This window comes from Takifugu rubripes, chromosome 16 (assembly GCF_901000725.2).
Source record: "Takifugu rubripes chromosome 16, fTakRub1.2, whole genome shotgun sequence".
Lineage (NCBI taxonomy): Eukaryota > Metazoa > Chordata > Actinopteri > Tetraodontiformes > Tetraodontidae > Takifugu > Takifugu rubripes.
Genome location: NC_042300.1, coordinates 10,060,752 through 10,204,930, shown reverse-complemented (window position 1 = coordinate 10,204,930; position 144,179 = coordinate 10,060,752). Strand labels below are relative to the sequence as shown.

Genomic DNA, 144,179 nt, shown 5'->3' with positions numbered 1-144,179 from the left:
GACCTCCAGCGTCGGCCAAGAGTCGAGAAAGAGCCGGATGATGAAGACAGAAAGGAAGCAAAAAGGGAAGGTGCAGGGTGTTTAAAATGCTGCAGCCCCGCCACCGCAGGTAAACAGTGAGTTGGAACCGAGCAAGGCTGCGGCTGGTCGCTCGTATCTTCGGATTGTTTAGAGTCAATGAACCCAGGAAGGTGGGAGGATTTGGAGACAAAGTATGTAAAATAAGCTGGGTTGCATCTCATTAGGCATGTGCAGAATCATTTGTTCCTCTGTTTATCGGAGAAGAATCTGGCATTTTGGACGGCGGCTGGCGCCTCTAAAGCACAGCGCTAGGGTCCTTCTGCAGGCACAGAGATGGCCGAGCTGGTGGAGAGCAACGATCTGCCTGGCATTCTCAGGGAGAGGTGGACGGACCGTTCCAAGATAAAACAACACCTACATCAGCCTTTTTTTAAAACTCCTTGGCAGAATTACTGCAGCGATAAGCTAAAACATAAAAATGAAATATTGGTTTTACAGCCGGGGGACTCTAAGGGGCTCAGCTCCGACTATGACTCCTCCCTCCAAATTTGGGCTTATGTGTAAATTTGACAGGTTCGTGTTCGAGCTGCATGTATTTAGCTCCTCTTCAAGTTTCACAAAGCCTTTGTGGAGATAACAGAGCGTCGCAGGAAATGACTGGATGGATGTGGAAGAAGCAAAAACGGGGGGGATTTGGGGAGGAGGTGAGATTAAGGCGCTGGCAGGATTAGTTGAGAGCGGAGTCAACAAGAAGAGAGTATTGGCTCCGCCAGGTGAGCTGGGAGGGGAGCCAAGGCTTTTGGGGATCAGAAGAGATCGGTCATGGGTCAATCGGGGCCTCATGGTGCCTCTCGCCACGCTGACCGGTCGTGTGTCGGTGCCTGATCGCCAGGACTTGGATCAGCGTGTTCTGAAGCACGCTGCGGAAGCAAGAGGGCAGCAGCTGACTGGAGGGGGGGTGATTGATGTTAAGGGAGCTGGACTGGGCTGTGAGGGGGACATCAAGGGCAGGTGTAAAAGGAAAAGTGGAATCCTGCTGGACAGGAATTGTGATGCTGGCAGGACACTCGAAGGTCCGGAAGCCATTTTTCTTTTCTGACAGAAAGCACGCAACCGTACATTAAATTATCTTAATGCTACTCAGGCACCAGGAAGGGTCCATAAATTTAAATCTTAATTAAAACAGACTTCCATTAAGATATTCTTTATATGTTACTGTAAAGAAATTCTCTCCAAAAGGCCAAAAAAGGGTCATTTCTTCACCCAGGCGTGGCCCAAACCCGATGTGCTGAATAGACACAATTTAATTAAGTCATTTAAATCAAAGATTTCGACTCAATCACGAAATCACAAAATCCCGTGGTTGTCTTCAGCTTCCATTAAGTGTCTCACTTCGCTTTTTACTTTAAAAGGATTTCTTTCTTTTTGAGAACAGTGACACAGGGGGAGAGTATTTGTTAGGAGGAAAGTCAGGTTTTGTTCTTTCCATTAGTACACACACACACACACACACACGCACACACCCGTACGTTTTGGTTATTAAAGGGACTTATTAATATTGCAAACACAAAGTCTTATGAGCCGCACAAGAACAAACAATAGCAAGTGTGTGTTCCTTTATTTTTCATCCCTTTAGGTTACTTTCAACTAAGATTCTCTGTAGGTGCTAACAGCTTATGAAATTAAAGTTTGCGGTTAAAGATGATTGTTATTATATTATTGTCCTTTCTTCAGGGTAATTGTAATATAATATAATTACACCCTTCGAGAGAAGAACGAGATGCAGCCGCGTGTTTAGCATGAAGGTAGAGGAGTCTAAGTGAACAGTGGAACCTTTCCAACAACGCCAAATGAAATGAGCTCAGATTAATTGCGTTTCCTGGTTTGGACCCTGTGTTGATGCCACACTGGTGGTCACGAGACTTCAGGCAGGTGAGAACGTTCTGCGTGGGCTGCATGAATGAAATAGCTTTTTCATTGAGCGACAGCGTTTCGTTTGCTCGCATAAAGCGTAGGAATATGTGTCGAAGGACTAACCAAATACTGGGTCAGAATGTGATTACATTCTCAAATATAATTCAGATTTAATACCACGTTAATAACCCACAACGAAAAGCCAACTTTTGAATAAATGGAGATATATGCATACAGCTGCATATGTGCACCAAGACGTATCCATTTTCTTTAGATTTCTTCTCAACAACTGTAGTAAAATGATATTTTTTTTATTTAAAGAGCACTAAATAATTCATTTACAATCACATTTTATGATGCGACAATGAGAAAAGGTCAAATAATTCCGACTTTCTCCGGTTATTCATCATATAGAGATATGAATATCTCTCTGAATTTATTTCCCTCACAATCACACAAAGCTGAGATTTCTCAGCACGCTGCGATTTCTTCCGTTTTTTGGAATTTGGCTCGTTTGGACCAAGCGTGGCTGCAGCCGTCTCCGTCCTCCCTTTAACAGCTGGAGTGAGAGTAAACACCCACTTCCAAATGAGCTCAAAACGACTCCAAACGCGCCGAGCAGCCGGAGTGCAGAACGTGAGCTGCAGAGCGAAGCTGTCGCATTAGAGGCGGGGGCAGAAGACGAGTGCAGTCATCCTGCCTCAAAACACTCTCTGAACGACTGTAATTCAATTCCACTCAACTTTATGTACAATCACGATTGTCTCTGGGTGGTTTAGAAGCCCAGAGTCTGACCCCTGAACAAGCAGCAGTGGTGGGCAAGAAAAACGTTCCTTTCCTTCTTTTAACAGGCAGAAACCTCGAGCAGGACCGGGCTGCTGCAGAGCAGGCGGAAACGGGGAGACTTTGCGAATCGTCGTCAGGGGTGACGGCAGCATGATGGAGGCGTAAAATTGCAAATGAACACGTACGGAAGGCACTTTACGGCTCCTCAGCATGCGTCATCAGATTCTTTGCTCCATTTGTGGATTTTGAACACTGCTAGTGGCTCAGTTCTTTGATTTCACACCCGTCAGTTTGCATTCAGAGTAAGAAGCTAATGAGCTTTATCGGCCTTGCAGCTCCCAGCCACACGACTGATCGCATCACAAGCAGCTACAGTTTATTTGCTCATTTCTACAAGAAAAGTGACCAAAAAAAATCACGATCAACGGCCCGAGGACAGCTCAGCAGACAAGTCGTGCTGCACAACTTCTTCTCAATACACGATGGGAATGAAGATAAACGGGTGCTCGGACAAATGCAGAGGAACTGAGCGCCTGTGGAAGTGCAAGAGAATTAAGAAAACGCTTCCAGGAGCTGGTTAAATCAAGTGAGATAATTACAAAGGAATAGGTTGGGGAGGAAGCTCTGAGACAAAGTTGAAAGAAGAGGGAGAGGAAATCAGCAAAAGAGCAAACTCCCACATATCTTTTTCTTGGTATTTTTTAATGTTCCACTCCCCCCGAGGGGAGGGGGGGGGGCATTCATCGAATCTCGACGCAATAACGCCGGAGATTCATAAATCCAAATGAAGCTCCGGAATTATATCAGGGCGTTTGTTGATAAATGGAGGTGCATCAAGTGTGCGATTACTCTCTATTATTCTGTCCCATCTTCGCCACGCTGGTATTTTTCCACTCAATTGAGTTTCTCTTTCTCCCCTTTAACTGAGGTGTGTGTGGCTCTTATCTAAAATCCATCTCGCCGCTTGATTGTGTTAGCAGTTCTAGACTGGTTTCACTGGATTGTATCTCATCAAAGTAACCAACAAGCTCAGGCACTCTCAACCTTCTGACCTTGTAAATTATATTAGTTATCTATCTATCTATCTATCTATCTATCTATCTATCTATCTATCTATCTATCTATCTATCTATCTATCTATCTATCTATCTGTCTGTCTGTCTGTCTGTCTGTCTGTCTGTCTGTCTGTCTGTCTGTCTGTCTGTCTGTCTGTCTGTCTGTCTGTCTGTCTGTCTGTCTGTCTGTCCGTCCGTCCGTCCGTCCGTCCGTCCGTCCGTCCGTCCGACCGATGCCGGTTAAACGAGACATTTTCCAGAACCCGTTGCTCATCCCTAGTCTGCCAGTCCTTCAACATAAAGATTTACTTCCACGCCGTCCTCATCAATGAGAACAAAGAGAGTTTGGACCTGGCGAGATGAGATCTGGGGACAAGGCCAGAGACGGGCAGGTGGCGACCGGCCCGGGTGTATTAGCCTTCTGGTGTTGAAGTGATGGATTTACACAATCATCAATCCCTGACCTTTCAGTCCTGCCAAGCATCAGATGATAACCACAGTTTTCCCCACACAACCCCTCCGGTCCCCCCCTTCAGAACCATAATTCAGCAGAGACAACCAGAGAGAAGCGAGCGTTACTTCAGCTCTACTTCCTGAAATGCACCCGTGCACAAATCTGTCTACATTTCAGAACCGCCGGCTTGTCTTTTTTCCACGCCGTCATTATCCACCCCTCTCCACTGTTCCACTCATCACCGCGCTCTGCTCCTGCTCCGCACTTACCTTCCGCTTCGCCCTCTGCCTTAAAAGCATGTCTGGCTGGAATCTCTCCTCCCGGTACCAGTGACCTCCTTTCAGTCCTCCCTCCCTCCCCAGCAGGATGCAGCCCTCCCTGAAGAATCGGCCTGCAGCATACAGATGATCCATCCCTCTCTTATCACAAACACAGCCCTAAATAACCATCCCAGCACATTTCCATGCACATGGCGACCCATGCATCAGTGTCATACCAATGCATGTGCTGTGTAATTTCATCTGGCGCAGGGTGACAGCTATTCCTCATTGTCCAGACGCCTCCCCACACCTCCAGCCTTTTGTTTCTATAATCCCATCTGGGCTCCTCACAATCCTGCCATTAGGATTTGATGGAGGTGGTGGGGGGGTTGATGGGCATCGTGGCAGCAGTGTGTGCCTATTAATTTTGCTGAATTCATCACCCTGCTGCCTCTGAGAAAAAAAAGCAACATTTTAAAATAGATTGCAGAGGTCAGGGTTATTGATTTTTTTCCCCATTAATCAGTTTCAAAGAAATCTAAAAGAATTTATGAAGTCTCATCTTGAGACGTATTTTGAGCTGCTAAAGCAGGATTTTTATTCGCTAATATTCCAGCCAGTCACGTAGGTTCTTGCTCTTCTTGCTGGTTGGACACTAACAGTGGCGCACTGCTGGAACTGCTCCGTATTTCACAGCACTGGGTCGTATAAAATCGGACGGAGGAAAGTAATTTGACCCCAGCCTTCATTTTGCCACCTCCCTCCATTCCCGAAAAGGCTGACTCCGTCCAGATAGTTTCCGCTTCTTCAGAAGTGTTGAATTTCATGTCTGAGTTCCCAAAAGTTCTTTTTCATGGTGTATCTATAAGTAAAGGAATCAATTGCGCCGGGTCCACAGAAATTAATTTACCTTTCACGGCCTCCTGTGTTGGAACTGCTGAATGTTCCAGCAGTTTACAGATGCTGCTGTGTAACAAACCCAAGCAGGTGTAGTTAATATTTTAGCAGTCGGTGTTTTTCATCCTTGGTCTTAGAGCAGCTGCAGCAACTGTCGATCCATAAGAAAATTAAAGTCAGGAACATTAAGAAAGTAAAGAAAAGAAAAGTACATGAATGGGTGGATTTAAATACTTGAAACTTGTTAAAAATGTGAATTTGGGTCCTGTTTTGCACAGCTCCTCTCTGGCCCAAACGGACCCCTGCAGCCCGATGCCGCTTCTGTCCTAAACAGACTGGCATTCTCCGCAGAGCGATGAGCTACTTCTGGGACGTGTCACAGCGCCGCCGGTGGAAACACAAATATAAAATGTGCATGCAGATTCAGAACTCGGCGGAACAGGCCCCAGCGGAGATTAGGGTAACGCTGGGGTAAATGGAGCAGTGAGCAGACAAGTGTGGGGAAATAATTAAAAACATGCTGAAAAGCAATGGATTAAACTTAGATACAGGCATTCTGCCCCATTTATTAAAGCACAAACCCCCCCTTAACCTGAGTGTGGGCGTCACTCTCAGCAGTTCTTGGTCTGTGTCTTGTCATGTCGAAGCTGTCTGTTAGCATGCGAGCACAACAGAAGTACCAGCCGCTATTGTTTGACCCACCATAATACGTTGATAAAAGGTTAAACACCCAGAGATATAAGTGGGAGCAGAAAAGTAGTGCAAATTCTACACTGTTTGCATCTGATAATTTGCTACCAACACGATAAAAGCAACTGTTTTGGCACTGCTAAACCGCACCTTGATAAATTACCGATTAATACCCGTTATTACTGATCACACCTGCCAAATCGCGCTCTCTTTGACAATCACAGGACCTGGACCTGCGGAGCGTGAAGGCACGGTAGCTGACGGTTTGGACATGTTGGTCTTTTTTCAGCAGCCAGCAACTCTGTCAGTTCAGCAAAGGAAGGAAGAGTAAATCGTTGGCACTGGGAAAACATGATTATCTCCGAGCAAGAAAGCAGACCAGTCAATAGACGCAAATAAATGAACGGGGACGACATGGTATGGGCTTCGGTGTCTAACTGGGCATTAGTCTAATGATTCCAAATGCTGAAACAAGCTTCGATTGGGCTCCTGCCACTTTTCATATGTGTGTGTCTCTAATTCTTTCTGTGCTTGTGGCCTCCCCTGTGGCAGCGGCGCTGCTTATGGGTCATAGAATCTGTGATGATTGATGGGTGCCAGGATGGGAAGGCAGAGAGGATATCAGCTCATCTGCCAATCAAATCCAGAGGTTTGAAGGAAAGACAGGCAGAACTTGACAGGGCTTTTTTACACCTTAGGAAGGGGTGAGTAAAACTATTGTCTGAATCAGGGCCTAATGATGTGGGGAATTGGACCCCCAGAGGTCTCTGTATGGGAGGTCGACTGATGCGTAGAGACCCAGGGGAGATGGACGTGATGTCTCATGAGCAGGTGGGTTAAGAAAATGGCTCGCTGGGAATAAAGGGAGCGCCGGGGGATCACGGCTAAGGAATGTGCCCAACCTCCAGGGTAGTCACCTTAATAGATTTCAAGCAATATAAGGGCTTTGATATCAAGCACTCCATGACTCCTTTTGTCCGCCCCATTGTCTGACTTGCCATGGTTCCCAAGTCTGGACACTGAAATGAGCAAAAAGGTCCTTTTTTGTTTTCTGTGTGGAAACATGCTGGGCTGGCACTGATACTCCAGTTGGCGGCGAGCGCTCAGCCAAGCCTGCAGGCGCGATACTCCTGACCAAAGGCAGAGCAGGTCGCTTTTTGGTCCTGAAAGGCAAGACCAAGCTTAGAGATCCTGGAGATTTTTACCTCTAACCTCAAACAGAAGTAGGCTGCCACTGGTCTCTGTATTTAATGTACATTATGGCGTTTAGCAGTCGACCTTTCTCTGAAGGGTTCTGGAGTTCTCTCCTAGGTGACACTGGGCAACGGGCAGGAATAAATCCTAAACAGGTCACATCACAGGTCACACATGCAAACATTAGCCCAGCTTGCGCCTGTGAATGCTGAAGTGTGTTTAGCACATGCATGTGCTGAAACCAAACAGGAAGTTTACATTTGTAATTGTGATGACAGGCTGGAAAAAAAGTTTCTATTGTATACAATTATAAATCCTAGGGCATGAATTAACATGGACGTACCCATGTGAGCTAATCTGCCTCTGCAGTCACTGTAACCATGATCATGTCAGACAGAAACTTTGTGTTTGTATGTTTTCCACTATTGCCAGCGCGTGACCCAAATATGAATAAAGCCAGTTGAAACCAACAGAAAAATATTACTTTTTCCAGTTTTCCAAAGGTCTTCTGTTCTGGTTAGTTTGTCGGCTGTTGGGGGTCAGGAAGCCTTCAAAACACCAACAGATGCGGTGCGATGTTTCTGAAGGAGTGAAAACCTGAGAGACCTTCACAAACAAACAAGGACATCGTCGTGTTGATTGAACTGCAGCTCCTCTCACCTTCTTATCTTGCTTGGAGTATCTCTAAAGGCTTCATTTCCAAACATTAGCGTCTCCCTGATATTGAAACTTTAGTGGAAATTAAAAAGAAGACAGAAAATCAAACTTATCAAAAGCATCACTTCAACATGTTGACTTCTGTGTCTGCACATAAACCACTGATACTTATAAGCACCCTGGAGTTCTTATCCTGGCATTAGCAGTGTTGCTGACTTTGGTAGCACTGTTAAAAATGAGATCACATTTAATTTAGTGCCGACTTGAGACGCAGAATATGTCTCAGAGGCACAGAGGAGCATCACACTGAACAGTAGCTGCCAGTAAAGTCCAACAACATGCAAATGCCTGGATGTGCCTCTATTCCTATTCCAGAAGACCCTCTGTGGGAGTGCTCTGTACCTTCTTGCTGTTCCACACTATCTTCTGTGCACCACAACTGTGTTTGTAAAAGAAAGACTCCTCTTAACATCATGTGCCTTTTTTTTAAGAAGACTGCAGAGAATATGCAAGTATGGTTAATATGGGGTTGTAAGGGGAATGTGCAGAATATGGTTCAGGCTGAAATAAAGTGTCCTCACTTCATTTTCTTTGTGTGTGTGTGTGTGTGACTTTCTGAATCACTGCGGGTGAACTCCAGTGATGACTGTAAGGAGAAATGAAAGGCCGGCACAGACCCACATATGTGCCTTCCTGTCAGTGTGCTGCTGTGAAAGGCGCGCATGTGACAGCGCTGGAGCGCACTGAGACAAAGAGCCCATGGAGTCGTGGAGTGAAACTCCTATTAAAACCAATAGTTCCCATTTCCAGAGCTGCCTTGCTCTCATTATGGGGCACATGCTACAGACAGAACATGGTTAACATGGTGCCATTATGCTCTCTTACGCTCCCAGCCCTTTCTGGCTCCTCCACGCTGATGGACTAGGCTAATGAATGGGTCGAGGTGGGGATTAATGACAGGCCCATGAATATGGTGAAGGAGCAGAAGACTTAAGCTGTTTCCCAATTCTACCCTTCGCCCCTTCGTCTACCCCGTGGCCCTGAGTGGCAACAGGAAGGGGTGGAAACTTGACTACCGCTACGTCATCAGAGGCGACCAGTCACAAACAAACTGTCAGCGTGCCATCGTCAACGGTGATAGCTGCCATGGTTCTGGTGTTATTTCTGTGTCTGTGAGTGTCCAGGCATTGATTAAACACAGTACATTGTAGTAAAGACCTTTTTGTAGAGAAGCAAGCATAAGTATTACCTTATTTATTTATTAGATTGTTATAATGAACGATTTTAAAATACATCTGACAAATTGAAACATAGCTTGATATTTACGTGGTTTAATATCTGATAAAAAAAACAAAACGTGCCGTTTTGGTGAAAATCAATCATTCTGCTGAATCATTTTTCTGTACTTCCTTTTTGTCTACACTCCTGCCCATTTGCTTTTGCGTGAGCCATTGTACCAAACTGAGCTATACCTGAAATATGTGGAATTACAAAAAGAATTACGCATTGACCATGTTAACGAAAAAAAAAAAATTACAAATACTCTTGCAAAGATGAAAAATACTCCTGAACTTTTTGACTTTTTTTTATACTAATAAAATACTGCCATTTGCCTTAACCACGCTTACCCCAAGTGCCGCTTCTCAACAAAGAAATGTCCTGTGCAATCGCAGTTGTCAGGACCTCATCACATCGTTTTATTTTGAAGTCCGGAGTCATCACCATCTTCGTGGCATGTGCTCCACCTGCGTTTCCCTCCCCTTCAGTGCCAGTTCATGTTGGAATTATACATAAGGATTCCAGCAAGTTCCATGAGTTTGACCGAAAGCCTGTTATTAACCTCCGAGCCTATGGAGGGATTCTGCCTGATTAACTGCCTACCTGTTTTTCTTTGGACTAAATAAACAGGCTGATTAAGCCTGAATCCCGACACTCTTCTTGTGCGTCCAAGCCTTCGTATCCCAAAGCTGTTATTTGTGTTTTCTGGTAATTATTTGCTTGGGCGTGTTGTTTTGTGCTTTATGAGTGACTGATTCTAAATGGGAGCAAGGAATATGGCCTCTTTTGGATCTAAATTTAGGAAGTTGCCTAGAGAACCAATTGACTGTCTGGTAAAGCATATATGGCGAACCCCATCTGTGTAGGAAACGTGCTCACGTTATCAATGGGCTGGGCATAACGAGCATAACGAGCCCTTTAGTTTTAGTTTAGTTGAGGCCATCATAAGCTCAAATCCTGCCAGACAATCTGGGACCGTTCTGATGTCCCTGGAAGTCTCAATGAGGTTCTGCATCATCACAGGAGTCACAAAGGCCAAAGCAAAGCAATTAACGTAGAGGCACATGGCCTTACTGTAGGAGGCAGAGAAAAATGTGACATTTGTGTCCCAAGCATGCAACTGGCCCGTTCTGCTACAGAACACGATAATCTCTTTTGTCAGGGTGTGATTATCTTCTCCGGGCTCACTCTGGTCTTTTTGCCTCCAATTATGCGGTTCTGCAAGGGAGAGAAAAAATTAAATTGACGCAAGACAACGTGCTGCCTGAGCCTGCGATGTTTTTCCTCTGATAGGAATGCAGTGAACCTCTTGTTGTGCCGTTTATTGCTGGGTTGTGACGCTCAGTGGACTCAGACAGCAAGATTAAAGTGAACTTTTCTCTGGAATGAGGTGAAATAACAACGAGAGAAAAACGAAAAAGTGAGCAGAAGAGAGGGAGGGAGGCAGAGCCGGTGTTCTTAGTCACCATGGCAACCCTTTCGACATACATGTTGCCGTACCTGCCACAAATAATGGAGCTTCACTCACCGTCCAAAGCCGGCACTCCCACTTTTTTAGTCCGAGATGATCTCATCACGATAAATGCTTAACATTTATAAATATATTCAATATACATACTGTATAATGTCCAATGTCCACACATTTTGGTTATTACCTTACTACTGTAATGACCTGTACTAAATTGAAGCAATCAAGGCTGCTGGTCAGCAGCCATAGGCAGGTTTCCAAATGATCATCAGACATGGTGGAGAGGTGTATGAAATTAATAATCTCTATGTGTGACTCGCATAAATAAGTGTATTCAAATAATGCAGGGAAAGAAATAGCACATTTTCTCGTGTTTGGGTACTTCTCCTATGTGCATAAGTTCCAGAACTCTTCGGTGAGCCCTAAACTTCCGCGGAATGTCAGTTTGTACTGTCAAAATCTCATCTGCCACTTCAGAGGAGTTCCGGTGCAACAGTGTTGCAGTCTTTGATGCAAGAGAATCCGCTTCACCGTCTTCCTGAAATGGGCATCGAAACGGGCTCGAGCAAAGTCTTGAAACTGGGCACGTGCTGTGAGTAGCACGCACAGCTAACTAATTAGCTCGCCGAAGCTCACTCAGTTTACACGTACACGGTTTCCTGCGCATGTGCGGCGACCCGCGAGAAACAAGTGGGAAATTTCCATTTCTCCAATAACGATGGAGGGTTTTTTTACCTGTTCTGTTTTGTTGTTCACCATGACATCTACCCACAGTGTCTTCACATTTGACGTTTCTTTGTGCCGAAGCTGTACACCTCTATACCTGTTTAAAACACTCACGTGTGTGCACGCGTGCGTCTATGCTGCCGTGTCTCAGCTATTTGCAGTTATCACATGTGGAAAATGGTGTTTGAAATCCTGACTTTTCACTATTAATCACTGTCGGTTGTTACTACTGTGCGAAATGGGAAATGGGGACTTTGGCACACACAGGATTACCTATGATCATGTGACACACACACACACACACACACACACACACACACACACACACACACACATGCGCATCCATGAAAACGTAGGGCTTCAGGGCAAATTTCTAAGCTGTATCAGAAATCCCCCATGAGCACAACTCTGTGCTTAAGGATGTCAAAGGAGGATGTGTGCAGGACCACAATGACCAGTACTTGCTGCCTCGGGCGGCCAACATCTGTCCAGCCTGATGAACTGGGATTAAACACCTGCAGCTACACTGCTTCTAGTTCCACACAAACTCAAATCCACACACATTCTTGTACTTCTATCTTCGTGAGGACGTTCAGAGTCAGAATGCATCCCTCAGCCTCTTCTCACCTTAACCGTAACCATCACAACTGCATGTCCGACCCAACCCTTATCCTAACCTAAACCCTATTCTATCCTCTCACAATACCTGTGAAGCATGCAGACCAGCCACAGTGTCCTCCTTTTATATCTGAAATGCAAATTTTGGTCCTGCCTATCATGCAGGTGAAAACCTGAACTCCTGCAGACAGCAGTCACAGTTCACAGGGTTAAATATGAAAACATGTCTTTAAAAACCCGCTTTCAGTTCCTGTAAAATTTGGTTTCTTTGGGTTTTATTTTATGCATTTAGATTACAGAGCCAGTGCACTGGCACATTACCAGGCGCACTTTTATTATTAAGCTTTCTAATGAATGTGTGCGCTCCAGCTGAGTAGTAGAGGTTCTGAGCTTATGTCTGCTATATGTCATGTCGGTGCTAATTAAAGAAGATAATGCATAAATTAAAGGTTGTATTTATGACTTTCCTTTTTGTTGAACATTGCAGCCATAGCTGTAATCATAAACAGTCACTCATAACCCCTGCACTAAAACCCAGCTGTTAAAAATAAAAACAGGGCATGTGGCGCTAACACCACGCACACCCTGAGTGTGAACCAATCTGCATGAACACCGACACACCCATACAGGCGCACAAGGCGCACTGACACATATGGGGAAAGACGGCAACGCATGCAGTGACCCGCTCTCCACCTCAGCAAACACCTGCTTCCGTGGAACTGCTATGTTTGTATTTTTGGAGTGTCGCTTGGGCCGCAAGTTATATCAATGAGCCATGCACACACACAAACACACACACACATACAAGCATCCATGATCTCCACTTTGATCATACACCTGTTCATATAGGCCAGGCAGATTAACAACCTGTGTTCTATAAAGGCGTGGTTTCTTAGACTGGAGCTACTTTTGTCGGTACTTAATCCTATGGCAGAAGTAAATGGTGATGTATCTGTAGGCCACTGATTGGTTGGCAATAGTCCTCGTCATCAAGGCTTTACGAATGGACAGCAAGCTGACCTGAGCATGCAAAAACGCACTTTCCATGTTGGTTGCCGTCGTACAAGTAGGTGCGAATCCTCCTCGCCTTGTTGGCGGATAGATATGTTCAGAGATGTTGGAAAGGACTGACTGGATTTACCAGCAGCTCTCAGAGCAAACGGAGCAGCACCACTACACTGTATCGCTCTGCTCCACCGAATGAGTGGACATTGCATTGAAGATGACATCAGGGCGTTTTTGCACTGGTTTTTACGACGTTGCTATGATGGCCAGATGCGTTGTTGCAGGGCTAACTGTGGAAAGGACCTTTAGGGGAAAATGAAAGTGAGCAGAGTAGAGTGGAGAGGGTACTGCCTATGGAAATAAGCCATAATGCGCCCATAAAAGGCTAAGTTCTTGTATTGCTAATTGAGGTGCTTCTCAAAAGCAAAAAAATGTTTTTTCCTTCATCAACTGGGGAAAAAGAAAATCAAAACCTCTGTTTTTAAGGAAATATTGATCTCAAGAGATATCTCATCAACGGGAACATATTATACACCACGATCCTCCGCTGAATCTGTATAAATGTATACACACTAAACAGTGTGTGCCGTCGCGAAACATCCTCATATAACATCTCTTAGATGCAGATGGATTGTTGCTCTTTAATATTTTTCAAAGAATTTTCATCCTTCATATAGAAATTTCCACTTGCATGTCTAGCACTGATGATTTGATTGAATATCCGATTGAGGTCTGGCGAGGTGCTGCCATGTCTTAAGGAATATCTGACAGCTTAATGCCCATCAGCTTTGATGATCTCCATCAGCTTATCTGATAATCGCTCCAGCAAACGCCCTCTCTTAAAAATTAAAGACCTCCTGACGCTTATTTTATGATGACCAAATTTCCACCCAGCACATGTGCTCACAAACACATCACACTCATAAAACTATGTAACCTTGGTTTTATAGGCCATCCACAAGGATTCAAATGGATAACTGTTTATTCAAATTCCATTAAATGACTTGATTGACTTGCTTCATTGCAGTTTTTAAAGGCGTTTCGGGTCAAGGTTTTAATAAAACACTCTTATTACAACCATTGGTAACCTTCATTGTGTTATTTGTGATTTAATTCTTGAAGTTAATCTTTGCTTGAATGTATTAAAAATAAGAGTGTCGGTGCCATTTGTCGAACAAACATCTGCAACAATAAATCAGTTATCTGCTTTGACTGCAGTGTTACGAAGCAGTAGGTTTTTTTTTCTCTGTCTGTCTTACAAAATGAATCACCCAAACTCTCCTGCTCTCAGTTATTCTTCTGATAACATGACTATAAGAACGTCTCCTCAGGATGTGCTGCCTGAAAGAGCCTAAATAAATTCCACGGCACTCTTCTGTCCTTTCAAACAGAGAGAAGCTCTCCAACGCGCCACTCGTTATCAAGCACACCAACAGCTTCAAGTGCTACATCAAACAGCACTAGCGTCCCTGTGCAATACCAGTCCCCCCGTTTATTCACAACAGCAGAACAGGAATGATATGAAATGATATGAAATGCCTGCGAGTGTCGTTAATAGCTTCACTGCGCTGCGGTGCCTTGCACGATATCCAAAGCCCTGGGAGAAACTAATCACCCCCCCACACACACACACACGTGAGTTTGTCCAACCCCACAAAATCAGAATGCACATTTTCTCACATCTGTGTAAATAGTGAAGTCATATTTTCTGGTGATTCTGGGAGGGCTTGTGGGATCTCTGGGCCTCTGCCGCGGAATGACAAAGTGCCCGTGTGTTATTGTTCATCATTGTTATGCCTCATTGTGTCTTTGTCTTGCAGCAGTTCACCATCGCTCATTAACTCCATATTGTCTTGGGGTTTTTTTTCCCCCTCCCTTTCCATAACTCAAACATGAGTATTTTGCTGGAGAAAAGCTCATTTAATACAGATTTGATAAGTCAACAAAGAGAGAAACACAAACGTAGGACAATATTTCCAGCCGAGTCTGACAGTCCACAGTCCTTCTCATCTCTGCTGACGCTCATGATTGGAATACTGAATATGGATATCTGCATTCCCGCTCCTTTGTGCTCTTGTTGTGTCCCCATTCCAAAAGCCCAAAGAAGGGCGCCTTCAGCAGCCCTGTTTTTTTGCTGCTGAGGCGATACCAAAACTGAGATAGAGCGTTTCGCTGCACCTCATTGCATAATGTCAATAGACAATTAAACGTTTACTGGATTCCAGCCACAAGCTAATTAGAGGGATGTAATTAGGAGAAGGGGTGTCTTAAGTGTTCTCAAATGGGGGAGCAGATACTCGCTAAGGCAGTTCTGTGCATTGGACTGAAACTCAAATCGCCGCCTCAGGGACACGCAGACAAGATCTTGACAGGACCCGACACGGTCTCAGGTCAGCGTTAAAGGTGTTCAATACTGACAAGCCAGAGAAATGCATAGAATTTGTTCCTGTAAATGGCCGCTGCTGTTTCTGTAAGACCTGAACTCGCAGTGTCCTTGAGCAGCAAAACTTTACAGCTTTAATCTGTTAGAGTACTGCCGGTCTGCAGGGACTTTTTTTTTAAAGAACACCTCTGCAGAGCAACAGCATGGAAATAGACTGACTGAAACCCTTAGTGAAGATGAGAAGACAAACTTTTCTTAGTTTCCCATTCCAGGCATGCCCCCTGTCTTTAACCCACCACAGACTATATATATCTTGTCTTTACCTCTCTCCTCCCTCATCATCCCTTTGATTCATTTAAAAAAACCTCTTCTGAGCTGAGCTCAGAAAAAAAGAGTTTGAAAGAGGAGTTTCCAAGGTGGGTCTCTGCTCCTTTGAGTCTCATCTATTCTGCAAGAACTATAGTCCCGACTGGAAACACGAGATCCAGGCAACACTGATCGCATACAAGCGATCTGGAGAAGGACAAACGAGAGTGAAACATCTAATAAAGTGAGGCTAAATGAAAACAGCACGGCGCGGTTTTGTGTGTCAGAGTTCTTTACATGCTGCGATATCTATTAATAAAGGAAATAAGTTATCTCCAGAATCCACCAGTGGCTCACAGTTGTCAACAGTGTCACTAAACTGTTGCGATTAGTGGTGATTGAAAATGAAACCAACAAAACGGAGCGGCTCTCCTGTCTGTAATGTAGTCATTTACCTTTCTTTATTCAGAATAGACTGATTTTAAAAAAAAAGCCTGTTAAAAAAATCCAGAAAACAACAACAACAAACAAGGAAATGAATTCAAAACCATGTTGAATAAATCAAACAATAGAATAATGTCTAGCGGTATTGTCTGATCAATCAATACTCAACATTGGTTCAGGATCTCAGACCAGAGCCAACGTCCACCATCCAACAGGACCAAGACCCCAAAATCCACAGCCGAGCGGGAGTAGGGACAACTGTGGACGTCCTTGAGTGGACCCACTAGACCTGGAAGCCAATCAAACATCACTAGAAAGACCTGAAATGTCATCATGTCCTGTCTCACTGGGCAGAGCCTGAGTGTCTTTTGATCTTAGCTGCAACTTTTCAAAAGGTCAAAGAAGTGATTATCTTGAATTTTCTTTTTAATCCCCATCCCAAATGCGCCTGAAAACCAACCACTGTTTGGATCTTAACGGGAATTGTTTGATTCAGCCTCCGGCAGGAAGAGAGAAGTTTTGTATTTTGAGTACTTTGAATCTGTCGCCGTTATCACCAGACACGTCATTAGTGATTCCCTAATGGATGCTTTTTCAATCCGCGACCTTTTAATCAGAGTGTGAGCTATCAAATGCTCCGATGACACTGCAGTGTCCTTGCGGTGGTACCTGCTGCTCGCCCTCCTGCTAAACAACGGTTACCTGCCAATGAGCCCGTTCAGCCTGAAGACGGGACGGTCACGTCTGAGATTTCCAATTAGTGGTTGGCAGATGCGTCAGTGAATCTCTAAATGTATTTCAGAAAAGCTGGTTGTAAAAGAATTTCATTTGAATGTGATCACGCACATTCCAATCTCTTAGTTTCATCAGTGTGAATGTGTGCTTTTATAACCCTCTCACAATTCAGAATACACAGTTCCAATTGCGATCTCTACAAACTCCACTTTGCTTTCATATTCGCTGCCAATCACACTCAGCCGCAGCCAAGAAAAGGCAAGCTGAAAAGAGACAAGTTAAAGAATTTCTCAGATTCCACACAAGCCCTATTGGGGCCACATCCATTTACATCCTGCTTTTGTACTGTCAGCATTTTAGGATAAAAAAAAGTCCCTACAAGTGTTTGTGACTTAACAGAGATAAAAATGACGTTCTTGTTTTAAAAAAAGAAGAGATTGAAGAAACGAGTAACTCCCCTTTTTGTTTTCTGCCTTTGCTACAAACTACCGTCCCTAACAGCCAACCTGTGTCTTCTACAAGATCCCATCTGCTAATCAGAAAAAGTCTCCATTTACATAATGACTCAGAAGCAATTTGGGACTGCGTTTGTTCTCCGAGGACACTTTGACACGGGGAGTGGGTAGGTTCAACCTCTCCTCAGAACTGAATAACGTCAACATATTACTATAGAGACATATGGACTGTTACACAGATGTACTGACAAAACCCAGAGAAATGCTTTTTCTCCTGAAATGATAGTTGGTAGAATAAAGAGTCATTGTCATGGCAACACCTTCCTTCAGTCTAACTCGGCACCAACCCAACACACACCCGCTCTAACCTTTAGCTTTTTCAAAAAAGAAAGTTTAAAGCCTCCTTAAATGCGGAGAGTGTGTCTGTTCCCTGGACTGAGACAGAAAGTTCCAAATGAGAGGTTTTGGGGCACATGTAATCCTTCTTTATAGGGATCTAGTCAGTAACAGGCTACATTTTTTCCCCTTTTAGATAGGATGAAGCCTGGTCATTAACAAGACTTTAAGTACTATGAAGTGAAGGGTTTTAAATTCTGCAGAGGTGCCTATACAACAGAACACAGATCCATCGTTGTTGTTAGCATACATGCTGCAGAGTCTTCAGAGACTTATTAGGGCAGCTTGATAAAAGGGACACAAAAAAGTCCCATCTGGAAGTAACAAATGGTGCGATTTCCATATTTCTCAGACAGAAAGACTGTCTGCTTTATGGTAAAGGGGGACGACAAATCCCTGATCAAAGTAAACAGGCAGTTTCTGTAGAGTGATGCCAGAGGACAGGTAAACGCCCTGCCCCCAGAAACTATTTATATCATAGGATACCATCAGAGATATTCAGGCTGCTGCTGCAAAATAAGATTGGGGCTAATTAGAGCTCTATGCTGTCAAAAAAATTTAAACAGAAGAGTAATCCTGCATTTTTAAGTTGCTTCTAGCCCTCAGAAAACACCCGACAACAGGAAAAAAGTGGACTAATATCCTCATAATCTGCAAAATCCAATGGAGTTAACTACCCAACATATAAAAGGCGTATGTCTATAACACTAATTGTCAACCAGAACATTAAAATTGGTGTGTAGAACAGCACCATTAAAGACTGTGTAACATCTGTTGTGACGTTTGACAGAAGTAGCTTGAAAGTGTATCTGCTAATGTTGTCCCAATGCATGCTGGGAAAATCATCCGACCAATTTATCACCGAAAGAAAAAACGAAAAACAAGATTAATCGCATTGACCAGCACTGACACTGCTGCTGAAGGTAGGACTTTTCCCAGGTCGTCGTTTACTCAGTGATACGAGCACCAAATTTACTATTCAAAGAAGAAGTTGAATGAACAGAAATCTGTTAATGTTCCGAACATCAAGATGAATGTATTCTGACCTAAAGACCTCAGTGGTGTCAACTGAACATCTGAAGGCCATCTGAAGGCCATCTGAAGGCCATAAGATTAATGACATGAAATCAGCATTTTCAGAAGCCGTCTGATCGCAGATGTTGCATGAGGTTGAAGGGCAACACCCATCATTCCTTGAAATGCTCTTGTCGGTTCATATTATTTCACAAGCGGGATATCAAAGCACAACCAGGGCACTCTGGTGACATCCCTGCCGTGAGACCGCGTCTGTCGTGTATTAGCTGTAGCTGTAGTTCACCAACTATTGTAGCGGTGTGCTCACTGTAGTTCACGGTATTTGTTAGTTTCCCCAATGCTATCTAGTAAGCCCTTGGACATCTCCAGCAGATCTTTATTTAGTTGTAGCATTGTAGTTCGATCGCCGCGCCTGAATTGACATGCTGTCAAGTCCTTCACTGGCTGTGCTGTTTCCATGGTTAAGAGGAGCAAGCATGGGAGGTTTGCTCTGGAGTGAGCGCTGTCTTCCAAATGCTCGGTCAATACCCCGCTATCATAGAAGGTGCTTCACCTCAGCATCCTTGAGAGGTATTTCATCACCATGTTGGATGAGCACAGCACACAGCCAAGGTTGATGAGGCAGGACTGCACTTGTTTGCTTGGAAGCAAAGGTCTTACGATGCCGTTCCGCCAACAAGCGCGTCCCTCGTTCTGCTTGTGAGGCGGTCTGCCTTGAAAGCTGCCTGCGTACGGGGGCACGGCAACAGTGTTGCCCTGCCAACTGGGGCCGGCACAAAGATGGTGAAGTCTGGTGAGTTGTCTGGACAAGCCTTCCACCCTGCGCTCAGACTTGCGAGCGGTTGTTAAACTGCGGCTGCATTAACAGCGGAAGCATCACAGATGGAATTTCTTGTACTTCAAAATGTGTTGACCAAAGAAATAGGATTGTTCAATCTAAAAAAAAAAGTTCAAAAACTGTTCAGAACTGCTGCGAATGGAGGCCATCTTGAAACATGGCGGTCATTTTGAAAAGTAGTTTTCCGAGAAAGTAAGCGGCCAGTTTTGGGAGAAACCCCAGGTATGTTAATCTGATTAGTGATAATCAGATCTCTGCCTTTCTCTGATGTCCCCCTCACTAAAAGAAAAATTCAATAACTCCAGAAATCAGATAAAAATGGGAGTTCTGTGGTCACGTAGACTCAACCGACCAAGCTCGCCTGGGTGTCCTAAAGTGAACCTTCCACTGTCACCCTGGACATGCGGCTCTGTTATGAACATTTTGCTCATATTAGCATCTCTGCCCCTCTGAAAATAAACAGATTAAAAACTGTCACGTTCTTAAAATCCTGGACTTGGATCTTTTGGGAGAGAAATAATCAGCAGACAACATTAACAGGCCTTTATCTGATGCTCTGAACTCAACCTACAATACAGCTGGGACCGTTTCACAGAGGCCCCCAAAATGAAAATGATTGCCTCTCACTCGTGGAAGGAAGCAATCAAGGCTGCGCCGATGAAAAATGTTGACCGCGCTTTAAATCCATGTTATATTTTTGCCCTCTGAACAGTCTGTGTTTATCTCCCTTCCTCTCCGTCTCCATCCTGGCTCTGCCGGTGAAGGAGTGGCTGCTGCGCCGGTGTGACAGCGTGGGGTCGCTGCATCTGCCTCTGACTGCGTCAGAGCTGTCAAACGGTTGTCGTGGGAAATAGACTCGAAGCGGCAATGAGACAGGAGTGTGTCACACAGGACTGATCCGTCACACGCGTTAGAAAAAGCTCCCGTCACTGGGCTGAATGAAGACGGTAGATTTGCATTGAAATAGGGATGCAGATAATCATTTATTTACTATGTAGTGGAAACAAACCAAACCTTTTTTTTTTTTACTCATCTGCATGGGAATATTTTGGATCAATTGGTGCAAAAGCCAAAAGGAAAAATTACAACTGAAATAACCTTTAGTTTAAACAGTAAAAAAGTGTCCTCTGCTGCCACCTGTGGCCATCAGGTGTATGTACACTGTGTGTTTTCCGGATGGGGTGCTGTGACACTGATAAATGGCGTTGCACTCTGAGCAGCGGCTCTCAGAGGCTCCATCCCTCCCGGCTGTCAATGCTCATTGCTCTCTGCTATTATTTATCAGTGAAGAAGAGGGGCGGAAGGATGGGCTCTGCCTGTCCATCTGTACAGCGTTCCAGTCGAGTCATCTAGTACTGTCCCACGCACACACACGAACACGCACACACACATACTCATCCCCCACAGCAGAACGCAAAATGTTGCTACATGCCTACTCTTGCATGTCGCACTTTAACAGACATCGCCGCCAACATCACATCTCCATTAAACACCTCAGCAGGTGTTTAATGGAGACGCTACAGGTGAACCACGGAAGTGCAAACAGAACAAAGGCTACAGTCGCATTACCCTGACACCACCTGAGGTGTCCCCCAAGGCAGCAATCTAGGGCACTGAGTTCTGCATTAGTTGCCTTCAAAACTGCTTTTTTTTCTCCATCTTTTGTTGTCACGGCAGCTCCAGCTCCCTCGTCTTCTTTAGCTCTTTTATATAATTTCATGGTAAACCTTCATTTGTTTCATTTGTTGACCTTCTACCAACCAAAGGTAAAGTTGTCTCAAACATTCATTTACTCAATTTCCATCAATGAATTCTTTAAAAAAGAAAGAAAGAATCTGACCAAAGCCTCAGCTCGGTTGCAGGTATTATTATGTAGCATTAAAGTGTCGTTTCAGGGTGATTTCAGATCTTCGGAGTAGCGCTGATGTTAAGCCTCCTTTTATTATCCTGACTTTTATGGTCAGTGTTTTAATATCGCCACCTTGTGCATGGGAGTGGAATTGCATCCACACACATTCTGTGACAGTGATAGCCAGGCGCAGGTTGGAGGGGGGTAATGGGGGGGGGGGGGGGGGGGGGGGGGGGGGGGGTCATTTAAGGGGACAGTCACGTTACACTGGTCCTGGTGTCCTTCTGGCTTCACTCCAGACAGTAATATAGCTGACAGATGAAACACCATTCAACAGAATATATCCATCTGTTCCTACCTGCTATGACTGAAGGGCAAACACACATGAGGCTAGAGATGTGTTACACATGTTCATATATCTTTGTGTCTGAATGTTCCAGTCTTACAAGCGCAGGGGCAGGATATTGGTGCAGAAACATAAACGAGCACTACATTCAACCAGGAGTGCAGTGGAAGTACTAACACGTAAGACAGCTTTCAATCTTCTGGCACAGAAAGATGGCAGTAATGGATCATAACAGAATTTCAGCAAAGCCATTACTATGGCACGAAATACTTCATCATGACTCTGCTATCATTCAGCTCTTTGTGCGTTTGGAAAATAAGTCTTGACAGGCCGCGAAATGTGCAGTCTCGAAGAGCAGCAGTGAAAAGGCTTATATAGAATAGAACCGCCCTCATTTACAAGTAAACTACCATGTCCATTAGAGAAGCAGTGGATACAATATCTGTTTCCATGGCTGAGCCCAACTTTCTGAAATACAAAATGCCAAGAAATCTGAAAACGAACGAAAAAAGAAAACACAAAAGCAAAGCACCTGAATTATACTTAATGGGGCCGAATGTTAGCTGCACTTTAGATTTTGAGAGGGAACGCGAACCTGACAAATTACTGACTTGCCTGGTCTGTTATTTCTTTCTTTTTCATGACTCCATAGTACACAATACAGGCAATTAGCAACTAAACCACACAATAGCCCCACGAGGCTGGGACTTGTGCCACACCGAGCAATAATGGAGGTCTCCACAGTGGCGTGGCAGAAGTGGTCAATGAACAATGGGTACATTACTTTGCTCCAAAAATCAGGTGCACAGATCGTCCTTTCTCTTGTTCTGGTCTGTTTTCTTAAGCTAAGCCTTGAAAAGTCCAACTCTTTGAACGGATATGCTAATATGGAGACCTGAATAACTAAATTACACTTTACTTCAAAGACACTGGGGTGGTGTCTCTCCACCGTTGTCTGAATAACTGGGTCAAGGACCACTCCTTCGCTTCCATTGCACCAATCTGAAAGAGGCTGCTGTGCCTAAACAATCTGTTCAGCCTGCTATTCCTGCTAGAATCTGATGGTCTCCTCCAGTTCAAAGAGAAGGGAGAGCTAGATTTTTTTAGTACAGTATTTCATTATTTATTTGCAAAGAAATCATATTTTCAGTTATTTTTGTCCAGCTCAGGGCTGAATGGGAAGACAAATGACATGACAGCAATCTTTACTGAGAGATAAAATGCTTCAGCCATTATTCAGAATGACTCTGGGGCTTTTTGGTGCATAAGTGGATCCATTTAAACAGCCAGATGTGGTTTTTCTAACTTTTGCCTTTATGGCTGTCAGGAACCAGATAAGAACCCAAATGCGACACACGAGTTTGGCTGAACACCGCTTTATTGTCGGACACAGACAACAGACAGGATTCCCCGGGGAGCGAGCAGAACAGAATAGTCGGGGACAGGCAGGGTCGAGATCGGGAAGAAGGCAGACAGAGTTTACAGGGGAGCAGGCTAAACAGAATGGTCAGGAACAGGCAAGGTCGGAACCGGGCAGACAGGCAGGCAGGAACACGCTGGAAAGTCATCGGGAACGAATAACGATCTGGCAGGGAGCAGGTGTGCCTCCAGGATTAAGACGAGCGTTCATTAGAGTCCTGATGCACAACAGGTGTGCGGGGCGAGATGATTGCCCGCAGCTGTGACAATGGCAGGGGAAGAAAAGGGAGTTTGTGGAGTAGATGGATGCAACCTGCCCCACAGATGGGCATCAGAAGACTGCCCTCTTCACTGGAGGCTCCTGTGTTGTGACCTGCCGTCGAATGGCCTTTGTAAAGTGTAGTGCCCCCCCCCCAACTATAAGTCGGGAAAGTAAATGAATTTAGTGTCTTGGAATCTGGTGGCATAATTAAGTTGTACAACAGGATCATAATTCTTTTTCAGACCGCTATTGTTATTTTTAGTGAACCTTTTGCCCTATCTTGGGGTCTGTCCCCACCACAGCAAATTACGCTTTTCACAGGTTTTCCTTTTAAATAACAAAAGAAAACACTCCCAGTCACTGGTGTGTCATTGCCCGCAGGACCCCAGTGATTCAGTTTGTTTGGGTTTTTTGTGAAACTGTTGGAGAATAAATGAGTTATTAAATTCCCCTCCATCGTGTCCCTGTTGCCCTCTACACTTCAATAACACTCCCCACAAACAGGAGTGTGTCCAGCGTGAATAATGTGCGGCACCAGGCCCAGCTGGTTACTGATATGTGCTGAAAAGCAGGTAGATTGGCCGTGTTAATGAGGGTCTGGGCCACGGCCGCCTGTCAGAACCCTGAACGAGGATGATCTGGAGCAAATTAAAGGAGTTAATTGTGACTGTAATGCAACACAGCCTCCAGCTGCCCTCTCCTTGTTAAAGCCCTGAACCAAACTGTCCCCGTCTCTCTGGGCGTCTCATGAAGTCCGGACCAGCTCTGCTATCGAAGGGCAGCTCTGCCAGCTTTGGATCATTACATTCTGGCTATTATATGCAAATGGATATTGTTAAACTTGTCTTTGTTTCCGCCCCTCTTTTGCCCACAGCTTCCCTCTCATTTACTGGTTTTGGGGCTGTTGTTGAAGCTGCAGTCCGCGCCGCCAAAAGTCTGAATAATTAGCCTATCACCAAACTCCAGGGACATAAATAGAACAGATGTCAGAGGCAGAAAGGACGTTGGGATGAGAGCATGAAAGAGTAAGGTAATAATGGAATCATGGTTTAAAGAAAAGCCCCTCTGTTTTTCTCCCCTTGATTGAAATGATTTATTTTCGCCGGCTTCTGTGTATTATGCATGTGGCACAGTGGTTTCACCCTCCTTTATGACCCTCAAATCTTTGCCAAATGAAGGAGGCTAGCTTCCAATATCTCTTCCTCCGCCTGGATCAACCTAAGATAATGAATGTTTGTTTATGTGGGTGGAGGGTTTCCCAAATTAAACTATATTTTTCACTGTTCTGCAGTTGTGAGGGTTCAGTATATCCAAATAAAATTTCACATATTCAAAAGAATTCTGAACAAAGTCAGGAAATAGTTTGAAGTCTGGTTAAAAATAGACCTTTTTGTCCAAAATGCCCAGCCAAGGACTCAAGAATCCAAAGTAGATGGAATTTATGTTAATCGGAGCCACTGCTCCAACATGTTTAAGAGTTAAGATTTCAGGATAGGTTTTAAAGACACGTTTAATTCTGATTATGTCATTTTTAGCTCAAAGGAAACCGATCATCTTCTTTAGCATATGCTACACATGCTTGCTAATGGTCTGCGTGTAGGAATGAACTCATTTGCTGGGTGTCAAATGTTTTCCAACTCAAATGGTTTTCAATTCTAGGAAATAATTGCTGTACAAGTGTGATTTTTAAAAAAATGACATCAACAATTAGAGGAACAACAATCAAACATACTTAAAACCACCAGAAACAAGCTAGCATTAGCGGTTAGCAGTTAGATGTTTGCTCTCTCCAAACAGCAGAAGTGACATTTTGTGTGTTTTATTGTGGACGTGTATTTGGGCCAAGACCATGAAAAAAGACTGTTTGAAAGGGTCTATTAACCACTTTCTATCTCCCTCAGTGTTGGTTTTTCTGAATTTATTGGTGTTCGGAAGAGAACCAATAAAGATCTTACTTGAGATTTGGAAAAACCCATTAGGGAACACTCAAAGGGGAACACACATTCACACTTATCATCCATCATGTTGCAATATGCTGTGTTGAGCTGAAAATAGCAGACAGCATTATACTTTTACATTTTTAACTTACTTCTATATGCAAATGCATTAATAATCACAACTGTTTAATCATACTGTGCAGATCTACAAATAAATGCTCCTAATCAATGTTTAATCCCATTTATGTCTTTAAGTAGTCATCTAAATTTAGGATATTACGCACAGGCCATCTGGCAGATGAGAGAGAAACCTAAATAGGTAAAAAAGAGAGGAAAAGGCTGATGTATTCAGGCACAATCCTCAGATTTAGATTTACTGTCAGAACTCCGTCCCCCGTGGCTGTGGAGTGTTATATATAATAGATGAACACTCTTTCAGCAGCGTAAAATACCTCCCCAAATTTTACAAATTATTTCCAGGCATGAGTCCAACAATAATGATGCAGAGCTGATCCTGCCTGAGATGTGGAAAAACAATATTCCTAAATACGACAGTAAAACGACCACAATGGAAATCTGCGTGACGCCGAAAGATCATTTTTCCTGAGCTGCACGAGGACGTAAAAGTTCTCTTTGAACCAAAAACAGTAGAGAACCAGCTCTTTCATGTGCCTGGAAAACCTTCCTTTAAAAGGCTCCGAGGCAGCCGTCAAGCAAAAGTCATAAAATACAAATGTATCACCTTCAGGAAGTGAATGTAAATGGTTTTTAACACTACGTCAATTGAAAATGAATGTAATCTTCTGTGATGGGATGGAAAATGTTTCTGTGTGTGTGAGTGACGGTAGCAGAGCGTCACTGTTTTATGCACATTTTTAATAAACCATTTATGCCAAAGCCCAACCATCTATAGATTATTCCCTCTCTGTTCTTCCCCCAACTGACATCTCTCCCTACTCTTCATCTCCTGGCATCAAGGTATGGACCCTCTCAAGGTGTCTCCCCTGTTAAAATGGACTTTTTCTCCTGCCACTGCATCTGAAATTGCTTGCTTGGTCATCAACCTCTGCTCCTCCGACCTAAAGCATCCAGAGGAAACTGTGATTGAAATGGTGCCACTGTGCTTAATAAAGTATAGCAACAGAAAGAATGGGTTTACTTTAAGTGAAAGGATTGAAGGATTACATCGAAGTTGCTCTAGAAATTATATGGTGGACTGTATCCATGCTGGATGGATCTGCCAGATGATCTCGGGGTCTCGACCGCTCTACCAGCCGGGGCAGAACAGTCCAAATCTGCTCAAACAGGCCCAGAATGTTGTAGCTCTGAGGCAGCAGTGCAGACTGAAGGATGTATTTACAATGAGTGGTGGGACTGTAAAGAAGCCATCTGCCACTAACAAGGGGGTGAATGGGCAACTTCAGAGGCTGCTTTTGAAGTTGCAGCCATTTAAAAGCTGGCACGTGAATTCCAGCAGACGTTGTTTCTTAGCGACTTGCTTGATCCGGCGCCCGTTTGGCGTATCCCAGCAGATGCATGAAAGAGGGATACATTTACAGCACCCGGCTTCATCCAGCTTCCTGCAGCCAATAAAGATTCATGTAGGTGGCGCCGTCAACGCGGTGACGGTGGAGAGAGGTGTAACGACGACGATTGGCGTGGTGGTGTCAGAGGATCCACGGCGGGCTTCGGCTTACTGGCAGAGACGGCTGGGGAGAGGGCCACAGCGGGGCCGGCAGACAGAAAGGCTCCAGCAGCCCAAGGAAAGATGCAGCCAGAGCGAGAGATGATGGTCCTGAAAAGGGATTTTCTGCGCTGGTGAGACAGCTGAGGCGACCTCAAAGAAATAGGCAATTTTCTTCTTTTAATACCGGTCCTTCCTCAATGATTCGTGACGCAGTGGGAGAATAAATCCTGTGTGTCCTTGATGACTCTCTGAAGGGAGCAAGAGCCATGCGTGTACTGGGAATTAGGAATCGTGACTAAAAACTATGCAAAAGCACAGTGCAAGCAGCCACATTATTCCTCTCACATTCCCCCAAAGCCGCGTTCTGTTTCAGCCGGGGCCATGCTAGCGAAAGCATTTTTCATCTGCGTCGTGCTTTAAAAGTCCACTGACTCCACTTTGCACCATTTGTCACATCGGCTCGTGCACTGGTGGCACTGGAGGCTGCCGTGCAGAATGGAGACTCTTTGAAGTGAACGAGTTGAGACAGCTTCCGTCTGATGGCTAATTAATGTTCTTTTCCTCTATGCAGCACTGTACCCAGATAAGGTCCTGTGGAGGACACCCGACTTAATCCTGCACTCTGCATAAGTGATTAGATAGATAGATAGATAGATAGATAGATAGATAGATAGATAGATAGATAGATAGATAGATAGATAGATAGATAGATAGATAGATAGATAGATAGATAGATAGATAGTGAGGACACAGTCAGCAAGTCTAACCAATTAATTTGTGCTCTCTGACCATGCTCCTTCCAACATCATAATTTTTTGCTTTCAACACTTTTTAAATGACATGAACCCCACACACTGCCTGAAATGATGGATAGGCATTGTCCCCGTGTCTGCCTGCACGCACAGACGCGTATAGATACGCTTTCACCCTTGACTGCCATCCAAAGTCATTTATAACCGGGATGGCCGCCATCTCAGAAATAGCCTCTCGATTCGTTTGGAAGAGGAACGGCGGGCGTAACTGCAGCCAGAGGCTACTTGTCTCTCAACACTGAGTGAAACAAAGCAAACACTCTCCATTAATTATTCACAGCTCATTATCATCCAGTGTTCAGGTGTGCAGACTTCAGGCTGCAGCGTCGTCAATGGGGTCGTGACAGGTCTTGAGTTTGGACAGCCCCGCCCTCCCATAAGTGCTGCCTAATCCATGTGAGGCTGCACTACACTCCTGCACTCCTACACTCGCTCCAGTCTTGTTGCACTGTTCCTCACAAGTGTCTTTATTCCGTCAGACTTCAAGCCGAAGTTCCTCCAGTAGAAATCCGTCTGTCATTTACACAGGGGGGTTACGCTGAGTTTCCTGTAGGGAAGAAAATGTCTTCCGCTCTAATGTAGCACACTCCTGCAGTAGATGATGTGTATGTGTGTGGGTGAAGAGCGTATGTGTGTCCTCACATTCACTACATTTAGTGAACTGAGTCCTCTTTCTGTGCTCAAGGTGGGTCCATATTGAGGGGCCCCACAAGTTCAAAGGAGTGTTTGAGGGTTAGGATGTTGTTTTAAGGTTAGATTATAATATGGTTAGGTAAAAGGGAGTTAGTTGTAGATGTTAGAGTTGCGTTAGGGATCCAGGAAATGTACATCTATGAATGAAACATGGTTGTGTGTCTGTGTGTGTGTTTCTGTTCACGCATAACATGTGTTAAACCCCATCTGAAGTGTCCAGCAGTGGTGTACAGTACATTTGTGACAGATTTTCAGGTAATGTAGCCGGTCCATGTGGAATCCTCTCATCTTGCCAACCGGGGTTCCCCTCAGCCAGTGTAGTATCCATCACAACAACTGTATGACACCTTTAGAGCTTCTGCGGTGACAGAATCAGGACAGCAGCACCGTCACCGGCATCAAAGCCTCAGCCAGACAGACATGGATTAATAAGTAAAGGAAAGTGTGATGGAACAACAAAGCGAGGAGGCGAGGAGGAGCGCCTCCACAGAACAAGTCTTCGAACCTGTTTGTTTTTCCTTGCACTCACTCCGCGCGTCTCTCCCCAGGAGCAACTGCCATTCCAGAAACAGCAGGAGGAGGGAGGAGGACGGCCTGCCGATGAGAGAGCCGTGGCATTCGTGCATGCGGAGGGCAGAAAAAGACACATGCTCGCACCCGCATCCACCCAGCGTGTCGCTCTTTCATTATTCCACCAATCTGTCAGCTCCCACAGAGCATCCGGGTATCACGCAGTCAGGGTTTTTTTTTCCTGTTTGAGGACATGAATGAGTGATTGATTGCAAGAGTGTTTTTTTTTTAACAACACCCATTTAAATGCATGAGACTGGGAATAATGACTGTCGTCGCAACGTTGTTGTTTTGTTGGTGAATTTACAGTGGTGATTCGAAATCAGCACACTTGTTGCTCAGCTTTGGAGTGTTGCTGCGACTGTAGCGTTTTGTTGAAGAAGAAATGTACGATGAGCGCGGCACCAGCACAAAGCAGAACATTCTCAGCGGACTCTACGCAGTCGAATCGATGGCGCCGCTTTCAGAACTTGTGGATAAGTGTAAGGCTGTCGAGACGGGGTCATTTGGTTGGACCCTGACTGATGGGGAGAAGCTCTCCAGCTGTGCTACCAGGATGGAAACCTGCTCCAACCAGATGCACGAGCAGCAGGATCCCTATTGCACATGCAGGATTTTTTTTCCCAGATTTGCAGTACGAGCTGAATTGGATGTATCCGTGCGCTGCAGCCCAGCATGTTGGAGCGACGCTGTACAGCAGCCAAACACGATAGAAATTCTTATCTCGGGATTCCTCTAATCGTTTCACATTGATGCTCCGTTTGCAGCATCTGTGGAATACAGTTGCAAGCACTGACTCTCTATCCCCCCCCCCCCCCCCCCCCCCCCCCCGCAGTCCATCGTGATGATGTTGAACTGCATTTGAAAAGAGCACAGCCTGGTGATGAGCGATAAGGTATCACAAATGCCCTGGGCAGGATGATATGAAATGCTGAGGCGATCATGAGGTATTGCTTCCTTGTTTAAAAAAAAATCAGCTGATGTTTGGCATTTAGGTTTAGTCTTTATGAGAAAGCACAGCTAGGAAAGCTCTCAAGAACTCCGCTGGGGTCACTCGTGGTCTGGACTCATGAATCAAATTCCCGGTGATCCGAGCATCAAATGCAACAGCAAAGCCGAGCTCAGCTGCTACTACCCGTCAGATCGTAGGATGGTTGCCATGGAGCTCGCTCATGTCATTTCCTGACTTCCGGCCGACAGCCACTGACATCTGCCCTCCCATTGAACGGCATCACCTGACCCGAGCAGCAAAGCGAAAGCATAATTAAGCGAACTCCCCTCCCGCCCTAATTGCAGCTGGCAGGCTCCGGCTCCATGAATATGATGGATGCGATCAGCAGCTGCAGCCGGATGCATTCCATGTCATCTGGAATATCACCCCTGCTCTAACAAATGATGGTCCGCACGTAATAAATTCTCGTGGCATGTTTTCCGTGTCCATTAGCGAAGAATTATTGCAGAGGAGAGCGTTTTGTTGGGATATCGTTTAATGCGTCCATCACTCAGCCCCTGAGCTGCAGAGTAGCATCAAGTGTATCCAGGTGTGTCCAGCAGCCATTCATCATTCTTCTGTTGTGGATTCATTAAACATGTGGGATTGGACACATGGAACATGGCGTGTATGATGATGAACAAATCTGTTGTTCCTGGAACAGTTTGCAGTGTAAAGTACCTTTTTGGGGTGGTTGTCCCACAGGGACAAAGAGCAATTGTGGTTGTAGGAATGCCACTCTGGAAAGCGCTGGGACTTCCCACAAATGGGACCCTAGCAAATTGGCTCAGTCATTTAGGGAAATCAAAAATTAGGATAGTTATTGAACATAAAGCTCAGTCAAGCTGTCTTCAGCTGGTGCCAGTAGTATAAACACCAGGTATGGTTTTGTTAAAAAAAAAAAACACACATTATTTTCCTGCAAATAAACATATTCTGACTTAGGTCTGACCTATTGACTGAAATTTCAACGTCTCGTGTTCAGTGTATTACCAGATAGACTCTCGTCTTTAGAACCTTCAGCTTTTTGAATGCTTCCAAAGGTCGGTCAACACACCTTCTTAGTCAGGAACCTGGCTGTCCAATGTCAGTGTAATAAGGGGGACTTCCAATTGGATCTTAATGTCTCCCACTTTTTAAGGTGTCCTTGATTTGATGGATGGGTGCTTATGTTGAACCTGGGCTGCCTCCAGGGAAAGTCCCTCCACATCATAAGAGGCCAAGCAGGGGAACCTGAAGGGTCACAACAGTCTGAGCCACCATCGGGGAGAACCGATCCCCATTAAACCTTCAGTCCGATTTATTTATTTTTATTTTCTAGAACTTTAAGGTGCAGTGGAAACACAAACCTAATAGCTCGATATGATTACAATTCCTGCAACTAATATAAGTGAAAACAGGGTCATCCACAACTGCTGCAATCAGATATTTCCTTCATTGTGTACAGGCAGAGAAAGCACACAATCAACACAGCAAGTAACTCGCTGTATTTTCACATCCTCGTCATGTTGCAGCGCAGCTGATATCGTGATCTGTGGTTTCATTCCAGCTCCCTCTTGATAACCTTCATTGCTCTTCGATGAAGAGAGGAAAGCTCCCAGGAATGCGAATGAGATGTGAGCGGTCAGCGCTGGTGGTAATCTTGAATGTGCTAAAGAGCGGTTTAAAATGGCTGCACCTTACTGGTGACACTGCAGTTAAAAGCAGGAGGGAGCAGCTTCTGAATCTCCATCTGGTGTCAAAATCAGTGTTGGTTTGTGAAAAACGGGCCGCTTCAACACATCGTCTTTATTGCAGAGAGGACCCCCCCTTACAGCCCTGAAGGAGGCAGCTAATTTCACAGAAAAATACATGTTTAACCTGTCCAGTTTCCGTCATAGTAATGAAATATAAGATACTGAATCTTCTCCCATCTTTTCAGTGACTCCAACAAAGAAAAGGCAAGTAAAGTGAATAAAAGGTGGCCTTGATTCAAATGTCACCACACCACGATTTTGTCGCCATGGGAACCTTTCAGTCAGGCATTGTAGATGTCATATCTCCACTGAGACAATCAGCCAGACATGGCAAATAGGCCACTGAGTCTATCCTAGCATGACTTATTTATTTGTCCATTAACGTGGAGCCTTTGAAAGTTTTTTCCAGAATGTTCTACTTTGTTTGTGCGGGAGCTACAACATTTTCCAGAAACACATTCAGCATAGTGACGGAGTCACACCGGTGGTCACTGGCCGAGGTGACAGGAAGTCAGAGGTCATGGGTACGCTACATGCGGCCGATGGCACCTCAGTCAGGGTGAAGCCGAGCACACAGGTGGGCGTGTGATCATTAACATATGGATCCAGGGTCAGAGCAGAAAACAGCAGAACCACTGAGAACTTATGACGAGCGGACGTCTATGTAAACCCACCAGTCATGTCTCTGAAGGCTTTTCTCTCTTCTTCCAGATTCGTGCAGACTGATGCAGAGAAATTCATGGCTCTCCCCTCGCCCAGCCCAGAGAAGCCTTAACCTGGGAGGAAGCAGCTCTGACCTCTTGACCTCTTCCCCTGCCCTAATCTGCAATGGCTAAAGCCAAAAGAGGAATTCAAATGGAGACTGAAGATGAAATTGCAAAATCAATTTGGAAAAGCAGGTGTTGCTTCACTGGTTTCCTCTGACGCTGGTCAACAAAATGATAGAAAACACTTAGTTTCTGAATCCAGCATATGTCATGGTCACATGTCTCAGTGGACATGAGCAGAAAAACAAGCTGTTTGACAAATTGACTTTCGTTTTCGGGGGACAGTATTAATTATTAGTCACTCTGCCCTCCTTAAGCTAAAGCAGTCCTTCAGAATTTTCTTCGCGCTGACTCTGTGTCAGCCTCGCCGCTCAGGTGATGGCCGACTCCTTGAGCTGTCCAGTCTCTCTCGCCTCCCTCCATCTCCTTCGCTGGTAATAGATCCTGAGACATATTGATTTTTCTCCCTGCTCCTTCCCACCTCACACCTGCCTGCTTCTTTCAGTTACTCTATGAATGGTAGAAGTTTCTTGGTCCAAGCAAGGAAGGAATAATTACAGTTCTTTCTAATGTCCCTTCAATCATCCAAATACTGTAAAGGGACTTCCCAAGTTTGTTTGTCTCAAGCACCTTTGCAGAGACACTTCAAGGACGAGTGCCCTGTTAAATGATCGGGCAGTTTGGATAGAACAGACCACTTGTCCCTTAAGCGCCTCGTAAATTCTCTTTAATGTTGTTTTCTCTCCATTAATCCAAAAGTAGTTTTAAATCACCGCAAATTGACACCCCAGAGCGACTAGGTCCTGGTTGTTCTAGAGAAAAACGCCTCTTCTCTCCTCTCTGCAGGAGGTAATGAGGTGAAATTGAGCAGAGAGACGCTTTTAATTAAAAAACAATAAAGCAGCCATATTTCCTGCACTCCCAGATCCACCGAAGATGCGACACCGAGGGGATGAGTCCACAAAGCCACGGCTAATGCCATATGTGTACGTTGATGCTGGAGTCTCACTAACAGGCCGTCTGAGGCAGATGCTTCGGGTCCGCCGGCAGCCCAGAGCATCCTCGTCTGACGGCCTGGGGAGCTGGACTCAGCATCTTACAAAGTGCTCATGTAAAGCACAAAACAAAGGGAGCAGTAAGCTGTCAATGGATGGCGAGCTAATAAGCATCATGTCAGTGCCAAGTATCTAATTATTTTACAATATCTCCTCCTGGACTCTGAGTTCATGGAAGCAGCATGGGGGGGGGGGGGGGGGGGGGGGGGGGGTAGCCTCCCTGCTGCCTCCCACCTTTGGGCTCTGTATTAGAACAGCACGAGGTTTCTAGTGTGCAGCTCAGGGTGATAGCAGAAACTGTGGAATGTAAAGGACTGTTGCAGAGTCGTTGGCATCCCTGTGTCTGCGTAGCTTACGGTGGTGGTGGGGGGGTGGGGGGTGCATAGGGATTGGCTCATCTGTTGGCCCTCTCACAGAGACACAGAGAGGAAGTGTAACCACGCAGATGACAGTGGGTCCACAGACACTTTTCTGTCACTTCAGTCACTTTTCTGTCTGTAATAGTAGTAATTCGTCATTTCTTGGAAGGTGATCTAAATTTGTTTGCTATTAATTCGAAGTAAACTGGTTGTTTTTTTACTGTACGTGTGATGTCTGCTAACCAATTACCTTCTAAAGTGACTGGCTGTAAATATAAGCAATCAATGGTGGCCCTCCTCGCTTGCTCGGAACTGAATACAGGAGGTTGCACAGCGAAGCAGACAAGAGTTCGCTGAAGCCTAGTTTACGCTTAGAGAATAGAATACGGTGGCCAACTGACCCTTCAAATATGCTATTTGATGGATAGTTCAATGAGGGACACTATGAGACATTATTATTATTATTATTATTATTATTATTATTATTATTATTACCGGAATTTCCGGACTATAAGCCACTACTGTTTCCCTACACTTTAAACACTGCGGCTTATTCTACGGTGCGGCTTATTTATGTTTTTTTCGTGGCGCACTATCACAACTATTGTGAATCAGTCATTTGTACTAACCCTCATCAACATGGAAAATACTAGAAGAAAAGCATATGATGCAACTTTTAAGTTAAAAGCGATCACTCTGGCGGCTGAAGAAGGAAATTGAGCTGCCGCGCGTAATCTTGGCATTACGGTAATCAATGGCGAGAAGGTGGAGACGCCCGCCTGAAGAACTGATCCAAAGCAAAAAGAGGACAAAGCTTTTAGACGTAAACATCGCAGGTGGCCGAGCTTGGAAACTTTCTGGAAGACTGGGTCAACACACAGAGAGCAGGCGGCCGTGGTGCTTCCGCTGTACAAATCAGACGGAAGGCAAAAGCACTCGCCACCGCCATGAAAATAGAAGATTTTAGAGGTGGGCCATCGGGGAGGTTTAGATTGTTCAGTGTTTGAGTAAAAAAGCATAAACAACATAATTTGTGTGTAGCTGAAACAAACGTATATTTCAAGGTAGCTGCATTACAGACACTGTTAGAAAAAAGCATTTATCGGTAGAATATATTTGTTTATGTTGCTAAACGGATTAAATTAAAAGAAAAGTTAAAAAATCCTGACGTGATAAAAATTGGATTTAAGGTCTCTGTATAAACATATAAGTGAAAAGAGTGGCTGTTGTTTCTTACCTGTTTGTCACCCGTCAGTGACTCGTCTCTTACAGTAATAAAAACATCTACCGGTACTGAATGTTTTCGATCTAATTTTTCATATTACTACGTGGGATACCTGCGGTGCGGCTTGTATAAGTACAAAATTGATTTTCTTTCTAAAATTAGATTATGCGGTTTATAATCAGGTGCGCTCTATAGTCCAGAAATTACAGTATTATTATTATTATTATTATTATTATTATTATGGGCAGTTCTGTTTTCCGCTGATTGACCATCTCCTTGACCGACGAGGCACCGTTACTTCGCCGTGTCCCTGTTTTTGCTACGAGAATGCAGATCTCTTGACCAATAGAATGCGGCATCATCGTTGCTAGGATACGCCTGTAATGTTACTTTCAGAGATGTGACAGATGCGTGACCTTACCCAGACAAGGGTGGTGGCGAAATTGAAAAAAGAAGGCTGAAATTTAAAAAAAGAAGAAAGGCAGGTAAAGGGGAGGGAAAATCCATTCAAAGCACAGCTCTCAACTAGTGCATTCGGCTGTGGTTACAGCACTAGTATGAGCTGTTGACATGTTTTTTTCCGTCTACAACAAAGAGGGATGTGTCAGAAATGACATGAGCTATTTTTCACCACTTTCCGTGTCAATCAAGTTACATTATGAGGCGACGTTCTAGTAATATAGGGTTATTTCACTCACTGCTGGAATCGACTTCGATTTCCATCAAACGTGAACGTGGATGCCACATGAAAACAGATGGTTCACGCAAACTAGACTGACATTTAAAAACCACCGTGTGGAAAGGAGGAAGAAGTGCTTACAATATTTTTCTTTAATCGGTTGATGGGGATAAAAAGTGAATTCAAGCAGTTCATTTGCATTGACTGTGCAAAATAGCTACGGCGCTCAGCAGGGAGGGCTACGTGTTAGCTTATTTCTGTCCGTACTGGTGCTGTTAAATCTCAGCCGATTGGCCGAGCTGCCGCTGATCACAACATTCCACACGTCTATTTCCCCACCCAAAATATTGCAGCCAGAGAGAGCAGCAGCCTTTATGACATATTCAGTCAGGAGTGGGAAGTGAAAAACACACCGTAATTAGTTCACGTTACACGGATTCGATGACACGTGCGTTGATGAACCCTTCTGTCACGGTGAAATGGTTTCAGATGAATTTCCACAACTTTAAGCAGCATTATGCTCGTTTCTGTCTGGACTGTTTTGTGGAGATTTGATGGGTCTCTTCATGCGCACCTCTGGTCACACCTGAGCGCGTTAGCAATTTGGGCTAACACAACACGCTATATGTAGTTAATACTGAGGGAAAGAGCCAGTGCGGCACCCTTTGGGAATATTTGTAGCTCCACTCAGATTCTAAATCAGAGTCTGTGGGTGGAGATGAAACACAGAACCAACCATTGGTTTAGTATTAGCTTTGGTCTGTGTGTATATTTGCTTCTGGTCAGTGTTCTCTGTGATTGAGCCTTAAGGAGATTCCTTTAATCTGCTAGAATCTGGGTTGCCGGCCATGGGTGGCCGACATAAAATTCAATTTCAAGCTATTTGAAGCTAGCGTAATTGTTAAACTGGTCTCAGAATTCACTGTTCAAAGCAGCACAACTTCACAGTTATAGCTCGGCCTTCAGCAAGAGAAGTGCAGTTCTACAGCAGACAAATATTAATACAAATGAGAGACACATATATGAGATATGAGGACCTTTAATCCACACACTGGCAGGTGCTACCACACTTCTGCGGGTTTCCTGTTTCAGCCCGTTATTGTGAGGGGGAGGTTTGACAGAAATCACTGCATGGTCTTGTTTTTCTCACCTGCTCCATCCCACCAAGGCTATAAATGTCTCCCAAGTCTTTCCTAAAAAAAAAACCTTCATTTAAAAAAAAAAAAATCGTCTGCTTGCTCTCATCAAGCCATCAGCATCAGCATCAGCATCAGGACAACGATTTATCCGTTTTTTTCCGTGACCAGACCAGACCTTGGAAGTGAGTCACAACCCTCATTCCCACGTGCAGCCGCAGAACGTGCAAATCCCAATGTCTTCAAACTGTTGCAATAAACTTTAGTCTAAAACAAACTTTTCTTATCTTATGAGGATGCGTGAAGGACAAGAGCACAGACACGTGTGTGTGTGTGTCTGTGTGTGTGTGTGTGTGTGTGCGCGTGTGCCTGCGTACACGTGTCTACACGTCTTGCAATGTGAAGATGCTGCAGCTGCTCGGAGGCTCCGTGTGTGTGCGTGTGTGTGTGTGTGTGTGCATGTGTGTGCGTGTGTGTGTGTGTGCGTGTGTATGTGTGCGTGTGTGTGTGTGTGTGTGCGTGTGCGTGCGTACACGTGTCTACACGTCTTGCAATGTGAAGATGCTGCAGCTGCTCGGAGGCTCCGCGCGTGTGCGTGTGTGTGTGTGTGTGTGCGTGTGTGTGTGTGTTTTCTCAGCAGCTTTATGCCTCCTGCTCAGGTATAGTGGACCATAGCAATTTTGCAGGAGTGAACAGTGACCTTTGCCTCCATTACATCTGATTGGATCCCCCCCCCCCCAGCTGGCTTTCTGCCCAGCACTATACCCTGTAGTGATGCAACCAGGACCACACACGGCCGTCAGTGTCCTCTCCTCACTCCTCCCTCTCCCCTCCATCTGGCCATCCATCACCTGCCTGCCTTCATCCATCCCTCTCGCCACTGCAGAAATCAACGTGGAGCCCGAACACCAGCAGTAACTGGTGGGGCCTGGCTCACGGTGGCCGCTCCCAGTCGTCCCATCAGGTGTCATTCGGAGCAGCTCAGGTTGGGACATTCTCAATGATTTGTTTTCAGGCTCCACGTGTTTACATTTGAATATTAACCAATTAGGTGGTTGGAAGATTTGAAGGAGCCAAAGACTTTACTATTGTTTGGGCTAAGGATTATGTTCAGTAAAAGCCAAAGGCTCCTTAACACTTCTCTTTTGGCTCCCTCTACATAATTAGCATAGCATGGCATGTATGTGCTGCCAGATTTGACTGTGCACAAGACCTAAAACTGTGTCTACAATGATTTAAAGTTAAAAAAAAGGGATTTCTTACAGATCTGTTGTTTAAAACAAGAGTGACAGCGAGCCCCATTTTGTCCAGGCAATGGTAGGAGTCACCGACCCAGTGACCCGGTACATGGCTCATCCCACCTGAGACACATCTGTGTGTAGGTGTGTGTGTGTGTGAGTTGGTGAGTTGGTGCGTGTGAGGACGACTTCAGTGGACCTTTGAATTAAACCTGTCACCTCATAAAGAAGCAAAACAAAGCCCTGCTGCCCTTGACTCAAGGACTTCCAAGCACCTTCCCAGGACGATTGAGAGCCTGCACTTGACATAATTATTGGGTGTTTTTCGACATATTTTTTCTGCTCCACCACTTTATTTTGTCCATGCTTTTGCAGCACTGGACTCACACCTCTCTGTTTTCTTGCATTTGCCTCCTTGTCTTCTATTTCCCAACGATGACTATGTAACCAACGCCCCTCGCTCTCTCTGTTTTATCTCCATTATGGCCTGCTGTCTCTCGCCCTTTCTCCATTTCTTATTTGCTCCAGCTCGCAGAGCCTCTTGAAGGTGGATGTCAGATTCGATTGAGTCTGGCTGAGTACATCCATCACCTCAGCTCTGCCCGACGTGCACCACAACACAGAAGAACCTCCCAGTGAGTCCAGAACCTCCAGAGGATCTCTGTAGCGACTGGAACAGCAAACTGGCCAACATGATCACCGTATCAGTTGACGGAGGTTCATCGTCCCGGGAATTCTTCAGGGTTGGACTGCTGACAAAGCTGGATTAATTCATCCTTTTTACTCTTTCCCCCCTCAAATGTCAACACATACTTGCATGAAATTGGTTGGTTTATTTGTTAATTCCGATTCGGATTTCATGCTAGTGTGTGTCACTTCACCTTGAGTCAGGCAAGCAAAGAAAATGGAAATATACCCCTTTGTGTGTGTGTGTGTGTGTGTGTGTGTGTGTGTGTGTGTGTGTGTGTGTGTGTGTGCACATTGACTTATGCATTCAAACAACACACACACACGCTCTGGCATTAAATTTGTCAGATTAATCCCGCCCTGCTGACTTCTAGCTGCAGAACCAAGATGGTTAAGCAGGTTACACACGTCACCGTGTTGGATTTCTTCTGGTTTCTCTTCTTGACTGTGATTATTTGTTTGCTGCCTGTGTGTTTATGCTGCGTCAGTTTGTTCCTCCTCTTCTTTTCCAAATTCAGGGCCCTTTGATCCACCCATTTTACAATTATCCCCCCCATATGCGATTTGTCTTCCGCCTCTGGCTGCTTTGAATTTCCCTGCCTTTCCTTTTTCCGATCCTCATCCTCCCTTTTGACATTTGTCTGCTTTTTGACTTGTGAATTATTCAGATAAATCACATAACTGAGTCCACCTGATGCCTGTACCTTCTCAACCTTTCAGATTTCTGCTATAAAACCTTAAATTACAGACTATAAATAAAACTGATACCTGAAATTTGGCTTTAGTGAAATAAAATGAATTGGGACTTTATTCTGTGTGGATGCACCCGATAACTTGCCCTTGACGAGTTGAAAATGTTATAATTTTCCTTTTTTTATTTGAGTAATTGCAATAAAAATGGCCAAATTTGAACCTCACAAGTCAAATATGTTGAAAATGCATTACCAGTCGTTGCCAAGAGCTGTCTAATGGATTTACTCTTGTTTTCATCCTGTTCCACATGCTCGCAGACTTAGTGTAGAAAATTGGATGGTGATAAAAATCACTGAGCTCCAGTTTCCCGAGGCTGTAACATTAACGTGACACCACCGGTTCCCCAGCTTATACCCCACATCCTCTCATTATTGCCTCAAAAGACTGGCATGATGGACGTTAGCGTATCGATTAGCTTCCTAATTCCAGCGTTAATGTCTCCCAGCATGCACTAAATGGATCAGCACAGTTACCTAAATAAGTGTGAAAAGGTTAAATAATTCCTCTTGATGAATGTTCTGATTCGGTTCAGTGCATGGTCGCCGTGGGAACTTTATCAGTCAAAGCTACACAAACCAAAGGTGTAAATATTGTAATATATTTGTTGAAATATGGCTAAACACGGGTGCTGAAAAATAATCTAATAATGCCACGTTTGTAAAAACCTGCCAAATTAGTGTTTTTTTTCCGTTCAAGGATGCGGCAACGTCTGTTTAGTCAGCGACGCCGACCTTTCCACCTGCTAATTAGCGACTGTGAGCTGTTTTGTGGCAGTCTGTGAGGGATTTGGTGAGCAGAGAAGCAGAAATCTGCATCCTCACAAAACCTGAGAGGTTAAAGCAACTGTGTCCCCGACATCTTCTGTCAAACTCTCCCTTCAAACGAGGGAATTGAAACTGAGAGAAAGGTACAGGAGGGAGGCAGGTGAACAGAGCAAAGAAATGTGGTCTCGCCTTCAGCTTCAGATCCCCTTAGGAGCAGTCTCGGAGAGTTTTGTCCATATTGTCATGGCAACATTAGATAGTTGTCAGGGCTTCACATCAGGAAATCGAAAAAATATTGACCTATGGACCCAAATCTGACAGACTGTTGGCCTAATAGGGATCAACAACATTTAGGTAGTGCCAGTAAGTGCTGAGGGACCCCAAATGAGTCACAAGGGCGGCGTTAATGAACCGGCCACTTCTCAATTATTACTGGAATAAGGATGCAGCGTGACTTAGACGGTAATGGAGGTGTTAGTATTAGAATACTAATATCAGTCAGCTTCAGTGATGTTTGATCGTTGTTAGCAGTTGTCCCTGGTGCCCCCCCCCTTCTGTCCTTGGTCTGTGTTTCTCTTCTCTGTTTCCAGGCTGGTCGGGGCTGCTTCCTGCTTCACGGCCATCGTGCGACCTGCACACCTGGAACTCGTCTCAGTTAATCATCTACACCTGCCTGCTGTTTTAAAAGGACCGCTCCTTCCATCTTCAGTTTCAGCCCCTCGTGCCTGCTCGTTCAGGTGTCTGTTTGTGCCGTCCAGCCTGCTCTAACGAAGAGGTTTGCTAACTTTGTTTGGTTGCAGAATTCTTCAGCCCCGTCTCAGTAAAGTCTGGCCTGGTCGAATCCGCTCAGTCCTGTGTGTCCGCCGCTCTTAACAATCGTACGGCTGTGCCGCCACGATTAGCTCACACACGCATAACATCTTATGTTTCTGGAGTTGAAATGCGATCAAAAACGCTGCCGCTGACTCAGCTGAAATGGCTGCAGATGATTTATCAAACCTCAGCCGAATTCTTTCATTTTTGCTCTCATTTGCCCAATAAAACTTTTTCCTCCACACGACTTTATTCCAACCAGACTCTGCAAAAAATGCTGGCGTAAAGAGAATAAAAGAGTGAATTTACACGAATATTTCTCAAAGGATGTTTCTTAAGCCAACAAATATGCTTGTTTTTTTTATCAGGCTTTATATCGCGCTACTCTATCTTGCTACGATATTTAAGCACACATTACAGAATGTAATACTGGCGTTACCGAGGCCTGTTAAAAATAATGTAAACGGGACTCGGATCCAACAGTGCAGCAGGATATCAGGCGGTCCAGTTGGGAAGCATTCGTTAAGTAGTTTTGCAAGTGGCGGTCACAGCCCACCTTCAGAGAGGTTAGACAGACGGCGAGCAACTCCGCAACATCATTTGTCATTGGAGATCCCTTGAATTCCGCTCTGTCTGCCACTTGTGGAGCTGGGGTCAGGTTAGGCTCAGAAGTGCTCTTTCCCCACTTTACTTTGAGAGATTCTCAAGAAAGATGGGTCAAACTGGGTCATCAAGCCCATGAGCTCAGTCATTCCTGGAGTCGACGGTGTAAACAGTGGTCCAAGAAATCCTATGTGTGAAATTATTCACGTGATTTCCATGTGAAGTTGATGCAAAGAGGCGGGAAATGTTGGAGGATCCATACACAGTTTGATGCGACTCATAAATGGGAATTTATCTACCATCAGACTTCACGCGGGAAAATCACACAGGTTCATATTCATGGCAAAGTAGTTGGAAAACATGCTGGAAAGTTGAAAGTTTTACTTCTACATAACCCCTCGAAAAAATAAGTCCTCTGTGTTTGTCTTCATTAGACTTTGTTGTGTTTTTAGCCCAGCCTGAGTGTGAGAGGAGTTTATCTCCAGCTTCTCCAGCTTGCCCCAAAGCCTTCGTCGGCAACCCCGGCTGAGCTTTGATCATTTCCCCCTCCTCGCCCAGCTCTTTCTGACTGCTTCTCTCCTTCTCTTTCAGCTCTCTTCCTCTTTATCCCATATTTTTCCTCCCATGTCCTCTGCCTCATCCAATTTTATATTTCTCTCCTGCACTTGGAGGAGAGATGCAAGTCGGGTCAAGGAATCGGAGTGCGGGGCGTTTTGGTGTCCACTTCGATTGCTTCACGCCCTGCAATTGCTGTCAGAGACAGACAGACAGGCCCCTTAATTGCTTACTTTCATTTTGCGGAGGAGATGGGAGGACTAGAAAAGGCTAAATTGTATAGACGGCACAGAATCAAGCTCAGAACACAAGGTTGCTAACTGATGAAACTAAAGTGCTGGCCGCGAGGTAATATTTTACAACAGTGGTTAGCATTGCATAAAGAACAGCAGGTGGATCTCACCCACGCTCCCGGCCGTGACACTGAGGATGCTACTGCAATTAAAGGCATTAATCAGCTGAAGAAATTATTCAAGTAGGAAGACAGTACAGACGCTCCACCGCTGTGGAATGGCTGTAAGTGCAGCCATTAACTCTCCACTAAAGTACCCACACCTATTTTTTCAAAGCTCTGCGTCCTTCACGCTGGCGGCAGGCTGATCCACAGGTTCTGACAAAAACACACTGCAGGAAACAAAAGGGAGACCTTTCAACTAAAGCTGTGGCGCGCAGTCGTCAGGAAAAAGGCAGCGGAAAATGAGCGGTCGCCAGGGGTCCGGCGCTCTTCAGAAACACAAGCAAACAGCGTCGGGGCAAAATTTAAAGTGAAGTCTGCACAAAAGATAAAACAAGCAGAGAAAAGGTTTCTCCGCTGTTACCGGCTCTGAACTGTGACTACAGACTGACTTGAATATAGTTTTATTTCGGTTCTTGAAAACTTTTCCCTTGTTTTTGCTGCATTTTCAAAACACAAAGTCAAACTTTGATGCCATATAAGGTGTCAGGGGGGACCAGAGCACAGATTCAGCTGTTGTGATCATTTCGTAATCCATGTCTCTGCTAACATCAGCTGCAGAACATCTAGACCTTCTTCATTCTTTCTTGCACATCCAGGTGCATCAACACATCCATCACTCGTGCCGATTATTTTTCGTGTCTCGTCTTGGCTCATTTTTCTGTTTGAGTTCTTCTAGAATGAGCAGCTGCTGGAATATGTTGCAGACGAGGGAGAATAAGGGGGGAAAAAGGGGAATTCTTTCAAGCGGAGTGGAATGTTAACCTTGAATGTTCAAATATCCTGGTAGCAGGGTATCGGCGGGGAGCAGGTACGGACCCATGCGTGGTTTTCACACCATTAGATGTAAACAGCAGCGCGTTTTATTTGCTTTCTACACTAAATGGCTAAAACCCTGTAAACTGAATCCAACAGTAAATATACTGAAGATATAGTGCAGAATTTCATGTGTCCGTCTTGAGTCTATTCAAGGAAAAGATGGAAACACGTTGTGACATTTCAGCCTTTATTTGAACGGCCGTATGTTCCAGCTGCACTGGAGGAATACACCCACCAGGCTGTTGCTGGATTTTCTCTGCATCGGCTGTCAACTCTGTGAAGACGTGGTCGTAATTCCAGTGTCACCCTCCCCCCACCCGCCAGCAGGTTCTGCGCCTCCCAGCTCACAATTTGATGCCTATCTGACTATTTCATCAAATTAAAGTCTGAAGCAGACTGTGCCGTCTGGTTCCGTCTGGGCTGCTTCGGCAGCAGATGGTGCATTGATGTACGTGGATATACTCTACATATGTAGCACGAGAGAGCTGGGTCTGGCTGACGCAGGCTCCTTTGCTTCACCAGTGGGATTAATCCTTTGAGGACCTGAGAGCCGGAATAACTACATGCAAAACACACAGTGGTCAACCTGCTACGTATGTTTTTACACTGAAAGATGATCACCAGACTGGAGGGGGATTGGTTTTGAGCATGGTTCCTGTGAGTAATTCCCACATCTGGGCACTGAATATTCATGACTGGAGGGTTTTTCACCCAGGAGTGACCAGGGATGTGAGGCTGCATCAGATGAGAGAACGTTGAGAGCACAAATTTGTGGGTTTGTGTGTCCTCTGGTGGAAAATGACATGGGATCTAGATTAGGAGCTCGTTGAGATCTGGATCAGACAGATTCATCCATCCCAGGGGCCAAAAAGCCAAACATATTAGATGCAATTGCCACGAGTCTGGTTTATATATTAAAAACCCAACACATAGGGGCCGATATGCAGCTACGCAAGGTTCCGCTTCGGGACAACAACACTTGGGAAACACTTGACCGAATTAGTTGAATTTGACTGATCCACAAAACCGGAACACGCGGAACTAATTAATCAAGCTTTGATGTTACCATGCCGACGGTTCAAGGATAAAAAACATGCCACGGCGGCCCTGCTTCATCTTCCCTCCAGCACAAGCAGATTTTTAGACTCTAAACAGGTTTTTCTGCAGCGTTAATTTGCTGGTCTGGAACCAGCGTGAAGGCCCAGAAAGAAAAGAACTGTTGTGGAAACAGAGGTGCTCCTGTGGTCAATGCAGCAGCTAACTGAAAGCTAAATAACAAACCCAAGCTCAGCCAAGACCGCTCACTCATTTCATGCCTGAAGTTGCAGCACTTTCACTTTGAACAACACTGGCAGGAAAAAATAATTGTATTTAACAATGTTGCCTGTTGGCAACAAACGTTTAATATCCTGCAGCACCTGCGATCATCGTCAATATACGCTGCCTGGCCAAAAAGAGCCACGCTGGAATATTTCGTCGGAGCACCTTTAGCTTCGATTACGGCAGGCATTCGCTGCGGCGTCCACAACCTTCCTGCAACGTCACAACATTTGGTCCAGCGTTGCACTAACTTTTACCAAGCTCCTGGATGGATGATAGGACAGTCGGATCCAAGCCTTCTCCAGCACATCCCAGAGGTTCTCAAAGGTGGTTAAGGTCTGGACTCTGTGGTGACTCAAATGTTCCACAATTTGAGCCTCATGAATCCTGACTTTGTCATCTTAGAATATGCCATCAGAGAATAAAAAAACCTCCTTTGATTGAATAACCTGCTCATTCAGTCCATTCAGGTACTCAGCTGGCCTCATTCTGATACAGTAGGTCCTGGCCAAGATGGATGCATCACTTCATCTGCCTCTCTTCTTACCCCGATGCACCCATCACTGTGGAACTATTGCTCCAGAGTCCAATCTTTATGCTCCCTAACTGAAGCCTTTTTCTCCAATTAACCTCCCTGATTAGTGGCTTTCTTAAGGATTCACTGCTGATCACTCCCAATATCTAGAGTTCTCTTCTCACTGTGCATGTTGACATGCTCTTACATTCACTATTAAACACGGCCCCCAGTTCTGCTGTTGCTTTTCTACACTTTAATTGCACCATAATTCGCGATCGCTGGGGGATTTTTTTCTCCGACCACATTTCTCCATCAAAGACGATGGTTTCCCGCTTTCCTTCCAGTTGTTCCTAATGTTTTGGACACTTATTTTTTAACCCATTCCTATTAGTTTCTGCAGCCTCATTAGGTGGTTTTCTTTGCCTGATGCATGGCAATGGCGTGATCCTTCCGGAACTCGTTAACAGGTTTTCCACAGGAAGTGTCTTCCCACATGTTACTCATTGCATCAGTTCAGGATAAATAACCTGTTTCCAGCTGAAACATAATCACACATACAGCATTTATCCAACATGAGGCTTTTATCTGTTTGCTTGGTTTTTGGCTTTATTTTGAAGAACTCTTATTGAGTCTTCTGTTTCCAGCCGGCATCAACTCTTTACAAAACCTTCAAGTTTCCTCTTAAAAGTGTCTAAAGGAATTTTAGAATTATTTATCCAAGATTCTTCTTTATTCCGACAATAAATTGTGGTGAGTGAAAGAAAATGCAGCAAAAAGACTCATAAAGCCTCAGGATGCTGAGGCAAGACATTCCATTCCACAAATCTTCATTTTAGCGCATCCTCGACCTTGAAAGCACGGCATCAGGGCATCTATCAGTGCATGTGCTGACGTGCGCAGTCACACACCAGCTGCAGCTCAGCGCAATGTGTTACAGCTGGGACAGAAAGGCTAAAAACCTTTAGGAGATCGGGCAGCTCTGTCAATGATTGATAAAGGAATTCATCCAAAAACATGCTGGATATAATCGCTGCCAGCCTCCTCCTGGGCCAGAGTCAGAACCAGCGCTGGTTTCCACCAGCAGCGGGCTGCAACCTCAAAATCTAAGGTTCGACTGGAATAACACAAGCGAGCGGAGGGTCGTTCACTCAAGTGGTGCCATTGAGTGTGTTCAGACTCACGACCTCGTTCAGATGAGATGACGAGTGCAGTGTTTGTCGCAGGAACATAAAGAACAGGACACTCAGAGACGGAGTTTGAAGCCTTTCGACAGTTAAAAATAACAAAATACAGGAAAAGACAAGCAGGGCAGCGTTAACAAAACCTCCCTGATGCTTTAGAACAGACAAAGACATGGGTGAGCACATGGAGTGGGGTTCCTGGTTGGGACGGAGCTAATTGGACCCATGTGTGGGAAAACGACACAGGTGGATAACATCAGGAGAAATAAGCAGAGAAGTTAAAAAAGGGACAGATGGAGCCTTTTATGAGAACGCCAAAATGGCCCGTATGTGTTGACAGCACAACAGTTGGAAAAGGCCGTAAAAATCTCCCGTAAATGGACCAAACTCAAACGTTGCATTCAGACAGCTGCGGTTAGCTTCGTATTCATCAACACTGAGGCCAACTGCGAGCGTCTTGGGTCAGAACTGACAATGAGGCACAATCTTCTCCAACCCATCCATTTATTTTAACCCCTCTTTGCTATTCCAGTTAATCAAATGTTGGTGTTTTGGGGCTGTCGGGGGGGACTCCAGCACCTGGAGAAAAGCTACACAGGCGCTCCTTTTCAAACCGTTTCCATCTGAACGCATCGATTTTCAAAAACGATGGGTTGGTCTCATGGAACCAGAGCGTCGGGTGATCCAGGAAGTTGCTGGTGGAGCCAAAGCATCAGTACGGAGGTGTAACTGAGGGTTAATTCACCTGAAAAAGGATCCCCAAATCTGCATTACGATGCTTTAAGCCACCACCTCTGATTCATGATAATCACCTCATTAAACCAGTATCTGAGTTTATTCTGCTTAATCCCCTCCATCAGCCCGAAATAAATGCTCTCAGGAAATGGGCGGTGATGCAGAAAATCGTAGGAAAACGTATAATCTGTTAAAAATATTGCAGAATTACAGGCTGTTTCCCCTCAGTTGAGCATTTACGTAACTGCGAGACTGGGGGTGGAGGCAGCTGGGGGGGGGGCAAACGCGGGGGAGGGATGAGCGGAAGAGTTTAAACAGCAAAAGATGGGGAGAATTGGAGCAGATCAAAGAATATTGTTCTTGGCAACACAAAGTCTCGGAGGAGCGGGACAAAGACTGACTGAGGGAGACCTCTGAATCCTGAATGCTGGGGAGAGGCAAAGGCATCGCAGACTCCCATTAGGAGTATCCGTATTTTGGTGGGGCAACAGGTGGGCTCTGAATTCTGCATCTTACAGGATGCGACTTTGGTTCCCAGAAATCACAAGACAGACAGAACATTAATGAATGGAGGGTTAAAAATAACAGTGGCACTGAGGCAGCCTGATCCCTGCTGCTAATATCAGCTTTAATCCTGCAGAAGGAAACAAAACTCTGCCAACACTTGCTATCTAACTACTGTATCCCCACCCGCGTTGCCGCGGCAACAGTCCATGCAGGAATAAATGCCCTGGGTTTTGGTGGCCCATAAACATTCTGAATACTTTGTGCTCCCATTTTAATGAGTAGTCATTAATGAGTCCTTTTCTGGCTCAGCAAAGCCAGGATCATTTAATGTTTTAATTGAGTTTGTTTCAGGTATTAAAAATGAAATCTAAGGTTCCTCAACCCTTTCTGTTGAGTTTGGCCCATTAGTAAAGTTAGTGGGTTACGAGTGCACATAAACATATGCACATGCATTCCTGATGCGCTGGTAAAGGCTACCATCGGATTGGGAGTCTTGCCACAATAAGGCATGTCCGGAATGAATGAATGAATGAATGAAGGAAGGAAGGAAGGAAGGAAGGAAGGAAGGAAGGAAGGAAGGAAGGGCTTGTGTGATACGTGATGTGTTGAGTCATGTGAAATATAACTGAATTAAAGCCAAACATTTTAGCATTGAAGGTCACATACATGAATAAAAGTTGCAATGGACCCAAACTCTGTAGTTTAACACCGTGGCCCAAAACCAAGAATATTACAAAGGAAATTCCCATTGAGAAGTTCCTTTTTTTATGTTGAAAATCCTTTAATTAATAGTTGCACCTCAGGAGTAACATGCGGAGCTTAATTCAGTTCACTGGTACCTGGTAACAGGGCCATCAGCAGGAGGGTCCGCCCCTATGAGCCCGGTCCTGCTCAAGGTTTCGTCCTGTTAAAGGGAAGTTTGTCCTGACACTGTTGCTTGTTGGGATGTCAGGCCCTGGAATTCTGGAAAGCGCCTCGAGACAATGTTGATCATAACAGAAGCTATATGAATAATGAATATTTGGATGGATGGATGGATGGATGGATGGATGGATGGATGGATGGCTGGATGGATGGATGGATGGATGGATGGATGGATGGATGGATGAGGATTCTTGATGAGGAGAATCTGGGGCACAGCTGGAATCTGTAGGTGCTCGGGGAACAGAGTTCTAAAGTGATTTAACATCTGGACGGCAGTTTGTCCCTGGGCTCTCCTCCTTCCAAACCCACCCACCGCTAAGGGTGTGCCTTCACAATTAAACTCCACAATGAATCTGCACATTAGCAAATTGTTATTCTCATTTAAATGCCGATGATTCAATCTTATACTGCATCACAAATCCTCCAGAAAAAGCCAAAGAATACTTCAGTGTTACACAAGCTGCACGTGTGAAACTTTCCCTCAACGCACAAAAAACTGAGTGAATGTTGTTTTCAAATGCTAGCAATACTTGTTCTTACATGTTGGCATCTGGATCGATGACAAACTTAGATTTAACTCTCACATTAATCAGCCACTAAAAAAACGTGGTCGAAAGGGATTTTTTTCTTTACCACAACCAACCAGATTTTCCATTAGCTTGTGGAAAGAGATGAGCTGAGGCTGTTTTTCTGCCTGTCTTAGATTCTGGTGACATATTTTGCATGCATGCCTCTGCTTCCAATCTCAAGCCTCTCGATGCTGTTTTCCATCCCACCCTCAGATTCAGCACCACTGCTCCACATCGCCACAGCCCAGTAGGGTGGTCCTCGAAGCTCAAAGACCCGACTTCATTGCTTTTATTCATTTATAAACCCCCCACTGGCAAACTGCCCACTTACATCTCTTGATTACTTGTTCATTTCATGAATAGATATGAATACCCCCCCCCCCCCCCGAAGCAACTGGTCACAATTCCAAAGCCCTAAATTGGGAGCAGAGCTGGGGAGGACTTCCTTCTCTGCTCTTCATATTTCATGTCTTCGGCTAACTCTCAAACCCACTCGTTTGTATCTCTCAGTCAATTTAAATCATTAATCAGTGATTTCCTTTCCACCCTTTGTGCTTGTTTCCTCTGATTTTTTTCTATTCCCACTATATTTATTTTTAAAATCCTTTTGCTTTGATCCCAGTTATTGTTCTATTTGATCTTCTTTTATTCCCATATTGCTCGCTGTTATGACGGGCCTCATTAAAGGTGTTTAATTGTTGTTTGTTGTTGTTTATGGGGGGGGGGGGCATGTTCGGACTTTAGACTCATGCATGTCCCCGTTGAGTGACGCGCTGGAGACGCCGGTGAAAATAAACAGCAGGTGTGAAGAATCAATTCCGCACGCCTGTCGGAGGGCTGTCAACCCCCCCCCTCCCCCCCATCCCCCCACCCCCCCGATGATGGACAGTCTGGATGTTCACAGTCTATTTGCCGCCAGGCTGTGCGGCAGCGAATAAGTGAGTGGCGCCGGCTCAGGGGCAGACGATATGAAGAGGGAGCGCGGAGCAATATCTATCCGCCACTGTGCTAGATCAGCATAAACGCCAAGGCCACTCTCGCTGGCTTTGAAAGTCTTTGGGGGGGGGGTAACGAGATATATGGTCATGTCCTTCTAGGAGTTAAGGTTTTCAAAGGCAGGTCCGTACGTATTAGGCAGCGAGTGCAGGACCGCTCCATTTAGGTCAACACAGATGGACTCTGATGTAGAATCCTCTCAACGCGGGCGCCTAAATGACCCGTTTGAATGTTTTAGCCCCCTGGTTTCCTGACAGCAGCTTGAAGCCCAGCGGAGATGCTGATGTCTTCTTCTGATGACCTTATTTGGAGTCGGAAGCTCCAATAAAACCTGCCGGCACCATCCAGCGGAGCTCCCATGTTTCGGAACATCTCAACAAGCTGTCGAATCGCACAATTTCTGTCCTGTTTCTGAGCTAGACGGGCGACCTTTTCAATGCCTGATGTCAGACGGCCAACCCCCCCACCAACCCCCCCCCCCAGATTTCCACATCAGCGCCTTCTTATCGGTGTTTGAGCCTTTGCTGACTGCGTCTCTACGCTTGAGGCCAGCCCAGAAGCAGATTGGAGTGATAAATGCGAAGAGGACAGGATCCCAATTAAAACGGATGCCGTGTGCATGACTGAGGGAATCCACAGACTGATCCCGTGGAATTCCAGCTCTGCTCCTCAGAGGGACGTCGTCATTCGTGCCTGTTAACCGGCCTAATCTTTGCCATTGAATCTGGTTCTAGATAAGAACAACAAACGCGACCTTTTTTCACACCATACCTTTTTTTTTTTGCCTCTGCTTGCTTCTGCTGCCGGAGCTTCTGCTAAGTTCCCCCCCCCCCCCCTCGAGCCACTGATCAACTTTCAGCCTCTGGAGTCTCTTCGTTCAGGCAAAAAAGAGCCGCCCTGTCTGACGCCCAATAAATGCCTCCAGTGTTGCTGGATGACAGATGGGATCGTGCAGGATCCCCAACCCCTGCTGCATAAATAACTATTTCAGCTGCCACGCCTTCTCTTACATAACATACAAACATACATTTAATGCTATTGATTTAATACGAGGTTACGTTTTTACACTATGAAGAGGTCAAAGGGCGCGGCTGCAGTTAAAAATACACATGAACTGATCAATAAAGCTCCCAGCTCCTTACCCAAACCCTAACCATCCCAACTAACCCCCTAGCCTTACCCATAACCCTAATCCTAAACCCAATTCTCACCTCCACCTCAACACCACGTCTTACCCCTCCAATGGTCCTCTGAATTTGGGACGACCAGCTGAAATGTCCTCCCGTTGCTAACAGATGAAGCAGTTTGTTGTGATTTTAGATAACGACCTGGCGATCTCCAAGAAGCTCCACACCTGCATATTTCTCTTCCCACAATTTGCTCTCCGCTCTTCCCCACACCTGCGGGAGTGTGTGGCTGCCTGATGCTAGCTGGATACGAGGATGCACCAATTATTTGAGGATAAATCTTTGTCTGTTCCCAATCATATGATTTATTGCTGTTTTTCCCTCAGCGGAATGTGCTTAAGCATAAAAACAGAAACAGTAAATGTATGACTAGCTATAGACGCTTTAATCACCAACTAACTGCAGGGTATTTAACTCCAAATGTCATGCTTGTTTGAAATCCTGCTATATTTTCCTGCACATGTGGTGAACTTATTGTAAGAGTCATCAAAATGGTTTGGATTCAATCAGACCTGATGGTGACCTCACAGTAGCACAGCCCATCAGCGTTAATGTTCTGTCTGGGACTTTCATCTCTGTTTGCATCATGGCAGCTGTGTGCTCGCGCTCCATTGCTTTGGTCTGAGCGTTTGCTGTCGCCTCAGGGTGCCCGGGTCCTGCAGTACGCGACGGTAAATCCTCCCGAGTTCTGATGACTATTGATTATGTATTCACGTCCAGCCTCCTGCCCATGGAAAAAGGCTCGGACCTCCCCTCTCTCATCACCCTCTCCCTGTTCAGAGCTGCTCTTTTAGCAGCCTTCCTGCTAACGTCGCATCACACGGCCTTCAGTGCAGGAGGCTGGAACCGCTCCTTATTTTCTCAGCATTTCTTCCATGAAACAAACAAAATGACCTCTTCATTTATTCATCACTTTCTCCAGACTGTGGTTCCTTTATCTCCTTTATTTGCCAAATGTTGTCCTCCTTTCCTCTCTAACCTGTCAATTGCCCGGTCTCTTTGGAGCCTAAAAGGCTCCTCGGCTCTAATGGCCGCCCACCGAGGGAGTGTGCAAGCATGCTCCGGTAATGTGTCGCCCCTGATCAGGGTAATGCATGCAGAGGGGCCTGCAAATGTGAATTAAATGTTTTCCCCTTAGCGGAGAGTTTAAATTCAGCCAGCAAAGCGCTCCGTGGACCTCGTGGTGTTAGCAAACAAACTAAAGGGGAAAAAAGGCAGCGCCTAAGGGGAGTGAGAGGGAAGCTGCAATCACAGTTTAACACAATCACTGCTTCTCTGTCTCTTAGAAAACTCGCCGGAGGCAAATCAAAGGATTTAATTCGGAATGAGATATAACATTATTGCTGACGACCATTTCAACGCGACCAGTTTAGAGCTGTAACCTCAGCAACAATCATGCCAAACATGACCTTCGTCCTGCTGTGGATGACATTTCTATCATATTTATTCAAATGTGTCCGAGGAGGCATGAGGCTCCAGCTCCCAAAAAACTAGCTAACATTCGCTAATATCTGTCTTTTTAAGTTGGGGGTTTCTCCAAGTTTCTGTTGAGCTAGCTTCCATGTTGCTTTCCCATGTTTGCTACCGTGTTTCTGCAGCCGCATGCGCGATGATCATCCCTTTCGCTGTGAATGGAGCCCGCATAATCAGAGTTCTTGATCCACCATGAGGAACCTTTACATGGATCACCAAAAGATCTGCTAAATGAGAGAAAGAATGTGGAGGGTTGTTGGACTGAACCTGCTTTAAGGGATTAGGTCCCAAGGTTTGGTGTGAATGTTCCTATAGAGATAGAAAAACAAGGTCCACAATGTTGTGTGGGCGTGCATGGGATTGTGCACGTTCGTGTGTCTGCGTGAGAGCAGCAGAGATAAAGATAGAAAGCTGATTTATTTTCAATTTTCAGTGTGAAAGTGGGATTGAGTGAGCGTGGGTGTCAACTTGTGCGCGTTTCTGAGAGACCTGCTTTCGAATTTTCTTGTTTGGAAAATGGTACTTTGAACAGTGTGTGTGTGCGTGCGTGCGTGCGTGCGTGTCTGTGTGCCTGTACGTATGCGTGTGGGGGATTATTATGAGCATTGTGAGGAAGAAAGCTATGACGATGCAGGTAAACACCTTTTTACTCAAGAGATCTGTTAGCGTGCACGTTAGTGTGTGCTGGAGGATCCATAACACGGAGATCCCTGGCTCACCCTCTTCTTGGTGATTTAGAAATCTATCGATTCTGAAGCCCCCCGTTGCTGTTTTCCCCCCCACTTTTTCATAAATAGTGGATCAGACTCACTATGGCTTCTGTTTGTTTAGCGCTGGTCCTCCCGCGGGCTGTTTATACTGACATTTCCACCAGCTTTTCATTTCTCTGCACCTCTGCAGAGGAACAGAGGCAGCAGATCTAAAGATAATGACAACGATAAGGTGCCCACGGGCACTAAAACAACAGGAGTGATACAAAAAAGGATTGGCCCCGATCGAAGGAGGAAATGAGACAATAACTGACAGAGGATCAGTTAAGAAATGACACAAAAGCCTCATTTTCATAGATTTCATAGCAGGTCGAGACACGGTTTCGCTCACTTGCCTCCGAGTTGATCATTGGACATTTCCAATATATGTAAAATATGTGCAAATACTTTATTTTACGCTGATTACAAAAGAAAAACATCTTGCTGATTTGCTGGAAAAACTAACTATTTTCAGAAATAACTCGACCAATTAGCTCAAGGGACCCAGGACTAAGCCTTGAGGAACACGCCTGCTAATGTTTGCTGTGTAAGGGAGGAAACATTTACAGTTGGATTAGAGCAGGTTCAGCATGAGACGGCGGTTTCAGGATGAACTGAAACAGCTCAGGTTTTTAAACTTTAAACTTTAAGCAAAGTCACTTATATGCAGGTGTGATTTTCAGGTAGCTCTGCTCCACCCCTGAGCGCCACTGTTGCTTTAGCATTAATTGATTGTTCCGTTCGGTCCCATTCATCAACTTCCTGGCCGGTGGCCATAAATCTAACGTCTAACTAATCAGGCCACATCGACACGTGTCCCCCTGCAGATATCCTGCAGCCAAAGTCACTCGACCCCCTCTGCACCCGGTTCCACTGCAAAGTAGCATTTAGCAGCGTCTACTGTTATGATTGCAGACACAACCACGTGTTCCTCATCCCGACGTTCACTAACGATGGTTGTTTAATCTTACAAATGATGCATGTTTTTAATTGAATTTACTTCATTTCTTATTTGTCAAGCATATTTAAATGTTGCCTTTTCATGTACCAGAGTTAGCCTCAAGCTAATCTACATGGACAGTCATGATGAATATCATCCGTTTTGGAATATATTTCCATGGAAATGTTCAGCGCCTGCTCGGGTTCTTTGCAAATAATAATGAGCAGAATTACAGTGACGAACAGCCGCATTTACAACAACGCTGACGATGAAGATGACGATGATGCTAATCAGCATAACGAGGATGGTGTCTCCTCTGAATGTATCAAGAAGGCAGCGAGTTTTCCGTGATAAGAAGCACATTTCACAGCTCTTTTTTAGCTTATACCTGCTCATGCCTGGTTTTCAGGGCACCTGACACCATTAGCTGTGCATTATGTTGTGCTATTTTTACACTTTTCCATCAGATATATCAGAATAAATCACACCTGGGATCACTGTTACGGTGTAAAACCGGGTTTTCTGACAGCATGTGGCAGATTTAAAGAGCGTGGTACATTTTTGTACGTTTAAAAGGTGACATAAATAACATATCTGTGCCTGTTTGAAGGCTAATTGTGGTGTTAATTATGTGACGTGCTTTGACTGCAGCGCCAGCAGAGGCAGGGCGGAGTTTAATAACCTGATGGTGTTGACTGATCCTTCGGAGAGGGAGCAGATCTGTGCCGATGATATCCAGCTGGAAACATCTATCTGAGGTTGTTTATGTGGGACCTTTGGGACAAATACAATAACGGCAATTTACAAGTTCTGTTGACTGCAGAAGGAGACGCCGTGAACGCTGTGGAGTAATTGATAGCTCATCTGCATAACAAGGCAATAAAAAAAGACTTCCGCACATTATAAATCAATAAACTCGCAGATGTTTAATACTTCATCAGGCAGAACTGTGGTAAACAGCAGATTTAATCATAAAGACGGCAGATCAAATCTGACACCGTTGCCATGCAGTTACACGAGTGTATATTTGAATATAATGAATCGAACTTCGGAGCATTTATGGATTTTGTTCCCTATTTTTGCACTACTGGGTAAGTTTGATCAACACTTGCTGAGCTTTTAGCCCTTTTCTCATGAAGGATTCTCTGTGACAGTCAATGAAAAGGGAGGCTAATCGCTTTTCACTGCACAGAACCTGAATCAAACCTTCTCCTTTGTGCTTCTGAAGGTTTCCGGCATGTTTTTTTAGGGGAACACAGCTGCAGCTGTGAAGGGGAGATAACGTATGGAAACGAGCTGCTGCCGCGGAAGCGCGCCGGTCGTCTGTCGGTGGCGTCGCGTTGCTAAACGGGCTAAAACTCTCTGATCCTGGTGCGAAACACACTGAAAGATAGCTCTCCAGATAACAGGGGAGCTAAAGTTTTTACCCAAATGTGTTTGTTCCTTAGCATACAGGACAAAGATGCGCTGCTGATGGGTTAGCATCTTCCCTGATGCTTCCCTGACTGACAATTCGGGAACGTAGCACATTCCCAGGCTGTGTTCGGTCGCTAAAAAGAGCAATGTTGGCCTGTCAGAGAGGAAATGAGGGGATACGATGCACAACGAATGCATTTTTCTGGTACAAAATATCTTTTATTCTCTTTTGCTCTGAGGATGATAAATAAACCTATAAACCAAACTTTCTAAGGGAAAATTCAAGATTTAATGTTCGAACCTCTAACCTACATAAACCTCTGTTCTCCTCCCCATATAAACCCTCTCTGCTCCCCTCTGTGCCAGTTTGTCTGATCTTTTAGTGCCTAATGGTTTCCCAGTTTAGCTTCCCAGCATGTTGTTTTGGGGGTTTTGGTTTTTTCCCCACCCAGCTGGTTGAAAACAAGGTTTTGTGAATGATTTCTACCTCAGGGTGGGAACATGGCAGTGTCCTGAAGACCATCTAAAGCATTACGGCATTATCCTAATAAAAAGGACAGGATTTACAGCATCAAGGACTAAATTAGAGGACTATAGATCGATGGGGGCATGAAGAAGTGAGGAGGACGTTTCCCCAGCTGCTATCAGGGAGACAGTACTCATATCTCCCCTCTCACCGTGTCACGAACAATGTGGAATACTGAAAAGCAACCATAGCAACGCTATCTTGGCTGACGGCACAAGGCTAAATTAGTTACAAAGCTTTGATCCACACTTGCATTTAGCTAATTTCCCACCAAATTACCCTCCCAATTCATCTCACAAGTTGCATTCCAATTTGTCTCCCTTTTTTCCAGGATTCTTTGCGCCCTGTCGGTTCCAGATATGCATCTGGAAGAGCACAGATGCGGCGTTGTTTGCCGTGCCAGGAGCCTCTAATCCCTGCAGATGCGTTGGTTTCCCCAGAGCTAGTGAAAGTGACGGGCCTCTGCCCACCATTTGGACATACTGCTCACTAATGACATAGAAAAGCACCAGGAGGCCGCTCAGCTGGGGATGCGTCCTGTCGCACGCTGGCGTCTCAACTCAACAGGACGGGAGGGGGGACTTTGGTGCAATAACCTGATCCTTCTTTCCAGAACTGTTTGCGTTTTGTCTCAGACTTCACGATTAATACCCGGTTATAAAGAGAAGGATTTCCTCCGGGAGGAAAATGTCAGCTATGACCAAAACAAACAATAATCTGCGTAGCTGTCTGCGGGTATGACGGGCTCCGTAGCTGCGCGCTGACCTGCGGAGCCCTCCTGGGCTGTATTTTCCAACCCATCAGATGATGCTATTTGCAGCTCGGGCCATGAGCAGAAACAACGTGACATTCTGAAACCAGCCCAGCATTCCAAAAGTCCATTCTCATTCCCCCCCGTGTGCCTGCAGCATTTTGTTTTTAGATTCTCTACACACGACACGGAGGTTAGCATTTAGAACTGTGAATTTGGCGCCTGCTGTCCTTAACTTCCCTTGTTACTTGTTTACTCGTGCATGTTAGTCGCCTCTACTGGAAGAGAACGGAGGTGATGAACACGCCTAGTCGAGTGTTACCAAAGTGTGTTACCAAACCAAATATTTAAATGGTAAAGATGAACCCTTAAAAAGCTTTCCATCGATCCATTTCAAAAACGTGGCAGAAACCTGCAGCTAGACCCCCCAAGCGGCAGGAAAAGGCGCATTTTCTGCCTGAAACATATTAACGCGGTGATCTCGCCGCAGCCATTATTCCACCATTGGAGTTGTGGATTCTAAACGTGAGCATTAGCCTAGCTAGCATGACTAGCGACAGAAACACTATAAACTACAAAGTTTCTTAAAGAGAGTTCTTAGATGAATCGTAAAAGTGGAGAGGTAGTCATCCTCCTGTTCCCGGAGCTGGTTCCACATCCGCATCTGATAATTAAAGTCTTCTGAGCTGCAAACTTTTAAGCGGCAGCATTTTAGTCTCTTTTTGGGATCTTTCATAAGCTACGGACATTCATTGTGTTTTCTCCCAGCGCGTGGTTATTCAGCCCGGTGATGCTGCCCACACCGCGGTCCCCAGACCTGCTGCCTGCAGAAGAACAATGAATCACAGTGAGGATGGAGGCCAGTTCCTCCAGCCTTCCACTGGACCCCAGTCAGAATCGTGCGCACATAATTTTGTGAAATCTAAATTGAATCTGGGGGGCGGGCGCAGACCGCTCGTACGCTAACGAATATGTTTCAGTACAAAAAGGAGGAAGGGAGAATTCAATATGTTCATCCAAATGAGAAGGTATTTGGACGCAGACAGAGCCGAATCACTGGGGCGAGTTCTGGGGATGAGATGAAGGGATTAGTGGGAAAACAGTGAAAAGGGGGAGAGGCAGGAGAGGAAGAGGAGGGAGGAGGAAGGTTTGGCAATAACAGAAACTGGGTAGAGCTGTTTAAAACCTCCAGCGTGTTTCTGGCTGCGTTGGAAAATGGGAAAAAAAATTAGCCTCTGAGTACAGGAGCTGGTAGAGCGATGAGAGGGGCAAATGTTACCCCCCCCCACACACACACACACACACACACACACGTGCGTGTGCCAGTGGGTTGCTGTTTACATTTAAAAAGGGCCAAGAAGAGAGAAAAAAGTCTGTAATGAAAGTTTCATTACAGACTTCCGCACTCGCGCTTTTATCATGCCCCCCCCCATCACACATGTACAGCAGGGAGCAGCGTTAGGGGGGGGGGGGGGGGGGGGGGGTTGAAGCTTCAGAGAAAATGAGCCTGCTGGAGACGATGCGATGAAGAGTGGCCTCCCATCACCATAAACACCGATCCCGTCTGGCCGGGCTGAGCTGAGGCGAGCGGAGAATCCTGCTGTGGTCGCTTTGCATCTTTTCAGACAAGGTCAGACAAGGTCACGGAAACCCATCTGCTCTCTGCCGTCCCACCTTCAAGTCGGCCTCCGCAGAAGTGGAGTCGGATCCATGTTAATTCCTCGGCTATTTCTTGTTGTTATTCACTCGGATACAAAGACATTACTCCCAGCACCCCTCAGGGAAGGTGAAGGTCACGGCCCATTTAACAGCTTATGCTGACCCGAAGGGTCACACAATCCAATCGTGTGTAAAAGAACAGTAGCACAAAATAAGTAGCGAGTCATTAATGCTAGCTTGGAGTCGATGCACAGGAGTCAATAATTAGCCATTAATGGACCTCCGTATGTGTAGCTCCACCTTTAAAGAGCTTCCTAGTGTCACCATATTGATGGCACGTCCTGAAGGAATGATCCAGGAGAAGTTGGAAAGGCTTCCTACGTGGCCCTAATGAGCAACTGTTGCCTGGTAGGTATTGCGCCGCGCATTCACCATGACCGTGATATGTGACGCTAATAAGACAGGACTTGAGCTCTAGTTCAACTTTCCTCCTTCTACCTTCGCTCAGAGTGATGATTGCTGCAGGGTACCCCACGGAGCAGCTCCAGGGCCCACATACGTAGACGCTGTAGCTCCACTGAACCCACTTAATGAGAAACCTTCACTCGCGCAGCTCCGTCGACCGAGGCAACAGGCGGGAATCCAAGAAATCCCGGTTCACTGTCACAGGAGAAAAGATTTCTTATTTAAAAGAAGCTCCAAAGAAGCGTTGTGTCGTTGTCCACCTGTGTCTCCTCACCAAGTGCTCCTCGCTGGTGTTTTAGCGTTTCTCTCTCCTTCCTCTCCGGGCTCCTGCACAGCGGCTCCTAACAGTGGCCCCTCTCTTATCTCTTTCACAGTCGTGTTGACGATGGGGCCGAGGACGTATCCCTGCGGAGTGCCGCGGTCACAGAGAGCGGGATGCAGGACTACTGTAGCGCTGCTGCCCTTTTGATTGTTGTATTTTATATGCTGCTTTTAAACTGTCTATCTTTTTTTTTATGTTTTTTGGTCGTTTATGTCTGTTGTTGTGGTTTTATAACCTTCTTGGATGAACTTTACCTTCAAATTCAGGATTAAACCGCCACCGTAGAAGGTACCAGAGACACAAGTGCTCTCTGGTTGGCTGAGCGTGGAAACAAAACATCAGGAACTCGGATCTGAAACCGGTTTCCCTTCATCAGCAAGATAGAGAGAAGTAGAGACGAATGGGTCGATGTTCGGTCAATTATCCCGATAACCGAGAAAAGTCACCGCAGCACTGTCTTCTTTTTTCCTTCCTGACGCAAAACAGTTATTTTGGGCCTGACAACCGGAGCAGGGCCGACTGCAGCGGCACAGACGGATCTTTAGAAATGCAGCGTGCAACGAGGACGTGACTCGGAGTATTTGGCCAGAACCGGGAGCAGGTGGCCGGTAAGGGAGCGGCGCTCACCTCGTGGCTCCCATAAATCCCTAATGCGCTCATTAATATGTGCATTCGTCTAATCACAGGCTTGGCCGGGCTTCAGCTTAGCTCCCGGAGAGCTGTCTGTTTCTGTCGAACGTGCACGTCCTCCACGCTTCCAAACGCTGCTAGCTAACACCGGTGCCATCGGAGGAATTTTGTCAACACCTTTATTGGTTTGTTTTTGGTGTGTTGGTGTGTTACGTCCCACTGGGGCTTTTCATCACCAACAAAGGTAAACTGAGAGAAGAAAAAGGAAACGGGGGCCTTTGATTGCGCCATCTCCTCCGCCACCATGGTCTTTGTCTCTCTCTCTTGAGGCAGAACACAGACGCCCCTTTCACACATGCACTGTACTGGGTTCCGTTCATGCGTATGTGTGAATGCAAATGTCTGACTGAACTCCAGATGAACCCGCATGCGTGAAAACAGCCAGAGAGCTTTAATGGCAGGGATGCGGAGCAACGAGTGGCTGTGTGGGCGCATGAGGAAATATGAATGGCTGCGCATGAGCTACAACAACTGGAGAGAGAATTAAACTGAGCGGTCAGCATCTCCAACATCTGTGAGCACATCAGATGCTAATCAGCCGCGGCTACATGTGTGAAAGGGGCTCTGATCTGATTCGCAAGAGACTAAAAGAAGCATCTTAACTAGGAATGTCCTGATCCAGTTTTTTCTTTTCCTCTTTTTCTCTGCAAAGCACAGATCGGACCCTGGTGCTAAATAAACCCTCTCGCCCACGTCTGATCCGATACAGTTCGCCGATACACAGTCGCAGCGCTGACTTCAAGTTGGACTACATTAAAGTTATTAACAGCAAAGCTTCTTTTGAAATTAATTCCACGCTAAAGACATCTGCAGCTGCGTTCTCTTTACAGTCCGCCCGGCAACGAAAGGACCGCCGCCTACCGCCACCATTCAGACGAGGAATCGGGACCAAATCTAACGCCAATCGTTGACCGCCACTGACATCAAAATGTCGGGTTTTTGAGCTCATGGTCGTTCAACCTGTTTGCCATTCGTTAAGGTTTGTTAAGGTACATTTCGCGATCTTTCGAGCTAGCCTAGCTTGACAAGCCTCCTCTAGCTCCCACACTTCTGCTGCCACGCTGGGGACATGAACAGGCACGTTCCCGATCCGATCCGATTACTATCGAAAAGGCTGATATCCGACTTTGGAGCGTTCCACTGGCAGCTCGTGTCCACAAAGCAGTTTTTAAACTCTTGTGTGACCATCAGCCGATCTCTCTTATCTGACCAAGGAGCTCACTCGGGCTTCCATCGTTAGCACATTAACGCCCTGCTCGATTCTGTTGGGCTCTGACGGATACTCCCTCCGAATCTGAGCGACGTTGGTAGCGAATGCGACGCCCCGGGGAAGAGTAGACATCGGTTTCCATACTTTGATCATAAACTGAGTGAAACACTGTGGAGATTCACACGGCTGATCTGTGGCGTGCGACGCTATTGGGCGAATTGGGCCGTGTTTTTTTGTTGTTTTCTTTGTTTCGTAACAACACGTCCGCCATCAGAAGCGAACGTTGAATCTCCCAGAAGCCTTTTATGCTCATTTTTGAGGCCTAAAGATTTCGGAGGATCTCTTCATTCCTAGTGCTGAAATGTGCCATACATGCCATCCACACCATATCCGCCCCAACCCCCGGCGCTGCACGGCTAGCGATCTCACAGATAACCCGCCACCTCAGAAATTAGGACCGTCACTCAGAGCTGCACTCGTTCTGTAACAGCCGCAGATGTGTGACACCCCCCCCACCCTATCCCACCCTGGGGGATTCAATTTAAACGGCAACTTTAAACACGTTTTTATTTGTGGAGGCGAGATAAATCGATGTCATTTAGTTTAGTGCGTAATCACACTGGTGGCATTTTAGCTTAGCGTAGCCGCTGATAACTTTCTTTGTCAAACAGCTTTTCTTTCTCATTAAGTCTAAATGTCAGACCAAGCGACAGACCGGGGAGAGATGATGGTGTCGTTTAACCTGGCTGGCGACGGTAAACACAGGCACCATCAAGCATGAAGTGCTACAGGGGACGACAACCTGAGAGCAGATGTCAGGTCCTCAGCGGGCCGTAAAGCTCGAGCTCACTCAAGTGAACTCAAAAAATGATGAAAGCTGTTGACTTTGAGGGATCGCTGTGCAGATTTATGATAGAGAGCTTCTCCACGAGCTCAGATAATCAGCTTTTGTGCTACAAAACCCTCAGCAGCAGCTTTTGTTTAAATGTTTACAGTAGGTTGTTATGGAAACGCCTCAGCAACACACACATAGGTGCAACCTCACTCTCCTACCACCCTAGCATTAACCAGCTAGCTATAGCACTAGTATAACAATGCACATGTTATATCACCCATCAGGAAACAAGATTTTGCAGATGATGCTAGCTAGCTGAAGATAAAACGCAATGTTATAGCTGAGCTAACACGATAACTACAAAAACAGCCACAGAAATAAACCTGTAACAACCTGAGATTCGTTACAACCTTGTTAAGCGATGCTTGTTTTAAAATTTCATTGCAGAAAGATTCACGGGTATCATGGATTTAGTGACAAATATTAATAATAATGCTCAGGCGAAAGCAAATGTTTGAGGGAAGAATCACAATCCAGAGTAGGAAGGACGATGTCCTTAATAAGCACTCGGCACTGTGGTGTTTTCACTTAAGAAGCTAAATGGAACAGATCTGAACTCGTTCACATTTTACATCACTCATCGCATTACAAGAGGAAAAACTCTCCAAAAGTAAACTTTTATACTATTAAACTTTTATGTTATTAAAAGGTAAATGCAGTACAATCAGACTGCAACCCAGTCCGTAAGTTAGTGCACAGTAACATTTACTCTTAGGTTTAAAATATCAAAATGGAATCCTAACAGCAGCATGCTGCTGATGCTGAAGTAAAGGCATTTGCTTTTTCTGCTGTTTATTATGAATAATTCAAGACCAGGAGGCATTTTTTTGAAGGGGGTATTGGTAAGTTACAGAATATTGAGATGCCAGCGACATCTGCTGGACCCGTGACAGGCAACAAAAAGAGAAATCATAGATTACATAACTAATATAAGGATGCTATCTAATAGGGGGATGCGAAAGGTTTCAGGATCCCCTCCGAAGTCTGTGGACTAGAATAAACCGAGTGAAACACCTTTAAATCGCGCTGCAGGTTTAAGTTGCTGACAGTGCCGCGGCGCCATCTAGTGGTAATAGACGGAAATAGATCCAATCGATCTCGTTTCTCCCAGGAACAAAACAGTTGTTCTGAGTCAGAGTTGGTCCTACAGCACATCTCCATCTGTAATTTGAAGGGATGGATGTTATCATATCAGCTGTGGTTCGGGGAGCCGAGAACAGCACTTCATGATTGTGGTCAACCATACAAACGATGAGGGGCTCCATGTTTACGGGTCCTGCATGGAAATCCTCAAACCAGACCAGAAATGCTCAGAAAATTAAAAAAATAAATAAATAAAATGCAAAAACTAGAAGCATATACACGAGGTTCAAACATGTCCGGTGCAGATGTGACGGTACCGGAGCCGGGGGGGTCTCAGGGAGCTGAGCTTGTGAGCTGTAATCATTTTGAAACGTTTAGTTGTATTAAATTTAATGTAAACACAATGAGCGAACAGTTGTCTGAGTGCACTCATGTGGCAGCTCCCCCTGGGCTTCTTGGTCCTGCATGTTTGAGAATTTCGACCATGACAAGTGGTGTGAAATTCTTCAATTCTTCAGGGACAAATGAAAAAAACCCTTTTGTCCCTTGTCCGCTTACTGGACACGACTCACAAATACACGACTCACGGCTCCATTTGCTTTAAACACATGAGCGATTTTAAGAAACGTGTTTGCACTGGGAGTGAGCACAATAACAGTGTAAAGAAAGACTAAAGCTCCACGTTCATAGTGGGTCTGAGGCATGAGTGGACCTGCACAAAGCCTGCTTACACACAAGAAGGATGTCCTTTTATTGTTTTCCCCCCTCTGAAGTTGCTATTTATTGAAGAAATTACTTTCAAATAAAGGTTAAATCCAGCTGGAGGGGCCCTTCCAAACATAATCAGAATGGAGGAAGTAGTTCTATCAGCTCTTAATCAAGAGGAAGCTTCCTAAAACAGGCGGTAAGTGGTTTAGATCTGTTTCCAGCCTCGCGGACAGACTGGCTTCACTGCTGCTTCACTGCTATCTATCTATCTATCTATCTATCTATCTATCTATCTATCTATCTATCTATCTATCTATGTGTGTGCGTGTGCGTGTGCGTGTGCGTGTGCGTGTGTGTGTGTGTGTGTATATATACACACACATGCTGGCAGCTCTGGTGCAGTTCCCAGCTGTAACCTGCTGGGGGCAGCAAACCGTTGCGCTTCAAGCAAAGGCGAAAATACATTTAATTTCGTATATCTGAAACATGAAGGTTCCGATTAAAAGCATACCTTAAACATTAATATCATCTACAATCTAAAATACAAACATTGACCCAGGACTCGTTGCCAGCTCATTGCAGGGCTACCAACCATGGATTGAATTCAGGAATAAATGATCTACCTGGCTGGAGCAGCAGCACAGTATCTTTACCATGTTTATTGAATCCATCGATCTGTCTGATCAATGGCCATTTGTCCATCATGTTCATCTGCTTTGCTTCCGTTTCCCCATTGGAGAGATCAGAATTTTGAGTTTATAGCTGTGCTTGTGCTACAGAGCACAAACATTTCCTTCTTCACATGTGCTGGATGGTAGAAATGAACATGCATTTTTAACTTATGTGTTCAATATAAACTTAGTGATGTCCATCATCACCTTCAAATGTAGCTTTAAGGTCACTTCTGCCTTAATCACTGTTTGTTTTGTCTCCACTGAAGCCACATAAGCCTTTCGATATTGCCATTTCCCCATAATAGGTCTGCTTAATTTACTGTCTGCAACATTTCCATTAATATTATTGACTAAGACAGCAAGCCGATTGTAGCGTGTGGTAAACAGTGCTGAAAATAGATCGTAAATAATGTCAGGGGCTTATGTAAGTGACAGAGGCGGCAGCATTTCTGCAATTTAATAATTCCTAAGAGCCAGTAAACGATCCTCACAAATGCCACGCAGGTATTAAAAGCGCGATAGCTTCCGTTATTTCCAGTGCTGCAGCAATTAAACAGTTGGATCCTGCTTAATATCCAATTTCCTGCCACGTCTCTAACACTAATGCCGCTACTCCAGACTGGTTTGAAGCTGTTGAAGTTGCTCAGCCTTCCAAAAGTTTAGAATGCTGCATTTATTGCAATATTGCATTATTAACACGTCTTCTGGGTCATGCCCCCCCCTCTTCTACCACACGATGGCGATATTGCATCAGCTTTAGCGGCCAAATCAGACGGGAAACAGGGTGGGGGTGTTCGGGCGGGGGCACCCAGAGGTCACTTCTAACCGTAAAGTAAATCACGTTGGACAATAAATTGAATTCCTGTTCCACGGCTTTCAGACACAGTCACACCCTATGGAACAGTTTCACTTTGGGGAGGATGAATCATCCACTTAAAGAGATCTGATGTTGGAAGAAACCACACGAAACACTGACGTGAAGAGTCCTGTTCCCACTTGGCCTGCGGCTAAATATTTGGAAAACTGACCATATAAACACACAGATATTTGCAGATAAAAATGATGGTTTTATAGGCCTGATGTAAAACCCTGTAAACCAATTATTTAATTCATGGAGTTATGTCGGGGTCCATTTCGGTGTTGACTGGTACAGATTGGTCATTTGGAACAACTGTCGGTGTCAAGAGGTGTCTATTTACAGCGGGGGGGGTGGGGGGGGGGGGGGGGGGGGGGGGGGGGGGGGGGGGGGGGTTGTCCCGTGACTGTCGCCACCCTCGGTGGCACCTCCACTTGCCTGTGGCCTCGTTGGCACCAGATCCCCTGCAGTACAGCAACCTGGCGCTGGTCTGCGCACTGCAGCTTTCAGGCCTGCGACCGCCTGTGCCGAGGTGAGCGCACTCCGGAAATCCAAATACCGTCTTTTCAAAATAAATGCCACACGAGCCGCTCTCACCGAAAAACACGCCGTTTTGTGGGGGATAGGACAACCGTCCAGCACCCGACAACGGTACCAACTCGATAACTAACAGAATCGCCACCTGACGAACAATTCCAACAGGAAAATTTGCCTTTGCCAGTTCACAAAGGGCGAACATTCCTTTAATTTGAAAAGCATCGCCCGGATGTGACTCGTCTTCTTTCGGGTTCGCTTTGACACCGGCCATCCAGCAAAGAGCAGCTCTGACTGCCGTACACAGGCGTCCCAGCTCTCAGTTCCTGTTTCCGTCGCAGCTTTTCGACTCACTTCTGTGGAGCAACACATCTCGGCTGCGACAGTCCCGTCCTCTGCAGATGCCGCCGGGAGTCGGGGAGTCACTAAGGTACGTGCTCCCAACGCCGCTGCGTGACGGTAATGTGCGGTGCTCATCCCGCAGATCACCCCGCTTCATCCCGGCCTGTTGACTGCGTCGCTGCTCAGATCACGGCGACAAAATAGCGGTCACGGTGGGCAGGAATTCCTGGTCCCGTTACCCCTCCGTTTAGCCCGGTGATCCGCTGATGTGCGGCTGTGCGCTTCACCCCAACGCGCAACCCAAGGAGCGCTCTCCTTTGTTGGCCAAACGCGTCTGAGGAAGAAGCAAGTGGGCATGTAGGGAAACAGTTTCCAGCCCATCCGTTAGCCTGAGCCTGCTTCCAGTACCGCAGCATTACCTGGGCTGGCCTCTGTCAATGGTTAAACTGGAACCCCCAGACGACCGTGCTCATGGGTGTAGCTCACCAGCTGGCGTTTGATTTCTGGTTTGCTGCTGATAATGGATGTGAGACGCCTTGAACCTGCGCGTATCGTGTGGGAATACCAAGCATGGGGGGGGGGGGGGGGTGACACTTGTTTTCATCAGTCGGGGATCTTCTGGTTGTGGCGCTTTACGCAGGACGAGCAGACAAAAACAGCTGCCGGTGCTTCCGCTCCGGTGCACCGAATCAGGAACCAGGAATAGCTCCGGAATGATGTGCACAGACGGGCGTGCGTCCGTTTCCAGAATGTGGAAGTGTGGTTAATGTGTAATAAGGCCTTGTGATTGTGACCAGCTCAGACACCCTGACCCACCGTGGGCGGAGGGAGATTTGCTACACACACGCACACGCACACGCACACACGGCTGATGAAAACGTAGACGTCAGTGCCCGCATATGCAGGGTATTCAGCGGCCGGTGCGTCTTGTCTGATGGTGTCAGGCATCATTGCTGGCCAGGCTGGAGCTCCAGTCCCCGGGAGGGCCACGCACTGAAAAATGTATGGCTCCAATGTGCATTCCACTTGAAGGATGGCTGTAATATTCTCTCAGCAGAAGTCCGAGCACATTATGGGACAGTGTGTGGCGAGGCTCTTTCAAACTAATTTCAGATGACAGCTTCTGGTGGGGGGGGGGGGGGGGGGGGGGGGGGGGGGTGGAATAAGTGCAGCGTCTCATCGCTTTTGCATGAAATCAATTTGTGATATGGATGATGTAAGTGTCGCTTAAACACACACACACAGGCGGGCACACACACACACTCACTTCACTTGGCTCCCTGTCTGCAGCTGATATTACAAGACATTTTTCATCCCTGCTTATATGATTCTTTTGTTTCTTTAGTGTCTGACAGCCATCGATCGGAGGCTTGTCTTGGTAAGTGATGCTATTGGGCAGAAAAACTCCAATCACTTTGCATCCCAGACCCATTGTTTTGGACGTATTGGTTGACTGAGGAGTTATGGATTTGGTTTGGTGGCTTTAACTCTTACAAGTGAACAGCAGATGCAATGTTGCTGTGGCGGCCTAATCCGATGGAATGGTTTCTACCCTTTTCAACTGTCGGGGGGGGGGGGGGGGGGGGGGATCACCTCACCTTGCGCTGACCACAGTTGTACGCGTCCAAAAAATAAAATAAAACCCTTTGAATTCTTGAATCAGGGAGCCTAGGCCATGATGGATTAAACATACCGGTGGAAAATCTTTATTGTATTGATTACATAATGTAATTAACTGATAATGCACAATAATGTAACAATGGTGAGTGGAAATCCATGTCATTAACCCATTCCGGACTGGATTCAGAATCCTACGGAGAACAGGGGAGAAACAAGATGGCTTTGCTGAAATTCTAGGAATTCTTCAGCTAATTCAGAACCTCTGAGGATCTCTGCGCTGCCACAGTGGTAGAGGTAACAATTCATGGCGTCTCCGAAGCGCTTGTTAGGATTCAGGTTGGGCCAGGCAATCCAGAGCGAGGAAGCCTTCAACAGCCAGGAACTGCAGCGCGTGACCCTCGGGGTCACTGCGCCAGCAGCAGTCTCACCAGGTCTCAGGATCTTCTCCTGGCTCCTAATAGCCGTCAGGGTATGTTTGGCCTGCGTGCTGAGCTCTCTGAAACCCTCCGAGGTCCCAGACCATCACCAAGGAGTCTCAGTTTGGGCAGAAACTGAGACTCATTTGACAGGGCTCTGGTGGTCCTCCTCCTCCTTCTGAACACTCACATCCCTTTATAGATGCTGTGTCTTTCTTTTTTCTTTCCTTCGCACGTGCCGTAAAACCAGGGTTTTCTCTTCCTCTGAACCTCTCCCTGTTTTTCTTCCTCTTGGCACCCATCAGCCATGTTTACCATCACTCCGTCTTTTGCTCCTGACTAATGATTCCATTAGTCTTGCTGTGCCACAGAGATGCAGCGTGCTGAACATAATGGGCGGTGACTCAATTCATACTTTTATCTGTAATTGTGCACATTGTGCATGTTAGTCACATGGTGAGCATCTCTGGTCTCTGTTTACCACAGCCACCAATCGTTTGTGTTTTGGGAATTTCAGTTTCATTTAAACAGCTGCTCAGTTTGTTTTAGTTCTGTGTGCAGAACCAGTTTGTCAACATATAACATCTAATTTCAGGTTTCAGAGTGTTTTTCGGTGCTCTTTAGTGTAGACTCTTTGCATAAAGTTGAGCTTCGTTGTTTTCGAATGTGCAAAGATGTCCCAGCTGCATCTTCACCAGATGGAGGACACTAGATGGCTGCACCAATGGAGAAGGCTTTTAGATGAGATGTTCGCCGGTTTGTGGGGTTCGTACTACAAACACTAACAATATTGATGTGAAGAGGCTGAGATTGGACAGCGCTTGCAGCAGGCTGCATTAGTAACGCTATAAAAGGGGAGAGGCACATCCAGCATTGTTTTGTTTGTATTGTTAATCTATGCGCAGGGTATTTCTGTTCCCTGGTTCGGGGCTGTATCGCTGTGAATAGACCAGAATCTGTTCAAGAGAAGCTGTTGCCTTTGTTGTTCCTGCTTTGGGGAACAGAAGCACTGAAACACAAATATACACGACCGCACCTCTCTATATAAGTCTGCACCCTCTGAATATACAGTATATTTTGTCTCTCTCTGCCTCTAGAGTCTTAAACAATAAAAGGGAAGCAGAAATATTTAGGACATTCATTTGTGTTGAAATATGTGTCGGACTGAATTTTGAGTTAAATATGTTGTCTGAAATTGCTGGATGCAGCTTTCTAAAGGGCACAACTGTCTGGGGAAAAAAAAAAATCCACTACCTACTGGAATTTTCTGCTCCAATCCTACTGGAGAGCTGTTATTATCCATATAGTAAGACAGAGCGTCTGTCCAGTGATGGTAAGAGCCAATCAGAGGGTGTGTGTGGGACGGGGTTTCCATGGAGAATAGCAGGCCGGGGCCATGAGGCTGCCGAAGCTCGGCTTGAGCAGCATGCAGCTTGATCCAGCCTGATAGTGTCCTCCAGCAGCGCAGAAAGAAAAGGGCCCCGGCAGGCCTGCCCCTCTGCCCGACTGTCTAAACGTCTCACAGCCTGTCTACCTGTTTTTTTTCCAGTAAAACGTTGTCACAGAATGAAAGAAGGGGGCTAAGTAGCAACACAGAGGGGCACAACAGAAGCCTGGAAACGTGGAATCAGGTGGGGCTTGTGTTTGGACTGGCCCCTCCCACTGCCTTTGGTGGATTTGGAGGCATGTTTGGGTCGGGGCTAGACCGGTTGGGAGTTCTTGACCTGTAACCACCCTTGAACGCTGCGCTGCTTCAACTGTGTTTGGCCCTGCGGGGAAGCCAGGAGGCCGCTTTGGACTCGCATCAGAAAGGATACTCGTCTTATTTTGTGCATGTGTGCGCCTGTGCGTGGGCGCGAGCGTCACATTTATGCATGTGTTTATGCATTTTGGCTTATCTTGAGGAGCTATCGCTGCCTCAGCCTGAGGTAGGAAGTGAGTCTTTTGGTATTTGTCCACAGCTCATTGGAGCCATCAAGACGTGGCTGTGTGCTCATCCACATTCAGTTCTCTACTTCATCTTTTTTGTGGGGGGTTGAAGCTCCGAAGGGGCCTTGTTGCCCAAGCGCTATACTGCATTTGCATTCGTTTGGGCATAAAATGTGTAGCTGAATTTATTCAACTATGCTTTTTTCTGAGCAAGAGGTCATAAGGTTCTCCAGTGCCAGTTTGTCCAGCATGTGAAATATAGAATGTTGCAGAATATTTAAAATCATGAAAACCTTGAGTGTACCGGTCCTGGAGGCAACAGTTCACACAGGGGCCACATCAGCACAAAGTACCGCCTGGCAACACAGTGTGGAGTGTGGAGCTTTAAAGTGCTGGTTAGTTATTGTAAACACGAGCAATGTAAAGGTCGTCGGCAACAGGGTGTGGAAGCTCATTTCCAGGAGTCCAGGAGTTGTCTCCGGGTGTGTGTATTGATTAGTGAAGCCAGGGTGGCTGTGGCCCACATGGGTGTTTAAACTCATCCACCAGCTCCCAAAAGCAGGCGCCTCCTGCAAAGTCCACTGACGAACAGTAAACGTGACCCATCAACCCGCTCTTATCAGCACCTCTGAGTCCACAGCTCAGGCCGGGATCAGAGCCGGGCTGGAAAGAATTCCGGAATGGTGCTGAGAGTTTCCTGGAGCTTTTGTTCCCTGCAGTGTCTGACCTGAAACATGAGCTCAGGCGCACTTTGGCCTCAAAAGGTTTAAGTGTAGAGTGGGAAGGCACACTTCTACAGACATATACCTGGATGGGACGGGGGATTTAGAGCAAAGAGGGGCCAGATGGGCGTGGAAAGGAAATTAAAAAAGCAAGGCCGTAAATTGGGACAGCTGCACGGCTCCAGGCATCAGCAGCAAGACCACTGACCTCGTATCCACTCCACCTCTCCTCTATCTCAACTAAAAAAAAAGCAAAACAAAAATAGTGTGCCAGAGAGGCCGAAGCTGGCTATTAGGATCACAGTGACAATAGCCAAAATTCCCTCTGTAGCCAGAAAGCAAAGGCCTGAAATGATGCTCTCGCGGTAATAGAAAATAGAAAACCGAGCTCCTCTGACAGAATGGGTGCAGTTCCCACAAAAGGTGTGTGACAGGCCTGCCCCTCCGCCAGGGGTGGCAGATATTATTCTGTTTTCAACAGGCAACTCAGATTCCCAGCTCTGCTCACACATGGGGAGCTGAAAGGCTTCCATTTAGCCACTGGTATCCGAGCCTGCGCTGGCAAGTGCTGGACGGTCTGTACTTGACCTCTACATGGGTCCGGGGACAGCTCAGCCCCGGGCCCTTGTTAAGTGGGATCTGGATCATGATGAAAAGCCCGCTTTCTTGTTTTTATTCTTATTTGCGCCACTGGTCCCACTGCAGGTTTGTTTGAAGTGTTGACACCCAAGGGTTGTTGTTCAGGTCTTCATTTCTTTCTGGGATCTCCTTTGGGAGGTGAAAGTCCACATTCACTTGTCTCTCTTCATCCCCGTATCTGAAAGAATTTGGCATTTCTGTAATAAATGAACAGGCGGTCTGGTGGACAAGCTTTTGATTGGTATCAAAGGGCTCGTTGTCGGTGTGCGTGTGGTGTGTGCGGTCTGTGTTACAGATGGTTGGTGGGGTAGCGTAGGGACTCGGGATCGCAGAGGATTGGCCTGATTGGATTTCCACCGTGGGAGTCATGTCACCTGACCAGCGTGGTGCACCGGGAGACGGCGGGGTGGCAATCAGACGGCAGCTACAAGTGAGGCAGCATCTGCATCCGAACGTCAGTGCACGATGAGCTCAGCTTTACTATTGTTATTTATTATTACACACCGCACACACCGGGATGTGCATGTGACACCTGAGTGATGATATAGAGCCTTTATCAGAAATATAAGTGAAAGCTAATGAGAGAGAGAGAGAGAGAGCAAGGGGGGTGACAGATTTCAGATGGTTGGCGCTTGTTGAAAATATGAGCTGTCGGCGTTTCGAGACCTGTTTTTGTGACGAATGAGAGCGACCTGCTGGACCAATGACGTCTGGACGACCTGAACAGTTCACCAGAATTCATTTAGCCCAACTAAGATGAGTGTGTGGCTGTAATGTCAGATTGTTATAGCAATGGTTTTACAGTTATTCGATATCAAAGTTCCAGTCATCATCAGAGACAGTTTTAATCTGACGACCAGTCGGCAGGCTGTGATGATACGCGTTCCTTGTGTATTTTCTTTTTAAAAAAGCCACGTAGGAGAAGAGTGCTATTAAGATATCTTTAGTTTAATTGAATACTGAAGCACTGTCAAATAAAAATGATATCATTTGAATATGCAGACAGTAATTGGCTACAACAGAAGCTGGTTGTCAGGCCTTTTGTCTGGCGGATTGTTGAGAAGCTCATTGCGAAATATAGGAAATCACTGAGAGCTGGCAAAAAACCAGCGGCTGCAACAACACGATCACGATAATATCGCCACCTCCGGCATGCATTGTTGCCCGTATCGATTGTTTCATTTCGTTCCGGTCTTTCTCTCTGCATGGCGCCGTGTTTTCAGGTTGTACGTTTCTCTGCCGTCTTTCTCCAATGTTGGATCGGACCCGGGCGCTTACAAGCGTGCGGAGGGCTAGATTACAACGGTCGATGTCCGAAGCCGTGTCCTCCCCGTGCTCGTCACGACCTCAGGAGCTCTTTCTGGAAGGTTTTGCAGAAAATGACGTGTCGTGGTGTGAGGATGAAGTTTTGATCACCCGCGCTGTTCGTTCACTAGACTCAGAGTAACCACGCAAACAACTGGAGTCCTTTGCAAAGGGGGAGCCGAGCAGCAGTTCAAGCTTCCTCTGTCAACTCCGTTCGTCTGCTGCTCGCTCACCTGTTTTATTGGTGCAAACAGAAAGGGTGTCTAAACAGGATATCATAATTCATTGTCTTCTGACATCTTTACAAACTTCTCTAATCCTGACCAACAGGATACATCTGAGTGCTGAGCTTGATAGTAAGCAGCTTCAGCACTTTTACGACACTCTCATGTTCTTCCTTTCCTATCAACATTCCTCAAACACTCAAAGTCTACATACAATAGCATTTAAAGATAATACTAATAACAACAATAACAATAATCCTTCTCACATTTCCCTCCTGTTTATCGTTAAATGCGTCTAGATTTTCATTGTCAGTATTACATCTTTACATTTTCATGAAATTTCAATGCATTACGTCATTTTCCTAGAAACACATTTCTTACACTCAGAATTCAACATGTGTACAGCTTAAGACATCTTGAACATTTCTTTTACATCTTGTATTACATTGATCCATTCTTCTTCCGATTCCTCTTCATCGTCGTCCAGTAGAGATTGTTCTTCCACCACAATCAGGAAGAACAACTTCATTTCCTTTTAGAGCTTCTTCTCAGGTTCCGACGGGGTTCAGCCGTTGCTGGACCTATACAGGCCGTCAGCCGTTTACGGAGAGTCCGCCACTGCTCCCTCGCCTTCACCTGGAAGAATTCTCTGTTTCTTACAATGGGAAAGGTGTATCCACGACAGTTTCCCGTCCACTCGAACTGCAGTCTTTGTGGTCAGCTGTACTTGATAAGGACCTTCCCATCTAGGCGTGTTCCACCTCTTCCGCACAAACTTCTTCACCCACACGTAGTCGCCCGGTTGAATGGGTTCCTGGGGGGTGGAATCTGTGGAAGACACAGGACTAGGCAGAACATTTACAGTATTCACACATCGGTTGAGTAACACTTTTTTCAGATAATCTGCTATTGTTTCCTCAACATGTTCTAACTCATTTGTTGTTGCAAAGTATGGTAGGCAATAAGGCCGCCCATATAATGCTTCAAAGGGTGTGATGCCTGTTTTCTTGTGTGGTGTTATGTGCATCCATAATTTCACCAGGTCAAGACAAAACATCCAGTTCTTTCCTGTCTCGTCCATACACTTCTTCAGTCTGTTCTTAATAGTACCGTTGACTCTTTCAACCAACCCTGCACTCTGAGGGTGGTATGCGCAGTGATTCTTCAAATCAATGTCCAAAGTTACTCCTACAGTTTTCACTATCTCATTTACAAAATGGCTTCCATTGTCGCTCCAGATGACCTTCGGGATGCCAAACCTGGGAATGATTTCTCTACATAGGACTTTTGCCACTGTCAGTGCATCTGCTTTTGCCGTGGGGAAAATTTCTACCCACCTAGTAAATCCATCTAACACTACTAGACAATATTGTTTACCTTCACATGGTGTTAGCTGAATAAAATCTAGAAAAACTGTGTGAAATGGATGATTTGGCAATGGTGTAGTGCCTGCAGGGGCCTTAAGGGCTCCCTGTGGGCTGTGTTTTACACAAATAACACATTGTGAACAAAAAATTTTTAAGTATGTATGAAGTCCTATAGTGTAATAATGTTCATTAACCATCTGTACCATCCCTCCTGTTGAGACATGGCATGGCCCATGGCTCACTAATGCTGCCCATTTATGCATATTTCGGGGAAGGATTGGTTTGTTTCCTATGGTTAATAGTCCTTTATCATCCAGTTTGGCTCCTCGCTTCTTCCATGTGGCCTTTTCCTTTTCTGGAGCACTTTGTTGCATTTCTTTTAGAATATCATTATCTGCAGGTTCTAGGCTAAATGATTCTTCCTCACCATTATCAAGAAGTGTGTTGTTATTTGCTGCAGCCTTTGCGGCTCTGTCAGCAAAGGCATTGCCTTGTGAGACTGCGTCTGTGTTGTTAGTATGTGCAGTGCATTTACATACAGCTATTTTGCGTGGCTGCTGTATTGCAGCTAATAACTTTTTTAACAGTTCTGCATGCATGACCGGTTTGCCCGTCGAAGTTTTCATCCCTCTTATATTCCATTGTTGAGCAAACACAAACAACGTGGAAAAAGCATATTGACTATCTGTGTAAATGGTAACATCTTGTCCTTTGCTTAATTCACAAGCACGTGTGAGTGCGACAAGTTCTGCAGCAAGTGATTTCGCCTCCACCACCTCAGTTGCTGTGACTACTGCATAGGCAGTTCTAGTGCGTCCACAGTCATCCTTTCTCGATGATCCATCCACAAAGAGTGTCTGTCCTGTAGTCAACGCGACATCACTGTGATCTGGTCGCGGCAGGACCTTGGTGGAGACCTCATCCAGGCAGTTGTGCTGGTGTCCCTCTTCTGCGGTGGGTAGCAGCATCGCTGGGTTTAAGATTGTGCAGCGACGAATCGTCAGATTCGGCTGAGACAGCAACACTGCCATGCAGGAAAGATGACGTGCGGGCGACAGGAACGCTATCTTACTTTGTAGCAGCAGTATTGACACTGCATGTGGAACTAGCAAAGTTAGCTCATGATATAGCACCACTCCTGCGGAGGCTTTTACTGCCTCAGACGCTGCCACCACTGCTTTAACGCATGGTGGGAGTGCACAAGCTACGGGATCTAGCTTGTGGGAGTAGTAGGCTACTGGCTGCCTCTTATCTCCGTGCTTCTGCAACAAAACTGAAGTCATAAAGTCACCCTTGCAATCCACGACCTGCTCAAAAGGCTTCTGATAGTCTGGCAGCTTTAACACTCCAGCACTTACAAGGGCCTGTTTTATGTACACAAATGCTTCTTCAGCTTCAGGGGTCCATGTTAACACATCAGTCATTGCTAAGGGATTATCATACATCAATGCTTGTAAAGGGGCAGTTATTTTCGCATAATCTAAGATCCATGATCTGCAAAAATTCACAAGTCCTAAGAATGACATCATCTGCTTCTTTGTTTTTGGTTTTGGAGCATCAAGCACTGCTGTTTTCCTCGACTCAAGAATAGCTCTTCCATTATGTGTCAAAACATGGCCCAGATAAACCACTTCCTGCTTCACCAGTTGCAGTTTGCTTTTGCTTAATTTATGGCCTTGAGAGGCTAGCCAGTGTAGCAATGCTAGCGTGTCTGACCAACAATCTGCCTCTGTTTTTGACGCCATGAGGATGTCATCCACGTAGACGAGGATTTGACTTCCACACGGAGGTTTAAACTTAGCTAATGATGACATCATTACTTGAGAAAAGATTGTGGGACTCTCACAGTAGCCCTGAGGTAACCTTGTCCAGGTATACCTCCGTCCTTGAAACGTAAATGCAAACCAAAACTGGCTGTCTGGATGTACTGGTACAGAGAAAAATGCATTGGATACATCTATCACCGTGTACCACTGATGTTCAGGGTTTAAGTCATTCAGCAGAGTGTATGGATCTGCGACTAAGGGAGACCTAGGGACCACTGCAGCGTTTACAGCTTGCAGGTCCTGCACCATCCGCCAGCCGGTAGATGGTGGTGACTTCCTTACTGGAAATAGGGGTGTATTTACAGGGGATTCAGGACACTCTCTGATGACTCCTGCTTTAAGCAGTGAGTTAAATATCAGAACAATACCCTCCTGTGCATCAGTCTTAAGGGGATATTGTCTCTGAAATGGTCTATAATCTGATTTAGGGATTATTTTTACAGGTTCTGATCCTTTTATAAGACCTACATCTGCAGGTCCTTCCGACCATAATTCAGGGGGAAGCTCTTTCAGCTTCTCCTCTTCCTCCTGCGTGAGGAAGATGTTTTCTTCTCATGAACTCTGGTCTGTGAGGTGCGTTGCTGGATGTGTCAGCAACCATGTTTTAAGGGGAATACGCCACACCTGGAACTGATCATTAAAATCAACCTCACCCTTAGGCCTATAGGGCAGGCTGCTCCAGTGTTTTACATCACATCCCAAGTCTTGCCATCTTTTCTTAAGCGGTTTAGCAATAGAAACATGTGGTACAGAACCTGACACTTTGAATAGTGCTGCTGCTTCGGCGGAAAGGCTTCCTGCCGTGCAGACAGCTGTCTGACCACACACATATAGATGCATAATTACAATCATTTGTGGATCTTTAAGTTTAGCAAACTTCTCTGCATATCTTGATGTGCCGTGTGAGTCTGATTTACAGAATCCACCTATGCGCTCCACGTGCATGGTTACATGCAAGTCAGCTTGATTGTGGAGCTGGGCTTCAGGCTGTAAGTATGACAGAGCTTTACCATATATCATAGTGATTGGGTCAGAGAATGGAGGGGGCTGCTTTTCAGGAATGTTGAGTGACCAAAATTTACTGCACGTCCCTCCTTCCCTTACCCACAGATTAACCATTCTATCTACAGACCACATTCCTTCGGCTGTAGTGCGAATCATCAACTGAAGCTGAGAGATAAGATCTCTTCCTAACAAATTTACGGGACATGTGGTGGAGATCACGAAAGGAACTTTAAGTGTGATTCCACTCACAGGGTCACAAACATCTACAGGGACTGACATTCTTTCTTTAGTTACGAGACCATTTGCTGATCTCACAAAAATCTGTGTAGAAGTTGGCTTTAGAGCTATTGGATCTCTAATTACTGATTTACCTGCACCCGTGTCTACCAAAAATGTTAAAGAATTGCCTAACACGGTCAGTTGTATTTCTGGTTTGCCTTCAGCAAACAGGAAGATGGTTTCTAAATCTAAAACATCTTCTAGGTCTTCTTTTTCAAATTGATCAAATTTTGTGCCCTGATTTGTTTTAATTTTTGTGACATCTTTTTCCAGTTCTAGTCATTGTTGAGGTGGATTAGAACCTTGCTGCTGTCCTCTATTGTATCTCTGGTCACGTTGTTTCTTTCTGCAATCACGTTCCCAGTGTCCATAATTTTTACAATAATGACACTGATCATTTTCACGGGAATTGCCTCCTCCTCCCCTTCCGCCTCGGCCTCGCCCACGCCCTCGGCCTCGGCTTGGGAAAGGATTGGCATTGAAAAACATGCCTGTTAATTGGTTCTTACTTTTTTGGCATTGTCTTTCAGCATGCATAGCATGTTGTTCATAGCGGCCTAGGTTACAAATTCCGAAATCAACTAACTGTCTCTCTACCCAGGTTTTTATCTCTGATTTTGATCCCCCATGTATAGCTTGCTTTAACTGCTGTTGGTAGGGACCTTCTGGATCTTCCGCATACGGAATTCCACTATTTTTCCGGAACACATCTTTCATTCTCATGCTATAGTCTTCAAAACTTTCGTCAGTCTTTTGTCTTGTGGCCGTAATGGCGCTGTAGTCAGCTCGTCTGGTAAAAGTAGTTTGCATGCGCTCGTACAGTCTGTCAAGTCTGTCATTTAGTTCTTGGCTGCCAGGCTGCCATGGTTGTTGAGTGGCTGGATCCACTGGGACCCAATCTCCTCTAACAGTGCCCCATTTCTTGCCATTAACGCACATGAGGACTTGCTGGGTTTCTCTTTTTCTTGATTTTGTTTTTCTCTTCTATATTTTGATTCAGTGAGCCAGAGGTGACATTGTGTCAACCCCACATTTACTTTTGGATGTTTCTTTCCATATTCTATTAAATCTTCTTTTAATTTTATAATATTGCCTGGCCTGTCTAAGTTACCATCCCAATCGAACTTAGTCATCCACAGCTGAACATATGAGCATGAACCTGGATATTTGTCTTCCATGTGTTTACATGATGCTGGGATTTCGAATTCAGCACCTTTTGTGGAATGTTGGTTGCCCATGTGTGCACTTTATTTATCAGTTTTTATGTATTTGAGTGGAGACGCCTGATCTCCCGACTGAACAACCCTCAATCCCTACAGGATATCTAGTTCAGTCCCTCCGCCGTGGCCTTATAACCCCTCTTTTTTAATCAGGAGAGTATACACCAAGCTTCTACCTCCGAGGAGGCGGGTGTATCTTGCCTCTGCTTCTCTCCTGATGACCAGGCAGGTAATACCGCGGTATATTCCGTGTAGCGCTTTTTGTGTTTTATACTCACTCCGTTGCTTCTATGGTTTCTCTCTGAGTTGTTTTGGTGCCTTCTTCCCGTCACTGGAGATGGTCGCCCTGGGAGGGACGAAGACCGGCCTTCCGTCAACTCGTGATGAAAGGTCTTTCGATTCGGACGTCTTTTTGACTCCGGCTGTGCACAGACTTCGGCGTTCGGTCGTCCCACGGCGCTCCTCTCCAGGTCTTGGGATCCGGCTCGAAGGACCAAATTTTGTGAGGATGAAGTTTTGATCACCCACGCTGTTCGTTCACTAGACTCAGAGTAACCACGCAAACAACTGGAGTCCTTTGCAAAGGGGGAGCCGAGCAGCAGTTCAAGCTTCCTCTGTCAACTCCGTTCGTCTGCTGCTCGCTCACCTGTTTTATTGGTGCAAACAGAAAGGGTGTCTAAACAGGATATCATAATTCATTGTCTTCTGACATCTTTACAAACTTCTCTAATCCTGACCAACAGGATACATCTGAGTGCTGAGCTTGATAGTAAGCAGCTTCAGCACTTTTACGACACTCTCATGTTCTTCCTTTCCTATCAACATTCCTCAAACACTCAAAGTCTACATACAATAGCATTTAAAGATAATACTAATAACAACAATAACAATAATCCTTCTCACAGTGGGGCAAATGTGAGCGGACCAGAATTTGATGGTCAGGGGTTAAAGGTCATGGTGGTTGTGATGCTGCTGCCCCGTTGGGTTTGATTTTGTTTTGCCAGAGGATGACTGAATTCATATATCTGCCTGATTGCATATCCACTGAAGGGATCCCACAAATGTAGAAAAATGTCCTGTCAGACCCAGATTTCAGACAGGATGCTGTTTTCAGCGTATTCGGGATTTAACCGAAATTCAAAATCTGCACTTCAGGCTAAAAAAATGACCATTAAATCAAACAATGTTTCAGTTACAACCTAGATTGGACGACCCATGTTCCCTATCCGATACTTTGCTAATACAGTAAAAAAAAAAGAACACACCCAAGTGGTTCCATAAGGTTTTCTTTATTCATAATAATAATAATAAATAATAATAATAATAATAATAATAATAATAATATTGAAATGAAACGTTGAACAGATCTATGTGTTACCATTTATTTATACTTGTAGCACCACCTGCTGGTGACAGGAGGTTTTCTGCTTTGATGTACACTAAAAAGAGGAAACGTTCATAGGTCAGAACTGGTAAAAAACCAAATCGGCATTATTAGATCGGTCCCCGGAATAGCAGACCATCATTTTGGAAAATGAACAGAAACATGGCCAGTTTGCTGACACTGAATGTGCTTCAGAGACCCTTGATGATGTTTTGGACTTTTACACTTTTGTGGTGTTTACAGCTTGGAGGTCTAGACAATATAACTTCAAATCACTACACAATGGTAGTTGTCCAGGCTCCGTCTTCATGGTTACAAAGACGGCTCATCTCTGTGTTTCAGTGGACTAAATTGGGCTTCTGTGCAATTATGATTTAATTACACGTAGAACATTTTGTTAACATTTAATTATCTTACTCCATTAATATTTAATGCTCTCTTTGGCTGAGAGGCTACAATGGTTCAAAACAAGCTCCATTTGCTGAAATGGCTGCAACAGAAGACGTGACGCAACCATTGCTTTGACATAGCCGTGCGCCCGCAGTGCATTAGAAGAATAGATTTTATGTTAAAATAACAATAGATGTAATGTGAAATGTTTCCAGGAGCATCTTGTTGGCCTTTTCGCTGGAATTTCTCCCAACGGACCTTTCAGTAATGTCGAATTTCTTGTTACTTTATGATATTTCTGGATATTAAGGGCTTCTTCCTTGCCAGGAATGTCATATCCAATCTTCCATTTATCCATCTGGTGTATTTATGATGCTATTTTGCAGGAATTGCAATGCAGCTACTGCATTCTTCTTATACAGTAATGCCAATATTAATGTCTCTACCATATTCAGACGTTCTTGGCAGGTACCTTAGATGTAGTTTCAGTCCTTCCAACATTTGTGTTCATTCCCATTTTATGAACATTCCGTTATTACTAACTTCTCATTGTAAACACGTTTTAACATTTTGTTCATTTTTAATTGTTAAACATCGAGAGACTACTGCTTGGTGCCAGCTAGTGTTTCACAAGAATATTCCCAATATGGTGGGTTCTGTAACCCTTTGGCTGCTCGTTTGGTTCCCATTATTGTTATTCCTATTGATTTACCCCGGAGGTGACACACTTGAGCGGATAGCATGGTTTATATAGGCTCCTACTTTAGCTGACCTTGTGATTCTTTTACTGCCTGATTAAAGAAGATGCAAAAGGCCTTACAGAACATCCTTAAATCTGGACTCTGTTCCCTGTTTGTGGTCTGCTGAGAAAATAAGTAGGGGGGAAATGACACGTGTAATAAAGACAAGTGAGTAGCAACAGCTTAGCATGAGCAAGGTTATTTAAATATAGCACAGGAACAGTATTCCAGCTACTGGCTCCTTCTATTTTTTCACGTGGGTGAATAAAGTGGTAAAAGTGTCCAGAGGAGTTTGGAAAAGAGTTATCCGGGACTGGAAATGTCTGGTCCGTGAGATCTGTTGTCATGGAAACACATCAAATTTTCCTCTGTGATGTCACTGTGCACAGTCTGTCGAGTCCTCCTCCAGCATCCATGAGAGTGGCAGCGCTGGCATTCACCTTTGGCGAAGCTCGTAGCACAGCAGCGTGTGAGCGTTTGCATTTGACACGCCTGCGTCAACAAATCCCCCCCCTCCACAGTGACAGCTCCCTCCCCGCTCAGTTTCAACTTACCGCCATTCCATCTGCCGCCGCCCCACTGCTCCTCGTTGCCAGGCTCATCGGTGCTGAGAGACCCATCAGTCAGATATAAGGACCACTAGACCCGATGAGATCACACTGCAGTTCTGGTCCGCAGCGGGGACGTGGGAGCTGTAGACAGACGGGATGAGTGAGGGATCAGTGCCGTCTCTCCTGTCCATTACTGACCAAAGCTAGCTACTTTTGAAGGCCATCAAGGAGGCACTCGTGGAAGAGCCCGCCAAACATTGATTTCACTTTCATCTCACAACAACTCGCAGAGGCCCTTCAACCTCACCGCTCCCTCATTTCCTGTTCACCTGCATTTGTGCAGGAAGTGAAGAATTACAGTAGTTTAGATGGAACCAGGTCGGTTCTTTAATGCACACGTCCCAGGTTGAGGAAGCGTTTAGAGGGTTAAACCAATCCCAGGTCAAGCCTTTTTCCTTTTCCCTGATGTTAGGAGGCTGATCTGGACCCTTGCTGGCAGCTGTTAAGAGCCTTCTAGACTTTACGATCACAGCAGCATCATGGCTCCCGCTCAGCGTCCGCTCTCTTCATGCAATCAGCACCCCAATTTAGGTGCTTTCAAGTCACCGTGGCAACGTCACCCTGCAGATAATCATTGTCTTGATTTGCATAACAACAGAGAAGAAGCTTTGCTTTAATCCCACTAACACTGGACCAAGCTCCTTTGTGGCGGCTCGACTGCCGGGCTTGTCTTAACTGGGATTAGTAGCATGGGCTGCTAGTGCCCACCAGGCCACACTGGTGCGCTCACCACTCGGCGCAGTCTTTTATCCGCACTCTTAACCTTGAGTGTTTCTTACAGGTAGAAAGAGGATAACTAGTGATTTGACCCATTTACATTTGAATACTGTGTAAAAAGCTTAACTTAGCATGAGTGGCTCATTACAATCATTAACTGAAACACACTGTGATATTAAATACAGCGAGATAGCTCCCGGCACTCTCAAGATGGGATCCAACAAATGTGTTCCACGTCTCCGCTCAGCTTACAGGAATCTTCACTTGTATTTGCTGCACACTTGCAATCCACACGTGCAGAGTAATTGTTCAGATCATGTGCAAACAACAAATTGATCTGAATCACATCATTTCAACCAGATTGCCTCAGGCAGGCAAATTCTCTACTGAGGAAAGTGGGACTTGGCGCCCGCATTAGAGCTCTCGTATCGCAGTTATTATCAAATGTCATATGTGACGTACCCACAGGTGTCGTATCATAGTATCATAACTATCAGTGTCCTTATAGGGATAATATTACGGCTATCCATCTGGCGATGTCATTCTCTCAGTCACAGTGGCCAAAACAAAGCGAACAGGAAGTCATAGTGGTCGCCGTGTTTCAGCACATCGAGTCTTGTTCTTAACGCCCATGATGGCAATAACACCATCACCGCGCAGCAGCTGAGGAGGAAAGGGACCCAGAAGTTCCTGTTCCTTCGTTAATTACAGGAATACAAAGGATAGATGAGGCTCTGCTCTTCAGGGAGATGACTGTCAGGTGGAGGGGGAGCTGCTTCTCACACACAGTTTAACCCCTCCGCATAGATTAGGGCTCATTTTTATTTATTCTCAAGGACTTCTTCAAGATTCTGTGCAGGTAATCATCCAAACAGCTCCAAATGGGTCGCTAAATATAATTTGGCATAGGTTAGTATGCAGGCAGTGGCCATAATGTCTGTGGATAATGGTAGTAACAATTGTGGGAGTATATCCTGATTAAAGAGGTGCAGTCGGTATGCAGGAAACGGTGTTTTGTCAGATTTCTGCTAATTATAGCAACGTTGCTGGTAGAGGTTTAATCCTCTGGACTGTTTTTGAATAAACTGTGGAAGTATTTTAAAAGTATCACGAATTTAGAATTCTAAAAAAATATCCATTTCACGGGGAACGCTATGGTGAGTTATGAATTCAGCTTTCCCAGGAGGATGAGGATAAAGTTGGGAATAAATAAAGAGATGGAGAGAAAAAGCTTTTGCCTCCTTTCTCTGCTCCTCTCAGACTGATCGCTGGCCACGTTGAGACATTAAACGTTAAACAGGTTCTGGGAAAAATATGGATTGAGGTGTGCGAGGATGTCAGGAACGTTGGTCTGAGGTGCTTTTTTCTGCAGGGCTCGATGGTGCTTCGTTAAACAGAAATACTACATTTACAATGTTTGAATGTCTGTGTCCCACAGGGCTGTGACACTACAGTGTAGCCCCTCTGATAGGAAAATCCCCTGTTTATCCCAGATCCACGTGGGTCTCTTCGGCAGTATAAAAGGTTTGTTGCGGTCTGATAATGTCAACGGAGACCCAGCTCAGAAGGGCAGAGATTTTTTTGTGGGAGGAATAAAACATCCACGCCTCTCTGAAAACACCTAAATAAAGGCGGGTCGTTCCACATCAGAAATCCCACATCAGTGTGATAAGTTCGGTGTGAAAGCACATTTAGCCCCAAAGCTAACAGCAGTTAAGCAGTCAGTTAAAGGTGGGGGGGGGGGGGGGGGGGGCTGTTTCTTGAAGCTACAAAGCATAACGATTAAGGAGTGATGGTGGGAGGAAAGGTTTAGGGAGGAGATGCTGACTCCATAAACACACAAGCTTAAGAGGAATAATGAGAAGGAGGGGTCCTTCTAGGCCCAAGCTAATATGTGTGTAATTTACAGATGCCTCAAGAAGAAATGTCAGCAGTGTGTTTGTGTGTGTGTGTGTGTGTCTGTGTGTGTGTGTGTGTGTGAGAGAGAGAGAGACAAACCAGCCATCTCCACAGGGGATTCTTGTGGGAAAGCCTTCACAACTTCTCAAGCAAACGAGTGGTGAAGCGTAGTAAAGGAATTTGCAGGCCTCTAAGACAAGGACTGAACCACCTCAAGCGGACTTCCCTTTAAATATTAGCATTTTGAGCTATTTATCACTGTCCGTGACGATGCACAAGCGCTTCTTTGTTTCACGTTGGGTTATGTGTGCAGACTGGCTGGTTTCACGCATTGGAACTCTGGTGGGGTTATCCAACGGATTTCAGAGCTGATTCACCGTGTTTACGCCCAGTAGCCAGCAGTATTCCAGCATTCCGGCATTCCAGCTGAACTTGCAGTGTCAGTACTGGGCAAGGCCACGCTGGTATCGCCAGGAGCGCAAAGCCTAACCCTACCCCCCCCCCCCCCCCCCGCATATAGATTCCAATGTTAACACTTTTGTCTCTGCGACTACAACTCTTTATATATAAAAAAAAACCCCACAAAAAACCCCCAATGACAATCCAAACACTGTGGGCTGCTTCTATTTGCCTCCAGTACAGAGCTGTTTACAAGTGGGCAAGTGGTGGGGGGAGGGCAAATGGCAGCCGGAGCAAGTGGCATCTGTGAGCCAGGACAACGGTGGTGGATGCCGGACACATGCTTCTCCCTCGAAGGCTACTGGCACCATTTTCTCCCGACTGGGCTCATGCCCACATGCACCCTCTCAGACACACAACCTACACAGAGGGTATATCCTCATGGTCACTCCCTGCTCTGCCTCTAAGCATTTTAAATAGAATTAGAATATTTGAGTCCATTTTATGGTAAATAGCAGCTCTGGCCGTGTATAATGTCGGGTGGTAATTCTCTAACGTCCACGAGGATCGGACGAGGACGTGGGACATGAAACAGAATTAGACACGTTGACACATATTCACTTCCTTCCATTGTGTGAAAGCGAACCCGTAGAACCCGTAGAACCATGAGGTGTGGACCATGCAATCTTGGGACATCTGTTGGAGTCGGAGTGCCCAGCAGTGAGCAGAATGGAGCTGTGGGGTTGAGCTGCCGTGCAGCCGTCTGTCTGGCCAGTCCTGGGGAGAGCTCAACTGTCAAACATGATGTCTCCTAAATTGTCACATATGTTGATTCGGCGGGGGGGCGGGGGGGATCCTGTTTTTGAGTATATAGAGGAGTCTTATCGTCATCTCTCTCCTTTATAGTCATATTCTATCCTTCTACCTCCTGGGCTCTTGTTGCATTCTGATAAAGCAGACTCCCCTGATGTCTCCTATCTCCTCATCTGTCTCCTATCTGATGTCTCCTATCTCCTCATCTCCTGCGGTATGGACGGCCTCTTGTTTGTTTTATGCTTCCTGCTTGTTTTTTCTTTTTTCTTTTTCGTCTTTTCCCCCTCTGATGCGCTCTGTTCCCTTTCTCCGGTGTACACCATGAAACACAGCCGTTGTCTCTTGACACTGAGCTGTTTTTATTCATCACGTGAACGTGACAACTGCAACTGTTTGTCCACATTCTTCTATTCATCCATGAATGAATGTCAGTAACAGTTTCTGTGTGTTTGCGTGTCTTGACACCCCACTGCCTCTTTGTGTGTTCATCTCTCTCGTTTGGATACTGGCCAACGTGCAAAAGCAATTTAACAAACGCGGCGTTTGATTTTGAAGCTAGTTTTAATTTGAAAATCGGCTGGATGCTGTTTCTTTCTTTAACTTCCCGCGATCGCTCCCAGCCCGAACAGAGGAGACGTTGAAACGATCGCAGTAGCGCGCCGAGGTGCGCTCCGTGGTGCTGCTGGTGTGAACGACACAATCTGTTAACATCAGCGCCGAAAGGAAACTGGCTCTGCCTCCTCGTCTGCCGTGTCCCTGGCCTCGCTGCTGTCCAACTTTGGGCCTCCAAATGAATATAATTTAGAGAAGTTAGGAGAGTGCTACACAACCCAGGGCACTCGCCCTGTGTATTTGCAGTCATTCCAGTCTTTTGCTGCATGATTTTGTACGTTTTGTCATTGTCCTGCAGTGTAGGCGTAACCTTGGCCAGGAATTGACCTCAGATCTGCTGTAAAAACGCCGACGTTTACATTTGCTCCTGGCTCAGACGCACAGACACTCCAGACTGCGGAGACGGTCCAATCGTGACCCACTAAAACCAGGGCGGTAAATCACAGACGTACTGAAAAAATAAATCCTCTTTATCGGGTTTGACGGGTTTGACTCGGACTCCAAATGCAATTTCAGGGAATATTCTTCATGTCTTCCCCTTTAACTCCCTCGCTCTACTTCTCCCACTGTCAGCTGCACACATACACCCACCTACTGGCCTGAGATCAGTGCCAGTCTGCACTCGCGGTTCGATCCTCCGCTAAGGCCACTGGCCAACCAGCTGTCTGTGATGTCAGCACTACATCTTTTACACACACACACACTTTTCAGGGTTCAGGGTTTCGTGGCACAGTTTTGCCCCGGGCCTGAGTGGGTGGTTAAAAAAAAAAAAAAATCTTTGGATTGCAAACTGTATTGAGTTGTTATTTTGTTGATTTAAAATAAACACATCCACGGTGAAATACTAACTTAGTAGCCTCCAAATAGGCAGAATATCAAGCATTTCCATCCTTGAAGAGTTTGACAAAGGAGATGAACCTCTGGTGTCTGATCGATCCGAAGGGGAAAAGAAAATTTTTATCTTATCAAACGGCTCATTAAATCATTCAGGGAAGTTGCTGAGGCTCGGCGGTGCCCTCTTTCACATTCATGCAGCAGCGCACGTTTGTTTGGGGAGTTCTGCTGGAGGATGAGGTGAAATCCTTTTTTTTTTTGCTCAGCAGAGCAGCTTGCCTGGAGTAAATTGGTTGGGTGCTTGGACGGGCTTGTTTATCCTGATCCAGAACATTCCTGGTGACATTATCTTGTTGCTTATTTTTCTTTGTTTCCATTATTTTACCTCTCGCTGCTTTTGTAATTCTGCTCATCGTACCCTTCAGTCAGTCTCACCATCCAAAGCTGTTGTCTCCTGCTGTTCCGTCCTCCTTTGACCACTAATATATCTGGACGCCCTTGTTGTTTTTGTGTGTTAAAAATCTCTCGTCGTCAGTCTGCAGCCCTCCATTCCAGGATTTTTCCCTCTTCTGCCATTTAATGTCTGGATCATTTTTATCCCGGCCTGCCTTCATTTTTCTGTGGGGCTTGAATCATCCCTATTTCTGCTCGCCTCGTCATGTCCTTCCCCCCCCCCCCCGTACGTCTGTCCAGGCCTCATCACACGGTGACGCACTAGCCGGGCTGACATCTCACTGCAGCGCTAACGGCTTCTGATGTCCATAACATCAGCACTGACCTGTCCCTCATTTCTGAGCGCACTGACATCTGAGTGGGACATATTTCTGTCCCGGGGGCTATTGCCAAGATTTTCCCAGGACTTTTCAGACTAAAAAGCAAGGGAAGTGTTATATCTTTGTCTTTTTTTCCTTCAGCGTGCAGATGATTTAGTTCGATTTTTTGGCGATTTGCATCCATCCATCTCTTGTTCGGTGTCATCCAGCTGTTGCTATGGGAGGAGACCCCACTGGAACTGTCCTCAAAGCTTCCCTTCACCTGGTTTCAAACATCATGCCTCACAATGAGGCGCTCCCGTTCCTCCATTGCTCTCACAGACACGCGCACTAAAATACAACAGGACCTCACGCACACAGATGAAAGCCCAAGGACGCCTTCTTGGTGGGGAAATTGAGTCACTGTCCGTCTGCTTGCCTGGACTGCCAGACAAGCCAAAGCAAAAGCCAAACGTCCCTATATTAGCGCGCGTGTGAGCTTGAGCAGTGGCTGCGATTGTGTAAATAGCACGTAAATCATGTCATAGGAAGCCCATTCATCAAACCAAACAGCAAGGTTGCCCCCCAAATGTGAAATAATCAAACATATCGGCCTGTAACTGCTGCAGAAAAATTCAAAACCATGTCCAAAACTGTCATGTTGTACTTTAAAGTGTTGTTTACCTTAGCTAAACGCCACCCGACATTTTATATTGGATGTGTGCTTGTTCAGAATTGAAAGGTCCCATACTTGACAGACGGGAGAGGGAGATCAGGCTTGAATGCTCTCACTGATCTGCCAGTAGATATGAAGAACCTTTTTTGGATGAGGGCGTGGTGAGAACTCCGCAGGGAGAGGAAGAGCGGTGTGACAGGCAGTGTTCATTAACGCTCCAGCCTCAGCCGTGGAGCCCAATCAAGAACCGTCAAACTAAAACTCTCCCCCTCAGACCCGCACACACGCAGCTATCCAACCAATGAGACAGACAGGCTACGCGTGGGCACTGATGGCTTCACTGCTTCAATTGATGGGTGCTTAGAGGGAGTTAAAAAGGAGAGCCGGGGATACGAGGGCCAGCCAGGCGCAGCGTGAGAGAGATGGAGCGCAGGTCTGCTCTGCCAATGACTCTTTGATAGCCTAAGCCTAGCACCACTCCTGCTTAACATGCAAAGCCATCACATTAGCCGACATGCTACCCAGCTGTTTTCATTAAATACCTCGATCCCAAAAATCTCTTTAGCCGTCACCAAAACGCACTAAACCCAAATAAAGCTTCCTTGCCTGCAGGTGCTGAATTGCAGTAAAAATATGTTGTTTTTTGCAGATATTATGCATGCAGCCATCGTCTACAGGCTGAGTCAGGGAAAGGGCAACATTTATGGTTAATGGATCTAAATTACCAGTGTAAAAGGGTACCAATTGGGCATAAATATGGGCCTGTACGCGGAAATTGCGTCGCTAAATTGTGCTGAATGTGATGGAGTTCGCCGTTGGGGGGGTGCAAACATTTGGAAAGTCACAAAGCTGTGATGGTGTCGTCTATTTGCACTGTCATGTTTGCTCCCCAAACACCCATCTGAATCGTAATCAGCAGTGTGTGCATCAATGTGAAGACTCCAACGCTGGACAAACAGGCAGGGTCCCGTCAAACCTTCCCCTCAGATAACAGAGGCCAGATGCCGAACGCAGACGTGTCCTCCTGACATGTCCTTGGCCCGCCTAGCAAGGAGTTGTCTGAAAAAACGGAGGAACGAGCGAAAACACGCCACCTTGAAAGCAAATAGCCTCATTTGCTTGCTGGAAAGCAGCGTTGCGCCTTTTCAGGCAGTTTTGCCTGAATAGATTCACTTGAATTTTGTTTTTAAATACTTCAAACGCACCCAATGCTTGCTGAAGCATAGTCTCAGCCTCCGTTTGGAAGAATCGAGCACGGTGGGCGATTCTGGCGGAGGATCTCCTCAGATGACAGATTATGAGTGATTTGAAAGTAAGTCTTTTTTATGTGCCGTCTCACGCCATTCAAGAGGTTTAATGTAACTTATCTTTCACTGAGAGAAATATGAAGTACAAGCAAAACATCAAACTGTACTTTGAAGGCTCTTTTAGGCAAATGGAAGGTTCCTCAGAGAGCAATTTGCCGTTTCAAAAGCTCCCTAAGCCATCAAAGGACTGCCTGTGCTCCGTTTTCATGAGGAAATGATTTCAAATGGGAAATGCGTGACAAGCTCCATCAAGACCATTTTGTTTTTTTAGAAAACTGTCCATACTGGATGTGCAGCTTTTCCAAATGGTGAATTCGTGTTGCTTCCCAGAGGGACACAGGAACCTTTTCTTCCTGGTATAAAAACTCCCCTCAGTCGGCGTCTAGAGTTTGTACATTTGGTGTTTGTGCTGCGGCTGGAGTTGCTCCGACACGTAGAGTCACTGTGGATGAAGTCCGGAGTGGAACAAGACTGACGTGTGAGCGACGGCAATATGAGGGCATTTACTGGAACAAGCGTCTGTGGACGTGACGGAGAGCGTCTGAACATCAGCATCTTTCATTTCAGCTGTTTGTGCGCGATGTTTTCAACCAAAGTGTCTCTTCTGGTGATCCAGTCCAGGCTGGGTTGATTCCAGTAGCTCCTGGATATGTTGTCCACATATGGAATGACGGACGCAGACGCGTGACTCCAGCATGCCCTTTCAGCGTTTGGGGATTTCCTCTGACGGCGGCGCAGCGTCAAGAAGGGTAACGAACTTTAGGAGGCCGAGCGTGGTAACGAGCTCGTTACTCCGCCCTGCTATAGGACTAATTAGCATTTTGCATCCCAACCCATTCAAATCTCGCTCACACGTCAAATCAAGCCGAGCGTACATTTAGATAAATAGTTGCGTAAGTTACAGCACAGGAAGTCGGATTTTCCCTCCCTCCCACACACACACACACACACAATCGCGTTCCGTGTTGGATTGGTGGTATTGAGTTACCATATTAGTGCATCATTTGTAAATATCAGGAGTCCTTCTGGTGTGTAATTATGGAACCAGGAACTGACGATGAAAAAAACCCTTTCGAATCTCATCAGTGTGGTTTCCAGCCTCAAGGTCTTTATCTAGTTTCTGGAGGTGGCAATCCAAGACAGCCTGCATCAGATCGTAGGGTATAGAACCATTTTGTGGGAAGTAGCTGGTGGTCAGTTTACTCCTCGTAAAATGATTATGGAAATATTGCTGCGGTGAAGTAAAAGGCTGTGACGATAATTACTACCATAATGTTGAATCAGTGAATGCAGAGAGGGAAGTAAGTGGAACGACACCGAAGCAAGGACATCCTCACCTAATGGTGGAGTTGAAGCACTTCTCTCCCTCACGCATGTTAATGAGCGCTCAGGTTATAGTTAACGAGTCACTAGCGGAGTTTTAATGGCGGATAGTGTGGCTGTCGCCGAGGGGGGGGGTTTCTTATTACTATAGGATGTCCTGAGTAATTATGCCCGGGTGGAGACATAAACACGCCAGCTGTTTCGCTCGTGATGGTCATGTGATTGTAGCCTTGTGCTAGTTAGCCATCCTGATTTATCACATCTCACAACTTCGCTCTATATTCCATCGTAATGCTGCATCCATTACGAATTTAGATGTTGACTGTGAATAGTGAGTTGTAGCCATGTTGTGCACAGCGCAGGTCTTCTCAGTTGTCTCTTTAATTAAACACGTTACTGTGCTTCATTTGGTAACTTACAATTACATAAATCCGTGCTTAACCTCTAAGAATTCAAGGGTTGGAAAGAGATAATACACCCCCTGTTTTCGGCAAGGTGAGTGTCTAGTTGCTAGGCAACGGCTGGTGCGAATGGCAAAAGAGGCGGGTGTTTTGGTGCATTTGTGGTGAAACAGCCAAGTGGATCAAAATAGAACGTATTGTTAAAACAGAGATTTCCAGATTTTTGAAGTGGCACTTGTGCTTTGGTGCATCGACCCACATGGAGGACAATTTGTGGGCCATTTGAACAGCGGGGCCTGGCATTATTGTTGCCGATTGAATGAGCAATTTTACGAAATTTACAAAATTTTACGACTCACAGTTTATTTTCCACTCATAAATGTTTGCGCGAAACACAAGAGGGTGTCTGATCTTTTCTTACCCCCTCAGTGCTCAGAATAATTTGTCACAGTGACAAACATGCTGACGTTGCATTTTTCCAAACGCGCTCCCTCTTTCCAGGCCCCTTCTTTTTTTTTTTTTGTCAGATTGCAAATGTGGATATTAATGATCGCATTTGCAGACCGAAGTCGGCCCAGTGTGTGTCTTCTATTTTGGCCTGGATCACGTGGCTCCGCCTGCAGCTCCATCTTGAGTGGCACAAGGATGGCGCTAATTTGAGATAATGGGCGACTCGGCAGCCATCATCATGCCTTGTGCGCTCGGGTGCAGCTGAATCACTAAGTGCCTTTCCATGTGCGTCTGAAATGGAAGACACTTCTCACAATCATTCATCCAGCCAGACTTTTCACACCGGTTGACCTTTTAAGTCACAACAACAATCCGTAAAGACGTTCGCTAGCGAGGTAGCAGCCGCAGCGGCATCAACGGCAGAAATGGGCTTGCGTGTCCGTTCTTGATGTACCGTGTGCATCTTCTGCCTCCTGAAAGCCACCGCGAGCATCGCAGTCATGGGCGCGGGGTTCCAAAAGCACCTTGCTGTGGTTCGCTAGGATGCTACCTGTTGCTGCCACACACAGCAGACTGCAAACGACTGGTCCAGGTCGGCAAATTACAAGTAGTCGACGCGCTGTCCAGACAACCGAGCTGTCTGTGTGTCACACACGCACACACGCACACACACACACACACGTTGGTACCGCATAAGAGTTGCTGAACCTGTGCAGCTTTGCTTCAGACCACACAGAGGAAGAGGGAGAGGTTAATCGAAGGCCAAACTAATCGAATCAACTGTCATCAGATTTTATTAAAGCGCTCACTTAACCTTACCCGTGGGGGGGGGAGGGAGGGAGGGGGGTGTCAAGGGAAGCACTTGTGACCAAGCAGCCCAGGTGTAAAGTAACTGAAATGATAATGTAATGCAAAGTGGCTGCTGGCTTTTGTTGAGCGACTTCTTACCTACAGATGGCTGGAGATGAAAATGATCTGAGCAAACTTGCAGATGCTAATCAGACAGTTTCAGGCAGGGACGTCCTCTAGATGCTCTGAATATCTTTACATTTTATATGAACTTTTCTATACGTCTCAACACCATTGTGTTGATGTTTCGCCCAGGGCGTCACTATTAATCCCCACTACAATGGTCCAAACACAAAAGCAAAGGAAACACACTGATCATAACTTAGGCCACATCAAGCATGAAGACGGATAACAAACCACCGGCAGCCCATAGCTCTGCCACCATCCATCGCCCTGGCAACGACGAGCACTCCGCCTCCCTGCTGCTTTGCAGTGGGAACTGACTGATGAAGGAACGCTGATAACAGGTTGCAACATGCACGGGAGTCCGTCTCAGCGGATTCACAAGGCCCTTTACAACTGTAGCGAGTAGCATAATTCCAGCAACCCCACAACTCTCTGGCTCATTACACGGGGGTCAGACAACCTGCTCCTGGGGGGGCGTTGCTGTGTGCAACCTGCCAAAGATCAGCTGCGTGATTTGAGTACATATATGTGGGTCCGTCTGCAAGATGGAGGGGAGCCGCTGTCTTCTGCCTCAGCTCTTATTTTGAATGAACGGCCGCTGCAATAACAGGGTGACATAATATATGCAATTATCTTCGTTGCTGTTTTGTTTTTTCTTAATATTTTAATATTTGGCAATTTTCCACACTGCCGGCTTGTGAGGTTACGCTGAGAGTTCTGCATTTCTAATCAACACGCATTGGTACTTCCTATTATCTCAATTTCATTCTAGGATGATGATACTGTGGGTGGAAGAGGTATAAAAATAGTTTTAAGTTGCTAGGTTGCCGTCGTGCCTTTTACATTGTTGCACATTTAAGATAATCCCCTTTTGGCACCTGTAGCCAAATCCCAACATCACATGTTTATGCTAACAAACAGGCAGAAATCTAATGCATTTCAAGTAGAGAGAAATGAGTCTGCCTATTTATGCAGCTTTTGTTATTTTAAGCAGCAGCACTCGGCCGCATTCTCTTCAGATTAAAATATTCCAGGGAGCGGTAAAAATAACCTATGGAGCCGCAGTGATTATGATAGATTTTACTTTTGATGCCAAATGCATAAGCAGACACATTAAAACTTGTAAAGTGTTATGCAACCCAACGCAATATGGCTGCATAAATCCTCCTGTGCCATTAGAGAGAGAGTGTGTGTGTGTGTGTGTGTGTGTGTGTGTGTGTGTGTGTGTGTGTGTGTGTGTGTGTGTGTGTGTGTGTGTGTGTGCGCGCGCGTGCTTGTGTTACTTTCTTTACTTTTGACAGTGATGGCAAAACGTCTTAATTGCATTTTAATATGGTGACACATAAGGAAAAACCAAGTATTCATCAATCTCAATCCGTCTTTATTTATATGGCGTCTTATACAATCAAAATTATTTCAAGGCGCTTTCCAGAATCCCAGGGCCTGACCCCCAACAATCAACAGTTATTAGTTATCATTATTTCTACATTATATGTCAGCCTTTCTTCTAATTAGTCTGTAGTTGGATGAATGATGCAAAATTCATATTTCACTCTTGTGTTTCTTTGGTTAATATTTAGTGATATGTGACATAAGATGCAGTAATATTACAATCAGTGAGAGCTAAAAATGGAATTATTCTCTGCTTTGAAGCCTCCAAAGAGGTGATGAAATGTAACATCTGGATGCAGATTGTTGCTACCATGCACTTGAATACATTTGTGTTCAGCATGACCCCACTAATTTGAGGATTTGAGAGCATTTAACCAGGCATTAATCAACACATCGCTCCATCTCTGGCTGATTTCGACTGCCAACTCTGGGAAATGCTTCGTCTTCCAAGCTTTTTTGGGCTTTGCAAAAAGTGCAAAGATGTCTTTGTGATGTTCGGCTCCCAAAAATGTCGGCGAGCGCGAATGCCAGAGCTGTGAGTCTCGATCCGCCATGCACGGCGCATGGGCTCCATGAGCGTGCTCCGTGCCGTCCTTGTTACCCTGCGCTGATGGGCCCAGTGGAAATGTGATCCCATCCTAACAGACCCGCACTAACAAGCCCCCCTAAAAAAAACCATGACACACTAGCGCCACTGCATAAAGATAATTCAAAGCAGTGACATGTGACAGATTGTTCATGTAATGCTGTTGTTTTCCCATCATTTCCCAACTAGTTGAAAGGTCCTGTAGCCTAGCATGCGCATATTTTCCCCCAGGAGACAGCAGATAAAGATAAAGGGTCCATCCAGAGCCAGTTACTGCTGCAGCTAACAGAGCTACCTGTTCAGGTTCAGCTCAGTTTCTTTGTTCATTAGGGATGTGTGTGTGTGTGTGTGTGTGTGTGTGTGTGTGTGTGTGGAGGGGGGGGTCTTCTGCAGATGTTCTTTACTCCCTGCTCGTTAGCTGGTGTAGGGAGTCAGGCTAACAGGCTAAGAAGGTGGGAGCCTCTCCCTTTTTGCTTCCCCTCAGTTCACCGGGGGGAAGCAGGCGCCCAAGCAGACATCTCCGGTCTGATAGACTGACAAGAAAAGAAGGGATGATTATAGCAAAGGAAGTTCTACTTCTGCGCCGATCAAACTGGACTGTTACCGATGAAAGTTCAAGCACTCCGGGCGTTTAGTGTTGGATCAATTGTAGCCACGCGGCGTTGAGATCAATCCACACGTTTTACCAAGTGCACCCCCGTGGGAGATCGAAACTTTTTACTTTAGAGTTTTACAATGTGCACTTTAGCCATTAGCATTTTACGCTGTCCCAGTAATAGTTCATCTTTTCATCCGTGAGGGTAAAGAGGAGAGACGGGGACGGCCCATGTGAGAGTGAGCATGTGTCACAAAAAAAAAATCATTTATGCCTCTCATGGAAGAATACAGTGTGACTGGACGGGATCTATGTTATTAACAGAAATCTTTTTGCTGTTGAGGAAGGCTTTGATCGCCTAATTTAAGTTCTGTCACGCTGTGTTGAAAGCCGACGAGGACAGTAAAGAGGAGGACTTTAGGTTGTTTACCCCACGTAGTTGCACCACAGCCTGTTTTCCACTGCCACTGTATGAGCAATGGAAGTCTTTTATCTCTATCATCATTATTTCACCGTGTAACTTCTTAGCCGGGGGGGGGGGGGGCACAGTCTCCATCGCTTCTGTTGGGTTCCGACTGGAATGCAGTCTGAACGCTCACAAACAGCATCCTCCCCCCCCCCCCCCCACCCCATGCTGCCTCCTCCTCCAAGTCCACTACTTTCCCACTCACCTGCTCAGGCCTTTACCTTCTCTGCCCCATCCGTGCCGCTTCCACTATCGTTATCTCGTAGGAAACCCATCCGTCATGCAAACTATTTACCAAGCACCGGCCCGGCTGGTCTGGAGACGTGGGTCCACTTGAATCTATCTGAACCGACCGCAGCGCTGATAGAGCAGTGTGCATTATTCATTGTGTTTGCGATCTAACCTTGGGGTTCTGCTGCGCCCCTCCTACAGCTGCTTATTTTTCCGCGCAGACCTGCGAGGGCATCTCGGTGTGTTGAACTTGGGATCTTCAGCAGGGTCCGCCCGCCTCTGCTCCTCAGCAACCAGCGGCGCGTTGTAGCCGAGGAGCCGTCAGAGGTCGGCAAGGGAGCGGACGTCACACCAAGAGAGTCTGAGCAAGCAAAGAAAAGGGGACCTCTGTTATGAAGAGATGCCATCAATCAGGGGAGTGTCCTTCGTTTGGCATGAGTCGCTCCCGGAGGGAGAAATGCATATTCAGTCTTGAACAATGAGTGTCAGTCAGAGTACTTCCTCCAGACTCATGACAGCTGGTTACACGCCCGAAGAACAGGAGCTGGGGACGGAGGGGGGGTTAGACTTTGACTTTGCATGCAGAACCTGGATAAGCAATAAAAATTCTATTCGGTGAAAGATTAATGGACTTCCATGAGTGTGAATATGAGTGTTTTTCTTGTGCATTGTGGTGACTTTTCGTGGTGATGGTATGGCGCTAGAACCCAGAAGTGTCTGCTACTAGTTGGCACACCGTTTTAAATAGCGACGCACCAAAATCAAAATTCCTGGCTGAAACCGAAACCGAAAATTTAGGCAATCGAAAACCGAGACACAGAAAGACATTGTCACGCCGTTTCAGTGTGTCCCACGGGACTGAAATCTATGCATGGCTGTAGTTTGTCAAGAGGAGCGGTCACACGCCCAACCTGCGGCAGCTCAACACGTTAGCTAACACTACTTTTAGCGCGAGCTAATATCTATGCGGATGTCCAGCTCCATTAAGGGAGAGACAGGTTAATGGAACATGAGGTCAAAGTTAAAAGTCTTTCCCAAGATTTTTGGTGGTCGACTTTTCGGCTTTTCCCTAACACTGGAATTTAAAGTGTTTGTGAATTAATATTGGGAATTCTGAAGTATGTACAGGACCTACAGGGGATCGAAATATTTTTTGCACCAGTATTGCAAAAATAAACAACAGAACTGTTGTTTAAAAAAAAAAGTGTGTGTGTGTGTGTGTGTGTGCTCAGTTCCTGAGTGCTGACGGGGCAACATTGTGCAGGCAGGATGGGGATTGGGGCACCCTGCTGGTTGAAGCTGTCCCTCTGCCTGCTGGTTCCAGCCTGCAGGCTCGTTCCTGATGGCAGCAGACTAAGGAAGTGGTGCGACTGGAGGAGTGGAGGACTTTTCCTTCAGGATGCTCCCGGCAGTGCCTCTGTAAAGCGTTCCCCTGACGGGGGTTGGAACTCCCTCAACTTGTGGAGGAAGTAGAGGTGCCGTCTTGGCGAGTGCCGGCGGTCCAGGAGAGCTCCTGTGGGGCATTTACACTCGGGGATCTGGTGGTGCTGGGGACCCGCTCTCCCGACGTCCACAACAATCTCCTTCATCTTTTCAACGTTCTAGGAGAGAAGGCGTCGCTGCACCAGAAGGCGGGGCGGCTCGCCTCACTGCACCTCCCTCCTGTAATGATGAGATGACATCATCAGAGTGTGACCGGACGGCAGCAGTTGAGACATGTGGCGTTGCAGAAATATGAGCAGCATGGTTCTGACACCTGAAGAGAGGAGAAAGACTCAATTTAATGTTCCTATCCAAGACCTGAACTGGAAACATGAGGGAATTCCTTAAATTCCTGCATGCCACAGGATGAAGAAAGCCAAAGATTCTCTTAAACTGTGCTGGAATTTAAACACCCTCCGTGAAGAGCAGCTGAGTTTGAAAGATGAAGCACGCTGGAATAAAGAGCCCAAAACGGTTCTAAAAGCCACAAGGGAGGGAATGTTTGCACTGCAGCCTGTAATTGTCAGTTCCATTCCATCCAATTGTTTATGGGAGCTCCAGCCAGTGGGGGCTAAATGGAGGCAAAATGTCGGACAAATCGGAGGCGATTCTCATGACGGAGCGCTCGTCTATACACACATCTCTGCTTGAGCCAGTCATTGAAGATCATGCCAATTGTGATCTGGAAAATACCTTTAAAACATGATCACGCGGAGTGGAAGAGGCATTCGAGCGGAAGCGGCCCGAGTGAGCAGACGCAGAGTGCCAGGATGTAGAGCCAGAGTGGAAGAGACAGAGGAGAAGTCGGGCAAGCGTGCTCCCGAAGCAGAAAATGCAAGCTGACGGGGACGAGGAGCCGCGTCAATATGGCTTGTGTTGTGACGCGTGCAGGGGAGAGGGTGAAGACACGAGGCTCCTGGAGCCCGGAGAGAAGGGGGGGGGGGATCACGGTTCAGTCCCACGTTTTCTCAGTAAATTGTCATGAATAGATTAAATCGGCTTTGTCTATTTCAGGCGGGTTCTCGTAGTTGGGATTGAATTTTACGCTGTCAAGAGAAGTAATGAAAACAGGATGAGGAGGTGCTAAAGGAGTTAACGTCCAGCCGGTGCAGCTGTTTAGGGAGGGTCCATTGGAGGACAAATCAACAGCCAGCTCGATTATTAATTGAGGGGGCAGTTGGAAATGCACTCAGGCGGCGCCCGTCACAAGGTTAGCAAGTCGTGTTTCAGCGCACGCCTTCGAATTTTGGAGCACCTGCAAGAAACTCGAGGGTGGAGAGCTGCGGCGGTGCCGTGATGTCTGCGGTGTGGCGGCGAAATGCGAAAAGGGCCGAGATAAAACTTCGAATCCTGTTAAATGGAGGTGACATTTTGAAAATGAGAGAATAGTGCTTTCAGTTCAGGGGCAAAAATGCAATATAATGTGTTTTATTAAGCATGCCGCTGTTCCGCTGGCGTGATTTAAGTGTGTGTGTGTGTGTGTGTGTGTGTGTGTGTGTGTCGGGGGGGGTTAAGGTCACCAAGCAGAGCTGCTGAGGAGGTGAGGCTGTGGAGGGGAGGTGATGTAGCAGGGAGGCATGAATCAGTGGTGGATGTGTGCGCTCCTGCTGTTTATAGAACTCCGCTGTTCGTCAGGGCTCGGCCCCCCCTCAGGGAAAACTGCATCGCTCTCTACGTCTGGGATCGCCTTCTTCCTTTTGATTACCACCTCCTCGCTTCCCCCTCCTCTATTTCTCTGTTTTTGTGTCGGAGTGTTCCTGCTGCCGCTTCATCATTCAAGGAGCGAGCACTCCGACTCGTGTGTGTGTGTGTGTGTGGTGGGGGGGGGGGTTGCCCACAGCGAGTCTATAATGGAAGTTAACTGTTGACCATAAATTGTATCACAGATGATGAGCGAGACAGGGAACGTTGGCGGTGGGAGGGAGACTGTAGCTTATTGTGTTGGAGCCATAAGTTATTGCGCAAGAGACCGCCGTGCGCGGCGTCATCATGGCTCCTGACTTTTATTGGGAGGTTGCGAGTGCGCTTCCAGGCACTTTTTCTTCACTGTCGCTCTCAGAGCGCCGGAGTCCCCTAAATGGTGTTCCGGCTGCTCTCATTCTTCTCTGCTTTTCCCTTTGAACTCCTCTTTCTTCCTCGCTCGTCTATCTCTGGCTGCAGATCCGTCAAATTAAACTGGAGCGTAATCACAACCGCAGCCTGACCAGGACGCCTTTCAAAGGGCCGATGCTAATCGCGGGAAAGTCCATATTTTGCAGATACGGGCACATGGTATTATGCGTCGCCACGCCCCGATGATTCAAATCTCACGGTTCCGAGCGGCGTTCTGCCGTCCCGTCTTCCCTTCACCGATATTCATCCGTTGGATGATTATTCCTCCGTTTTGTTCTCGCATCCAGGACCATTTGAAGTAACTGATTATATGTGCTGCCTTTTTGAGATCACCACACACACACACACACACACACACCTAAACCTCCACTTTCTCCCTGCACCGTCCTCACTAGTCTGGCTCACTCAAGACACCCCAGGCCGTGAAAGGTCAGACATCACTGGGACTCATTATATGGAACATAACCGTAACTGACAGGGTGTGTGCACGTGTGCGTGCGTGGCAGCACACTAGCCCTAGGTAGATGAATAACACCAACCTTGAACTTTTCCCTCCCTCTTTAACACAAATGCTAATTACGGTTGTTTTTAGCGCCATGAGTGAATCCGTCCATCAGTTTATTGATGATTCCTGCTCATCTCGGAAAAATAAACATTATTAAACCTGCTCGCTGCCACTGATTCGCCCACTGACTCTTCCTGCGTGCATTTTGAAGCCGAGGAGAAGGGACCAACTTGTGTCCCGGGAGACGTGGGCAGTTAGCGTAGTTTGCATGGTGTCGGCGTCTCCTGATTGCGGTTCTGGCAGCACAAATGTGAAATTTGGCAGGCTGGTGTTTGTTGATTTACAGCTCGAGGGGGGCTGGCGACTTTCTTTCCCTGCATTCATCACTTATTTCTGCAAAGAATCTACAGAACTGTTACTCTGTTGTAAATCCAGTGTTCTTGGTACACATATTTTATTAATAAAGAAGGTAAAAGAACATTTTCACTCCTAATAAGATGCCTTGTTGTCCCAATTAATGCCAGTGCTGTCATAGCTGCCTCTCACACACACGAACATAACGCGTGTGTTTGTGTAGCGCTGTGTTAGCATCTGCTAGCAGGAGCGCGCGCCCAAGTATCCTCCTGTCAGCAAATTGTCCGTGGCGATAACCTTGGAGGGGAGGCTGAATGCGGCCGTCTCAGATTCCGCATGCCCGGCTGCAGCAGGCTCAGCGTTACCACCGCTCGGACTCTTCCGAGACCTTTGGCCACGTCTGTGCGACTTAATCCCGGCGGAGCGTTTGATGTTCAGAGTGCTGACATCGTCTCTGCGCAGGTAATTGGTGACGGAAGATGACGGAGCAGGATCGATCTCAAAAGAACTGCCGCCTTAAAGACAGCGCGTGTCTAAGCTGTAGCCGCCGCCCCATTAATGAACTGGGTTACACACGCGCTAACCACAACATACATGTGAGCGTCGAAGCCACCGCCACCCACGTGCAACAGAAGCGAGCGTGAGGAGAGAAACAGCGTCGAGCCCTTTCTCATTTCCAGGTGTGGGGAATAGAGAGAACATCACAGGATGTGGGGTGGTTTTTTTCCTTTTCTCCTCCGCATCATCAGTTCCTCGTACTTGTTCTGGAGCCAGTAGATGCGTGAGGTAAACAACAGGTCATGAAATATTTAGAAGGCTGGCATGTGCGAGCAGCTGGGCATATCGAGCCACTTGACTCCCGAGCACCCACTCCCGGGGATGCAGACCCATTAAAAATTCTGGCTGCACCCCGGGAAGTTCTGGGGGTCTCTATGGGTTCTGAGCCGTGGGGGGGGGGGGTAGAAAATCTCATATTCAAACACTCAAATGCAACTAGAATGATTTTGTAGAAGCAGGAAAAATGAACGGAGACGTTTTTATTCCCCCGAAAGTTGCATCTGCTTTTAAATCATACATAAAACATGCGGTGGTAAAAAGCTCCACCTCGAACCCTCGCGTTCGTCAGCGTTTGCCGTCTTGCGTAACTCGGTTACGTCATTGCTGGGAACCTAAGACCAGCTGACAACACGGCAAACGATTCTCCTCTGTGGCTGAATTGGGCACTTATGAGGTGGAAGGAAGCCCAACTTCCTGGTGCTAAAGGTGGATTTGTGTCGCTCAGCAGAGCAAACAAAAAGGTGTTTTTTGCTGCTTGAGTTGGACATTTGTAAACAGGAACTGTAAATTAAATCGACACATTTGGGCCTTATATTCCATTCAGAAATGGCTGATGTGTGTTTCTGCTGTGTTCCTGTATTTAACAGCCGTCTCCAGGAGTTACCTCAGCATGGACATTTAACTCGCCTTCTAATCTGTATTTGCCAATAGGGGGCGCTGTTTGCTGCGTGGGTTAGACTGGTTGGTACGCATGTCCTAAAATGCCACACGTGATTTGTCTTTGGTCCATTTTCTATTCATTTTGTAGTCAAATTACTGAAATGCACTTTGTGCCTCTCTGTTCTTGGAATCAATACAACACCAAAATATTAATCGGCTAAAGTCAGAGAGTTCTTTTAGATGCTCAAACCCAACTTATCAGATCTGACATGGCCAAAAGCTTCCAGTCGGTTCTTGCATTTGCGAGCAGCTTCTGCTCTCACGTCTTTGCTCACCAGGCAACACACACGCTCAGCAGCCGCACCACCGCAGTCTGTTTAATAAGAATCTGAGTTTGGGTTTGGATTTATGGGCATAGAAACCGACTCAACCTCTAAACCAACAGTCAACTCCAAACCGCTCTGTGTGTAGACACACGCTGCTCTCCAGTCGCCTCCACAATGGTTCCATGTACATGGCGTGGGTAACAGGAGCCATCCACAGCAAAGCCTCCGTGCATAATTTAGCACCCCTGCTGAAATTCTGGTGCTCGGCGCTGATGGACGACCTCTGCTGCACAGCCACGCTGAAGATGAACCAGCTCTGTTGACCCCCTCCGGCTCCTGGGTGACAGTTGACCCCTAGAATATCACATGCATCATCCCAGCCCTCACCCACTGAGGCCTGACAGTAAGGTCAAGAGCTCTGTGAGATGAGTGAGATTCTTAATGGGGTGAAAAAGGAACATGGAAGCAGGTGCAGCAGACAGGAAGACCAGAACCTTTCCTGTAATATGTTTCATTTTCAAGAAAGGATCTTATCGAAGGGGGGGGGGGGGGGGGGGGGAATAAAAATATCTAAATATATAGAGAGAAACTCATTTGTGGCAGCTGTCTCATCCGTTCGTCATTTTTAAATATATCAGTTTTAGTCTGCTGAGCACAAACCTCATTATGGCTGTTCAGACAGTAGCGAGGTTTTTGCGGTGGGCTTTTCCCCCTCTAACTCGGGTCCCTGTCATGCATTAGCTGCCGGAGTGTTGTCCCTTCACAGCTCTTACTTTCCATAATAAAACACAGCTCAGCACATCCTTGCACTGTGTGCACAAAGAAGAGGCTCCCTTTAGAGTGCAGGAAAGGCGTGAGGACGGCGCCGATTTGAATAATCCAACACTTTTCAATAGAAAACGGAGAAGAGATTAACCCTCATTGATCTGGTGACATCATCGCCCTCTATAATGTCACACAATTACAGTCGTTTCCCCTCCATGACCGACTGCCCCCCACCACCATGGTAGTGTCCTACCGGTACAGCGTGGGACACAGTCAGGGCGGCGAGCACACACCAGTACTGGTTCATTTATGGCAGGCTTATGTCAGGACGGCACCGGGGGCTTCCCCACCCCCGCACGCATCCATCTCTGCTGCTCGTGGGATCTTTAGGAGTGATGATCCAGGGATTTTATTTTCTTCCTCGTGGTACATCGAGCTCGCCGGATCACGTCGCCTTGACAATGACGCGGTCTGTCGTTGGGGCTGAGGGGGATTGCGTCGGGAACTTTGTGCGAGTCAGAAGGCCCCAGGTGGATCCATTAACTATTAAATGCGGTTTGGGTTTAAACAGAAGCGAATAAAAGAAGTGTGCCGCACCACGTTTTAAAAGATGTGGCACGGAATGTTAAAATAAAATATGTACACAGCTTTTTAGTATGGATGAGAGGGGCTGAGTGCATGTGCGCTTGATCTACAAGCAGGAAGGGCGTGAGAACGGCAACATTCAGGCCCTGCCTGGGTTATACTGCAACATTTGGGGAATCGGTCGCGACCATGCTGATGGACCCTTCTGGGTAGAGACAAACATGTAGGTAATTGAGAACCCAGAGGAAAAAATAACTTTTTAGGGGGTGGGACTAACTGTGTCATGTGGATTATAACATGCACAAACATAAACACAGCTAAGCCCACGCTTACCATACACAATCCGCCGTGCATTTACACATACAAGCTAAATGCTAATCCTCATTGCTAATCTGTGTCATTCGTCATCTCTGGAAGGGAATATAATCCCAAAGATATTCCAGTCGGCAGCATCTTATCTCTCTGTCTGGTTATCTCTCCCGCCCGGAGCATTTCACATTCTCGAGCATTCCTCATCTTTCCATGGATTTCGGTTTGTTTCTGGTAATGTAGTGAAGAAGGGTAACGGGCATAAGGCGTCAGAGGCAAAATGTGTGGTTGTAATATTTAACCTTTGATTTAATGATTAGACCTTCGTAGTTAATGATTATGCAGATAAAACGTACTAGCAATGTATACGAGTCATTGTCACTGTTTGAGCACCTGCTGTATGTATACGTATCACTATTTGAATGTCTGCTATGAGATGTAAAGTCCGGGAAAGTTATCAGAGGGTTAATGGAAAGTACCAGAGTAACCAAGGCGTAGTGACAGGAGATGGGAGGTTGTCTGTTTGAACAAGGAGGTGTCTATTTTAAAAAACCATGTAAGGTACACCTGACTTCTGATAGGTATGGAAATTGGTACTTAACGGTGGAAAATGAGTAAAAATAGCTAACCAAAAGGAGGAGCCCGGGGCGGGGTAGCCCCAGGCTCCGAATAGTATAAAAGATGGGCAATTCTTGTCAGTGTTCAGACTTAGCCCGGGCTACCTCTCATGCATGGTGAATTGTGAATCTTCAATAAACCATCATTGGAACCGTGAACCAGCTGACCCTGACTCATCATTCGACCTTGTTGCGGCAACTCTACATCAACTCATTGGCACTGGCATAGGCATTCAGACTTAAAAAAGGTGTACGTTTATTAAAGCAATTAGACATAGAGTAAAAAAGCCACAACAGTAACGAACGTAACCATCGAGTGGACGTGCAGGAAGCCTCAACTAATTACCATGTCTTTTTGTCCCTCCTCCCCCCAGGACAGGGCTCAAATAGACTTGGGGACGGGAAGGAAACGACGAGACGGCGCGGGACGAGCTGGTCAGCACAGAGAAGGGGGAGAACGCCTCTAATCACACTGCCAAGACGGACTTGAGAGCCATGCCTCAGCCCACTCCCAGAATGGCTGCTTATTGGCTGTAAAGTCAGCGCTGCCTTTTTTTCCACTTTTACACACTCCTGAGCTGCTGAAACAACCTCTCCACACTCCTTTTTTCATTTATAGAATGCAATTGTTACAAAGATGCCAGTGACAAAGCAGCTACTGGGGCAGCTGTGGTGACAGGCTACAAATCGCACGTGTGTGTGTGGGTGTGGGGGTGTGTGTGTGTGTGTGCGCGCACGCACGCACACATCCAGGAGGCAGCCTGAGGGGGTCTGTGGGTCTACAGCCACACCAAAGGGCATTTTACTGGCTTTGGGGGATAAACCATGCGGCCCTGGGCAGGTTCATGGCGCTGGATTACCCTGGTGCTCTTAGCCTGGGGCACACTCCTCTTCTATATCGGAGGTCACCTGGTGAGAGACAGCGAACACCCCGAACGGTCCAGCCGAGAGCTCTCCAAGATCTTGGCCAAGCTGGAGAGGCTGAAGCAGCAGAACGAAGACCTGCGGCGAATGGCTGAATCTCTCAGGTAACGGCCAGCTCCCTCGACCGTCACGCCACCTGATTCTAAACCTGCAGGGAACTCTTTTAATCCTTTCAGCTGAGGCTGAGCTATCAGCTCCACTTTCTCGTGCACCTGCCATCTTGATACTCTGTGTTTTCCAAGATAATGGCCAGGTTCTTAATGAAGTTGGTACTATTCTGCTAAAAAAAGAAGCAATTACCCTTTATTGCAGTAAATGGAAGTGTTTCTGGCTGAGCAACTCTTGAAGATGTATTTTAGAAACGTAATTAAACTCTGATCTTGTTGGTATTTAGTATGCGGTGTTCTAGAGGAATAAAAGTTAAATCTACATCTGCATTTTATAACATAACCGGAGCTGAAAAATGTGGTTGTATGTCCGACCTCTTTTTATTGGACCTGTGCACATTTGGACCTGGATCATTGCCAGTCAAAGTTAATGAAATCTAAGTGCAAATAAACTGAAACCTCTGCTGAAGTTCAGGGCGTCACTTTCATCGTTCCCAATCCTGGCTTGTGTCGCTAATTACTGGGAGACAAACACGTGTCTTTTTTTTTTTCCCTACTTTTCAAACCGTGAAATGTTGTCCGTGATGCTGAAAACAACGGTCCTCCCCGAGGTTAATGCATTTTCACCAGCTCGAATCAGTCAGTGTTTGTAGGAATGCAATCGGCGTCTGAATACGTCGGCCCTTTGAGCCATGTCAAACCCAAATTCTGTCTCCTCTAAAGCCACCCAGTATCTGTGTGGGACAAACAGATGGACGGTCACACGACTCTCCAGATTCGCGTTACTTTGGCAGACAATAAAACATTGTTTGAGCCCATTAGCTGCACAGCGTCATTCACACATCGAGGCTATGTGCAACAGAGAGGCAGACGCTTTTGCTTTTGTCTCTGCGTGGAAACGGTGTTTCCTCACAAGTGAACACAAGCTTGTGTTATTGCTACATCCTCCGGTCTGCAGGCTCGAGGTGGCGAATGTTCGGTTTCCGGTCGTTGCCATCTAAACAGGCAACCCAGGCTTCAAACGTGCTGATTGGCTTTGATGCGGGGCCTCGTCAGCTCCCACCGACATTAAAACGGGTTGCTTCAGACATCTGGTCCCTGATTAAATCCCCTGCTTTCCTAATAATTCAAAATTGGCTCAGTAACAAAGGCTGAATGCTTGACATTAAAAACAAGTACAGCCTTGAGTCCGCCTGTGTCCAGATGGATCCCGGACACGGCGTGCGGTTGTTGATCGTTATTGAATTCAGTGGTGATCTGAGACCGAGGCCTCCGCAGGTGTTTAGCAGGGCGACGAGCAGGCAACTAGCTGGCTGAGGTTAAGCTTTATCAGCTTTCAGCGGAGACAGCGGCCGGGTTGTCCGAAGCCTAATTTTGCCTTTTTGTGGTTTAATAGACCCTGAAGAAAACACCTCCCCCATGACGCAGCGCACGTCTTAACGTTTTGTTAAGAGTGGCGGAAGTGTTAGCGGGCTGCCCATCATCCCTGACAGAGCCTGTCTCGTCTCTGTCCATCTCCTCGTGGTACTCCTCCAGCTCAAGCTCCTCTTTCTCCACCTTATTCAACTACCAAAGTGCTGATCGGTGCGCGGGCGCCGAGCCAGGCCGTCGGCAGGTTGTCACCTGATTTACTGACGATGTAACGGTTCACTAATGCTCTGATCAACTAGCTCAAACAGCCACTAAACACCGGTTTGCCCCTAATACAGGCTTTGGTGGGGGAGAGACATCTAGATGTTGTATGATGGGCAGATTATTCTCTGCAGTCATTTGGGCCTTGGCTAACAATGAAAGTTGCAACTAAAGCGACAACCTTCACGTTAGCGTGCTTGTTTTTTTTACGAGCAGCCTCCTGGATATTTATGCCTTTAACTCCGACATCATTACCCCTTTGCGCTGAGTTGTTGCGCCCAGGAACCCCACTGCATTACAATTGATTTATAATTCCGAGCAGCGTTTAACTTTGTTAGTGCCATTACAGTGCAGCGGCGCTAGATTGATGTGTACCGCATTAATGGGCAGCTTTGTGCATTCATTACATACCTGAAGGGATCTTGTTTACATCGTTCATTCAGTTTACGATGGAGACTGATAGTCATGCTAAAGCAATTTGCATGTGATATGGATTTTTATGATGACAGGGACAGCGCGCCATCCCAGGAGAAAACGGCCTCTGCACACTCGGAATGCACAGCTCACCTTGTTTACCTGGTTTTCCTGTTTTTTGGGGGGTTTTTTGTGCGTTTGTTTGGCATCGTCATGGGTGATTAATCTGCCCGTCACTTTCCAACTGGTGCGACTGGCAGAGATTCAGTTCAGGGATTTGGTGATTGAGGCCACGCCTGCGTGACTTGAGGGACAGTCGGCATTCCAACCAATCACTCGGCAGCATTAATCAAAGGTGAGCGCGGGGTTGGGGCGCCCGTCCCCTTTGGCTCCGCCCTCTGCGCAGCATCCGGTCACCTAGGGCACAAAGCCACGGCCCCCGCAGAGACGCCGCACCCGCCAGCCCGATGGCGTGACATCGAAGGAAGCTAGGGGTGAGAGTGACAGCCGTGCTGAGCGATGAGGACCGGTTCGATCCCGTAGGCGTGCCAGCACAGGGACGCAGGAAGGGAGGGGGTGTTGTTGCAGAGGGAGAGCGTGATGGATGGCTTCAGAAATGTGTGAAAAGTAAAAAGCTGCACGGGGTAACTGGAGAATGAGGACCGAGGTGAGGCCACTGCATCAAAACCCGCCTGCATGTTTCTTACTCTCAGCCCATTTGTTCCTTGGTCTGACATCTCTTAGCCCGGGGGGGGGGGGCTGCCCGTGGCGTGGACGTCACAGTCACGTAGGGAGCTTTAGGGTCTCCGGCTGGTCAGCCAGGGATTAAGCGACGCATTAAAGCAGGCGAAGCAAGAATTTGCCGTTCACAATCACTTAACTGAGTTACTGCGTCTGGAATCAGCACAACTTCCATGACACCCCGGCCTTCATAAAAATAAAGAATGTACAGAGAACAGCTTTGTTCCTTTCATGTCTTCAAAGCTCTTTCAAACCAATTCTCTAAGACACACTGACCCACATATTTGCTTAAAGAATCAATGTTCCTGGCTAACGCGCAGTCAAGAATCCAGCAGCATCATGTGGGAGGCTTTTATCAGCGCCACGCAGGATGTTTTAGGTATCCATGCAATATGAACGCAGCGCCGTCAGCGTGTGAGCTTTTCTTTTGAAGCCCAACACACTTTATTAGATCTGAGGACATTTAGCTTGTGCGCCGCACAGCTACCAGGTCCCCGTCGCCGTAGCTGCCGTTCACAGGGAGGCAGGAGCTGATGGAGGGACAGCTGGGGCGCCGTTTCAGTGAGATGTGGAAAGGATGTTGAACCCCATCACTTTCTGGTTGAGTGCTCGGCTCCCGTGGAGCTCCTCGGCTACGCTTTCATTCAGCCCCGTTATGCCCTGTCTCCCTCCGTTTTCCCTCCTGTATAATTCGATTAAAATGCTGTTAGATACAGCTGCCATGTATCGCCTTTGCTTTAGGTTCTCTGGACAGATGATGGGGGTGTGTACAGTCAATGAGAACTGAGATCTGTGGCCCAGAACTACTTTGACTGGTCAAAAATTAAAAAAACGCTGGCACTTTTGATGACAATGCTCAACGTAAGAACGTACAACAGTGATCAAAGTGGGCGTGTGTTGCCGATCGCCATCAAGGAAGCCACGTCTTCCTAAAAAAGGAAGACTCGCTGCACCCCCGGAGTTTGGGACAGAGCGCACTGATGCTGGCGTTGGCAAAACGTTTTGTGGACGGATGAAAGATTGAACCAATTAGAAAGAACGAGCAGCAGTACGACGCAAAATGGAGGCGCCGAGTCATTGCGAAAACATCCCAATCATAAAGGACGCAGGAGGAAACGTCATCGCTCCTGCTCGGCTGCATCAGCGCCTGCACCGCCGAGGGCGACTTGAATTCCCAAGTGAATCACTTAGATTTGTATTTGCTGCGATGGAGCTCAACAGTTTAGCTGCTGTAAACCTTGGCAGGCCACCTCTGGATCAAGTAGAGATTCATGTTCTTCCTCTCTCGTTGTACCTGAATACCCCAAGGACCTAGACGCCACTTTAGAAATAGTTCGGTATCCGTCAGGGGGCTTAATTAGGCCCACGATTTCACATAAAATCATCATATATAGACTACCCTCCATGCCATAAAGGTATAGGAGAGATTCGCTTTGTCCTTCAATTGGTTACATAATGTAGGAGGACCCTCCCTCCCCAATTGCTCCCTGGTTATTTCCATGGCTTTGAAGCACAATGCTCAGTTAGTGTGCAGTGAAGTGGGAGGCTGTGGCTTCTCAGGAGCCTAGACTGGAGTGAATGGGGAGTGGTGCAGCGAGACAGGCTGTTGCAACTTAAAAAGTCTCATCTTTGTGCCTGCCAGCGACTGATGTTCCTCACTCAGCGAGCAAATTGAGTTAGCATGCCTTGATGACTCATTAACATGGCCTTTGCAGCACTTCACTAATGTCCCTACGCGTTCCAACATTTTCCATTTTTAATAGATTTATGTAGAGGAATTGATGCGGTGTAATGTCACCAGTGCTTTTTAATTATTTTTTTTAATTTCTTGGTAGCCAATTTCAACCTTTGAGCATGTAACAGTTCGCATTTGTGCCTTACTGGAACATAGTTATTATTTCAATAGTCATTCCTAAAGAAAGAGCTGCTGTTTTTTCTCTTTTTTTGGTCATTTTGTCTTCGTAGATCGGCAGATGCATATTTGAACTAGGATGTTGAACCTGTTTAGGACACTATTCAGAAGTTACTTTTTAATTAATACATCTTTTGCATAGTAACACAGTGTAAACAATATTTTGCTGATACAATTTTCTCCAGTATATTTCTCCAGTAATGCTAAAACAATCCCAGGATGGGTGAGAGCTGCCCTGGAACAGGTTGTCGACACCAGAACCTGATATACCCCTAATAACTGAGTAGCACGTCTGCATATACAATACAGGCCAAAGTTTGGACACACCTTCTCATTCAATGCGTTGCCTCTACTGACTGACCTTCATTTCTTAAAGTAATGATGGCTTCTTGTTTCTAGCTGATTGTCCTCCCCATAATAGGGATTCTAACAGTTGTCCAATAGGGCTGTCAGCTGTGTGTGTGTGTGTGTGTGTGTGTGTGTGTGTGGTGTCAGTTGATTTCCTCGAATGCCAAAGTAACAAAACTGAAGGGCTGTTATTTGCAGCGGAAATCCTAATAGTTTTTCTACTTCCATGAGTCTCACCACATGCAGATAGAAATGATGCGCGCCGCCTGGGCTGATTTGATCACCAGTGTGCCTTCAGTTTGGCCGGATGAATCGCGCCCAGTGGAAGTCAAAATTGCATAGTTTAGCCGATGCTAATAGACCCAGTCGTCTAGCTGACGGTGTCATTTATAGCTATTATGCTGCCATCAACAATTATTCACTAATGATATACTGACACAAGTGTAATTGTTTATTACCAGTTTGCCGCAAGGAATCCATGTAACTGCTGCTTGTCATAATCCCACACATTGCATATGTATCTGGTGGAATGTTTGGATGTATTATTTAGAAATAAATGGGCTGATGAGGAAAATTATCTTAAACCAGGAGGCTGTTTTCAGTTGACGCTATCAGATGGCTGCCGGAGTACCGTAATGGCTCAGGAAATGGAAAAGAGAAAATGGGCTAAGGTTAGGGTTAGTATATTTAGATCCCTCATGGGCAGTTTATATTAGTGACCAGTACTAGTGTATGCTAGCAGGGTGTCATGGGGAACTTCTGCTGCGGCTCAAATGATCATTCTTCACATCTTCCTCCCCTCCGCAGGATACCAGAGGGCCAGGCAGACGCTGGATCCTTGGCTGCAGGGAGGCTGCGTTCACTGGAAGACCAGTTATCCAGAGCGAAGCAGAAGATTCACAGCTTCCAGAAACTGACCGGAGATGGTAGGCCCCTGGTGGGGGGGGGTGTTCAACGTTTGCAAGGAGGAATTTGGCACACAGCTTGGAAATTAGAGTTCTTAAAGTCAGCTTTTGTTAGGCTCTGACTGTGGCCCATTTGATGGCGGGCCCACGCTGTCATCAGGGGCCGTTGTGTGTGCGTTCGCCACACTGAGCGACGGTCAGAGGTTCAGGGAAGCTGTCAGGTGAGCGGGCAAATGTGGGAATGAAGCGGAAACTCTGTGAGTGCCCCACTGACAGAACAAGGGGCTGAGAGCAGAGAGAAAATAAAGAAGGACATTTGGGCACGGAGGGCGGTGGCGGGTCAGCCTTAACATGGCGCCGAAGGAGAAGAAAACGCTAAAAATACCCCCGGCTTTTTTCCACTGAGGGAGGGACAGAAGAAAGACAGCATGATAGGACGTTAAGAGGGAAAAAAGCTTTTTCCTCTTCACTATCGCCACCTTCCTTCTCCTGCTCCAGGCTGTCCTTGCCCCCCCACCACCCCCCTCCAGAAAATAGAGCAGGCAGCTGTGTTATCCATGTGGGGTCCTTCCCATTGTTTAGCTCTACTGGCGTATAGAATTCCTTCCTGTTGTTTGAACTGTAGGAGGAAAAAACATGAAAGAGGGCTGCAAGGCAAAAAAACACCAACCAAACAAACTCAGAACACCAAAAAATAATGATCAAGTGCTCCCCAACGAGGTCAAAGCGACACCCAGGGATAAATGGGGGGGGGGGGGGGGGGGGGGGGGGGATTAGTATAACGCTCCAAAAACCCTCTGTGATTCAGGGTGTCTCACAACATCTCATATTTATGTTCTTAGATCACGCCTCAACGGTCACGACAGTTTAGCATGTTTGCGCTGCTTTACAACTGAGGTGTGTGTCGTCTTCTACCCCCCCCCCCCCCCTCCGCTTTGTCCGGTAGGCCCTGGGCCCACTCAGGAGGAGCTGCGAAGGAGGGTGGAGAATGGCGTCAAGGAGTTTTGGTATTTTGTCCGCAGCGAAGTCAAAAAATTGGTGAAAGTGGATCCCAACGAGAGGCAGAAGTACGCCGAGACTCTCCTGGAGGACCTGGGACACCAGGAGAGGTGAGAGTAGAGTAAGAAACAACCCTGCGTGTCAGTGGCACTCTTTTGTCTCAGTCCAGATTAAAGATGTACAAACCTTATCAAGCATCGGCATTTGAAGTTGAGCCATTTGTGTCGGAGTTGAAGTTGAGCTGGTGTTACCGGGGCGACTGGGAACAGAGATCACACCTTCCCCGTCACCTCTGGCAGCTCTTACGCAGCCCAAGAAAGAGGGGGGCCGCTCAACCAAGCACCTCATTGTAATCCTGCTGAAGTGGCTTTTGGGAGCCATTGTCTTCGTCAATGCCGCCTAAGCAGCTTTCCAAACACTCTTTTTGAGTCTCGCACACAGATTCATGGACACATTACACACACACTAGATTTATATCTCGCAAAGATGTCCTGATCTCTTGCTTCAGGGTCCTGGAATCTTACTGGGAAACAGCTGCTCATTGTCCTGTGACAGTGAAGAAATTTAAGGGAAGGAGTGATGACTGCACATTAATAAATAGGTATTATCCACTTATCTCCAACATTGTTCCTCTTACGGCTCTATGGAGCAGCAGCGCTGGTCCTTCCCGTATTTGGAGCGTCCTCTTTACTTCCACAGCCCGTATTGAGTCTGCAACGTAAAGCCAAAACCTTGTAATCACTCTCCCATTGCTGCAGCATCAGTTCTCTCAAAACCCTCTGCTCCGCTGCCAAGCCCAGTGGCTGCATCCACTGCATCCCTCGCTACCCGAGCCAACTGGAAGAGCCTGGGAAGCCTCCAGGCTTCGTTTCTATCCAATATGACAAAGAATTACATAAACACAAAAGCATAAACACTCCTAATGCATATGGACTCCGCTCCCTCCGGCTGTGTGGTGCTTCCTTGTCCGTCTGCCAAATCCCCCAGAGCTCGTCTGTTAAATCTTTCTGGTTGAATAATGGCGCCGGCCAGGTTTGGTGTTCCTCCTCGCAGGAGGATCGGGGATGCAGTCGCTTCCTCGTGCACTGCTGTAAGAGAATTTGACATCTCTTCACCCACTGTGGTTCAAAGCAGGACAATGAGAATCTATGTTGCCTCAGTCGGAAATAAAAGCCGCGTTCACCCTGCTGCGCACTCTAAATCAGACGGGGTGCGCAGGCGTGTGCGTGTGCCACGCCGAATATGTGTGCATGAGAAGTCTCTGTCACACAGGATCTGACTGATTTGGGTCAAAGAAGTGAGTAATAAATTAAGCTTGCGTGCCGATGTGTCTGCATCTGCCTGGAGCTGCAGATATCAGAGCTCTTGGGCATGTTTTAAGTGGATGCTCATGATCTGGCGGCGTGTGACGCGGACACAAATTCTCCGTCAGAGGCTTGCAGATGGCAGACTTAATTCGAATCAGAGCTACACAAGCAGAAAGGTGATGTTTTTGTCAGTCACACTGACAGAAATGACGGGGTTTTATGTACGTATTCTGAGAGCATATCGAGTGTCCTTACAGCATAACAGGGAACGCCGTCATATTCTCCCCAGTGCTGGATTCCTTTCCATTCACTGCTGTGCAGGGTTGACTTCAGCATCGTATCTTCAGGAATGTGTTTGCTCTATACATGAATCAGGCAGGTCACATGCAGAAAGCTGTTGTGGAATGTTGTTCCTTGACACTTCTCCAGTCCCGACCAAAATGGCGATCTCTAACCCATCACTACACTTGCAAACATAGTCGGGTTGAAAAGATGCTGACTGCTGGGTGGAAATAACACCATAGTTGGTAAATAAAAGCCTGTTTACAGAGACCTTTCACCCACAGTACAGCAGGCATGCTGCGCCTAACAGAGTGAAACCCATTAGCAAATGTGTGTGGCTGACAAATAATTTGAGATTTTACTGGCTTTTATTGAATTTTATTGCAGCATTTAAGATGTGGGAACTCTAATATGGGAGTAAATCACAAGTCAAATGCAGATGTTCAGTCAGATTAGCGTCATTAGTCTGTAAAATGTGTTTTGACAGTTAAAAGAAAACCCAAAACAACGCAGCGAATTAAAAGTGACTTGGTGCAAATTTATTCAGGATGTCGTCAAACCCCAAATTGAGTTTATACATTATTTAAAACCCTTCTCTTTAATTCACAAGCTTTGCTGCAAAGCTTTTGAACTAACACTTTTATCTCAGAGGTTTAAGTAAAGGTCGGAGCTTAATCGCATCTTTACAACACAATTTGGCTTAAATGTCTCTGTCCGTCCCACGCGGACACCCGTCGTGCACATCCTCTTCTCGTGGCGTTGTGTCAAACATCCGGGTGTGTTGAAGGCATCGTGTGTGACGTCTTTGTCCGCAGGTCCATCATGACAGACCTCTACTACCTCAGCCAGGCGGACGGCGTGGGCGAGTGGCGAATGAAGGAGGCGAAAGATCTCTCGGATCTGGTCCAAAACAGAATCACCTACCTGCAGGTATCTACAGGCCTTCCTGCTGCTCGGCCAGCTGTCCGTGCGCCGCCTCTCCCCTCACGCGCCCCCACCTTCCCCCTCGCACGTGCCGCCACCTATTTTCGGGTGTCATTCACACTCGCTCGCCTCATTTGCGCCCTCCATAGCTGTCAGCGTCAGTTTCCTCCCGGAGCAGGTGGAAGCTTTGATAGCAGACTGGTCCAACAGTCGGATTTGACAAGCAGGAATCAGCGCTTCAGTGCGTGCGGCAAAACACACGGACACGCTCGGCGTGCGCCAAGACAGCCAGACGGACGGAGATGCCCGGAGAGGCAAGCGGCCGTGGCCACCGCGGGTTTTCCGCCCCCCCCAGCCCCCCACCCGCCCAGGGCGAGGCCCCCACACAGGAGCGCGGGCCGCCGCAGCGTTAATGAGACGGTCCGTTTGATGAAGAGAACCCAGTCAGCCTGGCTGGGCGGGGACGGCACCACTAACAGCTGCTGTCACCACCGCTGAGGGATCACACCACTCCACCAGCTGCCTTCACTAATTCATCACACACGCACGCAGTTGTGCACAGATGGGCTCACCGGCACCTACACAAGTGGCGCGCACACACGCACACACACAAAAGCTGAATCAATCTTGTGTCTGAGGATTTTTGTGTGTCTGTGTGTGCGTGCGTGTGTGTGAGTGGAGCGAACACACATCTACTGTATATGCAGTATACAGCCTCTTCTTCCCTAGTTTAGCTCCGTCTTACCACAAGCGGTTTGTGGTTGGACAGCAGCTTCCGTTCCACGTATCACCTCCATCACACCTCCATCACGTTCAGAGTCTCCGTCGTTGAAGCCAGGCACCATCACACTGGCCTGAAGAGTCCGAAAGGCTGTGAATGCACCTGGAGGAGACCACAAAAGGGAGGGAAATACCTGAGACAAAGACAAATGCTGCACCTCTTTACAGCCGAGACAAGTGGGCCTTCAGAAAAAGGCCTGATGGAGTTCTTTGATAGATCAAAACAGGTCATGTAAACTAGGTAGTGCTAACGCAAAAGAAAGCTGCTGTTACATACGTAGTTATAATAAGAAAGCGGGAGAAAACACCATCACGCTATTAAACATGCCTTTCTTCTCCTGCATGTACATGTTTTGTCTACAAATCCCGTGTGTACAGTGAGCTTAAGAGGTATCGTTGACCACAAATAACAGTCAAGGGATAAAAACCACAATGACGGCAAGAAATCTGAGCATAATGAAACAAATCTTTCTGAAATGATGACGATCAGACCGCCATTGTCCAGTATAAGCAGCGGCTTGCTATTGTAAACACTGATACGCGAGGAAAAAGACGGCACAAAACGGACATTTTAACCACAACTACATAAGGTCGGGTTATGCTGTACAGGACCTCGCCAACGTGAACCTGCCGCTGATCCTACGGTGTTTAGTCCAGAGAAGCCCTCACAGGCCGCCTCTGTGTGTCCTCACTACCAATGGAGGGAGTCTCACGGCGCCTCAGCTGAGCTGAGCCGAGATTATCAGTAAATATCAGACTGTCCTCCACGCCGCACACTTCCATCCCGCAAAGACGATACACTCAGGTCATTATGCGTTATTATTTTCGTCTCAACTTGATGAGGCTTGTTTGGCCCATTTGTTAGCCGCTGCCTCTATTACCGATCAAAGGTTAAATTCATATTCAGGAGGTGAGAGGACCTCTCCTTCACCTCAGCCTTCTCTTCTTTTCCTCATTTCCTCTCCCCGCCACTTCTTTTCCATCGCCCATTACCACTCACGCAATTTCGGCTTGTTTTTATCCCGCCATCTTCTTCCCCGTTCCCTCCCCTCTCCTCCTCCTTCCTGTCTCCCTTTCCTGAAAGTGATAGCCGGTGGGGGGCATGTGGCCTGATTACTACAGTATGAACCATCCACAGCTGCAGCATCCTAATAAGGAAAACACTCCTATCAGCCGGTAATTGCTGTTTAGGAAGATGGCTGGCGTGAGCCTCAGCAAGTCGCTCGCTAACGGGCGAAACACAACCTATCCTGCACCCCCTTGACAACTCGGCTCGTGTCACGCTGTTGGGTTCCACAATTCTATTCTTAAAAGGGAGGGGTTTTTCATGACAGATACAAACAAACTGAAAAAGCTGAAATAGTGACACAGACACAGTTTTCACTCTGTTTTCTTGAAAACGTGGATATTTGGAACACCCTTAAAGTTTAATCACACGTGACGCCAACGAGCGATCGTGCAGTTTTCAGAAACACGCCCGGATAGTTTGGTAACTGAATTTAGGATAATTCCTGTTTGACCTCGATCAAAAACACAGAAGAAGAAACAAAAATCTGTCTTTGTGCTGCGAGACAAGAGGAAAACTAAAAACAATAACCTGAGACTAAGAACCAGTCTAGAAGAGTATAGAACAGACAGACGGAGGGAACAATATGAGCCACATTATTAAGTTTGACTTCAGGGTTTTGAGTGATACAAGACGAAGGTCAAGCAATAAAAATGTTGAAACACTCCTCCTCCTCTTCCCTTGCTCCCTCTAGAACCCTCCAGACTGCAGCAAGGCGAGGAAGCTGGTGTGCAACATCAATAAGGGCTGTGGTTTTGGCTGCCAGCTCCATCACGTGGTGTACTGCTTCATGATCGCTTACGGCACCCAGCGCACGCTCATCCTGGAGTCCCACAACTGGCGCTACGCCCCCGGCGGCTGGGAGACCGTCTTCCTGCCCGTCAGCAACACCTGCACGGATCGGTCGGGTGCAACCACCGGACACTGGTCGGGTGAGTGCTCTCGTCTTCCCATGTGTCTTAGTCAGGGTCTCTGAAGCAAAGTGTCGAATATACGAGCGCTAACCTTTAGCTCGCGGCTCCTGAAGATGGATTCTGCTGGTTTCGGGTGAGTGTGTGTCTGTTTAGATCTGCATAGATCTGAACCAACACCTGAAGGTCATGTCAGTATTTATACTCAGTGTAGTCATTCAGCACTCGCACCTAAGCTGAAATATTAAAGGAAATCAGATGCACATTCGAGGCTTTGTATACCTCCCACCAGGCAGCATCAGATGAAATATTGATGGGCCTGTTTGTAGGAAATGATTCCCCTCCTCTGACGCTGCGGTGGCTCATTCATTATGAGTAAGACCAGATCGTGGGCTTTAATTGAAACTGAAAGTTTTAACGTGATTAATGGATCATCCAACAGAACAAATGGATCCACCTGCGCTGAGCTGACAAAACCAAAGAATTTGTAAATGAGGACAAGTGGTGGGGTGATTCGGAGGACTGGCTCTGGGACCCTTCCTTTCATGAACAATCTCCACTCTGTTCCTTTTCCTTTTCTGGTGTCTGCACCTTCTCGGTGCTTCACCTCCCCCCATCGCTTCATTTGCCTCGTGCTCTCCTGGGCTCCCCCTTCTTATCTCCTGCGCTTCCTTCTCTTATTCTGCTGCCTTTCACGTGTCCTTCTCTATCTAATGTCTGTCCTATCTGTCTTGGACACATCCTCTTGTATGTATTATAGCCGTGCAGCACGAGAGCCGCCCTCCCAGAAACACCCTGTCTTTACCCCAGGCCTTTTTAGGATTCTGAAATCTTGCAATTTGCAGTATTTTCAGTTGGCCAAGCCGGCTAACTGGCTAGGCATAGCTAATCAGTCTGTTGGGCACTTGGCTGCATGTGTGGTCATGACTGTTTTATTAACTGCAGGCAGAAACTTTCCTTTGGGCATTCAACCACAAAGGGATGCTACATCCTCGGATTAATAACTAGATATACGTTGGATATCTCCTTAATTAGGTTCAACGCTCGCCCAAGCCCGAACAATTATAGCATTTGAATGGACTGAATAATAATAGGTGGAAAGCTGGAAATGGTTTGAATGCAAGTGCCTCTGTTAGCTAATCAATGCAATCTTTTTTTTTCCTTTGCATGGATTTGATTGGTTCTTATCATGGAGCTAATGAAGGCTCTTCTTTGGTGTGCGGATGGCGGCAGGCACAAACGCTGGAAAAGGGAAATTGCATCATTTCCTTCTCATAACTCCCGCTATGCTAATCATGTGTAATGTGGCTTAAATTGCCTTTGTTTCATAATTTATTTCATCCTACAAGCCTCCCTCCCCACAGAATTAGCAACATTGTTGGATGGAGACCACGGCAGGCGTCCAATTCTGGACAAATGGAACAGAAAAACCAGAACTCCAGAGGTCTGTGGACCTGGCCTCCCATCTGGCACCGTCTCCTCCACACCTTTGAAGTTCAGAATGATGTTAGCTTAGCACGCTTTCACAGGCCTGCTTAAAAACACGCCAATCCTGGACAGACTATAGGGGGAAACCAATCTATTTTTGAAACACTAACGCCTTGATCAAAGAGCTAATTTGCTAAAGCGAGTGTCTTCCTTTGAGGTCCTCTGTGGAGATATCGAGCAACGGGGGGGAGGACAATGTTCCCTGCCACTGTAGGACTGAAACAAAGTTCTGAAATTGCCTCAAATGTTTTATGAATGAAGAGGGCTGCATGATGTCACTCACAGTTCTCAGTTTTCCACCATGATCTTGCGATATTTGCAGTATTTATTGGTATTACGTTTGACGTGGCTATAAAGGCCCGTCCGCTTGGAAAAGAGAAGCACAGGACATCTCCGAGAATCTGGGAGTTGTGATGAAGCATAGAGGAGGTTTCTGATCTAATTAAATCACAGTGGGAGGAAAACATGGTGCCAAGATCGGCAGATCTGCCTGCTTCCCTTCAGTGAATCACCCCAGCGCTGTTATATAAGCACAGGCGGGTCTGGGACTCTTCCTTCTGTTTTTGTCAATTCAATATTTCACGTTTTTACATATTTATATTCATCTCATGTTCAGGCAAAGGTTCGCGCTCTGTGTCAGCCGGAGTTTTGTCTTTTCCTCCGCACGTTTGTGCTGTCAGTGTGCTTTTTTGCCGTTTTGAATGAGTCGCTGTGGCATTTATCAGGAAGTGTGTCGGGGATTTGTTTGCGGCCTTATTAGGGTCTGTCTACAGCAGTTAGCGAAGCCATTTAGCTCTGACAGAACACCGGCCTCAGACTGGTTTTCTACGTAAATCAGGGGGTTTGGGCGCTCACGCATCCGCACGGACATGAAAAATGTTCTTGTTTCGAGACTGAAAGAGAGTGAAGGATGTGTCTGCCAGGCATATCCCTTCTGGTGTGATGAGATTAGCTGGGACTGGGTGCGTGCGTGTGTGTGTGTGTGTTTATTTGAATACACCTTTAGATCACCTTTCCTACTTCTTCCTGCTTTACTTCTCGTGCGTACATTATTTATGAGGCTTGGGAAACATCTCAAATAAAACACAGCACTGGCCCTCTTATGTGTCTATGTCTGCGTCTGCTGCGTTGGCCCCCGCGAGGCAGGATACGCCACATGGTTTACCTGTTTGTGTTCTGTTGTACGGCCAGCTGGCCTGGTGGATGGAGCGCTCTGACGGTGTTCTGGGCGGGCGGCGAGGTGACCTTTGCAGTCCAACACACTCATCCTTCTGCCAAACAGGGCTCAACCTGAAGCAGCCACAGCCAGACCATCCCCCCCTCCCCCCACCCCACCGCCTTTAAATCCAGGTCCGGCATCCCCCTCTGGCCCACAGAACCTTGATATAGAGGAGCTTACCTTGGCCTTTAAGCAAGGACAAGAAAAGAGCAGCCGTCAATCAGAAAAGCCGGGTTTGGGGAGTTGGATTCATGCTGGAAACACAGCAGGAGCGAACAAAGCTGAATGCTGAATAGCCCCACCGTGAGGGTTGGACCACAAAATAGTTGGTCCATTTAGGTCTGGATGGGGAGTTTTTGTCATTTTCTGTGGCAAACGTGTCTCCTGGTCTTTGTTGGACCCCCGTGCGTCTCCCGCTGGGATGCTTTCTCTCCTGTCAGAGCTGCAGGATTGCACCAGAGGGGGTTTTTGCTTGCGTTGAATCTGGGTTGTGGTCTGAGACGGGCGGACATTTAATCAGCTCAGCTCTGCAGTCCTTCAGGAATCTGCTTATGTCCATAGATCTTTGTAATAAATGGATGTAAAGAGGTGCGGCACTCTGGGAGAAAATGCTAATGATGGCAGAGGTCACACCAGAATGGTCAGGCTGATGGAAGAGCCAGAAGGATCTCAAGTAATCCACTTGAGCGGCTGAATGTACAAGATTTCATCCTTCAGCAAATATGCACAGCTTCAGCAAGAGAACAAGCTCTTTTTTTTTGGTTTATTTTTTTTTAACGTGAGTTTTTGCTGCGACATTTAGATGGTGATCCGCCTTCCTCATCATGGATCTTCTCTATAAGGGGAGCAGCCAGACCGTCACTAGAGGTGAAGTCTGCCTCAAACATGATATGATCCTGCAGACTAGAGGGATCAAGCTGCTGCTGAGCAGCAAAGCTACGGATGCTGGAAGAATTAAAAACTGGATCCTGAGTTTCAGGGCCCTTAACCAGCGGAAAGAGAGCTCAGACTTTGCTCCTAAACTTCTGGGATTATAGAGGAAGCATTTCTTCGTTCTCCTTCCGTACAAACACTAATGATCGTGTGTCTTTTCCTTCCCCAACATGCTCCTTTCGGACCCTCCAGGAGAGGCTCACGATAAGGATGTCCAGGTTGTAGAGCTGCCCATCGTGGACAGCCTGCACCCACGCCCCCCCTACCTGCCTCTGGCCATCCCTGAAGATCTGGCTCCACGTCTGCAGCGTCTGCACGGCGACCCCTCCGTCTGGTGGGTGTCGCAGTTCGTCAAGTACCTGGTCCGACCGCAGGCCTGGCTGGAGAAGGAGATCCAGCAGAGCACCGCCAAGCTGGGCTTCAAGCACCCCATCGTCGGGTAAGAACATCCCGCTGCTTTTAGAGCGTGTTTTTCCATTCTGTCGACTGTTGTCGCGATACTGGAGTTCTTTTTTAGTTCCCACAGAGAAAACATTTTGGGGCAAAAATCTATATTTATTGAAAGAAGGAAAATAAAAACGCATTTTAGAGACGAGAACAAACAGTTTCCAAGACTGGATGAAACCGGTTCTGTCTTTTGAACATTCAGGAAAACATGTTTGTAAAGGTAAATTAGCTTTGATTAGCTGGAGGCTTTCCATAAACTTTCGCTATTTTCACCCAAGAAGAAGAACAAGTGGAGCCGTAACGTTTCATAAACTTTGCAAAAGTCTTTAGTTTGTCTAAAGGCAGCTGTGAGGGAAGCTGGTGATGATGATGATGATGATGATGGTGGTGATGATGAAGATGCCTTTGCTTCCTCAGCCTCATTTTGGCCCTAGAACAAAACATCACATTTAATATTTATTTTTTAGAAACGTTTTACCTCTGAAGCAGACCTTTATTTTAGAAACATAGCCTAACTTGTGATCTAAGTCTCCTGACCGGATGTGCTCCCCTAAATCAGTGGTGATTAGCATCACCTTGATAGCTTCAGCTCCAAAACCTGATTTGATCAGCTACACTCAAAAATAATACATCTGAAAGACTCCAGAGCCCTTCAAAACACTGAAGCTGCTCTTTCAGTGATCTGTTTTATGTCCGTTTTTATCTTAGTTACGTTATACTTGACAGCTGCTCCTGACACTGAGGATCCTCGGACTCTATTGATTTGACTGGAACACGACGCAGACTTCAGACGTGCTGCTCGCTGTCATTTCTGACTGAACGGTGTTTTCCCTGCATCTGGACGGTTTCTGACGTGGCTCCATCCTTCTGCATGTTACACCAGGGTAGCTCTGTCAGCCTGACGAGTGGCCTCCTGACAACTGACCTACTGACAAGTGACCTACTGACGAGTGACCTACTGACAAGTGACCTACTGACAAGTGACCTACTGACGAGTGACCTACTGACAAGTGACCTACTGACAAGTGACCTACTGACGAGTGACCTACTGACAAGTGACCTACTGACAAGTGACCTACTGACGAGTGGCCTACTGACAAGTGACCTACTGACAAGTGACCTACTGACGAGTGACCTACTGACGAGTGACCTACTGACGAGTGACCCGCTGACTAGTGACCCGCTGACGAGTGACCTCCTGACGAGTGACCTACTGACGAGTGACCCGCTGACTAGTGACCCGCTGACGAGTGACCTCCTGACGAGTGACCCGCTGACTAGTGACCCGCTGACGAGTGACCTCCTGACGAGTGGCCTCCTGACGAGTGACCCGCTGACTAGTGACCCGCTGACGAGTGACCTCCTGACGAGTGACCCGCTGACTAGTGACCTGCTGACGAGTGACCTACTGACGAGTGACCCGCTGACTAGTGACCCGCTGACGAGTGACCTCCTGACGAGTGACCTACTGACGAGTGACCCGCTGACTAGTGACCCGCTGACGAGTGGCCTCCTGACGAGTGGCCTCCTGACGAGTGGCCTGCTGACGAGTGGCCTGCTGACGAGTGGCCTCCTGACGAGTGACCTACTGACGAGTGGACTACTGACGAGTGGCCTGCTGACGAGTGACCCGCTGACGAGTGACCCGCTGACGAGTGACCTCCTGACGAGTGGCCTGCTGACGAGTGGCCTCCTGACGAGTGGCCTGCTGACGAGTGGCCTGCTGACGAGTGGCCTCCTGACGAGTGACCTACTGACGAGTGGCCTCCTGACGAGTGGCCTCCTGACGAGTGGCCTCCTGACGAGTGGCCTCCTGACGAGTGACCTACTGACGAGTGACCTCCTGACGAGTGGCCTGCTGACGAGTGGCCTCCTGACGAGTGACCCGCTGACGAGTGACCTACTGACGAGTGACCTCCTGACGAGTGGCCTGCTGACGAGTGGCCTCCTGACGAGTGGCCTGCTGACGAGTGGCCTGCTGACGAGTGGCCTCCTGACGAGTGACCTACTGACGAGTGGCCTCCTGACGAGTGGCCTCCTGACGAGTGGCCTCCTGACGAGTGGCCTCCTGACGAGTGACCCGCTGACGAGTGACCCACTGACGAGTGGCCTCCTGACGAGTGGCCTGCTGACGAGTGGCCTGCTGACGAGTGGCCTCCTGACGAGTGACCTACTGACGAGTGGCCTCCTGACGAGTGGCCTCCTGACGAGTGGCCTCCTGACGAGTGGCCTCCTGACGAGTGGCCTGCTGACGAGTGGCCTCCTGACGAGTGGCCTGCTGACGAGTGACCCGCTGACGAGTGGCCTCCTGACGAGTGACCTACTGACGAGTGGACTACTGACGAGTGGACTACTGACCTGGACCTGAACTCTCGAAACTGAAATAATAAAATGTCTCACGTGCTTGTGGTGTTAAATCTACCCCCCCCACACACACACACATTTTTGATGTATATTTTTTGAATTGCAGGTTTCTAGCAGTGTGATCTGAGAGCTTTATTACACCATCCTAACGTGTCTTAAAACAAAGAGTGACCGAGCCTGCTGCTCCAAAGCTGTGGAATCATTTATTTCTGTCTCTTTTGCACTTTGGTGCACAGTGGTTGGTCATAAATGTGTGTAGAGAAGCTTGACCATGACCCTGACTTCCTGTGGCTTCTTTTACCTTAGCAACGTGCGTCATCATCAGAGTAAACAAACACGTAGCACAAAGGCTGTGCTGAACTAAACAGTTGTGAACTGTTGTCAAGTCCAAATCCACAACAAGGTGTTTAATAATCCTGTTGGATGGACTAACTGGACACCTTAAAGGGAAGAAATCATAATGAAGTGTGTTCAAGTGTGTATCCTGGAGCCGTTGACCTCCCTCTGCCCTTCATTTAATGAATGCCTCCTTTTCCCTCCTCTATTAGTACAGATGTCTGTAGCAGCTACTTCAGCAACATAAATGAAGTCACGTTAATTTTGTTAATTTTCTATCCTGTTGGTCTTGCACTAAAGATCAAAGATCATTACAAGTCTAAAAATATTGACGACGCTGCCCTAATCATTTAGCTATAACAATATCCTCTTTTTGCTCACCTTGGAGTCCTAATATTAGAATTACCTGCACGCTTAAAAGCCACAGCGGTGATGAGTTTAACTGTTCTAAATACGCCACCAGCGAGTCTGATTTCAGCCTTTGATGTTGTCTCTGCTTTGATTCCGACGTCTCTGCGTCGTGCTGTCTCCGGAGTTTCTGCTGTCGCAGCTTGGAACCGACTTGGGATTTAGCGTAATTGGAAAAGCGTTCATCACGGCGAGGGGCTCGGTCCCCTCCAGGGCCGGCCCTCGCGGGGATGTGTGGAGTCACAAACACTCTCAGCCACTTTAGATCGCAGTGTCTGAAGATTTCACAGTTTAGATGCTTGATTATGTTTCCACCTCTTGCTGTCAGGCCCTTCATCCGTTCTGTGTGTTGACTCCATTAATCTCACCTGTCTTAATGCATCGTTTCATCCAGAATTAAATAGCTGCCATATCATTTCCTTTGTTAACTAATTTCATCGGGGGGGGTTGCCATACGCTCTCTTTTGTGGATGAGTGTGAAGTAATTTGCTGCCTAATTTAGTTGTCTCCAGTCGCTGCACCCTGCCACGAGACTGACTCCACCCCTCTGGGAGCAAAAGAAGTGGAAAACAAATGCCAACAGGAAACCTGTACAATCAGTCATCTGTGAATCATCCTGGTTTAGCTTTATCTGCCGTGTGCGTTCGGTCACACTCCTTTCGCTCGTTTTCTTTGGTCTTTTTAATCTTGCATATCACACCTTTTCAATCTGGTGCTTTTTCATTTGTTCTCATTCCACCTGCTTTATCTGCCCCGATTATTATTTCCCCTTTTTTTATATTCCAAAGTCATGTCTTACTCTCGTTCCCACACAGTATCTTTTCAGTTCCAATAGTGTTACACAGTGTTCTTTGTTTCTCCTTTCCATGCACTCATATATTCTACCCCCCCTTCCTCCCCCTCCATCACTCGAGAATGCATTATTGAAACGTGGGGCGCTGTAGAACAACATTTTTATCTCTCTTTCCTCTATCTTTCTGAGCTCTTGATGCATTCATTCCAGTGTGTGTGTGTGTGTGTGTGTGTGTGTGTGTGTGTGTGTGTGTGCGCGTGCGTGTGTGTGTGTGAAGAAAGAATTGAACGTGAGCGGTACTAATGCAGAAGAAGCCATGTGAGATGCAGGAGCTGATGGAGAATGCCCCAAAAGCAAGGCAGCATTTTTCTAAGAGCCTCGGCGGGGGCCTGTGGGGGTCGTCCTCGCCATCTATGATGTGGGCTGCAATCCTCACGTTTAAAGCTGCTATAAGCTCAATATGATATGCGTGACGTGAGAGAGTCAAGGCGAGATAATGGCTTAAATTGCAAATACCGGAGAAATGTAATTACCATGGTGACGTGGTAACAAAGAGGTGGATGTACTATATTTATCTTTCAGGGTGTCCTGCGCCACCACCCACTAACCCTAACCCTAACCCTAACCCTAACCCACTGCATTTTGATAGAAATCGGTGACATAAAGTACATCATTAATAATAAAGGAACAATATGAGTTAAAAGTAAAATCCATAATTGAAAATGTCTGTAACGCTTTCGTCTTCTGATCTTGGTGGCTGCTCTTTGCAAGTGCACAAATGATTGTCTAAACTGGCTTTTGTGTGCAGCGCGATGTTAAATTGGACAGATTTGGCCCGCTTGTTCCGGCTGGGTGGGTCACAGATAACGTGTTTCGAACGGGCAACCCCAGGACCAGAGTTTGGCCTCGTGAAAATCGATAAATCGATTCTGTTTCCATCTCTAATTCTTTTATTTCCATTAAAATGCAGACAAAATGTTTTCCCAATTTGGCCTGTTAGGTGCTTGCTGGTATTTATTTTCCATCAAAGCTCAAATGTTAATGGCAGCCGCAGCTTTGGGGCCGAGCGACTCTGCGTCATCGTCGGCTCTCTGCGCGTCTGAACACTCGCTGAACACGGCCCTGCCGCGCCGCTGCAACACGAACGGGGAGAAATGAATTGAATTACTGTGGCAGTAGTGTGGGAGATTTTTGGGGGGCAGACAGGGAACTGAGGGATGTCTCGGCGCAGACTCATCTGCTGCAGCAGAGAGAGCAAAGGGCAAGACAAAGGAAAAAATGCACTCGGCGGGAGTTCAGACCTCTGTCTGATTGGAGAAAGCGAGCTAAATAAAGGAGCGACAGCGCTGCCGCCCACCTCTCCTGCTCTTCCTTGTTCTATGTTTCGCTGCCTGAGTGAGGCATCTGTTAGCAGCGAGCATCCCCGGCAGTCCCATTTCTAACCAGGAATTAGAAAAGACCTGAAATTGAATTGAGTCCAGTGTGAACATTTTTAAAAATGTTGAGTATTGAAATGAACATGACAGCATCCCTTCATTGAAAAGAAAAAAAAGCTATATCAATTGAGAACTGACACACAACAGCCATATACTACACATATATTATATATTTTGGTCAGTTCTTTGGGCCCATTCTTCTCCATCCTTTGTTGTGTTTACACGTGCTGCTGTGTGTGTCCTCTTTGTTCTTGCATCCTGGAAAAGATGACAAAGGAAGAGCGTATAATTGAGCTCCCCTATTTTTGGTCATTACTCCTCTCATTTTCTTCGTCCTGCGCCATCGTTCCTTTTGATTGTGGGGGGCCAACAATGGAAACGTTCTCTAAACTCGCCATTCAAGTGCAAGCAAAATTGGAGGCGCTGCCATTATTACAGTGATGGGAGAGGAAAATGGGACAAAAGACGGAACACAAGTAGATCGAGAGAAATGACGAAAGTTGAAATTACTGGAACAAGACATGTTCCATCCATCCATCCATCCATCCATCCATCCATCCATCCATCCAAATATTCATTATTTATATTATTATATTATCTATCCATCCATCCATCCATCCAAATATTCATTATTTATATTATTATATTATCTATCCATCCATCCATCCATCCATCCAAATATTCATTATTTATATTATTATATTATCTATCCATCCATCCATCCATCCATCCATCCAAATATTCATTATCTATATTATTATATTATCCATCCATCCATCTTTTTTAGATATATCCGGGTCATCTCGGGAAGACAAACATCTGTGAAACTCTGTTTTAATATTTTTTAAGGTTGTTGAGTTTAAACTCAAGGTAGAATTGCTCGTTTTTTCGATTGCTGTGATTGAAACATGAAAGAAAACATTGTAAAAACAGAAGATTTGTCTGTTTTTGCCCCCATTTAATTCTGCCTGGATATTTGAGCAAAGACGCAGAGATTTGTCAGATGTATTTAAAAAATAAAATTTAAAAAGACGCAGCCGGACAAAGAGATCGGCTCAGCGTAAAAGCAGCTTTAGCCTCTAAACCTGTTTGGCTTTACAGAGAATAATAGTAGGACCTTTTCTTCTTCTGTTCCGGTGGGAGATGCCGACAGGCTGTAACCGTGTCTGTCTGTCTGTCTGTAGGGTCCATGTGAGGAGGACAGATAAGGTGGGGACGGAGGCGGCCTTCCATCCAATCGAAGAGTACATGATCCACGTGGAGGAGCAGTTCCAGTTGCTCGCCAGGCGCGTCCATGTGGACAAGAAACGGGTTTACCTCGCCACTGACGATCCCTCCCTGCTGCAGGAGGCTAAGAATAAGTCAGTTACTGTGTCTGTGTGGGTTTAACCACAAGTATTCGATTAATTGACACGCGTCACTGCTCCTTTGTCCCTCCCAGGTATCCTGAATACGAGTTCATCAGCGACAACTCCATCTCGTGGTCGGCCGGGCTTCATAACCGCTACACCGAGAACTCTCTGCGAGGGGTCATCCTGGACATTCACTTCCTGTCCCAGACCGACTTCCTGGTCTGCACCTTCTCCTCGCAGGTATTACCAGCAGTTTGAATGGTTTTTGCTCCCAGGCTCACATCAGTTAAAAGTACTGAGGTCATCGTGATGATCGTCGCCATTGTTCCGCGATCACACCCACATTCCAGCGCGTACACACACACACACACAAGATTTTCCGACTTCGGCATCACAAAGGCGTTTGTCGTCCTTTCTGAACATCTGTAACACAGACTGAATGTGGTCGGTTCCACCAATCTGTAATCCACATAATTCCTATTCGGTTTATTAGTCCACTTCAGGGATCTGGCTGTAATGAGTCCCATTATTGGGTTTTCACCAGGATTGAGAGATAATTTGTGTCTTTTATCAGCCTGTTCTCTTGACTAAGCAGCTTATTTATGTTGCGAAAGCCTTCATTATCGGCTGTTGTTGGTTAAAATCGTGTCATCGAAAAAACCCGAAATCCAGAATTATTGACAGGAATCCTCAGTTCGTAGACGCGGGCTGATGAACATCATGTCTGCTGCTGCCGCAGGTTTGCCGTGTGGCCTACGAGCTCATGCAGATGCTGCGCCCGGATGCCTCCTCCTTCTTCTACTCCCTGGATGACATCTACTACTTCGGAGGGCAAAACGCCCACAACCAGATCGCCATCTACCCCCACCAGCCGCGCCACGGTGACGACATTCCCCTGGAGCCCGGCGATGTCGTGGGCGTGGCCGGCAACCACTGGGACGGGTACTCCAAGGGCGTCAACCGCAAACTGGGCCGCACCGGCCTGTACCCTTCCTACAAGGTGAAGGAGAAAATCGAGACGGTGAAGTACCCGACGTACCCCGAGGCGGACAAACTGCTCACCGCTCAGAAGTAGAGGAGTCATTTTTGCTTCTTCAAATAAGAAAGATAAATGAGAGGAAACACACAGACTCCGTTTCCAGGGAAGGAGGCTGCTTTTGTACAGAAGAGAGTCGTACTTAGCGCGCTAAGCCGAGAAGAAAAGAAGAAGTCTGTATGCAGGGCTGAGACGAATGGGAAAAGCACTGTGTGTGTGCGCGCGTGTGTGTGTGCGCGCGTGTGTGTAAAGGCCTGTGCATATGTCAGATCAGACTCGCACCCTCCCCGCTGATCTCCCTCCACTCCCTGTCCCTCCCCGTGGCTTTGGGTCTGTAGACAACGTAGAAATCGAACATTGATTTTAAATGAAGCGGGAAAAAAAAGAATTTAAAAAAGAAAAAGAAATCCACAGAAGTGACACCGCTCGCTGACGGGAGACCAGTCCGGGACTATTGTGAGACTGGCGTAACCCAGAGTTAGCTTTCAATCAATGGTATGAAAAAAAAAAAGAAACTGGAAAAACAGTCGATTCTTTTATTTATTTTCAGTGGTTTTTAATTCTTTTTTCCCTCCTCTTTCGTTGAATGTACTGTCTCATGTTTCCTCCCTTTTTCAATCACGGTTCCAACCATCTTTCTTCCACATGTGCAATTAATTTTAAGATACCATGTTGTGCTTTGACAAAGTGTTTTTTTACTGTTTTGATTTGGCGTGGATGGGGGTGTGTGTTATATACTGTACAGCTTGAGCGCACGCGTGTGTGTGTGTGTGTGTGGGTGTGGGTGTGGGTGTGGGTGCGTGTGTGTGATGAAGAGGCCATGACACGACCCGGTGCCTGCTTCCTGATGGGTGGCGTGGGCTTTTTTTGTGTTCGCTTCTGGCTTTTTCTCCTCACTCTGTCGTGTGCAGGAGCCCGGATGTTGTCATGGGGGGGGGTGAACTTTCAGCCCCTGCAGCACTTTGAATCATGGTGAAGTCCAGCTCTGGGGAGCCGTGGAGATCAACAGGTGGATGACGGCGCACAGCTGCAGCCACAAAGGAGCCGTCCCGAGTCCCACCAAAAGAAGCACTCCTCTTTTTTTAAACTCTGCTCTCCTTTCCTTTTTCATGTTTTTCTCTTCTTTTTTTTTTACTTTTTACATGCTCGTTTAACACACACGCTATGGAGGCTAAGTCTTAAATTTCTTACGTCATATCGAACTCCAAATCTCCACCATGAAGGCTCTTTGTTTCCATAACTTGTGTTCTTGGGCATTGTCTTTGATAACCACCGATTGAATAAACTTGAGAAGCCAACACGCTATTGATGTGTTTGTGTTTTTGCTGATATTTGTTCGCCATCTGCTCCGCCGCCTCTTTAATGGACGACACCTGCTCGTTCAGTCAGGCAGCACAGGCTCCAGCGCCGCTTCGCACGTTTTAAAGCACTCTGACTCCCCCCCGCTCACTTTTAACAACAATTTCAGTGCCCTGTTCCTGAAGGGCATCTGTGGATTTCTGTGTTTGCTTTTTCCTCTCCACCGGAAGCACCCGGCGTCTCAACCTGACACCATTTTGACATCCCAGAATCAAACACTGCTGAATAAATCAGAAGGATCCCAGTTTCTAAGTCTATAAAATCGTTTCATTTCCATTTCAAACTGGAGAGCCACATCAAGAGAATCTTTATTTAAACATCCCTCCCGATAGTTTCGTGACATTTCTGCCCCAAAAACCCTGCACATCCCTCCCCGCAGAGCCGTGTCCGTCTTTCCCATGCCAGAGAGACTTCCTGCTCCCGTCCAACGTCCCACTTCCTACTTCCTTTATGTCTCATTCGTTTCCAATCTTGCTGCGTGTGTCTTATTTATGAGGTCCCCTCGTTACTCCCTCTGCCTCGCGTCCCTCTGTAATTTCGGCACGCTTGGCTGGACACCCGGCAGGCGAGCCGCAGCACCGGCGCGGCTCAGTGTAATGGCTTTATTGCTCTTATTTGCTTGGTGACAACGTGCACATGAAGGAGCTGCGGTGCACATTCAGCAAACTGTACAGAGGCTTATTGAACATCTCTTTCTCATTGGGGAAGAGTCCCTCGTGGGCTTTAGAATCACGCTGGCTAACTGGAGGGCACTTTAATTAAAATACACTCGCTGCTGTCAGGGTGGCCTGTAGTGGTTGTTTAAGAGAGGCCGGTTCAGTTAATTATTCCGTTAATTGGACTCCCCTCCCGATAGAGAGCAGTCGGGTTTTCAGCGGCTTGTTCTGGGGTTTAATTGTCACGGAGCACCATGACCTTGACAGCCTTGAAAACCGTCAAACAAAAGGTTGTTGTCTCTCATCGCCCCTCTCCCCTTTCAAAGTCATGTGACTGTTTAGGCTGCCTAAGATGGATGGTGGAGATGGACCAACTGAACAATAGTCGTTGAATAGAAGAGTCCCATTTAAGCAGCAATCCATTTGGGAATCTAGTGGATCACCAAGGGCTTTATCTGGGTAAACTTCCCACCGCTGATCCTCTGGCAGCTGTGACGCTTCACTGGGACCAGAGTGATGGATCACTAAGCCCCGCAGACAGTCTGGGCTGGACCACTAACCTAATTTAGCTGCCAAAGGCTCACAATTAAATTTGCAGGGTCGAACTCTGACATGGTTCCTATATTACAGACGTTCATCATTTCCATTCATCTCTTACGTCAGAACCTCTGCAGATTGACGTTACATGTTGTTTTTTTGTTCAAAGACACCCTGAAAAGGTTTCAACATGGCCGTGTAATTCTGAGAGAAGTCAGACTGAAGACAGGGAGTGCTCCTCTTCTAAAGGGCAGCTCACCTAATTCTGATTGACTCGTGAAATAAGGGGAAGGGAAATGATGATTGCATCTGCTCAGCTCCAACCGGAGTGCTCCGTGGGCGCGGTGGTAAAAGTAATGACAGGGCGGCCGTGCCCTGGCGAAGCCAGTCTCTGACCTTTTATGGACTCTGGCGTCCTTTTTTTTAACAGAAAAAACATTCACCACAGGAGGAGTTTTGCCTTTTTGCTGCGCTTGAGCAGTGGAAGATCTCAGGATATAGATGGACACGATGCTGCTGTGACGAACCAGAGATTGAAGGTGGGTCGTTGTGCACATAAAGACATGAAATGAAGCGAATGAGGCCAACGTTCAACTGAGATAAAGGTGACAAACCTAATTAGAAGTGTACTGAAACAGTAAAGAATGAGCTTCTCTTTCAGCACCGGTTCACAGGTGGAGGCTGTGAACCGGTGCTTCAGGCTGCGGCACTGTACTCCCATCTGCATCCCGTCCCTTTCTCTGATCCACAGACTCAACACTCCGACGGCCCTCCTCAGATGTCGGTGGTGTCCGTTTTATATTCGTATCCAATTGTGCCGGCGTGATGAAAGCTGGAGAACAATTCAGGGACTGGTCAGACAGATGGAGGAGCTTTTTTTTTTTTTTGATGTGCGTGAGTGATAATGGAGCCAGCCTCTGTGTTGGGAACCCCCCCGCTGATAAACAGGAAGTGCGCGCTGGGATAACATCAATGTTTGCCCCTCTGTTGTCTTCAGGATGTTTTCAGTCGCAGAACCAAGTGGCACCACGTGACGTTAACCTAGCTCGCTACCACAGTTCCTTGAAGGCGTGTCAGCGTCCGATTACCGTCACCAGTTCGTCACATGTACCAGAACCAGTCAGGGCGAGGACGGGTCCTGTTTTCTTTTCCTCGTTTGTCGTATCTGCATGCAGGTTTACTCGCCCACTCTCGTGCTGGTTTTACTGGTGTAGGTGACCCTTGAAAATCCCCAGGTTAGGACTAACTCTTGCTAATTCCGCCCGGATGCTCATGTCACATTTTACAGCGGCTGTTGCGCCGATGGGACGTCGAGCACAGAGAGTAATGTTGGCGCTGAGGAATGATGTACCCCTCCGTGTCTCCCGCTGCCGTGCAGAGGTGCCTCCCGATGACCATTAGCGTCTGGTTGAGGCTGCAGGAGATAACATGTGATTTAAGGCCCTGACACGGCCAGAGAGAAACGGCTGGCTGCTTCTTATCTCCCGCGCCGCCATACTCCACACACTTTTACATTAGGCTCCTCTATTCAAAGCCATCTGTCTTTTCAGTCAAGGTTTGATAAAACCGGCCCGCGTCCCTCACAAAGGCGCGGAGCAGCAGCCTGAGACGCCCGCCTGCATACTTATGCGTCCAGAGGAACATGGGTGGAAGCTGACAGCACTGAACCTGCCGCGTCCTTTATCCATGCCGACTTCACGCCCGAGGCGACGCAGCGGGGCCCAACAATAGCCGAGCGCAGCTCACAAAGGGGACCGTCCCCGGTTGTAAAAGCAGGACCTGAGCGTGTAACATCACCCCTGGACTAATTGCAAATCAATGGTCTTGGTTAGATGAGTATGGTGGAGATAATAATCACCTCAGGCCCCCATATATCAACCATTCATGCACAGTGCCAAACACTAATCACACTGGCTGCGCCCCTGAAATGATGCAGGAGATCCTATCATTGCTCCACAGGGGAGACGTCATTGACTCTCCACCTCTGAGCGGCGCAGCGACAATGACAGGAATATTTCTCCTACTGATCACAGCAAACGCGTTGGCCTGTCGAAAGACTGGTGATTAAGTCTTAATGCAGTAACATATTCAGCCGCCTAGAGCAAGGAAACGGGCTTCCTTCATTGTTCTCGGATGTGGATGTGGGAAGGAAACGGCAGCCATGTTCAGGGCTTAGAAGAAAAACATGTGAAATGTGGACGGAGGTGCGGCTGCATTATTATAATTCTCTCTTCTGGCCTCCTTGGGTGTTTTTTTTTCCAAGTGGACTCTGGCGAAGTGCCGCCATTCCCTCCGTAATTATGGTGTCATTTTGTGACAGCCGGAGGGCCTCGGCGGCAGCGAAAGGGCAAAGCTTTCCTCGCCTATCCTGAGAGACGTCGGGGCTCTCGCGGCCTCATCCTCTATTTCCCCCACTCTCTCTCTCTCTTGGCCCTCTTGTCTTACTCCCTCAGGGCTTTGTCTCATCAAAACCTGATGACCAAGCAAAACTGGACCGCCTCTGCAATTAGCTGTATTGTCCGGGTTAATACGTTTTCCTTGATGGCCAGTCCTTGAGTGCTTGTTGCCACTGGAAGAGCTGATCTTGAGGAATGTGCTTTCGTCTCTAAAAGGATGTAAATCAGGCAGCTGGACCTCCTGCTTGACCCCCGCAGTCATGTGATCAGGCGGGAATGGTTCCAGGCTTCACTTAGTCATCAGAACCTCTTTGAGTATCTATATAACCGATGGCCCGGACCGCAGGCGCCACAGATACTACACATAGAAGGTCTGACCCTGCTGTGACAGCCCAATAGCACAGTCTCACACAGCATCAGGATGGACTCTGCTTCTGCAAACCTCTGGGGATAGTATCAGAATGTATGGACCAAAGCTGGCATCGTAATGTACAATCACACTTTCAGCTTCATCTCCAGAATCTATAGCTCTATTAACCATGTAGCCAAACGTGGTCACCATTGTGCTGCGTTAGCTCCTTTAAAAAGGCAGCCTGACAGAAGGGATTGCACTAAAACAGGCCCGCATATTACACGCAAGCTACCCAAAAGATGACTCTTCCGACACGTTGCTGCCTGGACTACATTTCCTGGAGCAGGATGTGCATTAGCTGATGCACTGTAAATGGCTAGCTAGTTTGACTGCCATCATCAAAAACCATTAGCTGCTTTGGAAATATTTACAGTATACAGGCGGACCAGACAGCATCTCCACTGAGGACCGACACTTCAGCCGCCATCTATCTCTGGCAACCATTTTCACGTCTCATCAATGCCTCTCTCGGCTCCTATCAAGTGATGCCAGTAAACGGTGTTGGAGTATGGAGGACGATAATTGAGGGGCATGAATGGAGAAAAAGGAAGCCTTCCATTGACATGGTGGACGCTGCAAGTGTAGCTACGCCTGCCAGTTGGCTCTGGACGAGCTCAAGAGGTATTCATCAAACCCTCCAGCTATTAAAATGTCACTTTTTTCTTAACAGACTTCTGCTAAGACCTGAGTCCAAAACCCAGAAATGAGTGTCAGTCTGATTTAGCATTCTTAACTCTTCTGGTAATACATTCATATGTGCCTGACAGCGCTCCACATTTATCCTGTTCAATTTAAAGGAAGCAGGTGATTCTTAGCATCCGTGGATGAAAGGAATTAGCCATAAGCCTCATTATGAATAAGCCCTAATATTCCCATCCATGTTAGTCATCAGAATAATTCTACAGAGGATATTTTCTCTATAATTTAGTTTTGTTTCTCTGCAGAGGGATTAAAGCAGAGTGCTCTCAGCTCTTTACAGCCGGGAACACTTTGATTTCTCTTGCAGATGGCTACAATCCTAATGACGCTGCAGCTTTTGCCGTCTTTCAAATGTTGTATTCCCTTTTGTCTCTGGCCTCCCACAAACTCCAGGGCTCTTGTCACACACGAGCATTCTGCCGTTTGAAGCTCACCTTAGCCATTGCATATCTTTGTCATGCCACTGAGTGAAGCCATGGAGACTGTAGCTTTAATTAACCGTGCTGTTTGTTCTCTCCTTTCAGCTCCATCGTTGCTGCTCCTGCTTGAGTGAACACTTCCCCCGACCATTTGATCTCTCTGCCTTATCGTGAGGAAAATCGAGGTGGCCACAGCATGTCCCCCCCCCCCCAGTACGTTTCCAAACGCGGACCTGCCCCTCGTGCACTGGTGTTTTGTCTCTGTTAAGACGAGCTGGAACAGCATCACACTGCTGCGTGCTATTGCTTCCTGACCGCACCTGCCTGAACTCTCTATCGCGGCTATCGTTAGCGGCTAATGTTGGTGCGGCAGCTCCCGCTTCCCTGCAGCGTGTGGCAACAGTGTTTTCACAGCACGGCCTCCGCGCCACACCAGCTGCATGTAATTCCCAGTTTGGTGCTCAGTGCATAAATCACAGCCGGGGGATGAGCTCACATTTCAGCCATATGTTCTGCACATTTTTAAACACTGAGAACGTTCAGGAGGGCTGGGAGCTAATGTGCTATAAACTGAGAGCAAAGGCCTGGTGTTGATGGTGCTTCCGATTGTCACGCCTGTCCCAGCAGGAGCAGCGAGACCTGCGCCGACACCCCTGTCACCCCAGCCCCCACCACAGCGTGACGACAAGGTGAATTTATGAGCGAGTATTTATTAGGATGCCTGAGCACGCCGTTCCATCAGGCGCACAGCGGGGGTTATTTCATTTTCCAAGTTTGCTGGGAAAACTCCAGTAATTCATATCATCCCAGCTGTTTTGCTAATTTACTTTAACGTCTATAAAATATGCAATACCCTAAAGCAAGCAGGCTCGCCGCTTAATCACAGATTGCTCGCAGTGAGGGTATCTCAGACGCTGTCACTTTCCATGCAGCCTGACATAGTTCCGAAGTCACTTCAGCACACAGATGCGCCACTGAGGCTCACTGATCAGAAGCGGTGCAACATACATGCTGCTTAAGCATCACAAACTTTGTAATGTACCCTCTGGTAACGGCCAGATTTTGTCTGTACTGGGGCTTGAGCCAACAACCTTCCACTTCTCAGTTGGGTCCCCCACAGATTGAGCTACTGCTGCTTGATTTGGGGATTTTAATAGCTTTTGTCTTCTGTTCAGCACATTTGTGTCGCTACCTGCTCTTCTGCTCACGTGCTGAGGTGTTAAATTCCACTCACTCTGCCACACCCCTCCTCCACGCCCGTCTGATCAGCCTCCATCATTTTCACCTGTTGCTCCCTCTTAGGCCTATTCAAGCCATTGCTCTACATGCATGTCTTGCCAGGTTGTTATTGGTCCATGCCTGACTTTTGAGCACATTGTTTGATTGGACTTGTTGGTTTCAGCCCCGCCTGCCTTTAACTTTTCCTCTACATCTCTGCCCTGGTAAATCTGACCACCTTCTGTTCCCGACTAAGAGTTTTGCCGTGTGTTTATTCGGATCATTGTCCGCCTGTGACTGTGGGGTGTTTTCTGCATTCCACGGAGGCCCGTAATTACTTCTGTGCTGTTACCTTCAATTATTCAATAAAGCCATTTAATAAAACTGTCCGAACGGCCGTGTTTGCGAGTGGATCCCACCACCCACGTGTCAATTTGACCTATTTTAACATGAGCTAAAAACCCCATTAAGGTGTAAAGATAACTTTTGTTTGTGAATTAAAGGGTTCTCCATGAGCTACTGTTAAGAACCACTCCTCCAGATCAGGTTGGCTCAGCTTCCTGGAGGTTTTCCCAGCCAACACCAGGCAGGAATAGACCCTGGACTGGCTCAAACACACTTAAACACAATGAGGAAGCTTCACTCAGCCCAACAGGAATGCTGGGTTGTAGCAGCAACATGGAGCCATTTCTGTAGCCTCTGAGCCCTGCAACCCCACAACAAATATGAATTAAAAAAATAATGACTGTTATGCAGCTAATAGTCTTAACCTATAAAGCCTTAACGAAAAAGCTTTTAAAGTTGTGTTCTGTCTTTGCCCTCCCACAGATGTTGTTGCTCAGAAACACTGGGCTGCTTTCTCCCTGTTGCTATAGCATTTCTGGCATGTCTCTTAACTTCAGAAAATTCCTACTTTATTTCTGTCTTTGTAATTTACAGCAGGCGGTGCTGAAGCCTTTCATCATGTTTTCCTCTTGCTCTCTGTACTGTATATCAGCACTGACGGCTTTAAAACCCGTTAAAGCCTTTTGTGATTTAAGGTAGCAGCACTCAAGCTCGGTGGATGAAACTCACAAACGAGTTCAATAATTCTCAGCAATTTTTAGCTATCTGTTTAGGGAACCAAACAGCTCAAAACAGATTTTTACTATTATTTTTATTAGAATGGACTTGATTACATTGATGTGCCTGCCTGCTGTCCCTCTTCTGGAATGTATAAATATTCCTTCCCTGGGTGTTTTTGAGTCCATATTCCTCCTCATTGCTTTCGTAAATCACTTCTGCTGGTGTAAAACTGGCTTCCAGTAACTTTAAATACTCTGACTGTCCCCACTTTGGCTTCCACACGTGTCCATGTCTCCTGTGACATGAGACCCCAGTTTTGGTGAACTTCCCTTGGCTGTAGAGTCTCGTCCCCCAGTCCAAACACATGTATAAAGGAGATAGGCGAGTTGGTGACGAGCTGCTGACTCGTCAAGGATGTACCCCGCCTGTCGCCGCGAAGGCTTCAATAGGCTCACCAGTGGTTGGATGTTCAATTTGACAGTTGGATTGGACATTACCTGTAGCAAACATAATAAACAAATAAACATAATTGACTTGACTCAAAAATATCCACATCTTTTAAGGTAGTATGAAAAGAAGAGAAACTAATTGGTTCAGGCTCCACTTGCTGAGTCCTCAAGCCCCATGCGCATGTTTTTGAGCATTGACTGTGTGCACAGTTATCAGGCGAGTGTCTAGATTGATCATATTGTCTTTTTCTGAAATGTTTACTTATTGATTTTTTTTTTTTGCATTATTTCACTAGCAGACAATCAAACCCCGGCTGCCACATGACCTCCGCCCTTGGCGGAAGGAAACAGCCAAACCAGACCAAAAACGCTCAGTTGTGGAGGCAGAGGCCTTCCTCGAGACATTAGTTGCGTCCCTGAACCTTCTCTCCACTGAGCTGCACCATAAAGAAGACAGACAGTCCTGCAGTTGTGTTCTGGTAAGTTCTTACCTTGGAAACATTCTGGTAGGCTCCAGTTCAAGGTGCATTCAGCTGTTCTGTGTCACATCTTCCAGATACTCACAGCAGAGAGTTTTAATCTTTTAAGAGTGCTTAAACTTGGAAAAGGAGCTAAGAAGTGTGCTCCAAGGACAGTAACTAAAGCGAGTACTCATTCTCCCAGCTGCTTGCATGAATAAAAATAGTTTTCTCTGTCAATGTCATTGAATTCTGTATAAGACCTACCGCACACAAATAACGGACACATTGGCCCCTTTGGGGAGAAGTGTGAGCACTAAAAACCCAAGATGGAACAACAATCTTACCTCTGCAGGAGGGAGTCGGCCCCTCTCAGCTTGTGCTAAAGTACCTTCATAGAACTCAATAAGTCCAACTTTGACAAACTGACTCAATCAAGGCAAACTTATTAATATTGTCTACTCCAAAGAGTGTTGCAGGGTTTTTTCCTTTATTTATCACCATTTCAGTTTATAACACATGTGTATAGCATCTTCTGTCATGAGACTTTCTGCCCCATTTTATATAGTTCAACTCTAACCCCGAGCCTGTGATTGAAATAATTCTACATTTTAGTCCTTCATCAGTCTTTTTTCCTCCATTTTACGAGCCACTTATATAGCAAGTTTCTTGGAGTTAGGGATGCACAAGCGTGAAAGTTCGGCCTGAATTTGAAATGAGGTGCAAAGCACCAGCAGAATACCATGTGGGGTCTGTTGTGAACTGTAGCCCCGGTTCTTTGGGGAAGCCTTTTTTTTTTTTTGCTGAACAGGCGTGTTCTCTTGCTAACTTGTTCTTTTCTCATGCTGCCTGACTTCACTGGCGGCCTCCTGCACTCGCCTGGGAGCTGCCCAGTGCCACCACCGCGCTCCACTGTCACGTTCAAGGTCGTAAGCAGCTTGGCAGCAGCTAGCGCGGCAAGCTGTTTTTGTCCCTTTTTCCCTGGCAAAGCCAGGAACGATTTAACCTGCGGGGTAGGACAAGAAGGCCAGTAAGCCTCAGTCCTTCCAGATTAAAAATGCAGTAATAACAGTCAGTCTCCACGACTGATCCAAACCCCTGAGAAGCAACCAGTATGGTGGTACCTTCATGTAAAAGCTTGTCCTGCTGCGTGCTCCGGCTGCATAATGCACAGCAGAAATCCCAGTCCGGCCATCCCAGAAGGAGCCCTGCCCTATTTGCTGTGTGCTGCAGCTGCAGAGAAGGCTGCCATGCAATAGAGGTGTGATCAATATTCCTGAGAGTGCCTGCCAAGGCCTCGCTGAGATGAGGTAAAGACAGATCTTATCCACTCGGTGCATGGGTGTGTGTGCGTTGGGTGGGGGGGGGGGGGGGTTGAAAGAAAGAATGGGGGGTTGTAAGAAGCAGCACAGGAGAAAGACAAATGAAGTCGGAGTTAGATGGAGAGAGTTCGACACTGACTGAACAGCCAGGCTCCATTGAAGATAAATGGAGAGGGATGCACTCTGAATAATTTATACAAGCCAAAAATAAAATCAGAAACCTTGTTCTTACTCTTTACAGATAGATGAGTTCTGCGTCCCCCGAGAACTGCAGACAAAGTAGTGAGGGTGGGAGAACGAGCCGGGACACTGCAGCATGCAGAACTGGCTGATGAACATTTATATTTCATCGTGGAGTTTGTTTGGACTGGTTTGACCTAATTTGTATGGATTTGGAACACAGGGTGCAGATGTGATCAGGCACAAATTTCATTTACTCTCCTCTGGAACTTGGAAGCACGGGTGATTCTGTGGGCATTTGCCAACATTCCGGGGCGGGTTCTGATGATATTACTGATTATAGTACTGATCACTGATTATCGATCACAAATGGAGCCGAATCCGGGCTTTTGGAAGGATCGTGTCCGTTCTCAAAATAAACATTTCCTCTTCTGTTGTGGAGAGACAAGCTACATGTACACGTCCCCGCTTTCACTTTCAAATGTTAGCAAAAGTCCTTCCAAACATCACAATGTGCTCCTGAAAAAAGGCCATTGCCAAATGGCGACTGTATGAGTGTTTGTATAATTCCATACCGATGATCTGTTCCTTTAGAGGTCCCTCACACACACACACACACACACACACACACACACACACACACACACACTACAAACATTTACTATTGTTCCACTCAAGTTTCCTCATCAACTGGGTAACAGACAGTTTCTCTTATTTGCCATTCAGCTTTTCAAAAACTTTACTGGAATAACTTGGGATGGATGTCTTCAGAACTAGTCAATACTTTTGAAGAATAACTTAGCTTTTTAACCAAGCTTTTAAAAATGGAGCATAATGGAGACTGATGAATTATTCAAACCAACCATGATGGAAAGTATTTCTCCAAATGGGAGAGCTAAAGTCTAAGTGGAGATTTTTATTCTGGGTTAAGTTTTGCCCAGCTGGGTAAACACATCAGTTCACAGTTATCTGCTCTTCTTAGGTACGCTGTTCTAAAAAAAAAAGAGCCACATTCGGTGTTTTACCTTTTAATTCAGAAACAGAGGCCTATGTGGTGAAACTGCAGTAGCACCAGGTCACATGATTTACCACCAGGAGCACAGGTGAAGGAATGCCAAGGTCCTTCTTGGACCTGAGTTCTTTCTACTTGAGAGATTTGGACTGAAGGGTCTCACGATTGACGGAATATTCCCCAGATCTTGCTGTGCAGCGGGATATTATTGAAAAGTTGGAGGAGAACTCTTTCTGGTGAGTGCAATCTGCAAGAGTCAGACAAGAACTAATCAAAGATAACATTCTGTAACAGAACTGCTGAGTAACCATTCAGAAAAAGCAACTTAAAAGATGGAGCTCAAACCCTCCTGAGACTTGATATCTTGGTCTATTTTTTTTGCACAATTGTCACTTTAATGTCTGATCATTTTACAGACAAAAAATCGGCTCTATGCTGTTGAACATTCACTTAAAATGAGCAGAATTGCTATAAGTTTAAAGGCGATCGTGTATTACCTCAGACACGTATCCTTAAATCCCCTCCAGGACCAAACCTCTCCAATATTTCTGTTTTCCAGCACATGTGATAGATTTCCAAATGACTCATCTTACTTAAATGATATTTTCAGTCCGTTGGCTCTGACATCTCAGTATCTTATTCATCATTATTTCTGGATCTTGTGGGTTATTTTGCACATATGTAACATGTAGGGGAGGCCTGCTGCTCGTCATTCTTCTATATTTTTATATCAAAAATGAAATATGCTTTAAAAGCTGGCATCAGCACTCTGGTGGTTTCAGTGCCTTTTGCTTCTACGCTTCCACTTCTTTCCACACGCGACAGCTGAAAGCTGCACAGCTCATTTGTAATTTTGCAGTTTCCACTCTGAGCGTGCTGATCAGACGTACATGTGAAGTAAAGAGGAGATGACATTTTCATCAAGTTCTCGCACTTTTGCGAGCCTGTGACCTTTTCCTCTCAAACACGAGCTCCGATTCCTGCTGTGCTATTACGACATAAATGCCCCTGCAGCAGATCACCGTCATTCCTAACGTCAGCCTATGAGGGTCATTTTGTGTTAATTGTGTTCCACATAGAGAGTAAATGCAGAAGAGAGCACCTTTCCACACTCAGCACTACAACTCCAATATTAATGAACACAAGAGTATTGGAGGGACACAAAAGTTGCTCTTATTGTAGATATTCATGTGCAACCATGCAGTGTGCTTGTTAAGAGACTTTGTACCTCTTTTTTTGTGTACTTGCGAAATGCCATCAGTCCCCTCCCAAGTTCTGTTCTA

General features: G+C 46.5%; 1 protein-coding gene and 1 long non-coding RNA gene across 5 annotated transcripts; both read left to right on the top strand.

Moving 5' to 3' along the window:
- Positions 1-66,955: 66,955 nt before the first annotated feature.
- fut8b (fucosyltransferase 8b (alpha (1,6) fucosyltransferase)) lies at positions 66,956-132,019 on the top strand. 4 transcript variants are annotated; one of them, XM_011612118.2, is made up of 11 exons: positions 66,956-67,141; positions 68,399-68,431; positions 106,025-106,678; positions 112,536-112,654; positions 113,580-113,742; positions 116,037-116,151; positions 118,686-118,923; positions 122,735-122,981; positions 129,511-129,687; positions 129,768-129,918; positions 130,418-132,019. In XM_011612118.2, exons 3-11 carry the CDS (start codon positions 106,476-106,478, stop codon positions 130,751-130,753), a joined length of 1,749 nt encoding a protein of 582 aa, XP_011610420.1. In that variant the 5' UTR covers positions 66,956-67,141; positions 68,399-68,431; positions 106,025-106,475; the 3' UTR covers positions 130,754-132,019. The 4 variants fall into 4 exon arrangements, with proteins under 4 accessions (XP_011610420.1, XP_011610418.1, XP_011610419.1 ...); XM_011612116.2 differs by lacking the exon at positions 68,399-68,431; XM_011612117.2 differs by lacking the exons at positions 66,956-67,141; positions 68,399-68,431 and adding an exon at positions 105,714-105,898.
- Positions 132,020-133,552: 1,533 nt separating this feature from the next.
- LOC115253020 (uncharacterized) lies at positions 133,553-140,703 on the top strand. Its single transcript, XR_003891340.1, has 3 exons — positions 133,553-133,805; positions 140,224-140,403; positions 140,481-140,703. It is a non-coding gene; the product is annotated as an uncharacterized lncRNA (long non-coding RNA).
- Positions 140,704-144,179: the final 3,476 nt, after the last annotated feature.

Coding starts and splice junctions, on each gene's coding strand:
- fut8b (XM_011612116.2), top strand. CDS start 106,476: ATGCGGCCCTGGGCAGGTTCATGGCGCTGGATTACCCTGGTGCTCTTA. Junction 106,679..112,535: donor CGAATGGCTGAATCTCTCAG/GTAACGGCCAGC, acceptor TCCCCTCCGCAG/GATACCAGAGGGCCAGGCAG. Junction 118,924..122,734: donor AACCACCGGACACTGGTCGG/GTGAGTGCTCTC, acceptor CGGACCCTCCAG/GAGAGGCTCACGATAAGGAT.